The sequence below is a fragment of the Ischnura elegans genome, assembly GCF_921293095.1.
Source record: "Ischnura elegans chromosome 13 unlocalized genomic scaffold, ioIscEleg1.1 SUPER_13_unloc_1, whole genome shotgun sequence".
NCBI lineage: Eukaryota > Metazoa > Arthropoda > Insecta > Odonata > Coenagrionidae > Ischnura > Ischnura elegans.
The window spans coordinates 15,709,972-15,851,068 of record NW_025791657.1 but is presented as its reverse complement, the minus strand read 5'-3'; the positions used below and the strand labels follow the sequence as shown (position 1 = coordinate 15,851,068).

General features: G+C 38.2%; 3 protein-coding genes and 2 long non-coding RNA genes across 5 annotated transcripts; 3 read left to right on the top strand and 2 right to left on the bottom strand.

Moving 5' to 3' along the window:
• Positions 1–43,612: 43,612 nt before the first annotated feature.
• On the bottom strand, positions 43,613–70,482 carry LOC124172112. Its single transcript, XM_046551518.1, has 6 exons — positions 70,068–70,482; positions 69,814–69,951; positions 60,111–60,278; positions 57,223–57,345; positions 53,153–53,272; positions 43,613–43,759 (listed from the first exon to the last, which is right to left on the bottom strand). The coding sequence occupies exons 1-6, from the start codon at positions 70,236–70,238 to the stop codon at positions 43,613–43,615; spliced, it is 867 nt and encodes a 288-aa protein (XP_046407474.1). The 5' UTR covers positions 70,239–70,482.
• A 956-nt stretch (positions 70,483–71,438) lies between these two features.
• On the top strand, positions 71,439–104,472 carry LOC124172111 (zinc finger protein 37-like). Its single transcript, XM_046551517.1, has 9 exons — positions 71,439–71,470; positions 71,558–71,695; positions 76,716–76,883; positions 77,620–77,736; positions 80,549–80,683; positions 83,886–84,011; positions 100,248–100,320; positions 101,797–102,762; positions 104,411–104,472. The coding sequence occupies exons 5-9, from the start codon at positions 80,561–80,563 to the stop codon at positions 104,470–104,472; spliced, it is 1,350 nt and encodes a 449-aa protein (XP_046407473.1). The 5' UTR covers positions 71,439–71,470; positions 71,558–71,695; positions 76,716–76,883; positions 77,620–77,736; positions 80,549–80,560.
• Positions 104,473–120,532: 16,060 nt separating this feature from the next.
• LOC124172310 lies at positions 120,533–120,822 on the top strand. The gene is made up of 2 exons (XR_006868120.1): positions 120,533–120,664; positions 120,772–120,822. It is a non-coding gene; the product is annotated as an uncharacterized LOC124172310 (long non-coding RNA).
• A 331-nt stretch (positions 120,823–121,153) lies between these two features.
• On the top strand, positions 121,154–124,987 carry LOC124172308. The gene is made up of 7 exons (XR_006868119.1): positions 121,154–121,193; positions 121,276–121,416; positions 122,758–122,922; positions 123,004–123,126; positions 124,112–124,280; positions 124,360–124,531; positions 124,611–124,987. It is a non-coding gene; the product is annotated as an uncharacterized LOC124172308 (long non-coding RNA).
• A 10,130-nt stretch (positions 124,988–135,117) lies between these two features.
• Positions 135,118–137,797, bottom strand: LOC124172305. The gene is made up of 2 exons (XM_046551749.1): positions 136,309–137,797; positions 135,118–135,285 (listed from the first exon to the last, which is right to left on the bottom strand). The coding sequence occupies exons 1-2, from the start codon at positions 137,629–137,631 to the stop codon at positions 135,250–135,252; spliced, it is 1,359 nt and encodes a 452-aa protein (XP_046407705.1). The 5' UTR covers positions 137,632–137,797; the 3' UTR covers positions 135,118–135,249.
• Positions 137,798–141,097: the final 3,300 nt, after the last annotated feature.

Sequence of the window (141,097 nt, the reverse complement as noted above, 5' to 3'; positions counted from 1 at the left end):
TTCTGGCCCCTTCAAGAGCTGCACGCCAACAAACTATCCCGCCGCAATAGGGCAAGCTCGGGGGGCAAACGTTACTCGGCTCACTCCCGATTTTGGCGCCTTGCACATTTGTGGCACGTCCTGGTTGTCTCGGCCGCTACCCCGGGCTTTCTGAGCCGCTAGTATCGCTCATAGCACCGCCCGGGGGAAACGGCCGGGTCCACTCGTTTGGGTGATTGGCAAGCCCTCCCTGCCCTCGAAAACATCAAGAAGGCCGCCATGGCGGCCAATACCGATGTCGCGGGCTCCCTCTTGGAGTCTGAGGCGCCGTACGGTCCAGAGACGGCGAAGCTGATTGCCGATCTGGAAGCCATAACCGTAAGACTCTGAGAAAAGTCATCAAGGGCTGCTGGGGTCCTTAAGAGGATCATTCCCCGGATCACGAGGTAGACCATCAAAGACGGGTCTTCCGCCAGCCGGCCTCCTTCAGACACCGAGGAGGCAACTGAATCTGCTTCCTCTTCTGCGCCGGTGGGTCACACTCTTTCGGCCAGCCAGGCAAATTCATCCGCTCCAAGCAACACCCTGGACGATTGTTCCCCGCTCATTCAAAGAGAGAAAATAAAACGTTCCGCGTAAAGTTTATCCATTAACGGCAATAACTCTAAATCCGACATCATCCCGACGCCAATTACAAATCAGTACATTCTTTCCGCCGCTCCCAGAAAATATAGCGATCCTTCAGATCCGGCAACTTCTTCTTCATCAACTCAAAATGGTCAAGCCACCAAAACAGGTTTGACCAAAAATTTCTCCAATTCGAGTTGCTGATACGGCGAAATGGCCGGACATTCACTAGAAATTAAACTCTGCTTGCTCATCGCCGCCGATTTCGCATGCGTCCGGCACAAATTCGGCGATAATTAAATGTAATAATATTGACGACTTTCACAAAACCAAATCGTCTCTCGATGACCTAAAAATTCCTTTCGCTACCTACCAGCTCGCCGAGAATAGGCGCCGAGAGTTTGCCCTGCGTGGAGTTTTTCCCTCGGTGGCGGACGAAAGAATATTAAAATATTTACAGCAGGGGTTCCCAAACTTTTTTGTACCACACCCCTTCCCCCCCCCCTCCGCTACACATATCAGCTTTCCATTTTTCAATACCCTATTTCCACGGTGCCGTACATACCAACTCCTACTTGTACAAGTACTTGTACTCGTACAAGTATGTGCATACTTGATACGGTGAGTAGGTAGATTTTTTTGTTCACTGTTGAATGAGGCAACGCAGAATGGAAAGATTCAATTATTGTACGTATGATGAAATTTAAAACAAGTATCACATGAAAAACGAATATAATTACTGATACAATATTTAACATTGTAACACAGATACATTTTCAATTTAAGGAAGGTGAAAAACTGGGACGGTTTTGGAGTCGGGACAAGGGAAGGGGACGGTTTTGAGAACCTTGAACTCTTGTGTGTTTTGTAGTTTTAAAAACTGCAACCTTCTTTGATAAAGTTTACAACTTTATTGGAACTTCACAAAAACAATTATGAAAACTAAGAAAGACTTTATTTCAAAGATCTGAGGATATTATTTTTGTAATTTTTTTATTTCATTTGTGTCTCTCGCCCCCCCAGGGGGGCGCGCCCCCCAGTTTGGGAACCCCTGATTTACAGCATAAAGGCTTCCCTGTCCTTTCTGTCACAAGAATAACCTCAACACGACCTTCCCCAGCTCAGCGACAAAACGGCCGCACTGCCGTGGCAAGGAATAAAACTAATGTTTGTCACGTCGCTGCCGATCCGGCAATTAACGTTTCCCTTTTCATGGAAATCAAGTACGTCGCCGGACTTAATGTCACCATCAGTGATTACAAAAATACCTGCCCAGCCGCTGCAGTGTCGTTGATGCCAAGGCTTCGGGCATTCCAAAAGCCATTGCACCTCACCACCAAGATGCCACAAATGCGGACAAAACCATTACTGGCGCGAATGCCTCAAGCCTGTATCCGAACCTGCGAAACGTGCTTCGTGTGAAGGCGCACACCCTGCCAATTACCGCGGTTTGCGCGAAACAAGGAAGCGAAGGCTGCCTTTCTTGCGCGCCGCAAACCTGCCGCTGAGTCTAATTCCGCACCTCCCCCACCTCCTCACACACGTTCGTTCGCCGCCACTGTAAGCCCCAGCACCGAGTTTCCTTCTCTCCCTGCCCAACGTCAAACTTTTACTTCCCACATTCCCGCAGTCAATGATTACAGCGCTCTACTTACGTGGTTCTCTGGTATCATTTCCAACCTTTCCGCTCTCGCAACTGAGAATGAGAAGAAAAACTTTCTTCTCAAATAACTGGCGCTTCTCCAGACCACTCAATGAACGCACACTAACGAGCTTAAGGTCATCTCATGGAACTTCAACGGCATATTGAATAAAAAGAACACGAACTCTTACAATATGCCGTGGAAAACAACATCGACATAATTCTTTGGCAAGAAACTCACTAGAAACCGCACCATTCTTTCTATTCACCACATTACCATATTTATAGATTGGACTGCATGACCAGGGGCAGTGGAGTGTCAGTTCTTGTCAGTAAAAAACTCTCCCATTCCCTCCTGAACTCCCCCAATCCTGACGTCTTCGAAGCTCTTGGAGTCACATTTAACAATAAAGACGGTCCCGTAAACATTTACTCTGTTTATCACATGCTCTGCAAACGGATCAGCACCGAGTCTCTTGAACGCCTGTTCTCCAATAGTCCAAATGGACTACTTTTCGGCGACTGGAATTGTGAACATCCCAGTTGGAACAGCAATAAAACGAACGCGAACGGTAAAACTCCTTACTCATTAATTCGAAAAAAGGATTTCGCTATTATCACTCCTTTACAGCCATCTGATTACGCCCCATGCTCGTGCGACGTGATATATTTCGGTATTTCATTCAATCTTCCTTTTGTTTTCCATCCCTCAATTATTTACTCTTTCACTTCTGATCACATGCCATTATTATTTTCACTCACTCTTTCAAAAGTAAATTCTCCGCCTCGTTCTCTTGCTGTCACCGACTGGGATAAATTACTTTCTTTCCTTGAACAATCTCTTGAAAATCAAGTAGTAATTACCGATCCCTCCCCTGAAACAATCGAGACACAAACCGACTTAATTACTTTGCTAAAGAGCGTGCCACCAAGTCCCTCCCAGCCAGAATAACTAAAGCGCTTAAATTCTCCGAGTACCTTGTGTCACTCGTTAAGTGCCGCAACGCGGCACGTCGTGTTTTGCAATTATCCCGATTGAAATCTGACAAAACAACTTACAATAAACTGGACAATTCTGTAAAATCATCCATTGGCAAACTGAGCCAGCAAAATTGGGAAAAACATATCAGCAAATTAACTTTTGATATTAAAAAATTCGACAATTCTGACAATTCCCTTAATGATACCATTACAATTTGGAAAACCGTCAATGGTTTAAAAAAATAAAAAAAAAACTCGCACGCGCCGATCTCGACGGATCGCGGACTAATATTTGATCCGGCATTGAAAGTCGAAATCCAAGCTGACCACTTGCAAAACGGCACTTCCCTTGATCTTTCTCGTTCCCCTAATGAATTTAAAGTCAATTGGTTTTATGATCGGCTCCCTGCAATTGATGATACTATTTTCATTTCCTCCCCTTCATCTGTTCAAACAATTCTTGCGGCCTCCCTGCCAAAAAAGCCCCCGGCCTGGATCAAATTAACAACATTCAGTTGCAATTTGCTAGCCGTTGCAATCAGTTTAATATTCTCCTCTCCGATCTATTCAATAATATCTATTCCCTCTCCCATTTCCCTTCGAAATGGAAACATGAAAAAGTCATATTTTTTCCGAAACCAGGGAAAGATCCTAAAATTCCGGGCAATTCTCGTCCAATATCTCTGCTATCAAATTTATCGAAAGTCGTTGAATCCCTTGTTCTCTCACGTCTAGAATACTTTGCCACGGAAAATAAATAAATTCGCCCCGACCAACTTGTGGTTTTCGACGGGAAATGTCTGCCACTCACCAAATTCTGCGATTGATCGAGAAAATCAGCCATGGTTTCAATCGCGGATACACGACGGACGTGGTTTTTCTCGACGTCGCGCGTGCGTTTGATTGAGTGTGGCACAAGGGACTCCTTTATAAATTACATCAACTCAAATTCCCTCCCTCTGATAATCACTTCCTCGCCAACTACCTTCAAAATAGGAAATTCTTTGTCGCCGAACGCATGGTCAATTCTTCTCTCCGGCCTACGGAGGCCGGCGTTCCACAGGGCTCTTTGCTGAGTCCGCTGTTGTTCACACCTTACGTCAACGACATGCCAAGTACACCTAAAACAACATTCAAAATAGGAAATTCTTTGTCGCCGAACGCATGGTCAATTCTTCTCTCCGGCCTACGGAGGCCGGCGTTCCACAGGGCTCTTTGCTGAGTCCGCTGATGTTCACACCTTACGTCAACGACATGCCAAGTACACCTAAAACAACATTACACATGTACGCTGACGACACTGCAGTCGCAGTCACGTCACGTACAGGAGACGCAATATACGTAAACTCAACAAACATTTAAAATTCTTCACGCATGGACACAAACATGAAAATAGGAATAAGCGCAAACAAAAGAACACATTTACACTTCTCACGACGACAGAAATACTCTCCACAAACAGTCCCACACATTAACAAACAAAAGTTTCCAAGAGCTCCCACGCACAAATTTCTCGGCGTCATTCTTGACAACAAATAAACCTTTACCCAGCATCTCAAATCCGTTACCTCTGAAGCCATCGGAGTCTGGCAGGCAATCTCTTAACTCTGTTCTCCAACCTCTCCCCTTTCCCACCAGTCAAGAGCCCGATTAAATAAATCAATCGTTCGACCAATAGTGCTGTACGCATGCGAAATGTACGCGAAGAATAATAGTATCCGCAAAAAAATTGGAAAATTTCCAAAAAAAAGTCTATCCATTGCCTTCTCCGCATCAGCAAACTCATCCGTATTTCCGGCGTTCTCTCCGTTCACAATATTCCAACCATGAATGACTTTGTTTCCTCCCTTGTAAATAATTTCAAGTCCAGGCACGAAAAACACATTTCTTACAGACATATGGGATTACGACCCAAGTATCCTGTCAAAATACACACTGCCTCATCAAATCACTCTTCTATAAGTTTTCCTATTTTCTTCCACTTCTAGTTTAAGTCCAGTATCCATTTTTCTTTTTTGTGTACGTTAAATATTAAAAACTATTTCAATGAATTCACATAGCTCTGTTTGATACTTTGCCAATATAATCAATTGGCTCTCTGTAAAAAATTCTTTGTGTGCATATGTCTGAAAAATATAATAACAAGAGCAGTGGTAAAAAAAATCATAATACACTGAATAAAAATACCAAAAAATAACAAAATAATATAAAAAATATTACAAAAAATGACAAAAGATAGTACAAACTTTAACTCAAAAAATTGAAAAAAAAATATACAAAAGAAATAAAACCACTGCAAGGGAAAAAAATAATTATTCCCATATATTATGCACTATTTTTGTATGTTTATCATAAATTGATTTTTGAATTGTTATTTAAACATCTCTGTTTCGGGCAATTACAGAGCCACAAATATTTATATGCTTCTATTGTATTCATCGTCTACTTCAAATTTTAATGCCATGTTCACTGTTTAGTTTGTAGCGCGATCTTAATTTTAAGTTTCACTCTCTCACTAACATAACACTAGACTAACACTGGGTTCGGGCCCAAGCCCGACGATACCTCCGGGGGAAGGAAAGTAATGGAAGGGAAGGGACGAGGAATCTCGCACCGTCACAAAGGCGGGCGGGTCCTACTTCCTAGCGAAACCATAATTTAATGTTTCTATAGAAAAGGAAGATTTTCCTGTGAGGAGGGGAAATCCTACGATTTTTCGTAGATAACACTGCACTGACAACGACACACGCACGCCATTTAGTAATTTCTATGTTAACTGCCTGGTTGGGGTGAGTAAACACCCACCAGTACAGCTCTAAATTGATGTATTTTTCAATTCATTGTGTGTGCCGATTAGCAATAGGCGGATAGCCACCTTACATTATCACAAAACTATTTATTGAATCAACAAGATCAGACAGTTGGGCTGGAAAAAAACTTGACTTGAAAACGAAACTAATTCAATGAATAAACCGCCATCTTCCGTCTCGGACAGAGAAAAGTTTAAAAATCACACCCAATAGTACACACGCGCCTAGAGCGCATTCACCGGGATGGGGAATTTCACTTCCGAGGGAGACAGTAGGGGACGGTGGTATTTCACTTCTGGGGTAGACAGTAAAAGACATTACTTAACACGGTTGATCACAGCTCCGTGGTACTGATTCCTCCTCCTCTGGTCTCTTTCCCTCTCCTCTACTGCCACCTTCTTCAATCACACTGTCCCTTTTGTACACTTGTTACTTTCTCTTCATTTCGGTCTCTCCCCTTCACTCACACATCCGTCCCTTTTATACCCTCTCTTGGGTGCGGCAGCGCGCTGAACTCAAAAATCGATGCAAATTCCGAATCATCGGAATTCGACAGTGCCCGCGGATAAAAAAACATAATGTACTTGTGCTCTAAGCGGGTAGTGGCTATCCGTTAAAGTATGCACAGCTGAGAAGTGTTTTATTCATGGATCCATTTGCAAAATTTGCTGCTCTTTTTATGTCGCTGTAATTGATTTTTGCCTGAATCTCTCATCTTTGTCAAGACAAATGGTGAGAATTGGTTTCCGTGGTTTTGCTTGGCCTCTATAATTGCACGCATTTTGCTAGACGTTTTTGATGGAGTTCAACAAAAATTTCGTTGCAAAATCTGTTTGCAATTGATTATCTTGTTCATATGACTGATTTGTACTTTAAATCATTGCCTTTCAATTATTATTTCCATTCTTGACGTGGTTTTCTTTTTGTTGATGAGACTTCTTCAATTTACATCCATTGACACAAGAAGACATGGAAGTTTTGTGTTTAGAACATATTGAAGAAATTCATGAAAGTTTAACTCGCATGTTTATGTAATAATAATACTTTTTTCCATATTACTAGCTCCTCTATCTCATAATGATTATATCATTGCTGTTAGAAAGGAGAATTTCTTTCATCTAGTCTTAGATGTTTTAACATTTTTGTTTTGAAATTTTCAAAAAATATAATACATATGCACATTTTTTAAACCAAGAGTGAGTATCAATTATGTAAAGCTTACAATGACATATATTGATATATTTTATTGCATCAGATGGTTTTAAATTGCATTGTTCCGCGTTGTATTATTTGAAGTTTATTTCTGCATCATGTTTTTGCATTATGTATTCGATAAGTTTTGAACTATTCTTATTTCCTTTAGGTAATAGCAGCCAGGTTGTGAAAATTTTTTTGGAGCAACTGGTCTTGATTTTGTTATTTTGTTATATTTATACATTTAAATGTGCAATTTTATTAAAAATAAATTTTAATAAAATTAAAATAAAATAAATTTTCATCTTACACCAAGCATATAAATATGCACATATGCTGTTTTCCCCCCCTTAATACTTTCAATCCCAATCATGTTTTTCTCTCACGTGACCCAGATAGCCTTAAAACGTCATTTTTTTCAATCAGAAGCAGATGACATTAGTAGATGTCCCTTAATAAGCGATAAGTTTCGATACGGGGTTGTTTTCCCAAATTTAGGGGTTGCTCATAAAAATGGAGGGTAATAGAAAAAAAATTTCGGATTCAGCGACCCAAAATAAGCCAGAAAAACCCTAAGTTGTAGTCATGCATTTTTTAAACTATTTTTAGCAGAACAGTGTTATCAACCATAGCAGAAGGAAAGGGGAGCATTTGGGAGGAAACTTTGCGAGCACTTCTCGCCAGCAATGGAGATGAATCGTCCATGTCTTATTGCTACTCAGCGAAAAGTTATAACGTATGATCAGTGCTGACTAGTATTTCTAATCCATATTTGAAATAAGTATGTCATTTTGGTTTTTTTTTCAAATACACAACCTGAGTGTTGTAAGGATGTCGCTTGTCGTCTCGTGTCAGCTCAGTTTCGCTCTCCGGGTAACGGAAGGATTAGGACGCCGAGTCACGTTCGAGTGATGGGTCTAGTACCTGAAACCCACAACACCTTGCAACCTCTGGCTTGGGATCCGTCCTCGTGCATATCTCTAAAACCCTACCCCGATTAACACCTTGCATAGTCTCGCGTGAGAATTAGTCTCCGCGTGTTTCTCTAGCACTCTATGCTGTTTAACGCGTTGCAGTGTCTTGGCGTGGGAAGGCGTAGGAGATGCATGGCCATGCGGCCTTTTCCGGCCAACAGGAAGACGCCGGAGGGTCACGGGACGGACGCGACACGGGAGGCAGCCTCTTGGAGGGAATGGAGGGAAAGAGTCTGACGCCGTATGTCGGAGGGGGAGATTGTACCTTTACTCTGTGAATTAAATGCGTGGAACCAGACTTCTGACTTGTCATCTCATTCTGCCTACTACAAACCTGGCCCTTCCTATTAAGCTTAGCACTAACAGTGTATATTTTATTTTGTATTTAAAATATGTACAGAGTTTCAGTATTTTCCCATTCTAAAATAAAAAATACATTTGTAAAATACTTTTGGAGTAGCTCTGATAACACTTCTGTAACATAATGATTCAAAGATTACTTCTTTTTAGTAATAATAGTTTTCTTCATGTTTCCAACCATCCATAACTAGCCACGAAGATTATATTTTTTTAAGATTCTTTAGTTTCCATAGAAATGTATTTTATATTTTAAAAGGTATTTAAATAGTAATTCGTAGTTTGATTTTCTGACCCCCAAGTCAAAGGTATTAAGTATTTTCCATTTAAAATACATTTGAAGCGGTATTTTGTAATTTTTGTAGCATTTTTCTCGTCATGCCTGTTAAAGATAAACCGCTTATGTGCTACACATTAAATAAACCCTTGATAAAATATCAAGCATATCCTGAATCTTATGCCCTCAAGCCTGTCCTACAGATGTAGGAGTGTTGCATACTATAAGGATGACAACTCGTGGCTGGAAAATTCAGCCCTGTTTGTTCATTCATTTTTTTTTCAATTAAAATGTTAAACATAGGGCATATTTGACCCCTTAACGCTGTGATGTGCACCCAGTACGCTTACTTATTGTCTTCATGCAAACATTTTTCTCATTGAGATGTTTTTTATTTTGAATTTCAACAAAATCGGTTTTTTTTTTAAGGTGTTTAAATAGTAATTCATACTTTGTTTTGCTGACCCCCAAGTCAAAACTACTGGGTATTTTCCATTTAAAATATATTTGGAGTAGCATTTTGTATTTTTTGTGGCATTTTTCTCGTTATGCCTGTAAAAAATAAACCGCTGATGTGCTACTCATTACAAAAACCCTTAATAAAACATGAAGCATATCCTGAATCTTATGCACTCAAGCCTTTCCTACGAATACAGGAGTCTTGCATATCATAAGGATGACAACTAGTGGCTGTATGTCGGAAGGGGAGATTGTACCTTTGCTCTGTGAATTAAACATGTGGAACCAGACGTCTGACTTGTCATCTCATTCTGCCTTCTACGAACCTGGCCCTTCCTGTTAAGCTTAGCGCTTACAGTGTATATTTCATTTTGTACTTCAAATATGTACAGTTTCGGTATTTTCCCATTCTAAAATATAAAAAATATGTTTGTGTCTGATAACACTTCTGTAACATTATGATTCAAAGATTACTTCTTTTTTGTAATAATAGTTTTCTTCATGTTTCCAACCATCCATAACTTGCAACGGAGGTTAAATTTTTTTTTAGATTCTTTAGTTTCCATAGAAATGTAATTTATATTTTAAAAGGTATCTAAATAGTAATTCGTAGTTTGATTTCTTGACCCCCAAGTCAAAGGTATTAAGTATTTTCCATTTAAAATACATTTGAAGCGGTATTTTGTAATTTTTGTAGCATTTTTCTCGTCATTCCTGTAAAAAATAAACCGCTGATGTGTTACACATTAAACAAACCCTTGATAAAATATCAAGCATATCCTGAATCTTATGCCCTCAAGCCTGTCCTACAGATGTAGGAGTGCTGCATACTATAAGGATGACAACTCGTGGCTGGAAAATGCAGACCTGTTTGTTCATTCATTTTTTTTCAATTAACACATTCAAGCCGGCGGACGCGAATACGCGTCCGGAGTGTTTTGCCAGGAAGCCTATGGACGCGCATTCGCGTCCCGTAACGATTCCGTTTCGTCGCCTTCCCCTACAATAGGGTTTTATTGTGTGCGTTCTCTTCCAACGCCAGTTCCTTAGTACCACTTGTGCCTTCGTGTTGGTGAGAATAGTTTTCAAAAATTACATTTTATTCCGTTTCTTCAAGGCATATTCTGGTGAGCACTATTTGTAGCTTTTTTTCAATTTGCCATTACCAATTCGTGACATTACCGTTTTATTTTATATTACATTACGTCCCTGTTCTCTTTATTCTAGTGAGCACAGTGTCTAACCTCTTTTCAATTTATCGTGACATTACAATTTTATTTTATATTGTTTTTCGTCCATGTTCTCAATTTCTTACTAAAGGCATTTAACCCTCGAGCTGGCATGCCTGATATTTTTACACGACCGGGAGCTTGGCGTACTCTGTCCACGATGTATGCATTTATACGATAATACTTGATTTATGTTGAAATTTATCTTTATTTGTAGAAATTAGTTCAAGCTTGTACATTTATAGGTAATAAAAATTTAAAGGTACACAGTTGATACGAGGCTGGTTGTGCGGCGTAATGTATACGCCCCGGGGGTCGGGTTCCCTTCCCAATCTAAAAACAATTGCTGCAATACTTTTTGCTTTAAAAACTCGCACTTTTGACAGCAAAAATGACATTGTAAGAATAAGCGAGGCCATTCAAGAAAAGCAAAGCATGAGATACACGGCCGGTCACGCAGCATACTTTGTACGTCTTGAGTATTAGTTCTTCTTGCCGATCTAAATTTAAATAAGCTTCATTACCTAGACCTTTGAAAACTCGCACTATCGACAGTCAAAACTACATTGTAAGAATACACGAGGCCATTCCAGACAAGAATGTACGCACAATACTGAAATCCTTGGTTTTCGAAGATTGGCGCGCTTTATACGCCACCGTGCCCTCTCGAGGATATTCTAGAGGAGGAGGAGGTAATCGGAAATATAGATCGATCCGACGAAGACTCGGATGATGAAGAGCAAGTAAATACCCTAAGTGAGGGGGATAAGGGTATTTTTTGGTTCTTGGATCAGCAAAAATCAGGCAGTGATATTACTTTTACTGGCAATGCTGAACTAAAGGTTCCCAACCCTGGCAACAATCCCTTTGCCTATTTTAATCTTTTGACGGATGATTTGATGCTCAATTTTATTCTAAGAGAGACAAACATCTATGGTAAGGAAAAATTGAAGACGAAGTGGGTTGATGTGAGCATGGAAGAATCCCACACATTTTTAGGGGTTGTCTACCAAACAGGAATTGTGAGACTTCCGAAAATTGCTCAGTATTGGAGCAAAAATGATCTTTACGATTTCCCTGTTTTTACTGAAGCTATGTCTAGGGATAGGTTTTTGGCTATACATATTGCGGGCTCTCCATTTTGGTAGGAATACTCTTCCTGGTGAGCCAAAACCAGAAGATCCTCTTTATAAGGTGAGGAATATAGTTGAGACTTTTCACAACACCATGAAAAAAATTTAATATCCAAAAAAGAACAGCCTGGACGAGTCAATGGTTATGTGGAGGGAAAGGACTTATTTTCGCCAATATATTCAAGAAAAATCCACAAATATGGAATCAAAATTCTATATTCTTCAATTCCATATTCCATATTCCTTAGCCTTCAGAACGTTGTCGGAGCCGGAGTCGGAGAGGTTATGTATGTGTTATGTAATTTTTGGGGTGACAATTAGTTTTATTTTTAACGTGCTCAGTTTTGAAGAACACTCGACGTGTCCTCGTGTCCCACAGCTTGCAATGATTTACCTCTTTTTGCCTTTACGGTTTGTTTTAGTGCTCGTAGCCGGTCCCGTCTTTTGATCCTCCAATTTTTCCTAAGCCGTCAACGGAAGAAAACTCACTACGGGCATCGTTGACCCATCTATCAATGGCCTATAAGAAGATGCCTAAGTGGTCGGATATATCCGAAGTACTTATTTTTGTAATTCGGGCACCGAAGAAAGACTCCTAAATGTTGCAATGGTGGGAAGAAGTTACTTCGATAAAATTTATTTCGCCAAAACTTTAGTAAATGGCACCACCCTAATATCTCTTCATACAAATGTACCCTAATGGAATTCTTATATTTTTCTGAGAATCGGATTGTATTGTGGAAGAAATAATTCTGCCTGCACAGAGTAAGGATTTTTGGTTGCTCGAAATTTCTTTTTACCCGACATATGGCCATTCATCGTACGGGACGCTGGAACTGAAGACCTCTTCGTGTCTTCTAAAAATGTTCTAAGGCTATTTCACTCGGCGACGGACCCTCCTAATTACAAGGAACTTACTGTGATCAACCCGCTGCGGAAAATCAGAGAGGGTAAGGGTCTCCCCCACTACGCGGCAAGGGCATTTATTGCGTGGGCCACGGCTTTTCAGTCCACTGTCTGAAGTTGGTCGTGTCACAGTGTTGTCACACTTCAGCATTTAGGGACATTTCAAAAAAGCCTTCGGCTCCTAGGTGGAACATTTCTGGATGGTTGTACTTTTAATCATTTTCACAGTAAACACATTCGTTTATACCTAATCACGTGAAGTAGATTGTGAGGGTAAACAATACTAACCTTGAGAATCATAATCTTTTTACTAAGTATGTGAAATAGATTCGGTCATAAAAACAGAACGACAGAATTAAATATTTCAGTGAAAACATACTAGAAAACGTAAAAAATTGAGCTAACAAAAATGCAAGAATAAGACTAAGATGTACGACTTTACAGCCTTTAAAAATTAGAATCGTTAAATCTTTAGGGTGTAATGCGGTATTGCATAATCTCCGTACCTAGCCATAAAGCCGGAGGACGCGAGTGCGCGTCCTAATTAATTAACGGGTTATTTATTTAGAAAAAGACAATTTAATACAACTCCATTAAATATTAGCTAAATATCGAATAAATTTTGCAAAAAAAACCATCCGTCTTTTTCAAAAATGTAATAAAAATACTCCGGGTTGAATGTGTTAAATTGTTAAACATAGGGCATATTTGACCCCTTAACACTGTGATGTGCACCCAGTACGCTTACTGATCTTCTTCATGCCAAAATTTTTCTCATTGAGATATTTTATTTTGAATTTTAACAAATTATTCTGTTTTTTGAAGGAACATTTTTTTCCAATAAATTTTCATTGTGATTTTATTTATAAAAATTTTCTTTTGTAATTTTCCATGACTTTCAATTTCACACTGGTGAGTTGGCGAATTTGGTCTAAAAAGTAAACGCCCTCCTTCATTTGTAGTATCTTGAAAACTGCTGCCTACTCTGCGAGTGAGACGTCAAAAAGTGTCAACTCCTTAAGCATGAGATAAGATGTCTTTCTAATTAGCTCGATGCCCTCTCTTTTTCTTTCGCTTGTGTGTCATCACCTTGACACCCAATATATACATGCAGCTAATAAACCACATGCACCTTAACAACTCTTTTTCTAAGACGGTGGCTAACACAGAAGAATATAAAACAAGTGAACTCATTCAATTGAAAAGTATAGAATATATCTAATACAATGCGAGTACGGAGAACTACCCTTTTCCAAAAGTTATTTAAGACACAAAAGATATGCTAATATTTACTTAAGTGAACAAAATTAATTAATCCAAATTGAAGATAATACTACAACTACGAATTATACTATATGAAAACTGTTGTGAATGTAAAATATTTAATAATAAGCACATTGTTTTAAGGATACAAAATTCTATTTAAGGTACAATATAAATACAATAATTGAGCTATTACAGATGTAGATAGGGTCAACGAAAGAGGCACGAAACCCATTGATGCCGACAAAGAACTTCACATTGCATTCTGGTACTAAGAGACACTGAAAAGTTACAGGGAGGCTAGGCTAACAATTGGGGACTACGATCGTGACATGCTGATGATGACTACCCAGTTTCACGAAGAGTTGACTATAATTTTGTTTTAATTTTCCAGACCACTTAGTGAAAATTTTTAGCTGCCCCACGACTACAAAGCTCCCTTTTTAAGAGACAGGAGGTCGAATAGACACTCATTCAAAATGAACTATCTAATGGAGAAACAAAAAATTGTATTTGATCTAGTTCATCAATTAATTACACACGGATTCCATGACAATTTTCCATGGGGATTCCATGTGGAAAATTTACATGGATTATACATGGATTCCATGCCAATTTTCCATGCGGATTCCATATGGAATCCATGGAATTTAGAGGACTTTTGCCAGTACTTGCCATGGCGTATCCTTATGGATCCACGGTATTTCCATCATGGAATTTCCATGGATTACAGTTGGAATCCGTATGGTTTCCGCTGTGTGCATTCTGGGATAGCATGAGTGAAGTTTTCACGGGTTTCGCACCGGGTCAGGTCCTCCATTTCTCCTTCCAACGTTTCGATGGACAACTCGCCCATCGTCTTCAGGGATTCAGGAATCCAATACCAATCCTCAAAGTCTCGGGGTATATATACAGTTTTCTGAGGGTGAGGGCGGTTCAGCGTCTCCTGATTGGCTGCCAGTCTCCTCGCATTTTTAAGAGGTGGTCCCTTATGTGGCTTACATTATAGCCGCAGTCTCTGTTAATGTTATTGCTTTTTTCGAATCTGAATGGATTCTGTCTGGGATAGTTTGCAGATGTCTGGTCAGTCCAACCACTTCCTGTTTGGTAAGTAGCTGCCATATTTGATGACGGAGGCCTGGGTTCACTGGACTGGAGTGTTGGTAGAGCTGACTGATCATGACGAGGTCTTCCTAGCTGATGTGGGAGCATGGTCATACCTAGAATCATAACTGGGTGTGGGGGGGCAAAACTAGCTGCGGACGTTCAAGTTGTAACTTTTTTGCATACGAAAGGTTAATGCAACCAAAATTTAAAGGAAATTACGGAAACGATTTATTAATTTTTAATATCATTTGCCTGAAAAATTAAAATGATTTAAAAATTTAAACTAATTTGTCTTTTTTTCCTTAAAAATTCAATGTAACCAAAATTGTTAAGGTAATTATGACAGCATTTATTAGTTTTTTACAATTATTTGCTTGAAAAAAATAATCATTTTTATTTTAGTTCCACCTATTATGCTAACATCGTTTTCCTTCAGAAGAAAAATTAGTTCATAACTTCTGTTTTTGACTTAATGTAAGGGTGTCGCTTGTCTCGTGTCAGCTCAGTTTCGCTCTCCGGGTAACGGAAGGATTAGGACGCAGAGTCACGTTCGAGTGATGGGTCTAGTACCTGAAACTCACAACACCTTGCAAACTCTCGCGTGGGATCCGTCCTCGTGCATATCTCTAAAACCCTACCCCGATTAACACCTTGCATATTCTCGCGTGGGAATTGGTCAACGCGTGTTTCTCTAGCACCCTATGCCGTTTAACGCGTTGCAGTATCTTGGCGGGGGAAGGCGTAGGAGATGCATGGCCATACGGCCTTTTCCGGCCAATAGAAAGACGCCTAGAGGGTCACGGGACGGACACGACACGGGAGACAGCCTATTGGAGGGAATAAAGGGACAGAGAGTCTTACGCTGTTGGTCGGAGGGGGAGATAGTACCGGTGCTCTGTGAATTAACCTTTTTACTGCCAGCCAATTTCAGGTGGGATGTACGAAGACTGCCAAGGCTATTTTCTGAAATTAGCATCATTTCAGATTTAAAAATTTTCCAGCTACTCAATTTTATTTGATACGTCTACGTTTTTTCCCAATTCTTAATATATACTTACATCTTATAACCATAGATAGATTATGGGGGTTTACATAAATTACAGCCATTGAAAAGGCCACATAAGATAAACATTTGACCGGACGTCGGCTCTGGCCGACGCGAGGGAAGGGCAGTGACCGCTGAGGTAGCAATAGACCTCTGGACAAAATTTTAATTTGCCATCAAATATGTTCTAAAAAATCAGCAAGGATAAATATAAGAGATGTGCGAATAGTATCCGCGAACATTCGAACACCTCGAGTAATAGAAAGTATTCGGTATTCGAGGTCTCGAATAGTTATGCGAAAAGTACCGCCTCGAATACCTCGAATGCTTTGAATTTCGCGTTGTACACTGTCGCACGCACGTCGTTGGTAGTCGCCTCGGAAAATGTACAGAACTCTAGTCTTTTAGTGCATGCAGCGCCGTTTAAGACGAACTAAATCAAATTCGCGGGTCAGAGCGGTGAAAAGAGTTCGACGTGGGGAACCTAAATCGATCCGGGTGAAAAAATCCGAAAATTTCCGGTTTCTCCCACCAGGAAACTCCAGTGCCGTGGGATAGTAACATCGGCGCATTTCCCACGATCTGCTATCCCCCTCCATTCAGCACTTGCCTCACACACTCTGACGCTTTCATCTTCTCCGAAATCAAACAAAAGGTCCTCGCTCGGGCAGGGGTCGTATTACGAAGACCTTAGCTTCGAAAAAATATCAAGTTACACGAGAACAATAAAGACGTGTCTCACGCCCCCCTTTTCTAGCCCACTGACCTTTTTCTGCCTACCTGCTTCGAAGTTCCCCATTTCTGGAGCTCAACTGCTGCATGAGTACCGTGGGATAGTAACATTAGCGCATTTCCCAAGATCCGCTGTCCCCCTCTGGGGCTTTCCTCTTCTCCGAAATGAAAAAAGGTCCCAGCTCGCGCAGGGATCATATTACGAAGACCTTAGCTTCGAAAAAATATCAAGTTACGCGAGAAAAATAAAAGCGTGTCTCGCGCCCACCCCCTTTTCTCACCCACTGACTTTTTTTACCTACCTGCTTCGAATTTCCCCCTTTCTGGAGGTCAACTGCTGCATGAGTCATCTACTAGCCCGAAAGGTGTCTAACAATGACTTTCGGCAATTATTATTACACCTTTATTGGATTGAAATATTAGTAACGTGCGCGTAATTTAAAAAAGAACAAGACCAAACGCGGCGCATTTCTGACTTTATTTAAGCATTTTACGCGAGGAAATAAATATCAAAATAGGACGGAGGCTTGGAACTCCGGCGAGACTCGATATGAGCAGCAGAGCTTCTCGGAAGTTGATGCAGTATTTTTTTCCGAAAACATATATCAAGTTATAATTTATTAGTGGTGCTATAAATCTTTATTGTTACAGTCCAAGACGAAGGGATATTTTCTCAGGATATTTGGTTTCTCCCTGATAGCAATTCCAATTCATCTTCTTATCTTGTGAGAACTCCCAAAGATGGACTGAAAATAATTGAAGAAGATCCGGTGGAGAAGAGCTTATATTTTACAAAATGCCTCAGATTGTCAGCTAGCACTTGGCAGCAGGAGTGGGGGTAAAGCGATGTTAGTTGAATTAATTATATGTCCAATTGTTTCCATAAAATTAAAATTAGGGATGGGTCGAATAGTAGATTTCTCGAATTCGAATATCAAATCATTGCTCGAATATTCGAGTACCTCGAATACTAAACTATGAATGTGAGAATGTTTGACTAGGTCGCCTATGCAGCAGGAAACCCAAGATTTTGGCGAGTAACTGTGATTGCCTTTAAAGGATTCAAACAGGAATTTAGCTGATTAATGGAATATTTTAATTTTATGTAAACAATACGGTAGTTTCCTTCATTAAAGAAAACGAAAGGTTGATTGCGATTCGTTACCCATCATTAGTGTATTCATAATACACAAATTATTTGGTTTTTGAAATACCGGTTTAGACGAATGGCAAGGGTCAAATTTTATCGTCATTTGTAAAAGGCCAGATTGGCGCCCATGTGATGCCACTCCACGTGACATCACAGGGACCTAGTTTCTACACAAGAGGATAGGAGTTTTACATCATCTGAGGTTACTAATGCATGCATGAGGCACAGAGCTCAGGGAAACATGTCTTAATAATCACTGATTAAAACTGGCTAAGGTCGGAAAGTTTTCTTCGTTTGATAAGGTAAGGTTTGGTAAGGTATCAGCGCTCAAAGCCTCGCCCAAGGTCACCTCACAAGGCGGGAGGGGGAACCAGAAATGCGTCACACGGACTTTTCCCCATCATTCCCACTAACGCGTCGCGTTTTCACGCGCTTGAAAATTTTCACCTTTAATTTAATCGCCAAAAATAGATATCGTGCAATAAAAATCTAAAAGCATAAAATACGTACTCCAGGAGTATTAATATTTCGATCAAGGGAATAAAAAAATAATATGAAAGCACTCTATTTGAGCATTACGCCAAAATGCTAAGCCCCCGTCGTATTTCTTCGTCATTCCGGCATTTATTTACCTGCGTAAAATGCTTAAATAAAGTCATAAATATGTCGTGTTTGGTCTTATTCTTTCTTAAATTACGCGCATATTACCAATATATCAATCCAATAAAAGTGTAATAATAATTGCCGAAAGTCATCGTTAGACACGTTTCGGGCTAGTAGATGACTCATGCAGCAGTTGACCTCCAGAAAGGGGGAAATTCAAAGCAGGTAGGTAGAAAAAGGTCAGCGGGTGAGAAAAGGGGGTGGGTGCGAGACACGTTTTTATTTTTCTCGCGTAACTTGATATTTTTTCGAAGCTAATATCTTCGTAATACGAACCCTGCACGAGCTGAGGTCGGATCCTTTGTTTGATATCGGAGAAGAGGAAATCGTCAGAGTGGGTGAGGCGAATGGAGTAGGGAGGGGGATAGCAGATCGTGGGAAATGCGCCAATGTCACTATCCCACGGCACTGAGTTCCTCCCTGTGGTAGTTTCATCTCCTGGGGAAGATTAAAAATAAGTGCCTGTCATTACTAGCCGCGAAGGACACATGATAAACACGTCGTCTTATTTTTATCAAAAGATGAATGCTGGAAAATGGTCAGTCGGGGAGAAAGAGTGAAGGGTGAGACTCGATTCTATTATTTTCCAGTAACTTGATATTTTTTCGAAGCTAAGGTCTTCGTAATACGATCCCTGCGCGAGGTCCGATCTTTTGTTTGATATCGGAGAAGAGGAAATCGTCAGATTGGGTGGGGTGAATGCTGAATGGAGGGAATAGTGGATCGTGGGAAATGCGCCTATGTTGCTATCCCACGGCACTGAGTTACTCCTGACGGGGGACACCTGGGACTCTCGGATTTTTTCACCCTATCAATTTCGGTTCCCCATGTCTAACTATTTTCACCGCTCTAACCCGCAAATTTGATATAGTTCGTCAGCTTGCCTAAAACGGCGCTGCATGCACTAAACGACTAGAGTTCTCATTTTTCTGGGTCAACTACCAATGACGTGCGAGCGAAAGCGTATGACGCGAAATTCAAAGTATTCTAGGTATTCGAGACGGCACCTTTGGCATAACTGTTCGAGATCTCGAATATCGAATACTTTCTAGTATTCGAGGTATTCGAGTATTCGCGGATACTATTCGCACATCTCTAATTAAAATATTCCATTAATCAGCTAAATTCCTGTTCGATTCCTTTAAAGGAAATCAAAATTACTCCCCAAAATCTTGTGTTGCCTGCTGCATAGGCAACCGAGTCAAACATTCCAGAACTTATCATTTAGTATTCGAGGTATTCGAATATTCGAGCAATGATTTAATATTCGAATTCGATATTCGAGTTCGAGAAATCTGCTATTCGACCCATCTCTAATAAATATACACGTAAAACGTTTATTATATGTAATAATTTTCCATGGAATGTTTTTTAATCGCAAGAAAAGGAAGCTTTTCTCATCAGCAGACACTCGCACCTCAATACGTATTTTCATTGGCGGACGGAAATATGACGTCAGCTCATACAACCGTGCGGCGGTACCGTGAAATCCATGGGGGTTCGGCGGATTAGCAAGATCTTCAGCACGGATCGGCACTTTGTTAGCGTTTCACTTTGAGAAGTGTACATAATATCGCCGTGACGTGCTTTTCCGAAGAGTGAAAAAGTTACTAGGGATATTATTTTGCTTCTGTGGGCATCGTGGATCCTGGTTTCGATAAGGGAGATGCGAGAAACTTGCGTAAAACTTCAACTGCCTCAATGTTTACATTCATGAGTAGAAATAGTAACTACATAAATTCTGAGACCCGGGTAGTGAAGATGGCTAGGTGAGTATATCGCCACGATTGGAAATTGATTTTCTTAGGGTATAAGTTGATGTTAACGTTTCTAAATCCTTTTTCCACATAGAGTCAGACAAGAAGAATACGGCGATGATGCTATACGTTACGTGCAAGTTAAGCGTGATAAAAATGAATGCATCGTCCGTGCTCGTATTCGTAGGTTAGAACGAAGGCCTATGTTGTTGAAGCCCGTCTTTTGGAGGAGAGCGGCGAAAGCGAAGTTGTGACTCTTTCGTGTAAGGATTGCATAGCCAGTTTGGGTACGTAAGACGTTACTCTAAGTGGTATTGTATCTTTTTTATTTGGCCTTTTAATGTAAACAAATTTTCCCGTTATTTATTCGTGTAGAACAACCTGATGAAATTTTTAAGTGGTGAAATCTCCGATTTAATAGACCTAACAATTATTATTTCCTTAAGTGTGGAAAATATAATATGGAACTTCTTCGAAGTAGCCCACTTGCTCAAAATTTCACTTTTGAGTAACTTAATGGGATAAAAAATTCCCCTTTTTCTGTTGCTGTTCCTTACATTCTTTACCTACGGCAAAAATATAGGAGATAAAACTATCCGCTTATTATTATTACATTTGTTACCTATCAAAGAGCTGTATGGTTCTACGGTACTTATTCATTCGGTTTTGTAAGCATATATTCGAGTTACTCTTACATTGCTAACTCCAGTCTTTCCTTAGTTTCAAGAGAGAATTACTTCAGTTAATGATATTAGAGTTTTCGTAGTAAGTACCAATAAATCAAGAAACTGAAACTCGTCGGCACTTTTTCATCCGAACAATTCGTCGTTCACCGTCTCGGGGGACCGTGTGAAAATACTTATTTGAGGCATTTCCACTAGTATTACTGCACATAGGCACAATGCAGTACTTATACCTGCGCTTCGACAAATCGACGAAATACGTACGACAACAAAAACGACGTAATATCCACAATAACACTAATTCTTTACCTCCTCTACAGTAAAGCGCACGGACGCAAACAACAATATTGCATGAGCTGACGTCATTCAAGATGGCAGTGGTGCGAATTACGTTCTTCTTGCATGGCAAGTGACAGCTATTTTAAATGCTCGAAATAAAAAAATGCAAGCTTATACGGCCAAAGTGTTTCACCACTTAGCTTAATATTTACACGTACTTTTCAGAAAGGTCTTTACCTTGATAGGTGTCCAGAGGTCTATTGTCGGATACATTCAGGCCCGGCCTTAGACCCAGCTTAGCGAGTCCTTAGGGCAACTCCTCTGCGATTAAACCCGATCCTCCCTTTCATTTATGACCATACTCACCACAGGAATCCGTTGGATAGCGGTTAGTTTTCAATAGTTTTCATGTTTTTATACTTTCAAATGAATTATTCGTTTTTTCTCTACGCCCGAAGATTATAAAACAAATTTTTGCGTTAAAACGTAACGAACTCTCGGAATTATAGCCTAACTACCTTGGATTTACCAACTTTGTTGTTATTAACGCTAGAAACTTGTTTAAAATTCCACAATGCTTAAAAAAACGTTATTAATTCTTTTGGAAGAGTAAATTAATGACAATCAACTACAATGTTTGGTCTTTACAATCACTGGGAACGCATTAAGTTAACCGTGAATTCGTGCTATGATAGGGTTGGAGGGTGAAGTCCAGGGACTCCGACTTATGAAAAATATTTGGGGGGCCCAAACCGGGGATCATGCCCCGGGAAATTTTATAAGTAGTGAGTTTTAAGTTTTTTAAGGATATAAGAAGAGTCATAAGATAAACACTAGACCCGTGATAATAGGGTGGTTTCCTATTATTTTTTATTGCCTTAATCGAAAGATTATTACTCCTGGAGTACGTATTTCACGCTTTTAGATTTTTAAATGACAGTATCTATTTTTCGCGATTAAATGAAAAGTGAAAATTTTCAAGCGCGCGAAAACGCGACGCTTAAGTATGAATGCCGGGAAATATCTCCGTACGTCGTATTTCTGGTTCCCCCTCCCGCCCCGTGAGGTGACCTTGAGTCGAGGCTTAGCGCTGATACGTCGCAGGCTGCTAGGGGGTAGCTGAGTACCTTGCTGGATGGTAGCGCTTGGCTTAAAAAAGGTTTATTAATACCTTATCAAACGAAAAAAACTTTCCGACCTTAGCCAGTTTTAATTGGTGATTATTAAGACATGTTTCCCTGAGCTCTGTGCCTCATGCATGCATTGGTAACCTCAGACGATGTATAACTCCTATCCTCTCGTGTAGAAACTAGGTCCCTGTGACGTCATGTGGAGTGGAATCGCATGGGCGCCAATCTGGCCTTTTACAAATGAGGATAAAATTTGACCCTTGCCATTCGTCTAAACCGGTATTTCAAAAACCAAATAATTTGTGTATTATGAATACACTAATGGTGGGTAACGAATCGCAATCAATGCCATTCGTTTTCTTTGATGAAGGAAACTACCCTATTCGAATATCGATATCTGGACGCTCTGGGGAAAATCGGAAAGCCTGACACATTTTTTCCTCTCACCCATAACGAATTTTTGAGGAGGCTCGGGCCCCCTCAGGCCCAATATAGTCGCCACCACTGGTGCAGTCAAGTGGCCCGGGTAAGGGTAGGGTTAGGGTAGGGTTGAGCTAGGCCCCAAATCTGAGGGACGAAAATACCCAGGAAATTCACCCCCAAAAAAGAGCTCCATACAGAAAGGTTTTAAATATTAATATGCTACTCGTTGCACGAAAATATTTTCATATTGTAGGCGCCGGCAGGAAAGGGTTAAAGTTAGAATAAAAATATTTTATCATATGATGCTTTACTTCGTAGTTTGTTGAAATAAATATTCCTGTTTAAAGGTAAGGCAATCAAATCTTGATAAAAGGCGTTAATCATAGTATTTATAATTCAAGAGTGCTTATTTGATGAAGTTTTGACTGGAAATATTTTTTTGTGATAAACCCGTTAATTAAGGACTTCTTCCACCGAATTTTTGGATGATAGAGTGGTTTCCTATTTTTTAATTGCCTGAATGAAAATATTAATACTCCCGTAGAACCTATTTCACACTTTTAGATTTTTAAATGACGATTTCTATTTTTCGCAATGAAATGAAAAGTCTCACGGCTGAGCTGGGTGCGACCACCGAGTGCGTCCACCGGGTTGCGGATGGTGGGTCAACCTCTAGATATAGAGGTTAGCTGCGATATAAGCAAGTTTACTTGTCGAATAAGCAGTGGTGGACAAAAAGCGGCGGTTATCCGAGGTGGTATGGGTCCATCCCTGGGTGAGATAGGCCACCTAAATGATACACTAAACCTGTGAAGATACCGTGACTTGTCGATGCGAGGCCGCCAACAATTATGCCTCACATCACCCGGAGGAGAGGGCAGCAGCTCTTCTTCATATGAGTGAAGGTGGAGATCACGATGGTCAGTACAGCGACACTTATTGCACTTCAGGCGTGGTAACATTTACTTTAACGGCTGTAGTACTGCGATGTGAAAGGCAAGGGGAAACCACCACATTATTATCCCGAGGAGGCGCAACTACTCCAACTTTAAATTGTCTGACATGATGGAATTCTCTCAGGTAAAAAATTCCGGAGGTAAACTAGTCCCCCATTCGGATCTCCGGGCGGGGACTACCCGAGAGGGCACATCGGTCAATTGTGATAAAGTTATGAGGATAGGTACATGGAACGTGAGATCACTCAGGACTTGCGGTAAGCTAGAAAACCTTAAAGTGGAAATAGAAAGATTGAATATCGACGTGCTAGGAATCAGCGAAATGAAATGGCCTGAGGAGGGAGAATTTTGGAGTGGAAGCTATAGGATTATACACACAGGATCCCTGAACGGTAATGCTGGGGTTGGGATAATGCTCAGAAAGAGCGCTGGAATGCGTGTGAAAAGCTTCCTACAGTACAATGAAAGGATAGTTATGGTGAAGATAGAGACTAAGCCAGTAGATACCGTAGTGGTACAAGTCTACATGCCCACGACAGACTACGAGGATGAAAAAGTTGAAGGCGTCTACGATGATATAAAGGAAGTAATCAAAAAGGTAAGGGGTGAAGAAAACCTAATTGTTTTAGGTGATTGGAACGCTGTCGTCGGCGAAGGCCAGGATAGAAGAATAACCGGAAAATATGGATTAGGAAATAGAAATGAAAGATGAGAAGGGCTGTTAGAGTTCTGCACAGAACACAAATTAGTGGTTGCCAACACTCTATTTAAGAATCACATGCGAAGAAGATACACATGGAAAATGCCAGGAGACAAAAGAAGATTTCAACTAGACTATATTTTAGTGAAACAGAGGTTTAGAAACCAGATACAGGACTGTAAAAGCTACCCGGGGGCAGATATCGACAGTGATCATAATCTAGTGATGATGAAATGCCATCTGAAATTCAAGAAATTGAAGAAATCAGCTAAGAACACCTGGCAATTAGAGAAACATAAGGAGCCAAAAAATCAACAGGCCTTTCAAGAAGTAATGGAGCGCAAGATAGGACTGGATCAGTCTGAAAACTCAGTTGAGAATAACTGGACTACCTTAAGAAGTGGATTTCAGGAGGCCGCTAGAGAAGTTCTAGGGATAGGAAAATGTGTTAACAAAAAGCCATGGATCACGGATGAAATCCTAGATTTTCTTCTTATGAATTGGAGTGTCACGCAATTCATTTTGGAATTCAAAAATTCAGTGTTTACTTACAAGTAAAACCATTTCACTTGTACACTGATAATGGTGCCTTGACATGGCTTTTCTCTCATCCTAAGCAGTTGGGCAAATTAGGCAGGATGGTGCTTAAATTATCCTCTTATAAATTCACTGTGCATCATGTTCGAGGATCATCTAATTCTGTCGCAGATTGTCTTTCTCGCATTGAGCCATCCTCATCTACAAATAGTCAATCAGATGTGGAATCAAACACTCATAAGGAGTCAGCTGTTCCTTATTCTTGTGTGTTACATAAATTGCCTTTGTCATTTGTCGACATTCGAAAACACCAAGAAACTGATCTCGTTCTAAAGGATATTTTCAATCAGATTAATAATAATTCCTTGAACGACAAAAACTATTTTCTGAAGGGACAGCTATTATGTTATGGGAATTCTAAAATTAAGCGAGGAAGAGCTGTTTTGCCTACGGTCTTGAGGCCTATGATTTTTCAATATTTTCACTGCTCTAGTCTGTCTGCTCACTTGGGCATGGCTTAAACTTATGATAAGATTAGCAGACACTTTTGGTGGAAGGACATGAAAAGAGAGGTTTATGACATGGTCAGAAAATGCCATCTGTGTCAAACTTGTAAACCCAGAAATGCTCCACCTCCTGGCATGCTATCCTCGCACAATCCTTCTGAAGTTTGGGAAAGACTTTATATTGACTTTGTGGGACCTTTACTTTTGACTAAAGGTGGACACCAATATGTTCTTTCTCTTATTGATGGTTTTTCTAAATTCTGTTTTCTTGAGCCAGTTCGTAAGGCTACGGCTGGTTCGGTTGTTTCAATACTCACTCAAAGAGTATTCCCGAAATTCGGTTTCCCTAAATATTTGGTGTCTGATAATGCACAAGTTTTTAAATCTCATGCCGTTAAGGAGATGTGCTTGCAACTGGGGGTTAAGCAAATTTTTGTTTCTCCATACTATCCCTGTTCTAATCAGGTAGAGAGATTGCATAGAAATCTAAAATCTGCACTTGCTATTTTGTGCAATAATGCTCACCATATGTGGGACACTATGCTGGCTGACTTAAATTTTGCCTTGAACACTGCCTCACATGAGAGCAGTGGATATTCTCCTGCCAAAATAATTTTCGGTAGAGAACTAAAGCATCCTTTAATTAATCAGTGGGACATTCCAAAATCTTTATTCGAGAATGATCTCAGCGATAATGACAGACAAGTCTGCCTGAATCATGTTATTGCTAATTTAAAAAAGGCCAGAAATAGGCATAAAGAATCCTATGATAAATCTCACTCCCAAATCACTTTCTGTGTGGGAGATCTTGTTCTCTGCAAAAACCATCCTGTCAGTTCTAAAGGTGAACAGAAAATGGCAAAAATGGAACCTCTGTGGAACGGACCTTTTGTGCTTAAAAAGTACCTCTCTCCTGTAACAGTTATTCTGGAAGTTTCTCCTGGGAAAGAGAAAATCTGTCATGTTTTTCATTTAAAGGCATATCATGGTGGCATTGCTAACTCCAGTAATTAAAAGGAATGAAATATCATTGATTTTTTTTTATTTTTTTTCCTCAATGAATCCTAATGTTTGCTTTCTCAAATACTATTTGATGCTTGATTTCGGTGTTGAATTTCTCTTGATTCCTAATAATATTGTTTTGAATAATGAATAATAAGTCTATTTCTATGCTTGTAATTGAAATTGTTCTGAAATATTGTATTGTACTTGCTTATTCTCATCTGCTTAATTCACTCATGTAATTTAGTGTTGGTCTACTGTGATTGTGAGATGGGGTAAGGTGGAGGAATTATGGGTGCTTGGAGGGAGAGGACGGGAGAATAACTTGGGGGGAAATCCCCGAGATGGCTCGTTTCCAGATAAGCTGTGGAGGTGGCCCCAGTTATTAAGATTCAATTGTGTTTGTGTCACCTTTCCTCCACCAAGACTTTATGGACATTCTCACAATTCTTGACAGTGATAAGTGTCGTGATTTTGCAGTGTTCGATATTCTATCGATGGCTGAGTGATTGAATTGATCAGCTGATCTTAAGACTGCCTACTGTGTTTTAGTGTGGCTTTGGCGTTGAGTTGCGACCTTCATCGCCCGACAAGTATGCCCATACAGCACGGGGAGAATTTTACTCGTGTATGCTACGTCGAAATTTGGTGTTAGGAATAAGTCGAGAATTCGCCCATTTTTACACGTGTACTTTCTGTGTAAATTTGGGCCGACTCCCTTGACCCTTATCATGTACAAAAAAATATGATGCAAAATTTAGTACTGTATATGCTGTGGCCAGCAGTAATCTAAGCATGATGCAAACTTTAATTGATGATTCAATTGAGTCGTCTACCTTAATGCTAGCAGAATTCTCCCAGCTTAATCTGGTGATAATCATGAAACGAATCATCATGCGGCATATATTATACAGGTGTATATTTTCTTAGGACGACATATTTATGTTCCTAATGTTTTATGAACGAATAAATCATCAATTGCAACTAGAATGCTGGTGTCGATCAATTTAAAATTCTGAGTAATTCCGAATTATCTACGCCATAGCCTCGCACAACAGAAATTGAACGCTGGGAAAACAATCACGTAACGATATAACTCGTGCGACTCGACGTGGAAACCCCAACCAATCGGTCATTCTCTTTTGCCTCGTTGCCTTGTGTACTTGCGCTCAGTGATACCTCTTGCGGTTTTCCGAAGATTTTGTGGTTTTTTAAACTATCCATCAGTTCTTTTAAGAGCTTCATCCATCATATCATATTCGCTATCATCCTGTTCATTACAATATCATTCATTTTTCACATCTTCACCACTTCATTTTTGTCGCATCACCCCTCGTGTTTTGTCCTGTACCGACAAATCCATTCCATCCTTTTATTCATCCTTCATATTTAGTATTTTCATTCATACTATTCATCCATTTAATTCATCCACGGTTATATTCACCGTGAAATCTGTGGGAAACCGCGGTGCGACCACGTGGTTGGTGAGCGGACGCCGCATCTTTGCGTCAAGCAAACAAGAAGTTTTTTCTGTTCATCGAGGTGATCCATCTTTCCTGGGCTTCTCTGAGGTAAGAGTATTTCTTTAATATGTTTCTTATTGTAAATTTACATTTCCGTGGCTCAGAGAATTTATCCTCTTGTCCATTGAGGTATTAAATTATGAGTGGTTTTGTTTCCCTCAGCATCGCGTTAACTACATGTAATGCGTATTTTACGTGTTTTATTTATTTTAAAGTGTTATGGAAGTTACTCCAATTTGTCTAAGTCCATTGTGTGCGTGTAAACATGTCCGCGAGTGTTTGTGCGAAAGAGAGATGTTTTCTGCCTTCTATCACTCTCAATTGCTCACGAATTGCTGCTTTTGTAACAACTTCTCACATCTTTTAATTACCAATTGCGATACTTTGTTAACGAAATGGAATGTTTATATTTTCTCCGGATCTAATCCAATCCGGCAGTAAGTTTTTGGCCGGAAGGTACGAATAGTAGTTGGAGCAATAATGTTCTATAGGATACTTAATGATGAAAATATATTTCGTGATAAATCTGATTTCCCGTAAAGTTTTCAGGGTCGATGTGAAGTTGAAGGTTTGGAGATGATGATGTTGAATTGGTGTAAAAGTAAATGGTCGAATTCCTAAACGGAACTGGCTGAAGTGTGCTTTAAGTGGGATAAAGTCTGTTATCTCAGATTCATGGATGCCACTTCAGAATGAAAAAATGGCAGAAGCGTCGTCTTGCCGTAAAGTGCCGTCACGGAGCCCACTTTAGGGCTACATTACCTGATTTAAGAATAAATAAATATAGCTGCACAGACTTGCTTTTGAAGTTGAACTCTGATTTGAATGTTCTAAATCGTCCCGGATATGGCTATAATTGTTGGAAATTACACTATTTGAGATATTTTGGGTTACGGAAATTAATGGGGATGGATATATTAATGAGGACAGAGGGGTTGCAACTGGAACTGTTATATGTTTATTTTACCTGAAAATATACCGAGCCAGTGTTGATGGAGATGACCCATTCCGTAAATTCTATTTGAATTGAACTATATGTCTGTGTACTATCTAGGAAATTTAATGATTGTGATAACAGCGCAGTAATTGGTTGAAAAGGTTGGCTGCATATATATGTATTCATATTTTGAATACGACTTAATGATATGTTTATATATAGGTTATGCTCATATGCTGATTTTCTAGAATATCCCTATAGATGTTGAAATTGGTAGCAAAATTGTTCATTACGGCGTAAATGGTCTATTAGCTAATACTTGATTTTAATGTCGTTTCGCATGCCTAATGCTATTTTCTATACATACATTGCATTGTGTTATATGAGTATTTCATTCGATTTCTCAATTTTCTCTTTCCATTATGCGTTATGCATTTTTCGGTTATTCTGAAACTAGTTGTTTTTTTGTTAAGTTTTTCGAATATGAAATTGAATGTTTACACGGTCGATTTAGGATCGCATCAAGAAAGGTAGCAATAGAAAAGTATAACATAGTTTCCTTCATAGTAATATAATCTGCACCATAGCAATATTTTCTCTAGGATGTAGCTTTGTCATGAAATTTTCTGTCATGAGCTGCGATCTATATATCAAACGTGGAAATATAGGTTATTACTTTCAAAGTAACTCAAAGAGTATCTTCAGTGAGAAGATAATTCCGTTTCTGTCACAAGTGTATTGTCTGCTACATGTTGTATGTTGTCCTATTGAATGACACAAAGTGTTGCAAGGTGACTTAACTGTGTTAACCAATTCTGTTCAGTTTGTAATGTGTGAGGTATGTCAAGTCATTGTGAAGCTCGTGTGGAAAATAGTTAGAACTGCATCAGTTTCTCAATTTAGCTTGCAATTGCATGTAACCAAGAACGAAATATTAATGTGCTATCTTGCAGGCAGTTTTTCATTGTTGTTGGAAGTTGCACATGTGAGTGTGCATTGTGGTTAGAACAGTATTTTTTCTTAATCTGGCATTGCATGAATGCTTGAACAGAATTAGATGTGGTTATTTCTGCAATCTTGCATTCTAGTCCATTCATTCAGCGTTCGTGTAGCACTCTAGTTCTTTAAATTCTTCTAAAAGACTTCTTTTCTAAAAAAGTTTTATAATGGTACATTTTCACTTTTTATCTTCCACTGAACGCTTATTAGTTTAAAAAAAATTTTTGTATAAATTTCCAGGTGCTACTTCATCCCTTCTTACTGTGGTTCCTTCAATAATTCCAAATCGCAAGAAATTCATGTCCTGCAGTGATCGTCACAAACGTAGAAGGGCAAACGAAATGTCAAATGAATTTCTGGGTTCAGATAATTTGTGCTTAGTGGAGCATGAACATCAGGAGAGGTGTGAGGTGAATGAAGGTTCATTGGATGGCAGTGAATCTCAGCATGAGGTGGCTGATGTTCGGGAACTATCTGATAGTGATGTTTCAGTTTTTCTGGCCTCTGATGAAATGCTATCTGAGTCAGAGAGTGAGCCAGAGTCGGGGAGCGAAACAGAATTGGATCCAGTAGATATTCTCGACAAGCTGAGGCAATGGGCTGCTTCTGGAGTGACCCAAGCCAAAGTAACAGAGGTACTTAAAATCTTAGGGGAACACAGCTGCTTTAATGGATGGCCTTCAGATGCCAGGACTCTTTTGAACACTCCTAGAGATACCCCTACTCAAAGGGTTGCTGGAGGTGAATATTATCACTTTGGAGTAGAATCCAAGCTGTTGACTCACCTTGAGAGGTACCCTCAACTGAAGGAGTTGGAGATATTGAAGCTCCATTGTTGCATTGATGGAGTGCCGCTAACAAAGAGTACCAATAGTCAGTTGTGGCCCATTGCTTTATCCTTCGAAGACTTTCCAAATATACCACCTTTTCTGGTTGGACTATATCATGGAACTAGTAAACCTAATTCAGCCTCAGAATATTTCAGAGAATTCAAAGAAGAGCTCACCAAAATCATACCTTCGGGAGTCAGTTATAATGGTAGAAGGTTCTCAATCGACATAAGTGCCTATATTTTAGATACTCCTGCATTTTCCTTTGCTACCCAAACTGCAAGCCATACGGGGTATTACAGTTGCCGAAGGTGTACCACTAAGGGAGAGTTTGAAACTTCTCATGTAGTTTTCAACGATTTTGATGCAGCACTGAGGACTAATGAGAGCTTCCGTATGAGGACTCAAGCAGGGCATCATAAAGGCGGCTGTCCACTTGAAGAGATTCCAGGGACGGACATGATAAAGCATTTTCCTTATGATTACATGCACCTCACTTGCCTGGGTATCATGAGAAAAATTCTGACCTATTTCATGATGGGGTCTCTCCTGGTAAGATTACCTAGCTCTTCCATAGAGAAAATGTGTCAATTGCTGGAATCATTGGCAAGTAGCATTCCTTCTGAATTTCCGAGGAAGCCAAGAACACTGAGGGAACTCAGTAGATGGAAGGCTACAGAGCTCAGGCAAATAATGCTTTATACTGGGCCCTATGTCTTTCACAAAATTGTCGCTACAGATGTTTTTGTCCATTTTCTCTGCTTCCATTATGCAATGAGATGTTATGTGAGTGACACATATTGCCAGCAAAGGAAGAGAGCTAGACTCTTAATGGCTTATTTTGTTGAAAATTTTTCCAAACTATATGGAAAGAAAAGTGTCTCTCATAATGTGCATGCCCTTATCCATTTGCACAGTGATGTGGATGCATTTGGTTTTCTAGAGAAGGTCAATGCATTCAAATTTGAAAACAGGTTCCAGTCGCTGAAGAAGTTAGTGAGGAAATGTGAGAAGCCTCTGCAGCAACTAGTTAGGCGGGAGTCTGAATTGGCCCTTGTTCCTCCCAAGTCAACTATTTGCCCCAAAAATGTAATATTAGGAAATGCTGAAAGGTTGCCTGCGGGAATGAGTTTGCCAGCATACTCTAAGTGTGTCATCCATGAAGTTAGTATTGGGTCAAAGGCACCAAATAATTGTGCCATCCTTCAGGATGGCTCTATTGTAATTGTCGATTGCATCGCAACCAGGGAAAATGTGATCCATATCTATGGAAAGAAATTCAAAAATGTTAGCAACTTTTATGAATCCCCCTCAAAATCAAGCAATGTTGGCATATACATTGCATCAGATTTAGCTCGTCCGAACATGTGGCCATTGACTGCCATTAGAGGCAAGGGAATCATCCTTCCTCTAAGGACTAAAGATGGAGAACAGGAGTTCTATGTTTCAGAAATAATCCATTCTGTAGGATTGTAGTAAGTTGATTATGTCGTACAGTCATAATTAACTGTTGACATTGGGAATCTTAATGATAACTAATATACTACCTTGTTACAGAATGGCCTGGAAGATAGTGGACTTCGGGAGCATGGTTGGGAGTGGCGTTTGCAAGGTTAAGTCCAATGACCACCCAAGAACAAAGGCGACGACTGTTGTACCCGAGAAGTGGCTGTTCACCAACGAGGGTAAATTTTTTTGCTACTGGCCTCCCAAGTTCTGCCAGCAAGTCAGCACCCTGGTCAAAAAAATGACCCAGCCTCAAAAGGACTGGGAAGTTTGGCGTGTGACTCATGCATCTGCAGCGACTCTTTGTAAGTGACATCCATTTTAATATCTTTTTGTGCCATGCTCCTTTTCTTATGTGAAATTATCGTGTTGTACAAAATTATGATGAAAGCCTTTGATGTTTCTTTTTCACCATTTAGATGACTACGATTTTGCCAGGGAGGTACTGCAGGGCATATCTGAAGTTACAGATGTGGATGAATTCATCAGGAAAAGGAAGGAAATGAAGTATGGTAAGGGGGAGCGGATGAGGAAGAAGAAAGTTCGGGACTTTGAAGATGTGGTCACTCAAGCGAGACCACTGCTTCCCGCAATACCGGATGATTCAAGTGAAGACGGTAATTTTAATTGAACTTTCAAGTTTAAAATGAGTCAAAATTAAAACTTAATTGCTCATATTTTGCTTCCTTTGCAGACATGGCAGTACAATTATCCCAACGTGTAAGTTGGGAGAATGAAGGTGGTTCCAGGTGTGGAAATGGTATGGAGAATTCATTATGACATGCTTTTACTTTTTGCACCAGTCTAAATACCTATTTTCACATATTTTTCATTCATATTGTATTAACTGATTTTCCGATAGGTGGCAGAAGTACATCATGTCACACGTCAGCAAGAGAAACCTCTTACCGTGATGCTCAGTGTGAGTGTGTCTAGGTTTAAATTTTGAATGATTCAATGATGATAATTTTGGAATATCACTTTTTCCAATTGTCTATTGGTTCATAAAACTAATTTAAGTATTCTCTTGCTCTAGGTCAGACCATGGCATTGGAAAAGTGTGATTCTAACGAGCTTAAGGAGCTCAGTGATAAATTTGACAAGATGCTTAACATCATGCAAGCATTAGATAAGAAAATGACGAAAATATGTTCTCAGGAGGTTGACAAGCACCTTGGCAGGCTTTGTTCCAAGGTCATGAGCTTGGAGGTTTCCCAGAAGGAAATAATGGAAAAAATTAAGAGTGGATTCACAGAGGTTTTAGCGGAAAAACCCTCCAAGGAGGCTGTGGACCTCCCATTTAATTTACCATTTGGTAATTAGGCTGAGTTTTGCGAGGGAATGGCAGTGGTGAGGCAGCCTGATATAATGGAGAAACTGGTGAGTTAAAATCAAATATTTATGTATTCTGTCTGTTTTCTTCATTGTAACCCTAGCACTAATTGTTATTTTTGCCCTTTCATAGCATCAAGATATGAGCAGGGTTGGTGGGAAGGACGAGACTGCCATAGTAAATGCAATTCTATGGAAATTAACCCTTTCACTGCTGTGGACGTACCTAGTACGTCCGCACGACAGACTGCGGTGGACGTACTTTTTCTTCCTCCCTGCCATACGGTCAGCACTTCCATGAAGCACTTCGAAGGGACCCACTAATCCGGGACCCTTTCCTCGACGAACTCACCCACGCAAGACCGTCTCATCGGCCCTACCAGCGGGGGCCCTACCTCCGGAAAAGTGACCGCTCTGACTGCAATTTGAAAATCAATCAATCAATCCGATCATCACAATATGATTGTTTTCATCGCACTCCTGCCAATCAAGCAATAAAGTACGTCTTTGAACCGTGTTTCTGCGATGAAAAATAATGATTTTGTTAACTTTGATATAATGGCCATTTTCCGGTGGTCCGCAGCCACGTTTTGTTGCAAAGTTAACAAAATCGTTATTTTTTATCGCAGAGACACGGTTCAAAGACGTACTTGATTGCTTGATTGGCAGGAGTGCGATGAAAACTATCATATTTCGATGATCGGATTGATTGATTGATTTTCAAATTGCAGTCAGAGCGGTCACTTTTCCGGAGGTATGGCCCCCGCTGGTACGCTGAGGCTGGGCCGATGAGACGGTCTTGCGAGGGTGAGTTCGTCGAGGATAGGGTCGGGGATTAGTGACCCTTCGGAGGGTGTACCACACCCATCCTGGAAGTACCTGCTCCATGGGCCTAGGAGACGCATTTTAACATTTTCGCCGCATGTGAGGAGAAGGTTTCCGCAGATTGAACAGCAGCGAAAGGGTTAATGACTAACAGTTTTGCAGCCCAGTGTAATTGGAAAGGGCAAAGGAGCGGGAAGTACATGTTGGAATCTTCTCCGTTGCTGATGGTAGTGCATGGTAAGATCTGCTAGTTGATACTAAACCCTTAAGTAGCAACATTCCTTATTTTTCTGTCCTATGCAAACTTAAGTCTTTGACTCATTATTCATAACCATTGCCTACATGTTGGTATTTGAGGAGAAGTCATTTTTAACTAGAAATTTCTAAATGCACAAAATAAACGTGACCTGCTGAACATTTCATGAGCTATTTGCAGTTTCATAAGAATTTATGCATTTTCTGTGGTAATTATTCCAACTTGTCTGTTGACCCTGCATGATTAAAGGTGAATCTGATTGTGGATGGGTTACTTCCTAGGGTGAACAGTTTTCTTCCATTAAGGTTTCATATTAAAGGAATTAATATTACATATCACCATAAATGAATGTACATGCGTGAAACCAAGATTGGTAGCATAGCTCATTTACTCTGTCTTAATTTTTTACTTATTATTTTCCACTTCATTTTTACTTGCATTGCCTTTTGGGAGGTCATTGAATCACCTTGGATTTAAATTGTTAGTTAAAGCTACGTGTGTAACAGTGAAATGATTTCTTTTATCCCATTTCTCAACCTACTCGGCATTTATCATGTTGTTTAATGATTATTTGATCTCTTTGAGAAAATGTTTGAAATATTTTTTTGTTTGTTTTTAGGGGGAGCTGTTCGCAATGTGGGCTTTGCCAGCATAACTGAGGAGACGGTGAAGGACAGAATCCAGAAGTGGCTCAAGCAAGCCGGTCGTAGACGAATGGATGTATTTCCTGACGAATTATTTTATGCCGAGGAACCTTCTGTGTCAATAAACGAAAATGTTTGAACTAATGTGTTGCCTTTCCTTATTACCTGTTTAGTATAATTAGTCTTATCGTATGTTTAATGGTGTGGAACTGTTGGTTTGTTAATTTTGATCTTTTAGCAAGCTTCGTTATTTACCTGTTTATTTGGTATAGTTAAGTTAGGGATAGTTAATGTTATTATTATGCATTATTATATCATATGGCTGCTAACTGACTAGGATTGAATTGATCATGCAAGAGGGATTCATTTTTGTTATTATTATTCATACCAATTCAGTAAGGTGGTGTTTTTTTAGGGCGTTTTCCTTTTTCATCTACCATTGGCAGCTGTACTAATGACTGCAATATAGGTCATGGGTAAATTGATAGCAATAGTTCGTGAATACCAGGAAAATGTCTGTCACTTAGTAATTTTTGGCTGGAAGACGAGTTGACTGAATTTTACGGTACAACGGCCAATTTGTAGGCGATGTTGTTTTGTGGGTTCCGTACATGGGTTTCTAATCAATTGGAATTGCAAATATCGGGTGCCTCATTATTAAATGACATCAAGTCTCCACAGTAGGCGGCGATCCCAGGCGCGCTCGATTCCGCATTTGAATTTGCCGCCGATTGCGAGGTTACTGCCATCTTCTGGTCATTCACTACACTATTTCAAGAAGGCTTTCCCCTGGTGGCGAATGGAGTAACTACAACGGTCCCCCAATTGCTTTCCTTGTGCATACACGTATATTATCCGGTTTGTGGCGGACATAAGACCATAAATACACGAGATTTATTCCAGTTCTACTCGGGTAATAACGGTTTTTACACAAGATAAAACACGGGTAAATCACGGCCTATATGCCAGTTTGCGACCGTTCGTGCTGTATGGGTCAGTGGTAAATCACAAATCTTACTCTTCAAGTCTATTCTAACCTTTTAACATCATATCAGAGACTGCAAAAGTATGAATGGTTTTGAAATTAACAAAATCAAAATCCATTACTGTTACCCAAGAAATGGGAACTTGCATGAATTTTTTTTCATTTCACAGACGGACAGAAAATTATTTTCTGATTACAACAAAGAAAACTGCATGTATATCCGAGTTTTCCTTCGCGAGATATTCAATGATAAATATAACGAATTTTAAAGTGCGGGAAAAACTCCCTCACCCCCAAGCCACTGCCGACGAAGCCTCGATGACGTCAAAGGTGCCTAAACATCCCACGAAGCTAGACGTGTTGATTATTTTCAATTGAAAGATAAATATCCAACGATAGAGGCTCGGAAGCCCTCATATTTTGTATTATTTATAATATTAATATCTGAGTTAGGACATAAAATATATAACTAGAGCAGTTCAACCAAAAATTTTATAATATCTAAGTAACATCGTTGTAGGAGTCTGAGGCACCATCGTAGGAAGGGGGATACGTTTATTGTAAGTTGATGTTGTCGAAGGCATATCATTCATTAAAGTATGTAATTACAACAATTTTGATGTTTACTAATGTCCGCTTAGCTTTTATATACAATATCTTCATCCGTTCATTCGTAGGCACCGGAGAATTCGTCGTTTCGGACTGTCTGTGCTTGTATTATGAGGTGAATTCCCGTCAATGCAACTTTTGCTCGCTGATTGGAGACATAAAAGAACACTTTTGTGCCAAAATAGTGTTATTTTCAACGTGACATCTCCCGTTAAGCTACTGCTTATAATCACAGTGCCAGTGGTTGTAATGCACAAAGTTTGATTAGGTTGAAAAATATCGGCCAAGGGTTATCAGTGTTCCATCGTGATTGCACTGTAAAAAGTACTATTACGCTATCGATAAATGACTAACAGTAGTGTAAAATTTCAGTGGCTTGTTACCCTCCGTTGTTCACCATAGATATGACATTTCACGATCAAGCTATTAAAAAAAACGGCGTGTGAAGTTTCTCATTCCATCATTTCAACGAATAGTAGTGAGAAAAGTCACCTGTGATGGCTAATTTAACACTTTTAATCATTGAATAAATAGTTCTGTTCTAATAATAACGAGCTCTGTTATTGTAAGTTGCACGTTATGAATATAAGAATGTGACAGTGACTTCCAGTTTTTGATAAGAGTATTTACCTATTTCCCACTATATCTTTATGGTGTATGCTAGCATATTGTTTATGGATTTACCTATATTATTGAAATAGGTTGTAGCTTGTGTGTGTGTTGGCAGCGGAACCGATTCGCGATCTCACATGTGGATTGTGTGCAGACTATTTTGCGGTGAATTCGTACCGTAGGATGGATAGGACTACATTCTCCGCTAATACGGCGTTGCCAAATTCAACAGCACAGCTTACTCTAATGTCAACAGCACAGCTTACAATAGTTATCCTCCAGTATCAAAAGTTTCTTTTACATCTCGATTTGCCGCCGACGTATAGCAATAATTTGTCTTAACAAAGCCCATGAGGGTTGTGGCAACAATTTTTGGTGTCCTAAAAAAAAGGGCTGGTGTCCCCACACCCCATGCCACACGCCTTTTAGGCGACTTGCGGGGTATAATGTAGGTGTAGATGAATTTCAGATGTAGTATTCGAACTAGCGGCAACGTTATCATCCATTTTTTCTGATAAATAAAACATACGAAGTGAAACGCTTGCACTTCATCATCCCGATGTCGCATTACTCAGCTCTACAAAAAAAAGTTTTTGTTGTTGCCGGAGATATTTCAACGAATACTGGGTATATTTGGTATGCTGAATCTGAATCTGAAAACGGATTTCCCCAATTGGCTCTAGTTTCTTAGATACATGCTACCTCTGGCGTGTAGCGTTTAATCGTTAAATTATCAGTAAATCGGTTGTGATTCCTCAAATCTGTATGCCTATTCATTTTATATTTTGTAACTCCGTATGTACAAATGTAATGTCTTATATGTTACAAAATATAGAGGAGAAGGTGAGATCATGGAACGTGGTAGTAATTTGAGACACCCTCATGTGTCTCACAATTTCAAGGAGCGTCAGTGAGTCACACTGTTGCAGTGAAGGTCAGAGTCGTGCGCAGAACGGCTATTGGGACCATTGGGATGGGGTGTGGAGGCAGGCGTGACAAGATGTGGCTTTGTTCGACGGGCTTCGTCGGCTCAGACACGGACGGAGCGCTCAGTCTTCGGCGCGGCGTCAGAGGAGCGAGTGTGACCGATCCAGTGATGTGAACCAATATCGTAATACAGTCCACAAACCATTCTCAAGTTCGTGTTTTCATTTCTATACGTAACCCACCCTTTGGACATTTCGTTGGAAAATACGAATTTCGAAAGCGAACAACGGCAGTCGAGAGAGGGAAGAGCGTGTGAGAGAACGCGGTTTGTGTAATAGCCAATAAAAGTTTTCCTAGGGAAGAGTTTCTCGTTCACAGTATCAAGAAAAAGGTATGTCGCGATTAGTTACTGCATTATATTCTTAGTTAAATGTAACATATAGATAATATTGTTATAAATATTATTTTATTAGTTCCACCTTACCATATTTTTGCAAATATATTCTTATTTTATTCTTTTCATAGATTAACATGAGTTCTTCGCGTAAAGGTTGTTTCAAATCTCCTGATGAGTTCTGCTATATCTGTGGAGAATACACTCCGCAAGAACAACGGAAGAACATTACTGACTTTGTGAAACAGACCTATCTTGCATATTTTGGTGTTAAACTGGGAGACCAAGATAAAAATTGGGCTCCTCATAAAGTTTGCAAACGCTGTGTGGAGTCTTTACGACTGTGGACTAATGGAAAACGAAGGGGTTTAAACTTTGGAGTGCCAATGGCGTGACTAGAGCCAAAAAACCACCATAATGATTGCTATTTTTGCATGGTCAATGTGAAAGGTTTCAATCGCTACAAGAAGCATAAGTGGGAATATCCCGATTTAGAATCAGCAAGGCGACCAGTGCCACACAACGATGAAAATTCCTGTACCAGTCTTCACCACTCTGCCAAAACTACTCCCTTCAGATGACGATGATTTGCAGCACGTGAACACTAGCAGTAGTGAATGTAAATACGAAGGAAGCTTCACAAGACATCAGCTCTTCAGTCAGGAAGAGCTTAACGATTTGATAAGAGATCTCGGTCTTTCTAAACAGTCTTCTAAACTCTTGGCATCTAGACTTAATGAGAAGAATTGCCTGCAACCAGGAACTAAAATCACAGCTTACCGGACAAGAGAAGCAGATCTACTTCAATACTTCAGTCAACAAGATGAACTTGTTTACTGCAGTGGCATTCCTGGTATACTATTGAAACTGGGTTACGGGTCACTATCACGTAATTAGACATATGCACCTGCTGGGGATAACAGACTCAGATAGGTGTAGATGGTGTGAGATGGGAGAGGAAACAACAACTCATCTAATATGCGAGTGTCCCACAATCATGAGGACTCGATATAGACACCTGGGCTCACCTATAGAGCCCAAGGAAGTAAGAGATCTTCCCATTGGGGACCTTTTGTCCTTCGTTAAGGACATTGGCCTCTATGGGTGATCCATTATCGGTGGATAGCACAATGGACCTATAGGTCTAAGTGCCCTGGGAGCTGATCCCCCACCGCATAAACTAATCTATCTATTGAAACTGGGACTAACAAAATATCAACCTCAAGACTGGAGGCTTTTTATCGATTCCTCAAGCAGAAGCCTAAAATGTGTGTTGTTGCATAATGGTAACCGCTATGCATCCATTCCAATTGGCCACTCAACAAAACTTCATGAGGAGTATGAAAATATCCAGATGATTCTCCAGAAACTTCGTTATAACCACCACCAATGGTCTATCTGTGTTGATTTGAAAATGGTTTACTTTTTGCTTGGACAGCAAAGTGGATGCACAAAATTCCCCTGATTTATCTGCATGTGGGACAGCAGAGAAAAGCATGATCACTGGGAGAAAGTTTCATGGCAATCAAGAGACACATTTACTGCAGAAACAGCTAATATCCTAAAAGAACCATTAGTTGATAGGGACAAAATCATTCTTCCACCACTTCATATCAAGCTTGCTCTAATGAAACAATTTGTGAAAGCATTGGATAAAAATGGTGACTGTTTCAAATATATATGCAAATCCTTCCCTGGACTCAGTAATGAAAAATTAAAAGCTGGTATATTTGATGGTCCCCAAATTCGGAAACTTATGCATGATTTGGAATTCATTAAAGTTATGAATTGCATTGAAGCATCAGCGTGGAGCAGTTTTGTATCTGCTGTCTAGAATTTCTTGGGTAACTACAAAGCACATAATAATGAGGAACTGGTGAAAAACATGCTCAGAAACTTCAAAACCTTGGGGGCAAATATGAGCATTAAGATTCATTACCTCCACTGCCATCTTGATAGATTTTCGGACAATCTTGGTGACTACCGCGAGGAACATGGTGAAAGATTCCATCAAGATTTTCAGGTGATGGAAGAACGATATCAAGGTAGATGGGACCAGCACATCATGGCAGACTACTGTTGGAATCTTCAGCGCGACTGTCCTGATGTTCAACACAACAGAAAATCACACAGGCGGAGTTTTTCGAGACTCTAATTGCCATATTTTTAAAAGACTGTTTTTTTTCTTTTTCTATTACATGCTGAATGAACAATGGATCAACATTTTTGTGATTATTTTCATGTTTCCTCATTTTCATTTGCTTGTGTGCACAATGTATCTCAATTAATATTTTGAAGATTTTTTTATCTACATATTGTAGGTTGTAACAATAAATAGAGCCAATTTAGCAAAACAAATGACATATTCGAATTCAGGGCCATAAAGTTATTCTAAATTCTTTGAAAATTAATGGGCAACAAAATCACTGTTGACCAGTGTTATTAATATCCTATGTAAAAATCGTGGCACAATAGCAATAAGAAAACTTGCCCAAGAATAACAGAACAAAATAAAGTGACAATTAGCGGCTAAATACTCCCTCAAAAAATTTTACAGCATGCGCTCAGCGTATTTCCCAACTCCCTACGGTTGTTTACGCACCTATGACGTCACGCCTGGTCTCGGCAACGCTCGGGTGTCTTCGCGCAGTGGTCGGCTCAGAGAAATTTTTCTCGATTTTAAATGCAATTTTTTTATTTCTGTCGATGTTGAATCGAGAAACTTAAGGTATTTTTGAGAGCTAATGTATCCATTTTACTTATTCAAAATAGTTTTTAGAGCAATCTTCGACCCATGCAAGTTCCCCATTGTCGTATGCAATCACTAGTATGCTATATGCCTTACACCATCACCACACTGTCAACGATTCATTTTTTATATCCACAACAATTAAGGATATTTTGCTATATATGACAAACATCATAATGTGCATTTACATACTTGCATGCCCAACATCAAACTCAAGGACACAACAATTTAAGGAGGCATTATCACTTTGATGATTGCTGCTAGGACAAAAATCTACGATTTTTACTCACAAATACCACCATACAAAACAATATGTAAGTTAACACAAAGCCACTTACGGTGTTAATGGTAATGGAGGATGTCAGTGTTAGTAGTCGGTCATTTATGACGATATTGTACTGAGACAAAAATCCTCCCCAAACATTTCATGTAAAAAGGGACACGGAGTGTGAAGGATAAGCTTATCTACAAAATATCTGTTTTCTCCAAGAATAAGGACAAATCCGTGGTAAAAGGGAAAGTCACAAGAATATACGAATGAAAAAATAACCAATAACAGCCATTAGATACACAGAGGAACCTGGATAATTTGAACTTCTTTAATTCGAAATATACTTTAATTTAAATATTTTTCTTGGTCACTGGCAATATGTATTCAAACAGTGCTACAAAATGGTGAATAATTCGAATTTTATTTTGGATATTTTGAATTTTGGTTTGTCAAATTAAGGTATAAATTATAATCTGTGACACAAAATCATTGCGAATCTATCATTAAGTGAGTGTAGCGATCATGGCATCGACCTCGTCGACAAAAACCCGTGCCCATGAAACTTAAGACTCTGGCTGAAAAAGTTGCTTTGGTTAAAGAAGTGGAAAAAGACGTTAAGAAAGAACTCAGAAAACACGAAGGAGCCAAGTGCAGCTGATGCCATGAAGCACGTACAAGAGCTCGTTTTCTTGAAAGACGATTTAACGTAAGTGATTCATACTTCAACTCATTGAATATGTTAGATCTTTTTAAAACAGCTCAGAAACTTAATTCAAGGAAATAGGCAAAAAATCATCCTTTAAAAAAAGATGGCTTTGTTTAATGGTTGCCATCCCAGGAGCTTTATGTTCATGTTTCAATATTGTTAGTCAATAAAGTACACGTATTCAATGTTTATTATATCTTTGGTTATTGTGATTTTATTGCAGTGTATTGAGGCCGCTATACACGGCTAATGATTTCATTGATGATGCTGATCATGCAGAATGATCGCGTGATCATTCAGCATGATCATTAACCATGTATGACGTAACGATTCGCGAATGAACCTTCATGAGCATGACCATTCAGTGAAAATTAGAACATGTTCTATTTTGCTTGCATGATCCTGTGAATGATCAGCATGGTCATTCACCATGTATAGTGGACTTCATACTATGACACCATGTCTATAGACATACATGTTTCTGTCTTGTTTATAAACATACATGATTATAAGTTGACAGTGCGCAGCCATTCAGATGTTGCCTTACGGTATTTTAAGGTTAGATAAAACTGAAACAATGCTTTACTTCGTAGTTTGTTGAAATAAATATTTCTATTTTAAGGTTACTTTTAGATTGTTCATAAGCAATAGTCAAGGCATTTACACTTCAATAGTGTCAATTTAATAAAGAGTTTTCATTGGAAAGAAGAATTTTATTTTTTGTGCTTTTTTATGAAGGATCTCTTGTAATCGGATTTTTGGATAATACAAATTTTTTAACTGGTCCTTTGATGTTCGATTTATCCACTTTTCACTGCAATACCAACCAAATAATTTCAAACATAATTTATATCCAAAATAGGGTTGGTTTTGGAAACAATGACATTTTAAATCCAAAGTTTATATCTGTATGCGAGGTGTGGCAAGGTTAATAAAACTATAAGCTTGAAACATTAGCCGAAAATAAAACTTCGTGTGGATTCGAAACTTCTCATCATAGGCAGATCTACGGGGAGGCATGTGCAGTTACAACAAACCCTCCATCGTAAGAATTATTAGCTAATCCTATAGAGAACTCACCTGCTGCTTCCGCTGTAGACTCAACGGCCATTGCCAAATTTTCAATGAACTCTCCATTCTCATTGAAGATAGGCTGAAAGTAAGCAATGGAATTCCCAAAATTCAGCAATGCAGAGAGAAGATTAAATAAAATAAATAATGAAGGAAACTTAAGTATTACACAATATAATAAAAGCTGGTAGCATATTTCCACAATATTTTCATGCATTTGACGTATTTGGGCTCACTGAGCTATCCTCTGGTGTAACAGAACGAAACGTATCGTATGCATTAAAATACTGTGGAAAAGTGCTATTATCTTTTAATTAAATAGTTTGTACTTCCACCATATAACGCCTAAATCTGTTGAACTTATTCAAAATATTACATCCCCTGTGTAGAGGTTAAATTCCCTCACAACGAAATATGACGGCAAAAATTATGGAAAAGTGTTATCTTCTTTGATAGTAACAACTGAAAGTCAGCGAATTAAAGCTTTCCGTAGATTTTCAATTTTTATTTAATCAGAGTGACCAAATGCCTTATTTTTTGTGGTACATTTGGAGTTTTTAATACTCTCCTTACCATCAGCTAACACAAAAACACAATCATTTTATGACATAAATTTTAGTCCATCACCCTATTCCATTTTTGGGAGAGGTAATAGCAGAGTTCACTAACAATATGCTTCTGGGGAGCCTCTAGTTACCAATGGCTTTTATACAGTTGAGTGACAGCTCACTGAAAATATGGATGATGAAACTCCAGAAGACATTCCCCTTCAACCCAGCTCGTCCTCCCAGGATTTCAATGGTTCTATCCAAAAATATTTTATGAGTCTTTTTGCACTCACACCCGCAACCCTGTCACAGGGGTTTCTTTGCTAATAGGAGTTGTGCATCTATGAGTAGTGGAATGTATTAATGTTTCCTTGAGTGAGTATATTCTGGTTACAGTCAAATAGTTAACATTTAGGGCCGGTTTTATAATGCCTGGTTAAACCTCACGTTACCTAACGTGGAGATACTGGAAACGTGGAGTTTAACGAGAGGTTGAGTTTTATAAAGCAAATTCTACCGCCGGTTGGCTGATGGGAACTTTCACAAGAAAAAAGCGCAGCTACTATGTTCTCATGCTAAAAATTGATCGCGAATAGTGAAACAAACGAAAGTCGAAATTGACAAATGGAGTGTGAAGTAAGGTCAAAGATTTATTAAGATATAGATTATTATATATTTATTATATAGCCGTGTCCCAACTCGTTAGCCATTAGGCATCGTGTATTTAAAAGTCAGCACGGATTTATCCGCTAATAAAGGCGAGCTAATAATTAAAAAATATAGGATGACTAAAGCCGCCACGAAGGAAGCGTTCAGGAATGCTTTCACGTATTTTAAAAGAAAAACACTAGTAGAGCAGTTACAGAATAACCCAAAAGTATTTTGGTCATATGGTAGGGAAGTTCAAGGTAAACGATCAACCGTATGTTCACTGAGAAACGAAAATGGAGATGTGTTGACAAGCAGTTACGATAAAGCCAATTTATTAAATTCCTACTTATAGAGCGTGTTCACGGAGCCTTCCGGAAACTCACCCGAGACCGATGACAATCCCTGTATACATAAGATGCCAGCTATTGACATTAGTACTCTCGGAATAGAAAATATATTGAAATCGCTTAGTCCAAATAAATCACCTGGTCCAGACGGAATCCCTTCTCACGTATATAAAGAACTAGCCTCAGAAATTGCCCATTAGTCGCAGTTAATATTCAGTAAATCCATCAAGCAACACGAAGTACCTAATGACTGGAAAATCGCTAATGTAACGCCAAAATTTAAAAGTGGAGACAAGGAACAGCCATCTAATTACAGTCCGATATCTTTAACGTCCATCTCTTGCAAAGTCCTTGAACACATCGTAGTCAGCTCGGTAATGAAACACCTAGACGCGCAAAACTCATTAATGGGAACTGAACATGGATTCAGGAAAAGCAGATCGTGCGAAACTCAGTTAGCGCTTTTCGCCCACGATATTTTAGTCTCCGGGGAAGACAACATTCCAGTAGACACGATTTTTCTTGATTTCAAAAAGGCATTTGATAAAGTACCCCACGGAAAGTTAATAATAAAACTGAAATCTTATTGTCTAGACGAAGATGTCATTTCCTGGATTAGAGAATTTTTGAGCGACCGCGTCCAAAGAGTAGTATTAGACGGTGCAGTCTCCAATGAGGTTAGAGTCACTTCTGGCGTTCCTCAGGGTAGTGTCATTGGCCCACTCCTATTCCTTCTTTATATAAACGACATTGGCAAAGTAGTGCAGAGTAAGTTACGATTATTTGTAGACGACGCTGTAGTTTACAGAGATCCCGTTCCAGCAAAGATATAGATGAACTAACAAATGACCTTGCTGCTATCCAAGCTTGGTGCGATGCTTGGCAGTTAGAACTAAATTTGAAAAAAATCGTCGTAATGAATTTCTGGAAGAAGAACAACTCCCTACAGCGTAACTATATCATTCGGGGCACCCAGTTAAAGGCAGTTGAATCCGTGAAATATCTAGGGGTTAGACTCAATAATGATCTATCGTGGAATAAACATATTCGAGAAATAACCGGTCAAGCTAATCGTCAAATGGGTTTCGTTAAAAGAATATTAGGAAAGTGCGACGACAAAGTGAGAGAAATTAGCTACTTTTCCCTCGTTAGACCACATTTGGAATACGCTGCCAGTGTTTGGGACCCTCATGAAAAAGGCTTAATAACAGAGTTATAACGCGTTCAAAGAAGAGCTGCCAGGTATGTGAAAGGTCGTTACGATAGTCTTGTTAGTGTAACTGACCTCTTAGATAAACTCGGATGGGAATCTCTGTCGGACCGTAGATTGAAAAATAGACTAAACCTTTTAGATAAATTCAAGAGCAGTGTCTTTTCTGACGAAGTTAACCATATCTTGCGGACGCCAACGTACTACGGAAGATAGGATCATATAAATAAAATAAGAGAGATAGATTGCAGAACAGACAGATTCCGAATGTCATTTTTTCCACGATCGATAAGAGATTATAACGGCAGCAATAGAACTCGTAAATAGATTGCATGACTTGTAGTGTAGCCTACCTACCTATGTAAAACTTAATGCACGTTTCTGAATTTCTATTCTGTATTCTATTTCTAACAGCATGTAGTAGTATAGTTTGTTATCATACGGGACGTTTTTTGGACGGTGTGGTGTGCATGTGGGAGTCCAAATGCATGCTGCATGCTGGTGATTGATCACCCCCTGCCAAACACCCTAGAGGTGGCTCGCAGGGTATTATGTAGATGTAGATGTATTTAGCCGGCCAGATTCTGGGCAGCCAACCACAAGGGAGCATGAATTGGGACATCCTTACGCAGGTGCTGCCATCTACTGGGCACTAGGCCAATGCAAAACAAAAGATTTTTTTTAAGGTCTAACCATGGGATCACCACTTTCGCCCATACTAGCCGAGATTTTTATGGACCACCTAGAAGAAAAACTATTCAAGTGACACCCACAGTATTGCCAAAACATTTTCTACTGGTTCAGATACGTCCATGACATTTTGTGCTGCTGGACCGGCACCAACAGACAGCTAGATAGTTTTCTCCAGCTCATTAACTCACTACATAACTATAAAGTTTACAATGGAATTGGAAGTTGACAAAAAATTAAATTTCTTAGATTTGTCTGTGGAAATTCAAAAACAAAACCATGTCTTTTCAATATACAGAAAACCTACTTTCACAGATCAGGTCATCCCAGCAGATTTATGTCACCCTATTCCACACAAACTAGCTGGTTTTCCTTCCCTAATCCATAGATTAATCAACATCCCTATGAATAATAATCACTACCATCAAGAACTCCTGACCGTCCAGTCAATAGCAATTAACAATGGATACACTGTGGAACTCATCGACTCTTTGCTTGCAAAGAAAAGAGGACAACAAGCAGTGAACCTCAACACCTCTCTCTCCCCACAGCAGACAAGTGACCTCGTAAATGGTGCAAAATTTCCTTCATCAAAGATCTCTCCTACAAGATTGCCAACCAAATCCCTAAGGAAAAATTCAGAGTTTCCTTTTACACCCCCACATCATTATCCCAACTCCTGTTGTACACAAAGACCTATTCGAAAGTGAAAAACTGAGTGGTGTATACGAGATTAAGTGTTGCGAGTGCCATGCGCAATATATAGGTCAGACAGGAAGAGATTTCAACACGAGATTCAATGAACATAGGAAGTGCGAAAAATCCACAGGGAAAAAATCATTCGCCTTGACCGGGATTCGAACCCGGATCCCTCGATTTCCGGCCGTGTGCTTTAACCAGTTAAGCTACCGAGGCGTCACTCTTCCCTGTGGAAATTTGTGGACCATACCGGACATGGTGGTATGGACTGCCGAGCATATTATTCGACGAGCAGTCCAAATCGTGCGCATGGCGCCACAGCCGGAGAGTAAAGCCCGAACTTTGAACACATAGGTGTTCTCTCTTGACGAATTTAAGTATACCGGGACTAGCCACGGTGATAACTTTACGGGAGTCACCCGCAATGCACAATTGTGCGAAAAATCCACAGGGAAAAAATCATTCGCCTTGACCGGGATTCGAACCCGGATCGCTCGATTTCCGGCCGAGTGCTTTAACCAGTTAAGCTACCGAGGCGTCACTCTTCCCTGTGGAAATTTGTGGACCATACCGGACATGGTGGTATGGACTGCCGAGCATATTATGCGACGAGCAGTCCAAATCGTGCGCATGGCGCCACAGCCGGAGAGTAAAGCCCGAACTATACCACCATGTCCGGTATGGTCCACAAATTTCCACAGGGAAGAGTGACGCCTCGGTAGCTTAACTGGTTAAAGCACTCGGCCGGAAATCGAGGGATCCGGGTTCGAATCCCGGTCAAGGCGAATGATTTTTTCCCTGTGGATTTTTCGCACAATTGTGCATTGCGGGTGACTCCCGTAAAGTTATCACCGTGGCTAGTCCCGGTATACTTAAAAAAAAAGAACATAGGAAGTGCATCGCCCATAGTAACCCAACTTCGAAGGTGGCCAAACACATCATTGAGAGCGGCCACAATCCAAACTTCAAAACCAAAGTTCTTGATAAACATACCAAAGGGAGGAAATTAGACGCCTTGGAACAATTAGAGATCCACCAACGTAAAAATTCCCAGGTTTCCCTTTTCAACGACAACCTCTACCTTTCAAAATGGCCCTTGCTTTCCATTGAGTTCCAATAGTGCGTTTCCCAGAAGTGTTACAATCCCTTCTCCCCCTCCTGTCGCCCACTCGACGTGAATGAGATCCCACAAGAACCATTCAGTGAATCCTAACCGCCGACCCCCCGCTCCCCACCTAAACACTAGGGCGGATCGGAAAAATTTATTTTTTTCAAATTCAGGGAAGGTCGAAATTCGAAAAATATAATATTTAATGGTCATTCCCTATAGATTTTGCCGAGTTGATGCCCTTTTAGTGACAGGTGTCGGACAATACCGGAATAGAAGTGCATATCCAAAGTTCGCACACCTTTATAGCCACTCGAGAGGACTCTTCATAGACCGTAGGCTCCTTTCCTGCGTTCTCGGATCTAAAAATATTTCATCACTTCTCTAAATGCAGGTCACATCGATTTTCTTTATCGCCGACGAGGCGCCAAATAAGGGACAAGTCGTCTCACGACGCATCCTTTTTTACTTTCTACCAACTTCCGATTTATATTATCCAAGATGAACGCCCTCCTAGAAGCACACGCGGGATGAATTTTGCAGTATTCAAGGCGTGGGAGGGGGAAAAGCGAGCGGGGAGGGGAAGGGATCGGCCAGCCGATCTTGTATCCGCCACGCTGCGTGGGCGTTGGAATATTTTCTTCGCGGAAGCGGACTCAAATTAGGCATTTTGTGGCTAAACGGTGGCAGATACGTCAAAATGCACGAAAATTTTGCCCTAAAAGAGCATCAACTCGGCAAAATCGATAGGGAATGGCCAAAAAATATTATATTTTTCGAATTTTTACCTTCCCCCCCTAAATTGCATTTGAGCTAGGGTCAGGGGTTCAACTAGAGGTCTCAAATTTTTCAAGCCTTATTTTTGATCGGTCCCACAACTTTTTTCATTGGGCCAGATGGATTTGAAAAAAAAATCGATTTTTCCGATCCGCCCTACCACACACCCTCAGAAGAACGCGTCCTCGAGGACCCTACTAATCCGCACGACAGCCTACGTGTACAGACGACGTCTTCCCCCACCCCCTCCACACCATTCACCGATGGCCCTCGGAAACAACACCCGAGGATAAGAAGACCGCCACGTGTATTCAAATGCTTTCATTTCTATGTTCAAATTTTGTTAACCCTGGAAAAAACCCTTTAATTCCAACCTTTTTACCTCCTCTGGTTTTTCCACTCTCCCCTCCCCCCCCACGCCTTGCACTTCTACCCATTCCAGCCACTTCCTTGAGGAATTTTCACCCCATTTCTCCTCTCTCAGTTGTACCTTGAAAATGATGTAGTAACATCGAAACTCGAGTCGAATTAAATTTTATTTTTGTGGAAAATTGCAACTCAGTGTTTCATTATGAATCAATTCCACTCCATCTCGCTTGATTCTCCGAATTTTATTCCAAAGAAAACTCAAACAGCATCTTGTATATACTACGTACGAAACGTAAATCCTTTCTTTTTCACGCATCAGATGCAGCTGCATTGCAGTAAAAGACTTCCATGCAGAAACATGTAATTTCCCATGGAAATCATGGAAAAAATTATAAAGAGCAGGATTTTTTTTAACACAAAACGTGTAAAGAAATTGTGAAAAAATTGCTGCACACATGAATCAACCCCGGGACGACCGAATCGTACATGGGCACTATGACCATTGGACTACGACACAATTTATCAGAGGCGCAGTTTATGTGGCAAAATGTTTGCCCTGTAAATGTTTAACAGCGTCTTTTGTTTAAAAATTGGTTATATAACCCCACGTGGAAGTATATTTGTGGTCAGCATACCACATACTAGACCAATACAAAGTTTTATTGAAATCCGAGACCCAATTTTTGAACACTCCCCTAGTTAGCTTCGATACTCGGTATCAATACTTAATTTACCACTTGCATAATAGAAAACTACATGCAATTTGCTCCTCTTCCTATTGCCTCTCATTTAACAAGAGATTTTCTTCACTAATCCAAATGTAAAAGACAAAACTCTCAGGGAACTCAACCAATGCCAATGAATACTTATCAACCCTTTTGTGCCAACCATCAGGTTGGCCCAATGGGCAACAGGGTGCCTCGTAGTTGCCACTTTTATTTAGGAGCAAAACGTAATACCTGGCAAAAATTGGGTACCCGGGTAAGTATTACAGATATGATTTTTTTAATTCTGTTAGTATCTTCTGTTCGCAATTCTGTCTTGAAATTTCGAAATTTTCAACAAAAAACGTTAAAAATGTAAATAAGTTAAATTTGGTTTTAGCAAGCACTTATTTTTTCCAATAATGTATAACATTGGTCTTTCCTTGATATTTTAGTTCAAACACGATAGCTATATTCCTTCCAATTAGCGAGAAAATGACCTTTTCTCGTGTCCCCGAAAGCAGTGGGTAGGCAACCCGAAACGCACACTCTCATTTTACGCTATGCCTGCGATAAATGACGCGAAATAGATATGCTTTTTCAGTCAAAACGTATAAACCATGTCTGAAGTTGCCAAGGGTAGTCACTAGGAAGAGTTTATGCTCTTTTATGCCATCGCCGAGTGTATGCATTCAGGCCCAGCCTATCACTCCAATTAGCGAGACATTAGGGCAAGTCCTAGGCAATTACCCTCCCACTCCTTTACCATCATCCTCACCACAGGAATCCATTGGGAAGTGGTTATATTACCATTGGTTTTTGCAATATATTTTGTTGCATACTACAATTTGTTAATCATTTAAATTAATTCTTTGATCTGTTTTGTGCATAAGCAACTTTTTAATGAAATTTTAGCATTAAAATGACAAGTTCTGGAGTAAAAGTCTTAGTACCTTGAGTTCACTAACTTTGTTGTTATTAACACTAGAAATTTGTTAAAAATTCGGCTATGGTAAAAAATGTCAGTAATTCGTAATTTGTAAGAGTAAATTATAGAAAAAAATATGTGCAATGTTTTAATACCAAGGTAACTCCACTCCAAAAGAGAATTCAGCACAGAGAGATTTCAAATATTCTTAATCTACTTGTAGCATGGAAAACATTTTCCTATTGTAGGCACCGGTAGGAAAGGGTATATGTTTTTGGCAAAGCACTGTATCACATGACCGTAGATGCCTTCTTGTTGGTATGATGCCATCCTTGTGTCCAGCCTTCATTTTGCTATAGCATCACATGCTTTTTTGAAAGGCTGGAAAGTTAAAAAACAACATCGAGATACCTAGAAGCTTTCATGGGCAAAATAGCTGAAGAGAGAATTGAGAAAGCATGAACAAATCATGTAAGTCCACTACCCCGCATTGGCTAACTTACTATAAATAGACAGTGATTGCTTCATCAATACTGAGATGACTAGAGTAAAAGCATGTAGGCAAGTAAACAATAACACAGTAATTAAAAACCGCATTACAAAAATTTATAAATATTTACAAATAACCTGTGAGGCTGCGTCATTAACAAAAACTTTTTCCAGCACAGAAATTTGGGTTATCAAAATAGAATGCACTACACAGGAAATTAAGATGAATCCCAAAAACTATAGTGTATCCCAAGAGACTTCAGTGACTATGTAACGTAGAGCACAAGAAACTTATTGGATAACGATTTATATCTGTTAGTCAAAACAATAAACATATTTTTCCGTGCTTTGACCTTGGTGATGAGAGCCATGAAGTCACTCCAATTTTGCAATATGAAAACTCCTCATAAAAACTTACTAAAACTATGGTAACCTTTTTCAACAGGACATCTCAATTTACATCTCCTTTTTGAATTTAGCTTCAAAGGAGATTAGGTTACCATCACCGAGTAGCATAAATAATCATAATATGCACCCAGCATGGGTATCACCAGATAAATACAGAAAGAAAGCTGTTTCCTGGGGCCTAGAGTCATTTAAATACCAATTCATCTCGGTGCCTTCTGCATAATCTGCTCAATAGAAGCTATTCATATAGCATGACTGGGCCAAGGTGTTTCATGAATGTGCAACATAAATGTAGGCTACTGATAACTTTTCACATAAATCAGGTTCAATGAGTGAATGTATTTTGTTATTATTTTAAAATTCTAGGTGAGGAAATAAAACTGTAACGCCATAAAATTGCATGGGCAAGCACCATCATTATATTCATGATTAACGATTCAATGATTGCAATATTCATACGTCATCAGCCACTCGGTAGTGGCTGCCATGATGTAGATGTTGCGTCATGAGCACGGAACGTGTAAACAAGGAAAGAGTGTTCACATACCAAGTTATCAGTTGCCAAAAGGTCTATTGCATCACTTTCAATTCCATCTGGAGTTGTTCCATGCAGCATTTGATTATTCTCTTCTCTTTGAGATTCTTTATTCTCCACTTGTAAATGACACTGGAAAAGAATGCAGTGTTACATTCAATAAAGTCCCAATATTAATAACATAATAATATTCAATGTAGTAGAAGTATGTATGTCCTCATCAGACTCCTATCATAAAAAACTATCCATCATAACCAAACTTAAAATTTGTGAAACCAAAATAAGACCGACCCTTCTGTATAGAGCTGTATCAAGACTCATCGACAAAAGAACAGAAAAAAAAGTTTACTATGTATCTTTTAAAATGAAGTTTTTAGAACAGCTTTTTTCGACCCATAAGAGATAATTAAAACTGGAAAATAAAACACAATAGGGAACTCAGGGACCATTTCAACTTCCAAAACTTAGTTGCTGAAACTTAAGAGCTGCGGATTGCGATTGGCAGGGCAATACCAAGACAGATAGAGGCCCTAGCAAAAAAGACTGGGAAGAATACCCTGATGGAAGACAACCTCCAGGAAGACCCAACAAAAGATTGAAGGATTAGATGTTGGTTGATACAGGGAGAATGGGAGTCTGCAAGGAGGAGGCAGAAGATATAAGAAATTGGAGGCAGAGAGTTGGTGAGGCTAAACACCATTTAGGGTACAAATGGCCATGGGAGAAAGTACCTAGTAGTACACGCAATAATTGTCACCAACCTAGGGGTTAAATGTTCAAATCCCACCTTTTGTCTGTAAAGAAATGCAAGACAGCCAAGTTTGAGGGCCTTAATCGCCCAAATGAGGCAATGAATTTCAATAGAATATGAAAGAGAATCAATTTCTTCATTGGATCATTTGTGTCAAAAAATTTCTGCCCCATAGTATTTCCTTTACATATTTTTTTCTAAATATGTACCCGTTTTTTGCGTGTAAAATCAAGTTGCCCAAATTTGAGCTCTATATTTCCCCGTACTTTTCATTCCAATAATTAGGAATTTTGATGTAAAAAAGCTAGATCTATTCTAAATAGTTTTTAGAAGACAAATTGCTTTTATCACGAAAATTGATGGATGTTTTAAGCAACACAAATATCTGCTAACTTCCAAACCATTTGACCAATTGAAAATTTATTGGTACTGTTGTTTGCCGTGGAATGTAAATAATGCAAGAATTTAGATCATACGCGTTAAATGGCAGCAGTATATATAATACCGTTTGATTATTATTCTTTTGTTGGACTCTGGTTGTCGGTTTTTCTCTGTCTAGTGAGGAAGGCCAAAACAAAACTACAGAAAAGAGGAAGTATCTCAATGCTGTGCACAGTTGCCATATCATGCAGTTTGATGCATTGTACCCTGGTAGTATATGAATCGACCACTCGTTGCCTCGGCCGAGTTGGTGGCAAACCACGCACCCCATGTCTCTTCCCTCTCCCACGATGGAGCTGCCAGTGCACATGTAGAAACATTTAGATAAATATTGAGTGATACTGACATTATAAGCAATATTGTATGTACATGTTATAAACAGGAGTATTAAAATCATACATATTTCATACATCAGTACCAATCAATTTTCATTTGATCCATTGGTTTTGAAGTAAGCAAAGATTTGCATTGTTTACAACAAATCTATCAATTTTTGTTGCGCAAACAATTTTTTTTCTGCAAATGGTCAACCAAATATCTGGCTTTCTTGTATTAAATTCCAAGTTACTGGAATGAAACATGTGGGAATACCAAATGCTCACAGTTGGGCAACTTGATTTTACACACAAAAAACAGGTACTATTTAAAAAAAATTAAGTACAGGAAATACAATGACCAAGGTGAAATTTTTAAATTTAATTATCCAACATAGAAATAAATTCTCTTCTGTATGTTTTTGGGTCATTTAAATTGATTGCCTCGAATAGATGATATAGCCCATCAAACACTGGTATCTTGGTTTTCTTTTCAAACAGTAGGTGGGTTCCTGTGTGTGGATGCATATTTGAGTGCACCAACTGCATCATCGTCATTTCATGCTGCTAAAACTAGTTTTCAAATAAGGATGAATTTTTTTTGCCACAATTATCTCAAAATAAATTTTTTCTGGCTGACATAATCCATCATAATGGGAGCTAGCCAGTTCATTTTGCATTTTGTTACTGTGGTAGACTACAAAATTATCAAACATTACTGCATGTCTTGAAAACTATGCAGACATGTCAGATACCATTTTTTTATTTGGTAGTACATATGTATGATGAAGCAGTTAACTCCTCGATTCCATTTCATGCGTGCATGCTTTCAGCCACCTTTTGTGGTCTACAGTAAGAGAGGATTCTCAGAGGGACTTTCAACTGCTGGATCCATCATTGGCATTGGGTTGCTACTAGAAACGCTGTATTGCATTACAATCAGGTGTATTTGCAACCTCCTCAAAAGATGCTTTTGTCGCCCAATGAGGGAAAGAAACTCCTATAAAAGGAGTTCTCTTTTGGTCTACGGTCGGCAATTTTATTTTCCATGCGCCCTCCAATCTTAAACCTTTACTTATCTCTCGTTGTAATATCTTGAGTTCTCCATCCATACCTATAAAAATTCCCCTTCCATCATCATTTTAAAATTTACAGTAAGCCCTAGTATCCATTTTTTTAATTATTTATCACATCTTTAGCAATATACTAGAAAAAATGTGTCTTAATTTTTTCCATTACCCAATTTTTAATGTACTACAGTCACACTCTTATTTTAATTGTTTTTTATCAGAAATGGATGGATGTATTTGTTTTTGAGAACCCCAGAGCATAAATAAACTTCATGCTTCAATGGTCTGCCACTAGGGGACCAAACCAATCCCCAGTTTTGATACACCATTTGCCATGTAATTCACATTTTTTACATTTTATATGCTTCTTCAAGCCATAAAATAATGATATTAGGCAATAAACGCAAACATTCGTATAAATATGATTACATAACTATACATTACCACTAAATAGTCTTGTTTTAGAGCTTAATTTATAAAGGCAGGTGCTCAATATCTCTCCTAGTCCTCGTTGGGGAATAAATTTTCTTAACTCACTTGATGCATATGATTGGCACATGTTTTAATGGAGTGGTTTCCAGCTTCCCGTCATCAACTCCTATCTTTTTACGGCCTATTATGGAATAAGTCAAGTAATGAGTTTCTAATTCAAATGTTAGAGAACGTAAGGATGGGGAAGTGTAACTATTGTGCATGAAATGTACATAGTAAAAATAAATTGCAATGTGGAACAAGGACTTCACTTAAGTTATTGCAAAAAATATGCAAATATGGTTATTATTTCAAGCGTACAAGCAAATAATCAGTGATAAAAAATTTTTGCCATGATGAAATCATAGCAAATGAAATTCACTCGGAAACTTTTAAGGTACAAGAAAGAAATAACACGTACTTAGAGTATGCCCAACATTAGGCAACCAGCCAAGCAATTTACCACAATAGCATTAATTGACACTAAAAATAAAAATTACAACAAGGGAAAAATATTTCCATTCCTTCTCGTAAAACCAATTAAATAATCACATGCTAATCATTGCGTGAAAGTTCGTAAAGAAATATTAAACACCTTGTAATAAAGTATCTTAACCATCTTAATCAACTGCAAAAGGATCTTTCTTTATTTCACTTTGAATATTTGTTAAAGTTTTTTTAAAGGTATAAGAACAATTGTGAGAATATCTTGCTGTTTTCTGCATTATAAAATGAACGTATTAATGAAATAGATTATAAAAACCCACCCCCAAAGACGTCCTTGCAGAGCAAAACTGGGTAAAATAGAAAAAATCGAAAAAAAAGTCCAAGCTTTCAGCACGGCAAATACGTAAATAGTGGAGAATGACCATCTCCGATACCCTAACACCGGTGGCTGACGCTCAGGGTGGAAAATAACACACAAGGGAATCATGACATTACCTTACGTCATCAGCCACTTGGTAGTGGCTGCTATGATGTAGATGTTGCATCATGAGCACGGAACGTGTAAACAAGGAAAGAGTGTTCACTTACCAAGTTATCAAAAGTTGCCAAAAGGTCTATTGCATCACTTTCAATTCCATCTGGAGTTGTTCCATGCAGCATTTGATTATTCTCTTCTCTTTGAGATTCTTTATTCTCCACTTGTACTTGACACTGGAAAAGAATGCAGAGTTACCTTCAATAAAGTCCCAATATTAATAACATATTTTAATAATATTCAATGTAGTAGAAGCATGTATGTCCTCTTCAGACTCCTATCATTAAAAACTCTATCCATCATAACCAAACTTTAAATTTGTAAAACCAAAATAAGACCGACCCTTCTGTATAGAGCTGTATCAAGACTCATCGACAAAAGAACAGAAAAAAAAGTTTATTATGTATCTTTTAAAATGAAGTTTTTAGAACAGCTATTTTCGACCCATAAGAGATAATTAAAACTGGAAAATAAAACACAATAGGGAACTCAGGGACCATTTCAACTTCCAAAACGTAGTTGCTGAAACTTAAGAGCTGCAGATTGCCATTGGCAGGGCAATACCAAGACAGATAGAGGCCCTAGCAAAAAAGACTGGGAAGAATACCCTGATGGAAGACAACCTCCAGGAAGACCCAACAAAAGATTGAAGGATTACATGTTGGTTGATACAGGGAGAATGGGAGTCCGCAAGGAGGCGGCAGAAGATATAAGAAATTGGAGGCAGACAGTTGGTGAGGCTAAACACCATTTAGGGTATAAATGGCCATGGGAGAAAGTACCTAGTAGTACACCCAATAATTGTCACCAACCCAGGGGTTAAATGTTCAAATCCCACCTTTTGTCTGTAAAGAAATTTATTTATTTCTTTCACCTTAGGCAAATTATACATCTGCAAGGCTAAAGTCAATATGAGATTACAGATAATTACATACCAACATATATACATGATTGAAAATTTTCCCGATTCTTGGGAATTCTCAAGATTATCATTTACATCATAAAAATAAATCACTCATAAAAATACTAACAGAAAGTATGGAAAAATATAGGCATTCAGGTTGCCATCTAGAAAATTTTCTTTATAATGCATCCTCCAGGTATTCATTAATACAATAATAGCATTTTTCAGCTAGGAGGTCTTTCAGTCTTATTTTGAATTTGGAAGGTGATTTGCTATTCTTTATTTCATTGGGGACTTTATTGTATAGGATCGAGGCAGAGTGGTAGGGACCTTTTAGGCAGAGAGAGCTGGAATATTGGTTTGAATGGATGTAATTTCTAGAACGGGTGAGGTGATCATGGTAGGTAGAGTTTTGAAGAAAATGGGAAGGGTTTGCTTTGACAAAAAAGGCACATGTCAGGATATACAAGGAAGGGAGGGTGAGGATTTTAGATTTGGCAAAGAAGATTTTACCAGGAGTGCAAATAGGGACATGGTACCTAGCTTTAATGGCTTGTTTTTGGGCTGAAAAGGCTCTTTTTGCTGCAGGTGAGTTTCCCCAAAACAGAATGCCATAAGAAATATGGGAATGAATTTTCGCGAAGTATACCATGTTTAAAGTATCCATTGATACAATCGGGTACAACCTTCTAATGATAAATATACCCACGGAGATTTTTTTTAGTACGACCTGTACGTGAGGTGCCCAATCAAGGTTGGTGGAGATTTGAAGTCCAAGGAACTTTGTAGTGTCAACATCAGAGGATTGTGAGATTTTGTCTATGTGAGGGATAAGATCTTTTTTGAAGGAGTTTTTATGTTGGAATTGGAGGAAGACAGTTTTCTGGTTGTTAACTATCAGATTGTTCCTTTTACACCATTGATTTAAATGCAAGACAGCCAAGTTTGAGGGCCTTTATCGTCTAAATGAGGCCATTAATTTCAATAGAATATGAAAGAGAATCAAATTCTTCATTGGATCATTTGTGTCAAAAAATTTCCGCCCCTTATCATTTCCTGTAATTATTTTTTTCTTAATATGTACCCATTTTTTGCGTGTAAAATCAAGTTGTCCAACTTTTTCGTTGCTATTTTTTCCTTCCTATCAGCAAATCAGTACATGTTCACAAAAAAATTTGTGTCATCGAGTTTTAATTCCTATTACAAATGAAATACACATGAATTGGAATGAGAAAAAATTCCCTTGGACTGCTGCAAATTTGACCATTGCGGGCTGACATTGCAGATCACAAGGCAGATTCCTAGGGCAATTTTACCAAAACTCATGGTACTAGGTGTTAGGCCCCCACGGTTTATCAAGGATGGCAACACGTGGGAGAAAAGACTTTAATGAACCCACAACCGGTTGAGAGGCTCATGAAATACTTTTCTTCTTAAAACGAAATCACGGTCTTCCACAAAAAAATTCTTTTCATCTAACTTTGTAACTACAACAGTCACCCCCACTGAACACTGCAGACATTGTCCCAAAAAGTGCCATGGTAAGTTACAGATGCATTTCAGACAGTACAATTTAAATTCTGTCCACCATAGGATGAATTTACTGTGGCTGTGTCACAGCCATGCACATAAAATAACCTTTATCATACTTGCAGTCCCAAAGAGGACCACCTAATGCTAATATTTTATGGCCTTCCAGTCCCTTTCGGGACCAATGAGACACACTTCATTTAAAATGAGCTCATAATAAGTTTCATCACTCGAGAGTTAACTGGTGAGCCACTTATATTTTAAACCAAGACCATTTAACATTGGCCATATTGTGCAACTAAGATTGAATTGTGAGTAAATGGATAAGCATTTCACCTTCTATCATGCAACTTATGATCAAAATATTAAAGAAGAATAACCATAGAAATGCATACACTTATGTTAGGAAAACCTATTTTCATCATACAAATGATATATTAATATAACAAAAGCTAAAATAATGAATCTTCCGACACAGGTTTTACCGTATATGAGAATAAAACCTACCAACATATTGGCTGTGGGCAGTTGGATGTCTGGCACCAGAATGAATATTTCATTTGGCTGGACTGAGCATACTACCTCTGAAGTGCTTACAATCGCATCATGAACACAGTCCTTGGTTTCAGTAGAAGACCTCAAATTGTCATGAACTGCCCCCTCTCCTAAAAAACTCTGCAAAGAGAGTAACACTGATAAACAACTCACCTACTTCAAAATCAACAAATAAGTAATGCTGATAATCTTGATTAACCCTCCGCTACTCGCGTGGCGTCTGCTGGACGCCAACCAATATGTTTTTGTTTTTCTTCGGCCAAAGTGTGCGTATAATAGTTTCTCCTTCTAGGTACCTTACTCTTTTCGAATTGTCTGCCATTCAGTTAAATCATATCAGATAAATTTATAGCAGGGTGCCAGGCAAGGGTTTTTGAAATGTATTTGAGTCTGTCAGACGCCACGCGACTAGATTCGTTACAATTTAATAAATATTTTATTTTCAATCAATGCTCATTTCTTATATTTTATAATTGTTATTTAATGCTATTATTAATTATGATTATCTTTAATTTGTTGTAAATAAAAATGCAATTTTTTTCTCTTATTTATTTATGTGGTTTAAGCTCGCGTTTTTGTTTACTGCGGGAATATATCAAGGAATTACTGCTCTCGATTTCACCGGAGACAATCATTCGAAGGTCGTATTTCAGCCACCCATCCATTGTGGGTTTTTTGTGTGCAACTTAATTGCACAGCAATTGATTGCAATCTGGGGAGCGGCACGCCACGGCCTGCTGTTTCGGCATATGCCCAGCTGCTTTTTTTTCTATCCGCGTAGGTCCAACGCTTGTCTTTTCGTCGAGTCTCAATTATAACGTATCTTACCCTAGTCTATTCAGCACTGTGGATAGGCGCCGCGTCGCGAAACCATATCGGTGACGACTTTGCTTTCTTTTGAATTCGGCATATGCCCTGCTAATTTGTTTTCTATCTGCGTAGGTCCAACGCTTGCCTTTTCGTCGAGTCTCAATTTTAACGTATCTTATCAATGTCTATTCAGCACAGTGTGATAGACGCCGCCTCTAAAACCATTTCGGTGACGACTTTGTTTTCTTTTCAATCTGCAACCTTAGAGAAACTCTCCAACATATCTATGACAAGTTATCTTTTTCTTATCTATTTCTCGCAGCCGCAGAGATGCCACGTCGGGTCCCCACATATTGCGCTAATTTACTAACTTGTTTTCTTTTGGATATACAAATGTGCAACTCTTGTAGTTCCTCCGTATAAATACCCAAGTATCCCGCTATCGACCACTCATTCTTTGTCCGTTGGTGTATTGGTGCGTCAGAAAGGAACTTGTGACTGCAAGGAGCCCCTGAATTTTATCAGTAAAACGTGCGAGTAATTCCAGAGTGGTGCAGTGGAACAAGCTACACTTCATAGTGTTTCATTGTTCGAAAGTGTAAGTTTTATATTCCTTTATATTTATGCATATACATTTATGAAATTAATCACGCTGTAGATGGTTGTTCCCTATTATGATGTATCTCTTCTGGATTTACTTACGTCCCTTAGATGGAGAGAAAAAAACAGCTAAACCTAATGCGTGAGGAAGATCGTAGCTATCTGCAGCGTCTTCTGATGGAATCATCAGATTCAGAATTGTCTGCAGTAGATGATGAGAGCGAAGGTGAAGAAGATTCCTTAGAGGAACAATTGCAAAACACGGATACGGAGGAAGAAATTACTAGTGAGGAAGAAAGTGACCGAGAGGATGAAGAATCAGGTAAAGAATTTGTTTTTGGGAAAGACAAAACTACGAAGTGGGCTTTGCAAATACCAGTGGTGACTGTAAGGACTCGTCGTCATAATATTGTAAACCTGAATTCACGTGTGAAAGAAAGTGCTACAACCGCTAAGACTGTACTCGAGTGTTGGAGATGTTTTTTTACCGACAGTCTGCTTGCTATTATTTTGGAAAACACTAATAAATTCATTGAATCCCAAAAAGATCGTTACGATAGGGAAAGAGATTGTAAATTTACCGATTTGAGTGAACTGAAAGCTTTCTTTGGATTACTGTATATGGCAGGTTTCCTTAGAAATAGTAAGCTAAATACAAGTGATTTGTGGTCTACAGATGGAACTGGTGTTGAATTTTTTCGATTGGTGATGTCTCGTAAGCGCTTCCACTTTATTTTACAAAGCCTTCGGTTTGATGACAAAGCAACTAGAAGCGATAGGAAGCTATTAGATAAGCTTGCACCTGTTAGAGAGGTTTTTGATATATTTGTTCAAAATTGCCGTGAAAGTTATTCTTTGGGAGAATACGTAACTATTGATGAAATGCTATCAAAATTCAGAGGAAGATGTGCATTTAGGCAATACATCCCGAGTAAACCAGGAAAATATGGAATTAAGATATTTTCTCTAGCAGATTCTAAAACATTTTACACAGGGAACTTAGAAGTATACGTTGGGAAGCAGCCGGAAGGCCCATTTTACGTTAGTAACAGTGCCAATGATGTTGTAAAAAGGTTGGTTAGACCGATTGCTCACAGTGGTCGCAATATAACCGCCGATAATTGGTTTACCAGTTATGAGCTAGTTTTAGACCTACTCAAAGCTAACCTTACGTATGTAGGAACAGTAAGGAAGAATAAACGGCAGCTTCCACCCAGTTTTACATCCCCTGTCGGTCGAGAACCATTTACAACTCGTTTTGGATTTGATAGGCATTGCACATTGGTATCATACATACCAAAGCCACGAAAAAATGTAATTTTAATATCTTCAATGCATCATGATTCCACAATCGATGAAACAACAGGGAATTCGAATAAGCCAGAGATCGTGACATTTTACAATGCAACTAAATCTGGCGTTGATGTAGTTGATAAATTATGCGCGACTTACTCAGTAGCAAGAAACACCAAATGGTGGCCGATGACTATATTTTATACCATGCTCAATGTGGCAGCAATAAATGCTCAGGTTATTTACCTTGTAAACAACAAAGAGAGTTCTCATGCAATTTTGAAAAGAAGGCATTTTATCAAAGTCCTTGCGCAAGAACTAACTAAAGAGCACCTGCAAAAACGTAGTCACGTGGTAAATTTACCGAGGGAATTGAGAAAAAGAACTTTAGCCATTAGTGAGAAAGACAAAGAAACTGAACATAATGAGTCAAGTACTTGCAGTTCCAAAAGTATTCGTAGGAAATCGGAGGAAAAAACGAAGGAGAAAAAAGAGAATTCTAGAAAGAGATGTTACATTTGCGACAGAAAAAAAAATCGAATGACAAAATATAGGTGCATTTCCTGTGATCATTATATATGTTTAGAGCATTCTGAATACGTTTGTATTGTTTGCAAGGATAAAAATATGTAATTGTTGCTGTGATGTGGTTTAATTGAGAGCAATGTATCAAAAATGTGCTTAGTTACTAAAAGATGGTTAAAATGTCTTAAATAAGTTAAAAACTATTGTATTTACAATGTTATAACTTGTAAAGGAGCAAATAAATAACATAAAAGTAGTGTGTTGCATTTAATTTTAATATTAACTATTATATTATAATGTACACTATTGGCGTCTAGCAGACGCCACGCGAGCATATTTGTCCCAAAATTTGACGCGAGTGCGGAAGGGTTAAAAAGGATTTTTGTAATCTTATCAATGACGTTAAATAAAAATTGAAACCATAAACCACATGACTATAAGAATCAACATTGGGCAAGAATATTCTTGGTAAAACTTAGGTCATGCTATTATGGCTTTATTATAGCATCATTGGGGCCATGAGTAGGCCTTCAAATCGTGGCATTCACAGCATACTCATGTTACCCCTGGAATATCAAGGTCATGCAAAGTATCTTCACTCCCTTCTTTAGAAGTTAAAATCTTCTAATTAAAATAGAGATTTAGGGTAACAATTTTCACAGGTAAATTACATGTATGTGTACATTCATTCAAGTGTACATTCATGGGTACATTTATTTGGACAATAACTTGTAAGGTGAGGTGGTGTAAGTGCGACCTCCCTCAAGGAAGGTCGTATTTCCGTTCTCGAAGCATGTGGATGCAATACAACATATTTCACCCATTGCAATGGAACCAGAGCCAACTACTTTGAAATATTTATCCCTCAAATTCTCGCTCCACATGCTTAGGAAATATACCCTTCAGTTCAAGTCGTACCTGTTGTTGGTTGTGAGGAGAGGTTACACCACAGTACCTTCAGAATCAATGCATCAAAGGGGCTACGTAAGAACTTGTTTTCTCCTCTTCATGGGTTAGTTTTCTTGCTTACTTTAAATTTTATAAATCGGATCATTACATTGAATTAAGACGGGGAGTCGCACTTTTCCTGCCACATCCAATCATTCTTTCCTTAACACTGGAATGCCAGGAAATTGGCATACCCCAAGAATGCCGGGAGGGTGTCATTTTGACACCCGTGTTCTTATAGCCGGGTTATGTTGCAGATTATTTATTTCTTAGCCGCTTGTTTTAAAGCATCATCTTCATTGTAATATTTGCTTTTGGTTCCATAATATTTTCAAAAAAATTAATGTTTTATGAGAGATTTTGACTGAAGTAAAAAAATTGTAAGCAAAAAAATCTGTTCTCTTGGACTGTGGCATCTTTTTTTGCATCAGGTTTTTGTCTTCGAATGTGGAAATTTGCTTTTACAGATGAAAATTTGGAAACAAAATCAATTACGACTATTTAACTACAACATTATATAAAAGAAAACATAAAAACTTAGTAAAAACACAAACAGAAATCGAATACTTTTTTTGTACAGGCTTCCAAAAAGATTTATCTAAGTTGCAGTTTCTTTACATTTCTGGCACTTTTGCAATGTTTTTGCCATACATACCGACTTTTTACACAGCTTACAAAAGCCAACAGTTTTTTTATTGCACTTTATCTTTACTTGACAGTTTCTTGTCCATTCTGGCTCAGTTTCGGGTGATTTCTTTGAGTTGTCACTGACCACATGAGGGCGAAGAGAGCTTAGACCATGAACACATTTTTTTGGTTTTCCCTGATAAAGGGTAAGTGTTACATAACCATTTTTGTGCAATTTATTTTAATACAACTCTTCCCAAGAAGCTTTAATTCCAGCAGAGATGTCCTTTTTTCTCTCATTTATGGTAGGTACCCAAAAGGCTTGTACCCTTTTTTCCGAGCAAAACCAATCAAAGTCATGTGAAATTGGCCATTAGTGATATTTCTGCCCTTGGCCAAGTAGGGCCGCATAAGTTTCAATACAGCATGCTCTGTAAAACGACCGACAGCTTGATGAGAGTTGTCCTTGCCAAGGTAATGAAATCCACTTATCAAATAATTACTGTCCTAATCTACTACAAGCCAGTATTTTTGCCCATATTTATCATGCTTTGATGCCATGAACTACGTGAATGGGCATTTAGATTTGTGGCTATGTGTGGCCCATGCTATGGTTCCACAGCATGTCCATCTCCTTCTTGGGTAGGATGTTGAACGAGAAGGCATCATCGCTTTGAAGCCTGGCCAGCACATCTGCATACAACCTCACGACTACGCATAAATTTCTTCAGCCCGATAGCTAGTGCTGACCCAGGTTCGTATACAAACACAATGAGGAACACATAGCTAATACTGTACATAGTAGCAGATAAAACAACTCAATTGTGTGTATATACTAAGATGTTTATCTTTCGCAACTGAAGTACTACAATGCTCTAACCATAACCAAGCCTGGGCCACACATAACCATTGACAAAAAGCTGTTTCAGAGCAAAGCTAGATGCCCATTCACATAGTTCATGGCATGAAATAGAGGAATATCATTTAGTATTGCAATAATTTGCTCTGGCATCTATGCAGTAACATTATTAAGACCAAACTGCCGACGTAAGTCGAGAAACGTCTCGACTTCTCATGACACGCCAGCAAGCCAATGTTCCTAACTCTGCACCAGGCAGCCGAACACAGAGGTTTGGAAGAAACCAACTGCACTGCGGCGTGCGTCACTACATTTGTGTTTTACAGCAAATAAGTGGCATCGCGGTAAAATCTGGCTGGTTTTAAGGCAAATCATTCACAAATAGTATGAAATATACTTGCCTCACAAGCTAATAAATTTTCGAAAAAATTATAAACAGCTGATTTTTATTGAAATTATGTAAAACATGAACAATCATGGAGGTAATGTACTATTCTTAAATACTACTTTGGCTAGTAATACTCCAACCACATACCATGAAAGACCTAAACCGTATGAACAAATGATAAAATATACTGGATGTCAAAATAACACCCTCCAGCATTCCAGGTAAAAATTCATTTTTAAGACGGAAAAAAGAGAGGGGGCTATCCCTAACACTGTCGTCTTACTCAGCCCTAAAAATGATTAAAAGTCACGAAATATTTTATTCTACAACACTCTTTAAAGGCCAGCTTTGAAAACAATGTTCGCGTAGGGTGTCAAAATGACACCCTTCGGCATTCTAGTGCTAAGTAGCTATGTGATTGTAGTGTAGCTTCAATTTTTAGTTTCTGTCTGGCAGTTCTTGCATTAAACTGCTTTGTATAAATATTACAAATCATTGTAGACTATAAAACTAGGTTTTTTAATTAGAGTCCTCATATCAACTTTTATTTTTTCAGTTTCTTGATAAAGAAAACTTTCTGAAGTTAGTTTTCACAAAATAATAACCTTGCATTTTGCTCTTGCCGTAACGTTTCAATCTTTCTAAATGTCATAACCTAAGTTCTATGCAGCTGGAATTGTCTATGCAAAGTTTAACTTGAGACCTTCCCTGTAGCCATATCAAAATCAAGCTTATATTTTATGTAGATATATCACGAGTATTTCCTTCGCTGTATTTAAGATCTGGCTGCATATATTTAAAAATTTCGTGCATATTATGGGGGTTGCTGTCATAATATAAGCAATAATTATGATTGCAAGGAGAAATGGTGCACAATTATGTGAGAATAACACAAAAAGGACTGCCATATAATGGGGAGAAAATGTGCAAGTAAACATTAACGGATTCCTAAATATGGGATAATGTGTATGGATAAAATTGGATTAGAATTGTCTACATAAGTGGATTTGGAAATGATAGCCGATTATGCTCGTAAAAATAGCATAAAATACCTTTCAAAGACGACCAACCTTGGGAAGATTGGTTGAGGATTGAGTATGCAAGGAAGAAGATTGATGACCTTTTGTGATAAATGCTCATTTTTATTTGTTGCATAAGACACTACATGAATTGCATCGTAATAATAAGCCAGAATGTATGCATAGAATCTGGATGAAACTTCATTTTCTACGTACCCAGGGAAGACAAGATTTGTTGGCAACAGAGTATTTCCCTCGACTTGCACAGTTAGTTCATTAGGTTGTTTGAGCATCACTGCATTAGTGCTTAAGTAAGAGAGTATAAGTGTTTATAGCAAAATTAAACCCTCTCCTTTGGTAGTATTCAGAGAGTTTGGGATAGTTGGTGTGCTCCAGAAAATACAAGGTAGTAGTTGAGATTGGATTCTGACCATATTCAGTGGTAAAAAGTCTGTTGCACATATGGAAAACTCTGGAGATCAATGAATCAGTTGATCCCATGGTTTGCTTTCTGAGGACACTTTGTAGGACTGAAATAAGTTTCACCTATCCACAGAATGAGGATTAAAGCAAAATACATAGGGAAGACATTGCAAAAATATTACCTAAGCCATTAGTTGGCTGTTGAGGATAAGTTAACAATTTGCCTATCTTTCTTAGGTTAAAACCCAACTTTAAATAAACAAATCAATATTCATTGCTCAACTGTTTGAACACCATGAGTTTTTCTCCATTCTTTCTTCCTTTTGCTTTTTATACTGATAACGCAAGCTACATTATAGTCAATTTTTTGTTCCTTTCAATCTAGTTTATATTAAGATATCTAGTCATATACAAACTTTATGCTATCTTTATTGTGCACAAAGGTTAAGAAAAGACTTTGCTGTTTCACAAAATAAAATATATTTGCGACCAGTTTCGATACAGCGTACCTTCATCTGGATATATCATCACATTACCATCGCATTTTTGCTATCTTTATTATTATTTATTCAGCTTCTATAAACATTAGCTATTTGTAATATGCTTGTAAATTAATGTATGAAATTCGAATACTGTCACCATCATTAGTAAAACAAATTGGACTAAAATTCCTTAGTATAATGCCTAATTAACCAGAAGATACAAAAAGCTACTTCCAACAGTATAGATAAAAGTGAATTTCTAGAACAGTTAAACCTAAGGTGATACCATAAAAAGCAATGTAAAGCTGAATTTCCGGGCATATTGCACTTACCCCAGGTGTCATGTAATGTGGAAATATAATGTACATCTGCTATGGGATGCAATTGCCCCCTGCACAGGGAAAGTGCGATCCCTTGACAAGACTTTAAGAAATAATTTATAAAAATTACCACTTTACAGAGAGAGGAACGCAAATCTAATTTTATTTTCTGGTTATTAATAATTATATTTTTTAATGAATCTCAGGATTTTAGCAAGCCTTGAAAAATTTCCTAGGGTCGTTACATTTGATATATGCTGTCTAGGGGTAGCACCTACCCCACCTTAATTCTGTAAACAAAATATTATTTACCATAAAATAATTTGAATAAACAGTTTTTGTAAGCAAAGATATAAAAAATTATAAACCACTGACATAGATAATTTTAGCAAATAATATTGATATCAAATCAATCAAATATGATACAAATATAAAAAATGCAAATATTTAATATTATTACATAACAAAAGACAAGTACACTAAATAGCCATGGTATGTCGAATCAATTTTTTTAACCTTCTTTAGAAATTTTAGTCTTTTTGTTGAAATATTTTATTGGATACTTTTTGTATAGCTAATTTACTATTTAGTGCTTGTATATTTTTGCATTTCTTTCATCACTTAATGTTTAATACAACTAGAAAATTGCAAATATCACTTAATGTTTAATACATCTAGAAAATGGCAAATAAACTTAAAAAAACGTACGCAAATGCGATTCTGTAAATGACCTTAACTTAAACAGTTCAAATTTAAATCCATACAGGAGGTTAAAAGTAAAAGAAATATATCGAAAACACATTTAAAAAAAATTCTTCGTATTCATTGATATCCTTTTCTAGGATGTCATAGTTGAATTCCATTTACCACTTTTTTTGCAAGGATTGAATTTTAAACACATAGTAGTACGAAAAGACAAAACGTCTGCAGTCCTCACCACTAAATAACCAACTGCGATTTAACAAATGCCTTGTCAGGATTCGGAAACACCTTGTGGGAAACTGGACTGGTTTCACTGCTACGTCGATCATTGGCGAGGTCCTTTCACATCATTAAATATTGTTAATTAACAAATTTATGCTCCATTAACTTTTGTATCCAAATCAAAGTGATTTTTAGTAAATTTTGCATTTATTAATTTGATGCAGGCATGAATCTTAGCACTTAGCCAGTCGTGGCTACATCAAATATACGATTAAGTCACTTTTTCACGTTATTGTCTTAACCTGTTCAATTTTCAAAATACAAACATCTTACTTAAGTATTCCATCTCGTCGATATCAACGTGAAACTATTCATTCATTTCACATTATTTGTAAGTTACACGAAGCTTCCAATGAAAAATAATAAGATGCACTCACCCTGAAGTAAATTCCACACGAAATTTTTCTCAGTTCTGCGTCCGATTTATGACAAATATTTCTGAAATCATTGAATTCGATGAGCTTTTCCAAGCACAGAGCACATAAAGTGCCAGGCAGGCCATCTCCCACAGCAACCTGAGAAAGCAATGAAAACATATGCTCGAGATTTCAGACGGATCGTGGAAAATATACTCATAGAACGGAATATAACAAGAACTATGGAAATCGATAATATGTAACTCGTCACTTACCTTTAAGCCGACTAAATCATATAAGGCATCCTTTACAGTAATCTGGCTTGCCACAGTTGAAGTGAATAAGTTGTAATAATAATAATCATATTTCTTCATGCAAAGTCTGCACGGGGTACCCTCGGAATTGCTTTCTGAAGACTCCGAGAAATCCCCAATGGTAATACTCATGTTTTCACTGCAATAACTTATTCAAACTCTAAACCAGTTCACTCCTTAAACAAATCATCCACGTAGCACTCAGTGGTTTCCGAATTCCTAATACATTAAGATCATTTTCATCACGTACACCAATGCAAAAACATTAGACTTATCAAGAAAAGGGCGTAATGAGCTCAAATTTAAGTCGAATCTCACAAAGAAATCACAAAGCAGCAGAGTAAACAGCAAGCATTTCACGAGAATTTCAAGCTTATTGACGCCGCACTTTATAACTGACCAGGGAAGCGAGGCTTAGTTCAGATACCGTACTTTAGTTGCATATTGCACTGCTAGAGGATAACGTATGCAACAGGCCTACATTCGAAAAGTGAGGTATTTTCAACGATAAGTGGTATATTATTGAGATTTATTGAGATATATATTCCATGAATATTTTTTAACGATTAATACCATATCAAAGAAAGTTTACAGTCATTACAAGATTCAAAGAGCGTAAAAGGAATATGACCGTGCGCAAGCCGAAGTTGGGATTAAATTCCGTTTCTGGGTTAAATTATTGAATAAATATTAGCCAAAAACAGTTATGTTACAATAAATTGAAAACAAGAATGATCAATATCATTGTAGTATCTATTTATTATATCAAATGGAAAGAAAATTGTCTTCAAACGCGGATGTTTGGCCTGTTTTATAGATACGCTATTCGCGGATAAAATAGCAACTAGAAAACATCGACTCTATATGAGGTTTGATTGTATTGTCTTATATTAACAAGTAACGTTGTGGATCAATATATGCGTATCTTGTGCCCACGGATTTTGTAATCGTGTCAAAAATTGTTGAAAATATTGTCAGTCCTTGCTATTGCGTCCTGATATATCTTTCAGGCGAATCATTAATTGTTGGCTTCTATGTCCCTTTCGTTGAGCATTGTAAAGTATTTTCATTTTCACATATACTCGTAGTGAATGCAGTTTCCTTGCGGAATTTTGTGATGTTGGTTAATGCTGAGTGGATGATTTCTTTGACGAGAGATCTGTTTTAAATAGTGATTGATATTTTGAAGCGAAAACATGAGTCATGCCAGTGGGATTTCCACGGATTCTTCTGGAAGGAGTTCAGAAATTGACCATTGCAGACTTTGCATGAAGAATCATGATTATTATTACAACATATTCTCTTCGAGTGTAGCATGCAAAATAACTGTGAAGGATGCCCTACATGACTTAGTCGGTTTACATGTAAGTTACAAATTATATGTTATCCATTTTCTGTATATTGCTGTTTCCCAATTCTGTTAATGTATAACTTGTTTATTAACATCTCAGATTGCTGTGGGAGATGGCCTGCCCACTACCGTGTGTCCGCTGTGTTTGAATAAACTGACGGAATTCAGTGTTTTCAAAAAGATTTGTTTAGAATCAAACGCAGTTCTGCGAAAAAGTTTGCCGAAAGGTTGCTGCAGGGTGAGTACGTTTCGATTTTTTCTTAGTCGAAGACTGGTGTAGTATAAGTGTTGCAGAGTTAAAAGTCACACTTTTTGGTTTTGTCTACAACATTAGGGATATATGGAGAAAACGTCTGCGGACTGAAATAGTTATAGCTTAAATTCATAAGGATTAACTCAATATGGTAATAGATTAGTCGCTTGGTGACACAATTGGAGAACATAATGTTTTATAACTGCCGGTGGCCATGGATTCTAATATTAACTAAAAAGGCACTTCGATTAACGGTCAAAAGATAATTTAGCATACCTTTTGTTAATCTACAATAATGGGGGACATGAAATGCCTTTAAACATGGTTTACGGAAAAGTGATACTAGTCCTATTTCCCATAAACGGTTTTTCCTCACCTGTGAATCCTATGTAAGGTCAAATTAATTTTGCAATTGGTTTTTCAGTGGCTACTAATGAAGACATTTTGTCTTCCGGCAAAACTAAGTGTGTTCTATACAGTGATATCCAGGAACGTATGGCATTGAAATTCACCGTTTATCAACTCAAAAAGGCAATCTACCCACTAGGCTATACCACACTACCTTTTTAAGTATCTGATTACGTAATCGGAGCATGTTTAAGTGAACAAACAAATCCCTGACGATTTGCAAGAATGAAGTGTCAGTGATCCGGAAATTGTTTATGCGTTGTCAAATGAAGTCTCATATGCATGTGAAAATATTATCGTCCTTTTGTTCGGGGCCTCTTTCTAACCTTTGACTATGATCTCATGAGGCTAAGGTTATTTATAATTAAAAGCATCTTTGCGAAGTTTCGGAAATTGATCGTTTATGTTCAAGGCATTTCATGGTGGGTACAATGAAAGCATGATGGGAAAAGTATTAGAAATTAGTTTAAGTGTGCAAAAGTTATCCTAGAAAATATATTCATCCATAGGTTTAAAATTAGAAAGCAATTAGGATTTTTGATGTTATATATATTATCTCTAACTGTGAACTCCATTTTTATATAAAACTTTCCTATATTTTAATATTATTTTTATTTTTGCATCAACTCTGATTAGTTAGATCGCAACATATATGGGTAAACCATTTCTGTTTGTTTTTTTATTAGAATTATTTGTGGTTATAAAAACTGTTTCTTTTAATAATCTTTCAGTTAAAATCTATATTCTGATTATAAAAATGCATTATAAAATTTAAAAGTTTCCTCGGAATTTTGTGGCTAACAACTTTAAATATGACGTTAGTATAAATAAGTTTAAAGGTTACATGTGTTTTGAAGTACATTTTTATGTACTGAGATTTTCATCCTACGTAACAGTCTTCAAAATCGTGGCAAAGATATGAAATTCAGGTTACCCAGTAATTACACCTGGTCAGATTCTCCAACTCCATCTCGCCAGATGTCTCTGTGTTTGAGTTTTCCAGTGGCAGTATTATGTATCTCTTGACCCATCAGTGTGGTACTGATCGTCGGGTGGGGTGTCACAGCAACTCCAGGTAAGCAGTCATACGATTCTGTATGCACCCAAAAGGTACAGCACAATCAAGAAAATGAGAGATCATCAGTAGCCGTACGGACACAAAAAATGTATCAGTATGTCCACCGAGTAGGGGGTTTCATGAATTCCCCCGTGCACATTGTATGTTTTATTTAGTTTTTCCCTCATCAAAAAATAAATATGAGATTTGCCACAATGTTAAATCCTTCCCAACCTTTGAATGGGCCAGTATAGTTCACTGTATCATCAACTAATGATTACCTTAATATAAATATAAGATATTGGTTAGTAAAAATGAGGTCTGCCACCATTTTATGACTCTCTCTCATTAATGATACCACTTTCACTCACTTGGGATAGGCTTTATTTCACTCTGTCATAATTTATTTACTCCCTTCACATAATAAAAGAAAAAGGTAATTAGAAATAGAATGGAGAAAGAGATAAATTGTGACAAACCTCTTTAATGACTCAGTGTTGAGAGGAAAACGAAATAAAACACACGATTTGCATGGGTAATTCATGAAACCGACTAGTCAGTGGCCGTGTAGACATCTTTTTTTTTGCTGGTATGGCTAGCGATGATCTTCTATTTTCACCTCAGTGCTGCTCCCATCGGCTTCATTCAGAATCGCAGGACTACTTACCATGAGTTTGTATGATGTCCAACCGGGCGAATCGGGGCAGCACAGATCAGTTTGGAGATACGGAATACGGCCCCTTACCCGGTGGAATTCCTGAGTAACCTTCCACAAATCTCTACGCTTGGAAAACCTGTGATAACCCTTTATATGATATGCATGCCTGGCAAGGTTATTGCATAATTTTTTGGGGCCATCGACTTTATTAAGGTATAATTATGTACGATCAAAGTGTTTAAATTTCTATAATCTATTTCGAGGTTAATTTCTTGAAACCTTTTTTTTTATCTGTTTTGATGACATTTGTGTAGTGATTGTGTGATAATTTGAGTGGGACACTGTTTTAATTTGTGGATGAATTTTATTCTTTGAGTTTGAAGTGTGGTGACAGAAATATTTTCTAAGTACTTGTTGGAATGATTAATGTTTTTTGCTCATATTTTTCTAGTGTGCCTTTGAGTTTATGCAGATAACTGTGTTGAGAAACTTTTTCGTGTAACTGTAGAGTTAAAGATTTTGTTTGCTAGGTGCATGTATTTATTTTGTATATTAATGGTTTATTTAATTAATTATTTAAAAATCTAGGTGATTAATAAGGTTCTGTCCACCCTATGATAAAAACGGAGCTATGTATCCTAATTTCTAATGGGTAACATGTAAAAGGAAGGAAGTTGTCCATCATCAGATGCAATTTTTCTGCATCATTGTGGCAGAGCTTGAATACCGTAATGGTTAAAGTGTTCATCTTTTGATCTTATGCATATATGAAGCCATTTTTCAATGTATTCATATGTGTGTGAATGTGGATCTGTCAGACCGTCCACCATCAAATGGAGCAAGTAATAATCGGACAGTGCTATGCCTGGAGAATTTGCGGGGATCTTTTGGCCTTTGCATTTAAGTATTTCCAGCTAGGTTTTAATGGATTTTGTTAAGTGAAGTGGAGCATCTATATGCTTTAGATTCACTGTTGAATCATTGGGAACCCGAGTTCCTTGCATACTACTAAATTACCAATGCATGCAATGGCTTGGTGGGTAACTCCAAACACAAAGCAAACTCTTCTAGAGTTTTCCGTTTGTCTTCTTCAAGCAATATGTCCAATTAAGTTTCATTGAAGGCTTTTGGTCTTCCTTCAAATGGACAGTCATCATTATTAGAATTACTGTGTTTGAAGCAATGATACCAATCATTTAACGTTGCTGCTTTTGTAGCAGCATCTCGGTTAACTTAATGGGACTCTTGATGAACTTTATCCCCTGTTTTCTTTGAGTGAAAGAAGGAAATCATTTCCTATCACAAATGATGGTTAATTGGCTCAAACTTAGACATTTTCTCACAACACTAAGTATCTATTACCGAGATGTATTCATCATGGTCATCAAGCTGTTTGTCTACCAAATGTCTTAGCTTGAGTCATGATGTTTCTGGTATTTCAAAAACGACGAGCAATCAGTTCTATAGCCATCTATTGACAGACAGCAAGAACTTTGCATAGTGCATAATACATAATTGTTGTGTGATTGGTTTAGCTTGTTTTAAGGCTAATAGTATCAGTGTTATTTAACCCTGGAACCGTACACCGGGGCACTCAGCGCCCCTGGGAATTTTAACTATGCCCTAAATTTTATTTGGCAACACTGGCTGCAGCCGGCTCCCGTGACTTTTACTTGTCCATTACGACCTGTCAGTTACTTTGATTTCTGTGACCGTGGCACATCGCATTCCTTTTCTGGAATGTTTTTGGGGCACTGAGTACCCCAGTGTACGGTTACGGTAGTTTTTATTCAAGTGCGTATATTTCGTTTTCGTAGATTTTTTGGAATTTTACCGAAGTATTTTTCACTGTATTAGTCATGGATAGGCAGAAACAAAATGCAGTTGAAAAAACGGTCCCCGAAAATGTTATTCAGTTAAAAAAAAGTGTCCTTAGGGGTAAAAATAAGTACCGTTGGGCATCAAAGCCTGCTGAAAGAGTTGAACGAACTAAAAAACTGCATCTTTAGGAGACTTTGATAGAAAATGTAAGGTTTCTTAATTCTCTTATTATTATTAGTAAAATATTAAAACAAGTCATTAAATTTATGTTTTTGCAATAATGTAAGGCCCAAATAATGCATTTTCAATGTTCTTTAGATTAAAAATAAGTTTTTGCATTTTATAAGTTTTTTAACTCTTAGAAGCACTCAGTACCCCAGGGTACGGTTAGTGTAACAGAAATGGAGGTGTACGGTTGCAGGGTTAAAAAACAGTTTCATAAAAAATATATGGAAAACAAGGTGACTTTGAGGTTTCTTTTCTTTCTGCATAAATATTACACCCAGTCATAACTTGAATATAAGCAGGAGGTCTAGAACATAATAAATGCATTGAAAACCTGTTCCACATGTTTTTTCCTCAGCTGTATTGTTGAGAAAAGAATATGTAGTGATTTTAGCCTAACAAAAGCCACTACTCCAAAAATTATAATTGCGAAAGCAAATTGTGTGTAAAAGTAAGAAACTCGATTATTCGTTTTTTAATGACAAAAATTTGAATCATTAATCTTTAGTTTGATTTCTCATAATTTGAAAAATGAAGTATCTGAGTGATCTACATAGTCTATCATACAGTTAGCAGTGAAGGGCCAGCTATCATGGCACAAATAAATTTAAAAAAGACGCTGCATGAACTCGGAATATCAGGAATCGTCCTGATAAATTTCATTTCAGTCGGTGCTGTAGCTTTTCAGTGATTGATTAATAGGTGTGGAGACACCTCTCCATTTTATATGAAACCAGATACATTATGTTCAGCATCCTTTTTTGTAATGCTTTAGTGCATCCCATGTACGTGTTTTTCAGGAGATAAGTGTTTTGTCACTGTTACTTTGTCTGCAGAGTTTTGAAAGAGAAGGGGCAGTTGATGACAATTTGGGGCCTTCTGTGGAGGCTAAGGACTGCATTCAAGATGCAATTGAAAACAATTCGCAGTTCACATGCTCAGCCCAAACCACTGAAATATACATTCCTGTGCCAGACTGCCTACTGCCCAGGGGTGACAATTTGGTAAGTTTAATTCTTATACACAGGGAAACCTATATTGATCCATCTTCAGTTGTACAAATTTCTCAGTCGTATGACGAAAGATAGTATGTCCGTCATAAAGGTAAGTATTTCAACTAGAAGTCACTAACGTATATGCAACCCTCAGTAGTTGTACTTTTCTAGTAGTAACACATAAGGTAGAAATCCGAACCACACAAATCTTTTATCATACAAGTCAATATCAGTTGTACAACCCTGCTAATCTGTTGACAGAATTGTCTCTTATCCTGTGGAGTAGACTTTTGGCATAGCCTTGTCAAATCTCTGTTCAAGCCATTAGTGGTGGCAGTAACTGGGCTGTCTCTCATGATTGCCCTCTATTTGTTCTAGCCATCTTCCTCCTTTATTTTAACTAAGGAATCACGTAACTGTTGCGGTACCTCGTTATATCCCTGGGTAAAGAAAAGATGAAGATAATTTTAGGTACTCTGGAACCTCGATCTATCGTTCCCGCTGTTAGTTCCTACTGTAAGTGATAAAAATTCTCATACAAAACTCTAAATCAATGTGATCTTGGTAGAGTAGCTCCCCCTCCTTATTTGGACATTAATATTCTAGAGTTTGATCTGTGAGTTGCAAGATTCTCATGAGTATTTTGACCAGCTGGAGTGGTCTCAATTAAAATAGGAGTTTTTTTTATCAAATGACGTTATTAATATTATGCTTCTGTTGAGTGATGCCCATCATCCTCTTCTAGATTCATGTAAAAGATGAGAATGAAGGTCAACTTAATGAGAATTATCCCGTGCTCTACACATCAGATCCAGCTGCAATATCAAATGATGCCTCAGACCCATTGGCCACTGATGACCTGGTGAGTGTACTTTTGCCTTGTGTAATTTAATTTTTCTATGGCTCAATGTCATTCCTTTATGCGTTATTCCTACGACCTCTCAGCAGAAACATGCATCATTTTGCCTGCCTGTTCAATCATGAACAACTGCAGAAGAGTTTTCATGTTTGAATCATTAAAATAAAATGTAATGAACAGATTTGTTGTATTTTGCCAAACTGACCACTGAACTTTGCTCACTGAGCAATTAAGCTCTCTGTTATCATGGCACTGAGCAGTCATTTGTTATGTTATCTTACAAACACAATTTCACTTCTGTTCACCACAGAACAGAAGGGGGTATGTTAGGATTTTGAGAGCTAAACTTAGTACCATTGACTTAGGTTCACTGAATAAGATTGACCGTGACATCATGATGTAGCTGCTAGCAAGATTCAAGTATATAACTCTCATTCCTTATGAGAGATTGATGTTCACAGGAATCAGGTTGTTGCCAATTTGGGTTTTGTGATGAAAGCGGACAGGAATTTATTGTGGGGATGAGAGATACGTCCTTCTTTACCATTTTTAAATAGGGTGTTGCATGTTGGCATTATAAGTCGATTGCTAAAAGACATCAATTGTTACTGAGGTGAACTCATTTTTATTAACTTCAAATCAATTTTCTTCAATTTGAGTGTTGGACATCAGCAATGAAAGTCATTAGCCAAAAATATCAATTGTTAGTTCATGTACTGTTTTGCTATGTCAATATCATTTTGAAGTGAAATATCACAGCACCTCAGCAGAACCAACAGCATTTTTTTCTTGCCAGATCGTGAGAAACAATGAAAGGGCTTTCATGAAAGAATTATTGAGAGTGATTGATGCATTTTAATGAACAGATTTGGTGTATTTTGCCAAACTGACAGCTCAACATAGTTTACTGAGCCTGTGAGCTCTCTGTCATCACATCACTCAGCAGTCTTTAATTTTGTTATCATACAAACGCAGTTTTCACTTCCAATTTTCTGGGAGCAGAAGGGGGGAAAGGAATTGAGAGTTATGCTTAGAACTGTAGAATTTGGAGTTCTCTAATAGATTGACAATGACATTATGGTGCAGCTGCTAGACAGATCTGACAACAAAAATCGTTCCTTACGAGATATTGAAACTCACAGGAATCAGAATGTTGCAGATTTGGATTATGTGTTGAAAGTGAACAGGAATTCATTAACAGGGCTAGGGATCTGTCCTTTGCAATTTTTGAATTGGGTGCTGGATGTTGGCAATGCACTGCCAAAGGATATCAATTTTTGGTGATGTGGACTGTTTCTGATTAACTTTTACTCAATTTCCTGCTGCTGTTATTCAAGGTTTTGAAACATTTTCAACTATTTTTTATTGTAAGATAATGTTATTCTCAGATTTTTAAGAAATATTTTTCTAGAAGATTTCAAGTTTTTTTTAAATCAGTGCTCTTATAGAGTTTAATGTCAAATCATTTTGGATTAATGATAATGATTTTGGGCAGATTGGGTGGCTGCAAGTGAAAGAGAAGATTATTATCAAAGGAGGTTATTTTGTTTTGCTTTTTTGTGTTGAAATGAGGTTATTATTGTTTTGTTTTTACTGACACCCATTGTTCCATTCTAGTGTCATGTGAAGGAGGAGAACCAAGATCACCTCCGTGAGGAGAATTATCCCATGCTGTACGCATCAAATCCAGCTGGAATTTCAAATGATGTATCAGACCCATTGACAACTGATGAATTGGTGAGTTAACTTTTGCCTTGTGTAGTTCCTTTTTCAAGGGCACAATGTCTTTTCGTAGTGGAGTATTGGCAACACCTCTCAGCAGAAACCCACAGCATTTTCCCTCACCTGATCAGTCATTTAGAAATACAGAAGACCCTTCACGGATGAATTGTTTAAAATGAATAATTAATTGCTTTGGACACATTTGGTGTACTGTGCCAAACTGACAGTTCAACTTCACTCACTGGGCAATTGAGCTTGCCATCATCACGGCACTCAGCAGTTATATTTTTTATGATCACACAAACACAGTTTGCACTTCCATTTGCCACGAAACAGAAGGGGGTAAAGAATTGAGAGTATTACTGAGTTCTGTTGAATTTAGTACTCTGACGGAATGACCATGACATCATGATGCAGCTGCTAATCAGATTCAACTGCATAACTCTCATTCCTTATTAGAGATTGATGTTCATAGGAATCAAATTGTTGCAGATTTGGATTTTGTGATGAAATCGAACAGGAATTTATAGTGTAGGCTAGGTATTCAACCTTCTGTGCCATTTTTGAATGGGGTATTTTACGTTTGCAATGCAAGTGGATTGCCAAAAGATATCAATTTTTTGTGACTTGAACTGATTTTTCTTTACTCTGACTGAATTTTCTGCTACTGTTGTTCTAGTCTTGAAACCCTTCCAGTTTTAATGAAATATTAAGATTTTGCTTATTCTTAAATTTTTATCATTTTTTTAGAAGTCAGTGCTCATGGCCTTGTTCCCCTTTGGAAATTAATTTAAATGATCAGGGAAGTTCACAACTTAAAAAGCTATTTTTTTCCAAGGTTTTCCCAATAAAGTTGTTTCTTCTCATACTATGGCTATTATTAGATTATTTGAGAATGAATAAGAATTTTACTGGCTGAATCATTTTGGTTTATCAAGTTTTGGTCTGTTTTCTACAAAGAAACCAGAATCGTTCATCAGGAATGATTTATTTTCTACGTACACTTTGTAATTCAAGCTTTGTTCATGAAAACTATTTCTTCTTGTACCACTTGATTAAAATGGGTATCCATCGTTGTCCCTTTTTCCAATAGAGTGATCCGGTAATGTACAAGTGCTCTTCTGTTAAAGAAGATCAGATTAGCGATGATGAAGAAGGACTTCATGTACTCAATGATTGCTCTAATGGTGTCTCAAATAAACTGATGCATCAAGACTCTTCTGATCAGGTAATACTATTAATGAAATTTATTTTGTACTGTATCACCATCATAATTTAACAGAACTAAAATTGGTTTCATGCAACCCCCAATTAATATCTAACGTCTGCTAATCTTTTCATGTATATGGCCTTTTTTATATCCTTAACAACCTGGCCCATGAGAAACATACAGAACTATTATTTTCCCTTCTTCCTGTCCACCTCTCCTTTTTTTCTGACTATTGTATTTATAAGGCCATCACATCTAATGAGGTGGCCAATTAAGATAAGGTTTTTAGAAGACTTCTCTTTCCTCCCACTCTTCTTTTTACTTCCTTCTTTTGTTTTCATTTTTTTATCTTTGGTAATCTTCTGAAGCAACACATTTTGAAAGCTTCCAATCTTGACTTCTGCAGCTGTCCATTTTGAAACATGGCTACCATTTTTTACTATGCTCGAAACGTAGTATCAGATATTGGCAACAGGAATCAAAGTAGCTGACATCTGGTGGCCAATTTCAGAAATGAGACATGGAGGATCGGCCGGTTTGTTTACTAATGCTACAGCCTAGCGGTGTGCGAAACGGATGTGTTTTCAGCAATTTTGTGAAGCGAATACTGATGTATATGGTAAATCTCAGTTGTGAATAATGGATGAAGTAATTTTCTCCACATCTGACGTTTTGGAGTTCAATAGACACATCAAGAGGTCCCTCGTTGAGGGCTATGAGGTGGAATGCTGTAACCTGTCATGGTTGAAGCACTGTTGGAGTATTTGGTTCTTGCAATGGGCTTTAGCATACAAACAAGCGTTATTAATGGCATGTCACACGAGATACAAGCTTTTCAGAAGAAAATTGGTGCTTCTTTTTCCGTTTTCGTGTGTATTGTTTGACGATTTTATCCACCATCATTACAAGAGATATATCATTATTAAAATCATCAAACAATATGATAGGCATCTACTCACATAAGCCATCCGTCCTCAATAATCTATTCTTCTTAAGGGAATTCGACGTCGGTGTGGTCGCGAGTGGAATTCCCCTTGCATTGGCGTTTTGACTGCTCTGTGGAGTCACTCGACTCTCACCGGCTAGCAAAGATCGATGGGGAAGTGGCGAGACGGGTCGCGCGAGGGTCTCCGTGCCTCGGCCCCGGAATTTTGGCCATTTGGGCAAAGCGACTCGAGAAATCCTTTAACCCAACGAAGCACGCAGGCCTTAGAAACGTCGGGGTTTCGCACCGCATCGTATTCGGAAGAGCAGGGCCTAGTTATTGAATGAGAAAGAGACAGATGTTTTAAGGGCCGACCCGGTTTTGACGGGCCCCCGGGCGGAAGATGTCCCGGCGATCGTGGGGGGGGATCGCATGGGAAAAGTTTGTGTGACTTTGGGAGAAATTACTTGTCTCAAGCAGACTTAGTCCCGGCAATTGGTGGGTAGTCGGCCGGGAATATTCATATAATTCTCAGTTGTCGCGATTCGAATCATTTCCCCAACCTTAACTTTCCTGGCTTATTGGATATCTGAAAATTCATTGATAGTTATTGCAAGTTTGTTCAACCTTCTTTCCGTCTGCATCTCATCCTCTGACACCTCCATACTTACGCGAACAATTTTTAAGTAGGCATTAAATGATACAATGAAGGTGTCATGCCTTCATATGTTTCTCTATGACCCATTCTTGTTTTTTTCTTAAATAAAACTAGCATGCTAGCTCACTCTTGCCCATTCTCATGACGTGCTCCCACTTCTTTCCCAAATTAGGGGTGTTGCGGAATCTATGTAGAGAGATAGCTTTTGTCTCACACTGGTCGGTGCAATCATAAACACCGCACATTTTGTTGCTCATGAACTTTTCCTTCTAAGTTTTTCATCATAATGCCATTGATATTCGGCTAAACGGTATGGTGCTGGCCGGCTAACGTTTCATACGAACAAGCGTACTAATGCATCCGATCCTCCATATTCGGCCATGACGCCTAATTTAGTGCTGTCACCTGGATTCCCTTCCAGATGCAATTGTCAATAAGAACAATGACGCTTTCAATAAGAACATAAAACTCGGGTATTCGCAGGTTATCGTTCCACACAAACAAACGTACTAAAGTGGGCGATCCTCCCTATTCGGCCATGACACCTAACTTAGTGCTGCCACCTGGATTTCCTTCCATTTGCCAATACTGTTTCCTTATTTTGGTGTTAGTACTCTCAATTGTAGGAGAGTCTTCTTTTTTCTAGTGTTCTCTGTGACTATGCTATTATGCTGACTATTTATTTCTTGCTTCATCATCACTGGTAACTAAGCATCCTAAAGAATAATAAATCAGTCTGTTTGTAAGAATAGAGATGTCCTTAAAATGACAAAGGGTATTGTAACCTTCATCAGTGGTGGACTTTTATATTAAATTGTATAAATTATCATTTGTAGTCTATAATTTTTCATTAATTAAGTGCATTTACTCCTGAAACAATTTGATATGCTTGAAAGCGCAGTCTAAATGTTTTGTGCAAATAAGTTGTGAAGGATTCAGTTTTTTCTGGGCAAACTAATGTTGCTGTGTGGAAGTATACATCATAAAAACTTAATTAAGTCACTGGATGTAAAAATACCTCAAGAAAACACCAATTATCAATTTTACATGTAGAGAAAAAAATCTTCATATCTACCCATTGAAGTTATGCAACTTTTGTCCTATTAGAAATTAATCTAAAGATTTCTCTTTTTTGTTGACTCAAAATGGCCTTCATTTGTATCTCATCTGAGTAAGTTTTTTTTGTCAAAATATTTGATGTCTCTAAACCAAATTATAAACCAAAATAAACTGAAATTATTTTCTGCTGTTGCCCCTTTTTATTTTCCATGAATGAATGCTTTTACCTATGGGCTCTGGATTCTCATGCAAAGTGTTCCCATAATATTAGTTTCTGTTAAAATATAAGATGATATCTGGAGAATTACATTTCCAGGAACTGTTGCCCAGAGAATAATGACGTCGATTATTCAGGGATTTTGCAAAGAAAATAAGAAGCATTAGGATTATAGTTAAGTGGTAAATTTAATAACAAGTATAAACATAGTCAATTTCTGACATTAATTACCTTGCCGGATAGTGTGAAGAATATATCCATTTGAAACTAACTTCTATTTTATTCCTGTGACTAATTCTGAAAAGCATTTCTGTTTCTGTATCTCAATCGCTAATGATGATGATTGGGGATTATGTTGCAGCCCAATACCTTAACTGCTTCCCTAGGTGAAAAGGTGGAAGCTCAGAGTAGGGGAGATATTGTGGCTGACCTGGACGCGACGCTGATTGGAGCAAAGAGGGAACTATCTCCGGAGGAGAATGCCCAGGTATGTACAGAATCCTTGTTATGGAATGTAATTATTTGTTGAAGGAGATAGAAAGTAAAAATCTAAAAATTTGTCATTGTAAATCATAGGACATTCTGCCTTCTACGCAGATTAAAAGGTAACCCATTCGATTCAAAGTAATTAATAACTCAAACAAGTTATCTAGTTATAGGCAGTTTTTTTCCTTCTTATGTTTTGCTTTTGTGTAGTAGTTTTCTTGCCTTATACATGATTATATAAAATCCTGGGACCAATAAACTTGACCTTAATAGCCCTCCAGTGGGGACGTGGGGCACCTTGGTGGTCCAAAGTGTTTCATGCGTGTGCTGTTATTCATATGATGGCACAAAATACCTGTGATTTTCAGAAGCTATCCAATATTTAGGTGTGAAAAGTATCACAAAGCTGCTTGCTAGCAACCGGCACATGCTTAGCGTTCAAGCTCTAGCATTACAAGTAAACAAGCTTAACTTTTTTTCCTCCGGTGAATTAGAAAGAGCTGTACTCCTGCAATGTAGGTATGTGGATTCCCAGCGGTGCTGTTTATTGAAAGTACACCAACTCTTCTTCAGTATTCCTGTTCTCTTTGCTACTCGGATGCATGAGTATTTACAGGCAGTGTAACCCATTCAATTGAAAGTTACAAAGAACTGAAACAAGTATTCTCATCTCAAAAGCAGCTGTTTATTCCTTTTTATGTTGTACGTTAGTGTTGTAGTTTACTTGCCTTATATGTTAGTATGTTACATCCTGGTATCATATCTCATGAAGGTGTTTATTTTACGATATGACATCCTAGGACTGATAAATGATAGCTCATTTAGAAAACCACGTCTCAGACTTCAATCAAACTTTTTAGTGTTGTAGTCATTCTGAAGCTGTCCACAAAACACCCCCATATGGGCTTATATAACCAATGGTTTTAAAATGAAGTGCAGTTAAACATTCACAGGTCTATTTTATTTCCATAGAGGTAGGAGTGGTATCCTTGTGTTAATGGTGTTTGGCTACTACATGCAGGTCCTAGGTTCGACATTCGCATGCAGCGCTCATTTCTCTTAATTTGTTTCCACTTATCATTGTGCAAAATTTTAAAAATGCCTGCTGTTCATCTTTTTCTCCATTAATTTCACTGAAAAAATTAGTTTCATGTGTGGAAATATTTTTCTGAAATGAAGCAACATCAGATTTTATCCCATTTTTCACACGGATGCCTAGTTTCAATAACGTTATTTTTGTTGTTTCCTCGCCAAAGAAACCTTCTTTTGTTTATGGCATCGCATGAATAAAATGACATCAATTGTAGAGTTAACAAATCAAGATAATATTACAAGAAAGGCATAACGTATATCAAAGACCGCTCCCATGGTAAATGAAGTAGGAAAACATTTATTTTTTTAACCCTTAAATAGTGACTTGGAATTCTTGTTACACTACCAGTGGCGTGCAGTCTGGGAGACCGCAATAGATAAAATTTTCATTGAATAATTGTTCCTCAATACGAGTCTCTTGAAAGTTTTCTTTACTCCCTTGTACGAAGCGTTTTCGCGTCAACTGAAGGAAGTGGTTCCCTCCCTAACCATTTTTGGACCCAACTCATAGGGTGCCGATCCCTTTCCTCGGCCTCTGTCCCAGACCCAAGAAGGATTAAAAGCCCCTAACTAGCACGAGTTCGTGGTCAACTGGCTAAAATGTAAATGCAAAATATATGAAAATATTTGTTGTTCGCACCGATTTTTTTACATTCAAAATGAATTTTGTGTTTTTTTCTGAGCGTGCAGAAATTTCAAACGAAGTTCTAACATTGATTTAGATGGATTTAATTTATTTACTAGTTGTTCTATTACTCCATTGAGATTAATGTTAGAATTTTGTTTGAAATTTCCATGTGGTCAGCAAAAAAAGATGAATTCATTTCTAGCATTGAATTTCAAAAGTAAGCAACAAATATTTTTTTGGAAAACACACTGCAAATAACAGTAGTTGACCGCGTGGGGAGGATAAGAAAGGGTCGACCTGAGCGGCCGAAGATGGGACTGGGCTCGTGCTAATGCGGATCGTGAGGGGCGACCGCGTCTGTGAGTCTATTGTGTCCGCGACGGTCACTTTTTTCGACCTGTGCCACAAAGGCGCGGCATTCGTTGGTTAGGGTAAGAATGAGCCGTCTACTGAGGCTCCAAGGACAAGCCATCGTAAGCAGTAGTGGAAGTACGACCTCACTGCGGGGCGTAGGCCGAGTCTTCGGACTAGCCCTAGCCGATCGACTCCCAGTCCGTCGTGTGAAGGAAGGAATCTAATTGCGGGCTCCCTATATATTTGGGAGAGCAAGGAGATCCAGGCTTTTTGCTTGGGATTCGCACGTTGTGGCATGTTGTGCCCTCTCAACTCAACGCCGGTCCGGGGCCGCCTCGTCGCCAGACACCGCCAAACCACGTAAGCTTGGGAGCCCTTTCTTTCCCACTTCCCAGATTTTTCCCTTCACCCCTTCTCCTTTCTTCCGTGTGCCGTGGTCGACTCTTTGGCAGGGTTTGTGGTTTGCCTGAAGGTTTTTTGTAACAATAAATTGTATTTTTTTTTAATTGTTTTACTGCCTGCTTACTGCCACCCACCTTCACTAATATCAATGGTAGCAGAGCGCGGTTTTGAGGTGGCAGTGTAGGATATCGTGGTAATCATGGCATTCAAGGTACCAGAGGGAACGAGCTGGATTAATGATCTGTCTAAAACGGAAGCGATTAGTGCTTGTGAACGGTTTGGGATTAGTAATGACGGCGTACTAGATGATCTGAGGAAACGTTTGCGCGAGTATGTGCGGAGTTTGTCCACAACTACTGAAACGGTGCCCGAAAATACAAATGTGAGTAGAGCTGACATGGGTCCTTCCAAATCAAGTGAAGCTATCGGGTTTGACTTCGTAAGGCTAGAGCAAATTCTAACTGCGACGAAACGCTGGGAACTGCGGTTCAAGGGGGAAGGCGAGGAAAATGTGAGAAGTTTCTTGGAAGTACTAGATAAGTTTGTGGAGCTTTTTGAAGTCAGCGAGCTGATGTTAATGAAATTATTGCCCGAAGTACTGGGAGGCAAGGCCCGGACTTGGTTCTGGGATAACAAATTTTTTAACTATAGGGAATTCACGCGAGAAGTTAAAGCGCGGTTTGGTCCTCCCAATTACGATGCACGATTAAGAAGGGACTTATATAACAGGTCGCAAGGACCGGAGGAAACGTTAGGCGACTACCTTGCTTTAATTATCAAAATGAATAATAGACTAGAAAGTCCCGTGCGTCCAGAGGAGCTATTGGAAATAGTTTGTGGGAATTTAAATCCATATTATTCTTGGCACTTATCCCCTAGGCCGGACTCCTTAGAGGAGTTAGAAAAATGGGGTCGAGAACTGGACGCCAAAAAGATAGTCGCGGAGTCATACCGTGAACCGCCCCAAGGTGATGAAATGGTTGATAGGGAATTTGGTAACCCGAGTTTGGGGAGGAGGAGGTCTGATAGCTTAGCTGCATATTCGGCTAATCCTCGGGTGACGCCCCCTTGTCAGAACCGCGGTGGTTCATTCTGGGGCAATAAGAGACAACGAGAGCAAGAGCGTTTCGACCGTTCAGGGCCTTCATTGAGAAATAAAGAGTCAGGGAAATGCGTAAGCCATGGGAGGAATAAGCTCCGTCCTCGCAGTGGTAGACGTGTCACCTTTTTTGGTCGAATAACCGGAGTTGATACTGGAATGTCGCCTAAGGTAAACGCAAGGGTTAATGTGACAAAAACTATTGCGCTTCTTGATTCGGGTGCTATTTATTCTTGTGTTGACGAATCCTTTTTAGAGAAGGTACTTTTTCTGCCTAGTAAAATACGGGAAAGGGAAATTTTATGCCGTGGAGTGGGATCGTCGCCGATCAATATTTCCAAAACGGTTTTGCTGCGAATAAAAATTGATGGGTTAACCTGGGACCAGGAGTTACTGATTCTTCCGGGTTGTCCGGTTTCAATTATTTTAGGGGAGGACTTCATGGAGCACGCAGGTATGACCTTGAAATTTGTTAGCAAGACTTATTCTTTAAAGGCACGTCCCGGAGTGATAGGTTATGTACTCCCTACCGAAAATGAAGAAGCAGATGTGGATTCCGCGATATCTTCTAAGTTAAGTAATGATAAAAAAAAGAGATTACAGAAATTATTGGAGAATATGGTGACGTAATCACAAAAAAATTGGGGTGTACTGACCGTTTGGAATATGACCTTCCGTTGTCTGATTGGACGCCAGTGCGTTCGCCCCCCTTCCAATGCAATCCGATCAAAATGTCAGAGATGAAAATGGTAGTTTAGGATTTATTGAAAAAGGGGGTGATAAAGGAATCTAATTCGGCGTACGCCAGTCCGGCATTTTTAGTATCTAAAAAGGATAACTCTTCACGGATGGTAGTAGACTATCGTGCGCTCAACGAGAAGGTGGTTTTTGATGCTTTTCCGCTGCCCACCACCGAAAATGCGTTTCTTCATTTTGGTAAAGCAAAGTATTTCTCGGTGCTAGACTTGAACGCGGCTTACCACCAGATTCCCCTTACTTCAAGGAGTAGGCGAGCCACCGCTTTTATTACGCCATTTGGGCTGTATGAATACAATCGTCTGCCCTTCGGTATTTGCACCGGGGGACAAATACTGTCGCGACTGATTGATAAGATCTTTAGTGACATAAAATACGAATACGTATTTAACTACTTGGATGATATTGTGATTTATAGCAGTAATTTTAGTGACCATTGTAAACACTTAAGGGAGGTATTACAGCGGTTGAGGCACGCCAAGATAACGGTTAATCCTGAAAAAATATTTAAGTATACCGGGACTAGCCACGGTGATAACTTTACGGGAGTCACCCGCAATGCACAATTGTGCGAAAAATCCACAGAGAAAAAATCATTCGCCTTGACCGGGATTCGAACCCGGATCCCTCGATTTCCGGCCGAGTGCTTTAGCCAGTTAAGCTACCGAGGCGTCATTCTTCCCTGTGGAAATTTGTGGACTATACCGGACATGGTGGTATGGACTGCCGAGCATATTATGCGACGAGCAGTCCAAATCGTGCGCATGGCGCCACAGCCGGAGAGTAAAGCCCGAACTTTGAACACAAGGGGTGTTCTCTCTTGACGAATTTAAGTATACCGGGACTAGCCACGGTGATAACTTTACGGGAGTCACCCGCAATGCACAATTGTGCGAAAAATCCACAGAGAAAAAATTGTGGAAAAATGTGGACTATTTTTTCTCTGTGGATTTTCCGCACAATTGTGCATTGCGGGTGACTCCCGTAAAACAGAATGCCTTTGATGAATTGCGGAAGAGAATAGCCTCACCCCCAGTGCTCCGTATCCCCGATTTTAGCGAGACGTTTGTCGTGCACACCGATGCCTCCGCCAACGCAGTAGCGGCCGTGTTATCTCAACGAATTGAGGGGCATTTGGCGCTGGTTGCGTATGCCAGCAGGACACTCAGTGAAGCCGAAAGAAAATATGCCGCGTAAGAGGCTGAATGCCTAGCGGTGGTATTTGGAGTCGAAAAATTCGACCAATATCTGCGTAATCGGGAGTTTGAACTATATACCGACAACGAGGCTCTGTCTTGGATGCGTCGGCATCCAAAGCAATTAGGAAAGGTCGGACGCTGGATGCTACGCTTGGCGGGTTAGAAGTTTAAGACTATGCATGTTAAGGGTAATGAAAATGTCGTTGCGGATTGTTTATCGCGTATGTTTGAAGAAGAAACTCAGGAAAAAAGTCCTGCCCTTTGTGTCCTTCAGACAGCCCCCTTGAGTTTTATCTCGATATTGGAGCACCAGCAACAAGATCCCGAATGCCAGAAAATTAAAGATAGGATTAACAGGGGGGAAAAGGTTAGAGATATGAAGGTTCGTGGAGGGATATTAGTTTTCAGAAACAAACGGGCGCGACGAAATAGAGTATGGATTCCTTCGGTTATAAGAGCCATGACGATGGCGTACTTTCATGACTCTGTTATTGGAGGACATATGGGGTATCATAAAACAAGGAATAAAATAACTCGTGAATTTTATTGGCATAATATGAACAGAGATATACTGAATTACGTTCGGTCTTGTCCCGATTGTCAGAAGGCGAAGCCGGCGCAAAATACTCGGGTAGGATACCATTCGGCAGAAGCGCCAGCTAAAATCTACGACCAAATTTTTATTGATTACATGGGACCACTAACGCGCACTCGAAGCGGGCACACGGCAATTTTGGGAGTCATAGACGGTTTTTCTAAGTTCACCATGTTAATACCCACAAGACAAATGACGGCTGCGAACACCATTAAGGTTTTGTTTAATAGGGTGTTTTCTATTCTGGGGTTCCCCAAAACAATAGTGTCAGATAACGCCGCCATATTTACAGGAGGCGCGATGAAAGACGCGTGTTTCAGGTGGGGTATCAAGCATGTAACGACATCGCCTCATTACCCGCAACCCTCTCATATCGAAAGGTTCTTTCGAAATTTGAAGGCCGCCCTCACTATTTTTCATAGAGATTCACACGATCGTTGGGATGAGAATCTTGGTGCACTTGCAAAAGCGTTTAACTCCGCTGTTCATGAAAGCACGAAAATGACGCCAGCGAGCTTGTTTTTGGGTCGGGAACTGAACCATCCGCTCGCATTGCAGTGGGGTATGGATGACGATGTTATTCAAGAGAGTGGCGAGCCAGAAAACCGTTGGGAGGCTGCCGTAAAAAATTTAAGAGAGGCTAATAGAGCTGTTGCCGCCCGGTATAACCAGGGACGTCAGCCTCAACCATTCGTAGTTGGGCAATTGGTGTCCGGTAAAATGTACCGCCAAAGCTCTGCAGTAAATAAGAGGAGCGCTAAACTGTTGGCAAAATGGGAGGGTCCTTTAAAGATCCTTAGGTTTACCAGCCCAGTTACAGTGGAATTGTGTGATATAAATACGGGAGCAATGAAACGGCGGTGTCATGTATCGCAGATTAAACCATTCTTTGCACGTCAGTGAGACCCTCCCTTCCCGTCCCCGGCACTCCGACCCATTTTCCTCCTTACCTTTTCCTCTTCTCTTAGGTTTGGCGGTTAGTGCGGTGAGGCGTACCCGGAGAGTGATCGAGGTGAGAGCAGGATTCTGGGTTTGGTCAGTCTGGGTATTTGCCCTATTGTTTCGGGTTTTTTGCCTTTATTTGTTTTTCGTTCCTCTAGTCTTCTGACTGTGGTTTTTATTATGTTGTTTTTTGTGTACCTTGGTAAGCGCAAGATTTGATTATCGTGACTATGGCCCGGCTTCAACGTTTATTTGGTTGCCTGTCACGACTTGGCTTCATTTTTTGTTTCATGCTGAAACTCAGTGTTTCCTATTGCTGTTTATTAGTTGGCACCGTTATAATAAAAATCTTGTGAGTGACCTGTGAGGAAGAAATCACCAGGACTCTTTAAAAATTATAGCGATTGTAGCCTATAATAAGGCTTTTACACTAAACATAGTGATTGCTTCTTTCGAGTTTACATCTGTGTGTGTGTTTTTTTTTTCTTTATCTGTTTGTGAAAATGGACTCTAACTAATTAAGATACTTTTCATGTATTGGTCTACCTTATCTCCTATCGGCTATTGAGATAGATAGCTTGCCTTGTACAAATGCAACGGTCTTGGTTTTGTTTCATGTTTGGCATTTTCATACAGATTACTGTTGTGTAAAGGTGATTTTTTTAAATTATGAATTTGCTTGTCTAATTTCTGTGTTGATTGAACATCTGCCTGTTTTGGTAAAACTACGGTCACACAACCTCTATACCCCCTCCTGTCCCCTCCCTATCCCCAAGCACAAAACAGACCTGGCAGAGGATTTTTTGTCGGGGGCGCAGCGGGGGAGGATGAGCCGTCTACTGAGGCTCCAAGGACTAGCCATCGTAAGCAGTAGTGGAAGTACAACCTCACTGCGGGGCGTAGGCCGAGTCTTCGGACTAGCCCTAGCCGGTCGACTCCCAGTCCGTCGTGTGAAGGAAGGAATCTATTTGCGGGCTCCCTATATATTTGGGAGAGCAAGGAGATCTAGGCTTTTTGCTTTGGATTCGCCCGTTGTGGCATGTTGTGCCCTCTCAACTCAACGCCGCTCCGGGACCGCCTCGTCGCCAGACACCGCCAAACCACGTAAGCTTGGGAGCCCTTTCTTTCCCACTTCCCAGATTTTTCCCTTCACCCCTTCTCCTTTCTTCCGTGTGCCGTGGTCGACTCTTTGGCAGGGTTTGTGGTTTGCCTGAAGTTTTTTGTAACAATAAATTGCATTTTTTTTAAATTGTTTTACTGCCTGCTTACTGCCACCCACCTTCACTAATAGTTCAAGAACATTCAGGAGGCACTGGTGTGGCATTCGTTGTTTAGAGAAGAAAATCCTCGCTGCACAGGTGAGGCATTCCGCGCGAAAGGGTTAAATGCTTAACTGTTGTAAAACTTACATTCAAATTTTTACATTCCCAATACAAACCAATTTGTTAGTTAAAATTGTTATTTGAAACAGGCTCAAAAACTGATGCCAAAAACACTTGAGTTATAATTGTTATTATTATTTCGTGTCAATATTTCGCCAGATTTAAAAAAAAAGCCTTACATGTTAATGTTGGAAGGCTAAGTAGTAAGTAGCCATGAAGTAGTAGTAGTAGTAGCTATGCCATCTCAGACACCGAGTCGCTATCTGCGGAGAAGAAGCATCTCATTGAGGTGCTGGTAAGGAATGGCTACAGCAGTAGCATGTTGAATAGGAGATTTGTGGAGCAGGAGAACAAAGACGCAGCCCCAAAAAGGACCTCTGAGGAAGAGAGCCGGCCTGAGCCGGAAGCATACGCCACAATTCCATTTGTGGCGGGCACATCAGAAAAGATTGCCAGAATGCTCAGGAAACAAAACGTAATTACAGGTTTCAATTGCGTGGAAAAGATATCTGACATGCTACCCGGAGCGAAGGACAAACTCCCAGTGGACCTTTATGAGGGTATATATCGGGTGCCTTCTTCATGTGGCAAATATTATATTGGCGAGACCTGCAGATCATTGAAAGTCCGATTGCAGGAACATCGGAGGGCTACGAAAAACAAGCAGCACCAACTCTCAGCCATATCTGAGCATGCTTGGAGTGCACCTGGGCATAACATCCTCTTTGAAGACGCCAGGATAATAGCTAAAGAGAATAAATACTTCCCTCGCTTGATCAGAGAGGCTATTGAGATAGCGAAAACGCCCGCAAATTTCAACCGAGATCAAGGCTACAGCTTGCATACTGCATGGAAGAGGATTCTCCGACCACCAACAATGAGAGATGGACAACCGGCCAATGAGAGAGCAGCAGCGGATCAGCAGCCGCCGCCGCCTATATAAGGCGAAAAATTTTATGCCTATAAAAGGCGAAAAATATTTCCAAAATTTTACCTTCGACCTGAAGACGCCGAGTGTAATTTCGGCGAAACTGTTGTCTTCAAAATACAACAAACGCGGTGAAGAAACCCGAATAGAATGGAAAGTTCAGTAGCCATGAAGTTTATCCCACTTACTCCTTTTCTCAATGCCTTCTGCAGGCGATCAAAATTACAATTTTTCACAAAAGCACACACAGGCTTTTTGCATTGGATAAATTAGAAAGAGGTTTTCCGTGTTTTTGTACGGCAGAGAAAGTCTACATATTGTCCGCTACTCTAACCTTTCAACTTCTTCTTATGGTAGATGGAGAATTTGCTCAATAATTTATCATACCTGACTCGGGAGTCTTACATTTGACATTCTCCTTCCCATATGGAGTCTAATGTAGCTAAACCATTGATTTAATATGTACTTTTAAATTGTTTAATATCCCTCTTATCTTTCTCAGACTGCTGAAGCACAAAAGAGTTGACAAAGGAAATATTTAATATTCTGAAAAATACTGCCATTGGCAACCTCCCGTATGTGTATCTACAGTACATTTTGTCTAAAGTATCTGCACCACCTTAAGCTGCGTTGTAAAATTCAATTACTACTGATTTTCCCTGACTCTATGTCATGACTCACCCTGCAGTGCATAAATGAAACTAAGCAAACAGCCTTATATATTTTGGGACATTGGATATTACAGTCTTGTTCGCCGAGAATCCGCAAAATGAAGAGCCCATTGTGCATCCTTTGGATGATGCAAAATCACAAGATCTTTTTATTTTTTTGATCGTACCAATGTATTCAATTGTAAAATCTGCTCTTCAAAAATCTGAGACTAATAATTAAGAGGCCTTACCTAGTTATTTAATGTGATCCTTCGAACCAGGTTTCAGAGCAATGGTGTTATGGAAGGGTATACGGGTTTTGGCTCATTTGATGACCACATATAGCGATTTCTCTCGTAAAAATTGTTCATGCCTATGGAGATCTTTTCTACATCACTTCTGTCATGAAGAGTTGAGGATTTTCCAAGGATGTGGCAGTATCACTTCCACCAAAGGATCTGGAGATGAATGACCGCCTAGAAACATAAATGTTTAAAAATTAGGCAAAGTTAAAAGATAATATAAAAAAAGCAGTTGCAATCCCAGGTCGTATCAGATATAAATATGGAATGACAGTACTTCTACCATGAAAGATCCCCACAATTTGCTAATAGTGGCTTTACATGAGGTTATGTCACACCAAAAATGTGAGGCTTTCAGGTGCAAGAAAATTATCATCATGAGAGAGTGGGGACAAATTTTCGATCACAAATAACAAGAGCTTAATTCATCCTTTCAATTCTCAATATTTTCACCATTTACTCTATTCTCATGACTTCCTTTTTGATTACAACTAATTTTATTTAATGAATCACTGCCCCCTTTCAGCAAAAAATATCCTGAACACATTACTGTTGTTACACTTTGGTTACAACTAAAACAATTTCTGAACTGCAATGGCAGCAAATCCACAAAAGTAAAAAAAGAACATTGAAGAATGCCATGTCCCCTGTAAAAATGTGAACATTAGCATAGGAGGATCACCGTTAGTCCACATAGATTATTGTACGCTATACAACGTCAATTATTGCATGAAATGAGCATGGATGCAAGCATAACTAATGCCAGGGTGCCATAAACCTTATCCCACCAGATAACAAAAGCTACCATTATAATTTCACTGTCATTAAGTCCTAAAACTATAGTAGGGTACACATTAACACTTTCACCATGATCATAAAAACGCTAATTCACTGCACAACTGTATCTTAATAGAAATGAAATAATACAAGTTTTCCCTATCATTATAAGTAACTATTCGTGGTGGTGCGATATATTTCCTCTACTTTTCTGTACTCACACAAAATTCTTCACTAAATATCTAAAGCCATCCATTAATTGGAAAGCGAGCTACGAAATCAGTGAGGTTTTAAAATAGTAATTAAGTACAATAGCACAATTAGAAAAAACTGATGGAACCATGCCTCCACGGCAATGTGGCATGATATTATTTCGGTATTATGTGAAAAACATGAACCATTGAATTCCCACGAAGATAAAAATAAAAAGTTCTCTAAATAAATGAGGAAGGCTAATATACTCTGGCTAAAATTCACTTCAGCCAGTTAAACAACCATAATCAATAAAAACACCGCGTGGGAGAGTGTGAGATGGAATTTAACTTATTCAAACGCATGAAGCAAAGGCAATGTAACTAAGCTTGAAAAAATAACCACGAGAAATTTAGTGAATAAATATCGCATGCTTTGCCATATCCTCCTCTTGAAAACAAGAGAAAGGGCATGCATGGAAGAGTCAACAAGGCTGCCATTGCAGATACTGTAGTATTTCCGCCATCTATTTGCACCGCTTATTTATTCTTAGCGAATAACCCATATTTTCAATTAAAAAACGAGGTCACTGAGATCTAAAACCATGGAACAATTACCAAATTAACGATATCAGTAGCCATAAAACTAACATAGGTAACCCACCGCATTTTAAGTACTTACCACTGCTGTAAAAAAGCTTTTATATTCAGCTCAGCCTTCCTTCCTGGTTTTCCTGTATCTTGTAGAATTATTAGACACACAAAAAACCGCTATGCATGGACCATCTTCAAATTTAATAGCTTTTAGCAACATAAGACATCTTCCAAGTGACGACTTTCACTGGTTCACTGTTGAAATGAATGAAACAGCAATGTTAATCTGTGTATATAGTAAGCACTCGTTCTTTCGTGCACACCCGCAAGCCATCAGCAAAGAGCCCTCCCACAACGGGACCCTCCCCTTTCCCCCCTTTCTTCCCCTCCTCTTCCCCAACCCACGGTACAGTACCACGTCCCTCCAAAGGAATCCTCCCACTCCCCTTTCGTCCCCCCATGTCTCATCGTCACGTGATTCGTGGTGTTACGGTATTGCTTATTTGAAATACTAATTTTATATATTTAAATTATGGTTCAAAATTAATCTATGCTTAAACATATAAATTTTTTTGCAAAGTAAATACTTAAAAGTTTTATTTTATTTGCGCTTGAGTTAACTTTAACATGGATTACTCGACCCCAAACTGTAATACCCATAATAACTACCATTTGAGCGCAGTTTAGGTTCAAGTAGGGCGACTGTTATTGCAGTGAATAATTTTCAATCATCCTGCAGGCTTCAAAACATAAATTTCACAGAAAAAGTATTATAAAAAACATAATTTTAAAAATTTCAATTTTGAAGAAGCACTTGAAACATTACTTCCAGCAACACTGTAAAGATATTTTACAAACAAAACGAGATTTGTGTATGGCAATGTTTAGAGTCCAGCGAAAGAAAATATACTTTTATTGGTTCCGGGGCTCTATTACTATTTCCTCAAAGAGTCTAGTCAGTTAAGATGGTGAAAAGTGCCCCCTGATGTTTCAAAATATAAAAAAATATACACTTACAGTGCATCAAAAATTGTGTTTTCCCAAAGTGTCAGGCCTTTACAATGGATGATAACCCCAAAAAAATTGAGATAGTATTTTTAGTTTTCTATCACCAGTTTTTATTTTTGTAAAATCATTTCCTTGATTTTAAAATGTAAATACAATTACATTCTACCATCCTGTTTTTTCATAAGTTTTTGACGAAAAACTTAACTTTTGCATAAGTTTGATATTTTCAAAATTAAATTAAAAAATTTAGGAAACAATAGGCATGCCGAAAAAGTATACGTTGTTACCAATATATTCCAAATTTTATTTCAGATTTTAAAATTTGGTAGAACATGGTCAAAAACATGAATAACTGCTATGCACTATTTGCATCTATGTATTCGAGGATGATATTTGATTTGATTGTTGAGAGCAACTATTGTTGATCAGTTTCTTATATTAATGATTAAGAATAAAAATTAACATTAGCAATGCCTATCACATTTAGAATAATCTTAACTATTGTTCATAACCGTACTGTTAAGCTTTAATATCCTAAGTACTGCGTGAATATGACAGAAGCGGTGATAATTGGTGTATCATCATTTCGAATATGCATAAAGGGAAATCATTGAGCAGGTTTGTGTTAAAAAATTTGTTTAAAGTGCGAGAATCTGAGCCTGCAATTTTTCAAAATATCTGGGAGCACTTTTTACAATCCTAACCTGCTAGACCCTTTGTATGGCAAGATATCATTGATTTTGGTCCACCTCCAAACATAGATCATGGGCTCCATGCAGTCAACTTTAACACGTTATCTCTTATACTCTATCTAGGTGACATAGGAGTATTTCTTCCATGTAATGCGTAGTGTCACAAACCCTCCTGTCTTTTCTTGCCGTCCTTGAAGAAATGCATTCCTAATCATAGACAAGTCTCCATTGGATTTGGATTTTTCTTGATTTGGCAAATGGCTTGTAATTTGATTGTCTTCTATAAGCACTAGTCCAAATTTCTTTCAGCCCGCCTCTAGGTTGGTTTCCAATTTCTTCTAAAACAGCTCGTAACAGTATTGAGGATTGATTCTATGGAAGAACCGACCATTTTAACAGAAGTTAATATTTCCAATGGTGAATAATGCCCTTCCGCTTCATTTGAGTGCCAAAAGTACACCACATCCAGTGCTTGAGTGAGGCGGGATGAATTAGGGGGAAGAAAACGAAGTGTGCATTACAGAATTGAATTACATTGATTATGAGGTGTGAAGAAAGATTGCCTCCAATTACCACCTTCTTCCCATCTTTTTGCTTAGAGTTAGATGCAGGTGATATGTGGCCCAGTCCTTAAACATTTAAAATGGTACAAAATTTGTGTGGAGAACTTGAGTGCAAACACTTCATACACTGAAGAACAATAAAAGAGGTAGTAAATTTCTTCAGCCCATGGCACAGTAAATATATCCCTACTCTGTGCCCATGGGCTCAAGTGGCCTAAGTTTTTGGTTAATGTGTACAAGTTGTACTAAACAACATACTGCACAGTTAATGGGTTAGTTAGGGCACAAAAAGGCCTCAATTTCCTTCGGCAACAGACGTCATATGATATATATGCAATCATATCCAGTTTTATGCTATTCCTGATGTCTTTACAGATGAAAGTTTGCTGAGTGATATGAAAAACAAACTTATGTGTGAGTTAATTAACCAGTTCTTCTGTCGATGGTGACTTTCCAAACCTCCTAGACTCAATCTATTGTCAACCTGCTGCCTATACCTACCAGCAAAGCACTGAACTACATCGATTTGCTGAAGTTGAGAGCTCGCAGAAAACCAAACATCATTTTTCAGTTTTTGGGGTCAAGTTAGCCCACGTGGCTCAAGTAGCTTGTGTGTAAATGACTGAACTTGTTATATTCTTTCAACACAGGTTTTTAAGTAGCCCAATCGATTCAAACTTGCCAACATTGTCCTATACCTTCTCCTTAAGTTCTTATGCTTTGAATCTTTTTTCATATATCTTCTTATTCTGCTTATTCTCAACGAATACTTCTTGGAACAGCTCATCACCATTGCCCAAGTGCATGGGCCAGCATGGTGAGAATTTACTCATGTTCTGCAATTACACAGCAGTGTACCACAAGAGACCCTTTCAAATGGCCACAAAAGTAAAGAACCTTTTGCCTCTGAGCTTCATGTATACTCCTCCGAGACATGAGTTCAAGTATAAAATGAAACTTCTTTGTGCGGTTTAAGTTACTTCAGTCTAAATGAGTTTTTCAAGGTGCATTCATATCACAAGACAAGTTGATTGTTTCTTTTTATTGTTGTATACATGTATTGTATTTGGCTAATGTTTTACGAAGTAAAATAGTGGAACCTGTAAATGATATCTGAGAATGGAATTGAATTAAATAATGAGTAATATTAATATAATTGATAATGGCGCTGAAACTTGGTGGAAATCTTTCATTGTGGGAGTTGAAGAAATAAAAACTTGGCTATTTCTTTATAGTGATTTATTGTGATGACACATGGTTTCATTACAGAGAAACATCAAAGTGAAGAGTAAACCTAAATATGATGTGAAAAATTCACATGAACTTGCAAGCCTGCTCTTACATTAAGTGTCACAACATAGTTGTGTATTAGTTTCATTAGATGTAGTGAATCTACAGAGTATCCCAAGAAAAGAAGTAGCGCATTTAGTGGAAATCACCCTCATCCAGTCAGATACACCCTATCCAGTGATAAGTGTACTTTGTGAACTCCTGAAATGGTGCAGAAATCATAAGTTTTTTTCTTCATTGGCAAGCATTGCAAACAATTAGATTAGCTATGGGGTCACCTTTGTCCCCCATCTTAGCCGAAATTTATATTGATATTTTGAAAACCTTCAGTTCTCTATTATACGTCATTACTAAGAAAAGCATAAAATGGTATCGATATGTAGACAGTGTGTTTTGTGAGTGATAAGGAATGTCATGACAGCTAATGCCATCTCTGAGAGTGTTCAATTCACAGGATAAACACATTCAATTTAGCATGGAGGTTGAGAAAGAAGGCATGCTATGGAATGTTATGGGTGTTGACCACAGACTCAATTGGATTACGTTTCCGCTGCTGGTTATGATTTTTATCGTTTTTAAGGATGGCTAATCAGATTTCCCTACATTTGCTGTCTTTGTCAGATGATCATTGAGAATACGTTTTTTATGATAATAATTACCAATTCACTTCTTGTTCACATGGAAAATATAAGATAATATCTGAGTTTATATGGTTTATGAATAAATTATATTTAATCACCAGCTAAGATAGTTCCAATTCCCTGTCCATTAATATTTTGGTGATTACTTTCAGTGTAATTCCGTGGAGAATGGAGAGCTGATTCAGCATCAGGCAATGGCCATGGACTCTATGACGGAGTCATTGGGTAAGTGCTCCTAAGTGCTTGAAAATGACTCTTCACAGAAGAGACTTCTAACTAATTTTGACCAGGCAAATGTCCCAAAACTGAATCTCAGAATTCAATCAGCTTTTGCTATCCTTGCATGAAATTTTTTCATACTTTTATTCTACTTTCTGTTGTAAAAAAGCCTGTTATTCGTCAATATTTCTATAAATTTCACTGAAATTTTTATTTTTATATTTAGCTCGATCCCCTGTCCTCGAGGTGATGACTGGGCATCTTAACCGCTTGACTAACGCTCACCCTTTGCAGGGTGGCTCTTATACATTATTACATTTGACCTGTAAATGTTTAACTGGATTTGTAGTCTAAAATATTGGTTATACATGTAACTCTATATGGGGGTGATTCGAGGACAACTCGCAATGGACTATAACAACATAATTTGATTGAATTCTTTGACCAGGTATTTGGACACTCCACTTGGGAAGGATGTAGCATGTGAATTTGTCATCCTTCTATACTGTCTTTGGTTTATTTTAAAAGTTCTGCAGGATAATTTAATCAGTTTGGCTATTTGCTAGTAAAATTTTCTTTATTTTTCAGTGAAATAAATCAATAATTGGAGTCAATTGCATTTCTAGGGAAACTCCTCCGTGCTTAACCAAACAATATACCCTTTAAGATTGGCTAATAGATAATAATTAAAAATTGTGAAGAATGCAAAGCATGAGATTCCAACTCCCACGTCATTTGTGTGGTATCAATAAACAAAGTTAACATGGAGCTTGTTGAAATGAGGACAAAAGGTTTGGTTCAATTTTGAAATAATGGGAAAATTTGGCATTGATACATACCCCATCCAATTCACATTGTTGTGCTCATGGAAACTGTGCTTTATTAGGTCAAACATATATTCATGGAGGAAGTGGAATATGGGAAAAAAATAATTTGGCTAAAAATAGATTTCAATGCCTTGTGTGCAAAAGTTCTAGTTCTGGAGAGTAATGACAGTAAGCAACCAGCCCATGCTTACTTAATCTTGTTAGCTAAGATTTCAAGGATATTGTTTCATCCAAAATTTTAATTGTGGTACAATAAAGTACAGGGCATTACTCTTATTGAGGGTGAAAATGAGAAGTTGAATAATTTGTATGTAATTTTACATATAACTATTAGGTAATTTTTTTCATTAGAATGCTCTGGTACCATATTCCGTAAAACTGCGCACTGGCGTGTTTTCTGGTGTAGATATTTTAAGGTTAGTGCGTAATACCTTACTGAATTTCTTTTAGCAGCAGCAGTGTGCATTTGTGAAAAAATGTATGGAAACTACCATAAAAAATTAATTGCCACATTTGTTATGTGTATGGCAATTAACCAAATGATCGGTTGAAGTTGCAACTTTCATATCTGTGTAATGAGCATTATAAATTAGGTCAACGAATCATAGATTACATTTCTGGCTTTACTTACTTTAAATATGAAATTCTTTTCTAGATCTCCCAGCTCCTGAAAGAGCCTCAGCTTTGTTTGGATTTCTTGAACCAAAAATTAGATCATCACTTTCAAGGAAAGGATTGGAGGTGATGGATGAAGACATTGAAAATTGTGTTGCCCTGCTTACTGATAAGAGAACTTTGTGCTCAATTCCTGATGATGGACAGTTTCATTCGAAATGCAGGGGTGTGTCTAAAATCAAAGTAGATAGAGCAGAAATGGCTGTTGCTGAGGAAACAAGTGTTTGTGATAATCCAGACACCACAAAGGTTTTCAAGGTCACTGGCAGGAGAAAGAGTGGCCCCAAGGCAGTCATGCGAGAAAAAAAAGACATAAATACTAGCATGATCAAAAATCCAGGTAAGCGTGCAAGATCAAAGAACAATTCCTATCATTGCTTCAACTGTGGGGATGCATTCAATGCCAAACATGATCTCATCGAGCACCTGAAGATTCATTTTGGTTCTGGCAATTTGGATATTGATGCTAAGTTGACAATCGGAAAAGATTTCTCAAGACAAGGGGTGAGACAAAAAGGAAATGGGCTTCTTAAGGCAAACTTTGGAGTAACAAAGGAGAAGAAAAAATTGAGGGGAGTGAGGAAAAGCTTCATTGTAGATGGGAAATCATTGACAGATAGTCCACAAACAGCAAAGAGACCTTATTGCTGCAATGAATGTAAAAAGTCATTCTCTTGGAAGAGTCACCTTATCAGTCACATTCGGACGCATACGAAGGAGAAAACTTATTCCTGCGGTGAATGTGAAAAGTCTTTCACTAACAAGAGTGACGTTGTCCGTCACATTCGGACTCATACGAAGGAGAAACCTTTTTCGTGCAATGAATGTGATAAATCTTTCTCTCAAAAGGGTAACCTTGTCCTTCACATTCGGACTCATACAAAGGAGAAACCTTATTCCTGCGGTGAATGTGAAAAGTCTTTCTCTTATAGGAGCAGCCTTGTCCGTCACATTCGGACTCATACGAAGGAGAAACCGTATTCATGTAACGAATGTGAAAAGTCTTTCTCTGATAGGAGCAACCTTGTTTGTCACATGCGGATTCATACAAAGGAGAAACTTTATTCCTGCGGTGAATGTGAAAAGTCTTTCTCTCTGAAGAGTAACCTTGTCCGTCACATTCGGACTCATACGAAGGAGAAACCTTATTCCCTTGGTGAATGTGAAAAGTCTTTCTCTGCTAGGAGCAGCCTTGTCCGTCACTTGCAGACTCATACGGAGGAGGTATCGTAATCATGCAATGAATGTGAAAAGTCTTATGCTACCAAACGAAACCTTGTCTTACACATGCGTGTACATAGGAAGCCTTTTTGTTGCATTGATTGTGAAGAGACTTTCTCTCAATTGATTCCCCGATGAGAGAAAAATTCCCCGATTTCTCTCAATGTTTTCTCTCATTTAAAACAGTGTTAGGTCTTAGTATTAGGTTAATTAATTAGCGTTCATTAGTCATCAAGATAAATAATTCTCATTACTACGATAACTGCATGTTTGAAATCGAAGAATTGCCATCTAATCATCAATCAAATAAAATATTACTATAATATTCAATTAGGTCCGTGACCCTATTTCTTAATGTTCAAGTATATTTACTCTACTATATTGTCAAGGATCAATAAATTATTCATTTATCTTTAACTGCTATTTATAATGGTAGTAAAGTTTTTAAATTTTTGGCATTTTTCAGTGGACCTCTCCCCTTAAATTTCTGGTATCCCCCCAGAAATTTCTCTGAACTTCCTCCGAACTTATCCGCAGAACTTCTCCCGCTAATGACTTTTCGCGCTAAGGTTTTTCGCGCAAAGGCCCTTCGACTCAAAGTCTCGGAAACTCTTGTCTCTGGAAAATCCATTTTTCGGAAAATTCTGCCTCCGGAAATCCTGCATCTGGAAACCCAGCACCCGGAAAACCAGCCCCGAGCTCAGCCATACCTGGAGATTAAGACTTATATAGGACTACTGCGGAGGAATACCTATTCCTTGGTAATTAAGGGGAAATGGGTGCTGAGGCACCAATATGGAGTTTGGAGTGAGAAGTATTACCATAGTCCTATCACTCCTCTCTTTCCCTACAACACCTCACCCCACTATCTCTCTCCCCTCCATGTTTTTCAATGAAGCTCCCTCTGATTAGAGTGATGTCTCCAACCCAGAAGATCGAGAAAATTCCGGCCTGCACGCTGTTCCCCGCGCCTACCCCGGGTAGGATGACTTATGCTTGGCGGAGCTGCTAGTCAACAGGGGCAGATACGCAGCTGACTGAACATCGCCCTTTTTACCCCTCCACTTCTTTGCAAAATCCCTCTCCTCCACCCTGACAGGTCGTGGAGTATGCAAGCCCTCTCTTCTGCACGGGCGCTCGTGGTGGATGGATGGCGTGACTGACATGGGTGATTTTAGAAAAATTATACAGCTGGTACTTAGTTTGGTAATGTTTCCTATGGGATCATTAGTTATCCTCGTTTTTTTCTGTAATAATTCTGATTTTGAATACTTCTACTTGAAATGGATATTGATTGAAAATAACTGGTAAATATTTAGACAATTGTTTCTTGAGTGCTGATTTCTTGTTTGTGGAGTCTTTCCCTGAACCAGCTTGTGACCGACGACTGGAGTTCTCTATGTCTGGGCTTACGTGGACAATCTCCAAGATTTAACGACGCAACGCTACATTTATATGAAAGCCATTCATTTCAACACTTTTGATAAAAGTTTGAGGCACTTAGTCTCAAGAATAATTTTCTATGTGGCATTAATTCTAAATGTATGATTAAATAATGTTTGTCTGTCTGATCGATGTTAGTTCATGTAATGCTTCTATGTAATTTTTAGGAAAATGTCACGTTAATGATAATGTACGATTGATTAAGAGAGATATTAAGTATATAGTAAGTATACTATAGGGCTAACGTCATAGGAGGGAATCGTATTGACTATTTTAATTCTGAAAGAGCCGATAAATGGCCGAGTTGCCGCGGAGTTGCGAGCAAGAGGCGAGAGATCCATCGTTCAAGGTCGTTATAAATCTCTCTCTTCTCCCCCTTCCTTCCCACCCTCCCCTCTTCCAAACTCTCCTTCCGTCTTCATCGCCTCCGGCTGAGGGAAGACGATCTTCGCCTCGGACCGAGAGAATAGTCTAATAGTCTCTCTCCTACCAGCATGCGGTATCGGGACCTTGCGGCAGGGTCCCATAAGAGGGGTTCATTCACGCTTGGCGAGCTGCGTCTTCCACGAATCCTTCGATCTTCTCTTCTGCTTTACTTTCCCCATTGTCACTTAAACAGTTTTACAACGTGCAGCTGTGAATAAAGGTTGAAACGGTCACATGTACGTCAAAGATCGAAGTCTGAATGCCTGGCAGAAGAGGGAGGGAATTTTCAGGGGGGCCAATGAAATATTACCCGTTAAAAGGTCTCTGGACAAAATATTAATATTCCTGAATAAGGGAGGGCGGAGAGTCCATAAAAGAGGGCGAGGTTAAGAAAGGGCAGGCAAAACCTAATAATTTTTGGAAAAGAAAAAATGGGGGAGGGCATGAATGGATTAGAGAGTTTTGGTGTCCCATTGAGGGAATAGCGAGTGTCGGTGGTGAAGGAAGGGTCGGGAATTTACACAGGGTAATGACGCGGTAGGTGGGGCTCAAAAGGGAGTAGAAGGGAGAGGAATGCAAATCACATCGGGAAATTGAAGCGGTGCGAGTTAGCGCCGCGCAGTTGTGCGGATCCAGAAAAATGTGGACACAAATGATGTTTTGGACTTAGTTGAAACCCTCTTTTGCTATGAGAGTTATGTTGCTATATGCCTGGGGCACCACACTTCATGCTTACTTTTTTATGAAAAAATTTAAAGTTAGATACATTGCGTCATTTTTGCACTATTTTACCGGAAACGTGCTTTTTCTGTTTTTCGAAAATTACGTATTTTAGATATTTTTTTTACTTTATTCCGCCTATTATTTCGGAAAAGAAACTATGTACTATATTCATTTAGACAGTATACTATCATAAATTCTAGATGTCAACCGTTTAGCGATGTTGATGACTGCATCAGGAGTGAGTGAAGAGGAGTAAATGTTTTCGGAAAAAATCGCATAAATGTTGAGTTATACAAAAGTGACGTCGATTTGCGCGGAAACCTAATTTGGTGACAAGAAGGTACAGTATTATAAATACATAAGTTAAAAAAGCAGCTATAAGTTTTTGCAAGTAACCGAATAACAGCGATTTTTGTGCATATCCGCCGTACGTACGAGCGTCAACACGCGAGCATCAGCGCAGAGTAGTCACGTGGTCAAATGTGTCTTCCTATATTTCATTGAAAAGTATTAAAAAATTAAGAAGTTAAATTGAAAGAGAACAAATTCCCCAAGGCCGTACTCTTTGGTGGGCAAAGTGGGGAAGGGGTTGGGAAGGTAGAGGTCTGACAGGGGGGGTAAAACACGGAAATCAAGCTAAAACACTGTGAAACCAAACAATCGCGCAGCACAAACGCTCACCTTGCAGATTTGCTCTAAGGAACAAATTTCCGCGAATACACACACACATACTTCCCAACACCCACTTTGCCCACCAAAGAGTACGGCCGTGGGGAATTAATTCTCTTTCAACTGTTCAACAGACGTAGATCGTTCATTCACTTATAAAAAGAAGTTAAACATTTTGTATTATTTTCTATTTTATCTCTATCCAAAAATACTAAATTTAACGATAAAATAATTTTGTTGTTCGATGTTAAGCGCATTTTTGACGCAGAGAGAGGAGGATAATATTTTATTTTATCGCATGCATGCACGACTTCAGTCGCGTTTTGGTAATCTTTTGATGTAAAGACGACAGGCTGCTTGCACTACCATTGGGAAAACCCACCGTTGACTTTCATTTCTTCCGATCCAAAGTGGCAGGAGCCCCGTTACTTGAACACCTGCTGCACCCAAGGGAAGTGGGAAGCGGTCCTCAGTCGGAACATTCTGCTATTTCGCAATGGAGCACCACCCAACTTGACTTGATTGCTACACTAGAGGCAGTTTGACTGCAAGTAAAACACACGTGTTAACACTAGAATGACCGGGGCAAGCCGCATACCTATAATGACCGCCAGCGGTCAATTGACCGTTCGCCCTTTTCTTGCGCTTTCTCATTCGTTTTCCCTTCATAGTTAAACGTAACGAGAATGGAAGTGTTCTGATCACCTTTTAACGTTCTGATTAGTTTCACGGTCAGATTTAGTGTTTACTTTACAAAAAATATCAATTACACCAAAAACTATTTCTTTCAAATAAAAATGTGTATCAATTGCACAGTTACAAAATAATACGTGATGTGTTTAAAAACTCAAGTAGCATTTCAGAACACGTTATTTGCTGAATTTTTCTGGGTAAAAATTTGTTTGTTAAAGAAAAATTTGCATATCCCGTTGTATTGTAACTATTTCAGTATTTAATGTGACCATTCAGAGCATTCATGAAAAATAGGAAGAATGCATTTTTTGTGCAGCTAACGCTTGAGGTAGGATTCCACAATAGATCGTAACTTAAAAGTTCATTACCGGCATTTCCTTCCGTTTAGCTAAACGCGCAAGTGATTCGTTTGTTTGAATTCAGAAGATTTCATAAAATAAAATATTTTCCTTTGATATTTTTCCAGATTTATTGAAAAGTCCTTCAAAACCGATTGTGGCCTTTAAAACGCTTTTGTGCTTCTTTGGTTATTACCTGTTGTGCAAATGTAGTTTCTATGCTTTAGGAATTTACTACTATTTCCATGTCTTTGACGCTTAATTTTTATTTTCTACCACGACAGTATTACATAATGTACGTAGAAGAGTTTTTTATTCTCAGTACCTTTATTGAAGTTTCATTTGTGACCACATGTAAAGATAAATTTCATCAATATTTTTCCTATATATATCTGCATTATTTCACAATACATTTTTCATTAATGAACGAAAAATAGTATTTATCGCTGTTGTGACGTTAAAAATTACTGTTTTCCACTAAATTAGAGGGAAGTTTCAATTTTGTTTAAACATAACTCCGAAAAATGTCACTTAATTGAAATCATGGACAGTGATAATAGCTGAAACCACATTTTTGGTATAATTGTTTTAAATTACTGCAATGCCTTCTGTAGTTAGGTATTTTTTCCTAGTTTTCTTTCTAATGAAACTACAAAAAAGGCATTATCTTTCATTTGGATCTTAGAATTAACTAATTTTTTGGACTATCCTAATTTGGGATGGCGTCTAGTGATTAACAGTTTGGGAGTGACAATAGTTCAGCTCAATATTCAGCGGTATCTTTCTGAATCCTTGAGGTATAGACGTAAATAAAAAGCATTAAGTAGTCGTAAAGAAAACTTAGCGCGGGATTAACCATAACCATTTCATAGGAAATATTGGCATGGAATCTGGTTTAAGTAAAGGAAAAATTACCATTTGATTTGGTCAATTTCGAAATACCCCGAAAAATATCGAGCACTTAGGGTCGCAATTGTTTACTCTTTGTGATGATCATCCGATTCTTTCAAACCGAGAATGATTGAAGAATTCATGTACTCAGCCTTAATAAAAAGGTGATGGAAAAATTCTTGAACTGAGTCGTAATAAAAAGATTATAAAATAGAGACTTATCCGCAAGCAGATGTTGATTACATTTGAGACGCTGATAGGACGTATCCCTTGAGCAAACAGTCGAAGTTTCGATTCAGTTTTCGTGTGGTATGAAGTCATTGAGGATGTTATTCAAGCCCATCTTCCAAATTCTCATCGCTCTGCAAGTATTCCAACTCTCATGGCTTAACTCATTTTCAGCGTCCAAAGATGAATGGAGAGGCATTGAGGTCGGGAATACGAATATATCTCCGTTTGGGATACCCTACCTCCCCACCGCATTGACTCTGCCTTCATCTGTCTTTTGTAAATTAAGAGGAAAAGCCTCCAAACATACACATGATGCAGAAACCGCTTTATAGAAATGATGGGCAATGGGGTGGTTTCCTATTATTTTTTTATTGCCTAAATCGAAAGATTTTTAGTCCTGGAATACGTATTTCACGCTTTTAGATTTTTTAAATGACGATATCTATTTTTCGCGATCAAATGAAAAGTGAAAATTTTTAAGCGCGCGAAAACGCGACGGGTAAGTATAAATACCGGGAAATCTCCGTACGACGTCGTTCTGGTTCCCGCTGCCGCAAGTGAGGTGACCTTAGGGTAAGGCTATTGAGCGCTGATACAACGCAGGATGCTAGCAGTTAGCAGAGTACCCTGCTAGCTGGTAGCGCTTGGCTTAAATGAGGATTATTAATACTTTATCAAGCGAGGAAAACTTTCCGTCCTTAGGCAGTTTATTAGATGATTATTAAAACGTTTCCCTGACCTTAGTGCCTAATGCATACAATGGTAACCTCAGACGATGTAAAACTCCTATCTATTGGTATAGAAACTAGGTGGTTCCTGTGACGTCACGTGGAGTGGCATCGCATGGGCACCAGTCTGGCCTTTTTCAAATGAGGATAAAATTGATCCTTGCCAATTGTCCAAACCGGTATTTCTAAAACCAAATAATTTGTGTATTATGAATACATTAATGGTGGATAACGAATCGCAATCATTGTCTTTCGTTTTCTTTGATGAAGGAAACTACCCTATTATCCTTTGTAAGTGGAAGCACTAAAGTAGATGGGTTCACCTAAATACAAACGGGAAATAGATTTACACGCCGCACATATGGGATGACATAATTTTCTCCACATTTTTCCTATATAATTTCAAAAAATTCTGGAACTGGAAACTGAAGAAACCAACCCCATACTTATTAACTAACCCGACTCATACTTCACATTTTTTATTCTCCTTCTTAGTCTATTGTATGTATCGTATTTTGAATGCCTTTTTCCTAATCTCATTATGTCGTAGCACATATTTATGCGAATTTATGATTTATTTACGTCTTATGCATTCCTATCTCACTTTGACAATTTTTTAAAGACGACATAATTTAGCATTTGTATGCAATAAATTTCAAACATACTTTTCATTCAACTTATAATTGGATGGAGCCATACATGATTGATTGGAGATCAATCTAACTGCGCAATTATTTAATAGTTGTTACGAAATCATATTATTCATATTTTACAGCCTTGAACTGAGAATTAAAATCAACAGGAAGAATTGTCCCGAAAAAATTATTTAGGCATTTGCAAGTGCGAATTTGTGTTTTGATTTAGTTACATTAGAAGGTTATAAACTCAATTAACTACTGCCTGATAACATAATATTTGACCCCGCCTCGTCGCAATGGAATATTTGGGATATATACCAAAGATTACGTTCTCCCAATGTAATATAACTGTGCGGTGAATGTGTCGAACGGGGGGAACAAATGGTTCTAATATAAACGAAGAGTACCTATAGTTTTGAACTGAAACGCATGTCAACTGCGTGTCAGTCTGAGTTCTGAGTCCTTGAGGTACGAGCATAAAAATGCCATTATTTATTCGTAAAGAAAACTTAGCGCGGGATCGAGCAAATATATCAAGGAAACGTTCACAGGAAATATTATTACGGCAGCTTTTTTAAGTATAAGGAAAATTAGCATGACAGCTCGGTCGGAAAAGTTGAAGTACGACTTTGTTGACTTTGAAATACACTGAGAAATAACATTTTATGGGGCAATACTTACTTGCTATGAGCATACCACAACAGTGCTAATATTTAATAGTTATTTTATCAATTTCTCCATATTCTATGTTATTGTAATAAGAATAAAAGTACCCAGGAAGATTAATCCCAAAAATATTATTTTAGTTAGTTGCAAGTGCGAATTTGTGGTTTGAATTAGTTACATTCTAAAATTATAAACTGCATACACTTCGGCTAAATCATGTAATATTATCACGTTTGCAAAGTTGGAATGAATATTTACAAAAATTAGTAATCTGCCAATGTACTAAAAATATACGGTAAATTAGTTGAACGAAACGGAACAAATGTCAACGAAGAATATCTATAGTTCTGAACCCAAATTGATGCCAAGTGCACATGTCTATTGTCATGAATTAGCAGTAAAATACTCTTATTTGCTGATGACGCTGTAATCCATCGATAAATCAATGATCGCTCTGACTTTGAAATACTATCATCAGATGTAAACAACGATCATTTGTGCAACTGTGATTGGGGACTCGGACTTAATCGGAGTGAACGCACGGCGGTATATTTATTGCGGAAGTCGTCCAACTATCCACATGCTTATGCTGTGGATGGTATACGCATAAAGGCAATAGTGAAAGTGAAGTGCCTGGGAGTATTGATACCTTGGAACCTATCGTGGAGAACGTATGTATGGAATATTTGTGGCAGATCCCTAAAGAAGTTATTCAAGCGTATTATGGGAAAATTTTCGGACGAGAAAGAAAAAAATACAGATACTATTTCGCACTTGTTCGACGACACTATGAATATGGGACGATAGTATGTGGGATCCGGTTCAGAAGGAGTCAATCCGTGAACCAAACAAAATACACAGGAAAACTGCGTTAACTGAATCCGTGAATTGAATAAAATACATACGAATACTGTGCGATTCGTCAAAAAATGTACAGATAGTGTTACTAAGATGTTAAGTCAATTAGTCTGGGAGCGGCTAGAGACTCGGAGGCTGCGCGCAAGGCTGAAATATGATGTTCTCCGTGTCGCTCTTAAAGATTTCTATTCTCCATTGTTCAAGCAATCTAAATGAATAGAAGCAATACATTACGAGAGATATTTTTCCGAATGGATAAATATGGGATATCGTTTTTCTCCCGAACCATAAATGGTTTTAATAACTGCTCGTCGTAATCTTGTTTTAACATTTGCTTTCTTTAGGTAGACGGCTGGTGTCCTAACAACCCGTGCCACACGCCTTTTTTTTGGGGGGATTGCGAAGTAGTACGTAGATGTAGATTATGGATTGAGAAGGAGGAGATAATGCATTTTGTAGACACATTGCGAAAGTGAAGCAATCTATTTTTACGTATAACTTCAAACACATTGCAGAGAGGTTCCAGGGATGAGAGATTATGTTTGAATGAGATTGACAGGATGGAAGCGCAGTGAATTAGAATTGCGAGAAGGAAAGAAATCCAAAATGCACGGAGCTGTGTTACTTCGATGAGACCAATGATGAAAGCCACGAGGGACATTGTCTTAAGGCCACTTTCACCGATGAATTCCATTGCCAACGAAATTCACGCGCATGATGGATTGAGCCGACTGCATATCATTTTGGAGAATTTTTAGCGCAGATAATATACGAGGTTGTGTGAATAAGTTGTCACTCCAAGGCAAACTACGGCTATATTAGCAAAGATGAGTTCCAACGAATAAAAATTTTCCATCTCCAGCCATTTTCTTGCAAGCGAAAATCAAGAAAACCCGATTGCCGCCCACCTTCCATGAGTTGATGACGTCACGAGGGTTCTCGTTCGTGGTCAACCCAACTCATGGTTTGAAAGCCTAGATAATTTAGGGCTACATTTCCTTAGCGTTGGCTCTGCACGATTTTTCGAACAAAAAATATGAAATGCTAAACTCCGAGAAATTCTAAACAAGTGAAATAGGAGAAGAAAAATCAGATCAATGTTTGCGAAAAGTGTAGTAACAGCTCTCGATACGTTAAACGACGATTACAAGTGATCACAGAACTTATAGCAATCTTTTCGGACCACTCTAATTTAAAATACGTTTTCTCTTTTTCTGCCTTTTTTGAAAATTTTCTTATTCTGTACTAAATTATTTCCTTATCATTCATTGCCAGTCGTGGCCAATATACCGTCGACAATGAAATATTACGTTTTTCTAGATAACAGGATATTTTTAAGTAATATAAAAAAAGACCTCAGTAGACCTTGGAGGAGTACATCTACATAATACCCTGCGAGCCGCCTCTAGGGTGTTTGGCAGGGGGTGATCAATCACCAGCATGCAGCTTGCTAGTGGAGTCCTGAATGCACACCACACAGTTCAAACAACGTCACGCATTTCAACAAATTATACAACCATATGCTGATATAAATAAAAATAAAATTAAGAAAAATGCATTAAGTTTTACATAGGATAGTAGGCTAAACTACAATCCATGCAATCTATTTATGAGCTACATCGCTGCCATTATAATCTCTTATTGAACGTGGAAAAAAGACATTCTGAATCTATCTGATCTACTAACTATCTCTCTTATTTTGTTTTTTATGATCAGATCTTCCGAAGTATGTTGTCTGCCGTAAGATATGGCTAACTTCGTTGGAAAGACACTGCCCTTGAATTTATCTAAAAGATTTAGACTATTTTTCAATCTAAGGTCTGACAGATTCCCATGCGAGTTAATTTAAGAGGTCAGTTACACTAACAAGACTATAGTAACGACATTTCAAGTACCTGGCAACTATTCTTTGCACGCGTTCTAACTCTGTTACAAAGCCTTTTTCATGAGGGTCCCAAACACTGGCAGCGGTGTTCTAAATGGGGTCTAACGAGGGAGAAGTAGCTAATTTCTCTCACTTTGTCGTCGCAGTTTCCTAAAACTCTTTTAACAAAACCCATTTTACGATTGTATACGAGTATATGATTGCGATGATGTTAGGAAACAAAGCTACAATTTATGCTGTTATGACCAGGTAACTCAAAAAGCCAACGTTGCTGTGTTGCAGAGTCCCAGCCAAGAATAAAGGCTAAGGGGGGGTGCTTTAGGCGCAACTAATACATAGGGGCAGTGGCGGCGCGTGCGTATACGCATGTTAGCAAGTGCACACCCAAAGATGAATAAATTATAAAAGAAAACTATTCCTTTGCAACGCGAAGGATAAAAGTACTGTCTGCATATGCAAGAAACATGAGCCTCCGAACGCTACAGCTATCTCCTTTTCGAATTCACCGCTCTATAAGTGTGCGATCCCGTGGCATCATGCCGGGCGCATTTTCGGTCTGTGCGATCGCTTGAGGGAGCTCTGGCGGGACGAGGTAAGCGGGGGGGTATGTGCTTTTCAAAGGGGCGATGGGAGCAGACTCATAACCATGCGAATGCGCACGCGCATGTTTTTGGTGACTGACTAGCAGGTAGTGTAGTGGTGTAGCCGCCACCTACACCACCTGCGCCCAGGATCCTACAAGGTCGGTAAAAGGCAGGTCGTGTCACGCTCCCATAGTGCATTTCGGTTTGATCATCTTGGTTCCCACCTGTCTGTTGTTTACATGGTGTTTGCATAGGGCATATGAATTAATTTAAAAAAATTGTGTGCTGCAGTGCTCCGATTTGCTCCGATTCCACGAAAAACGGAGTAAGAATATTTCGTTTTCCTTCTGATCGTAAAAGAAAGGCTCCTTGGTCGATAGATTGCAGAAGAAACAAATGGAAATCTACAATAACATCGCACATTGTGAGGTAAGGAAGTGACAATATTATAAGTATTTTTTGCCTGTATTTGTACTTTGTAAATATTTATATATTCAACGTAAGTCTTAATAATTCTAGCAATAGTCTATGTCAATGAGGGAACGTCACATAGTAGAAATATAGGCTTCTCAAAAGTTGTTGACAACGCTGTTGTCACCAGCATATTTTGATACGGATTCATCACGTCTTGCCTTGAAATTATGTTAAGTAATGCAAAAGTGCCAAACTTTTCAATGTTATTTATTACTTCGGGTCATGTTTCATACGGAATAATACGGAAATGGTGCATTTTCATTGTAAATTAGTAGAATAATCGGATCGTATGTAGGCTCGCTTGCGCCAGTGTACATTTCTTCAATTCAGTTTTATACGTGCAATGGATAATGCCTTCTCTGTTCAGAAATTCCTCAATTTTTACGAATATTATTATTAAGGTTTGTTTCACTGCGGAGAAGTTAAGAGTGTCGTCAACAGGATGGTCGCAAACTACATAAACAAACTGCCGTTCCAACAGCGATTTCTGGAAAAAGGTATGTATTCTGAAGAGAAGTTATACAAAGTTTGAATAAGTTTACATAGTTTTAATATTACAAATTGGCGACAGTCGAATCTAGTCTTTTCTAATAATTTCAGTTTTTTATGCACTTTTGGAAGTCGTAATAAGATGTCCTGTTAAACTCGTGCATTCGTCATACGTTATGCATAGAAATTCTTGCATCCAAACAACTCGGATATCAACCCGTGTGCTGGAGGAGAGTTGGTGGAAGGACCAGACGTTCCCGACTGTCAACAGGACGAGATGTTGGTGATTAATTAGGAAATCCGGATGCTGAAAGCAAAAGTAAGTGTATGATGATATTATGGAAAAGTATTTATTTAAAGTGTATATATGATTGTGAAGTTCAATGCAACCATGTACGAGAAAGTTATATGCTTTACTCGAGTTTTAATTCTGCTAGTGTGTAGTAAATTTATGAGTTATGTAGTAGAATATTGAATTATCACTTGTTACGTTATTTGTTTGGCTTTCAGTTAACTTTTTTGTATCAGTGCTGTTGAAGTGATATTTTCATGATACTGGATATTATGCACACCGAATTGCAGTAACCTATAACTTCATACATGGACTCCTTCGCATATAAATTTATATAAAGCCTATGTACCGTTTATAAAGTTGTCTGGTAGTTTTTGAGAATGTCGCAAAGTATATCTTCATTTAAAGGAAGGGTCTATTGACAGGAATTTAATTAAAGTGTGGGCTATAGGGATATCAATATATTGCAGTTCAATTATTTGACAGTTATTTGAGTGCAGTCATTGTGTGTTGAATTCATGGGAATAAGGACATGTGGTATTATGTGAGGTTAAGTTATTGAGAGTGTAACAGTAGTGTGGGAAAAATAGACCTTAAATCTATCCCACACAGCACATCGTTGCCAGAGGACGTCCGCTGCGCGTCCGTCGCGTCCTCTCAGTGTCCGCGGATTTTCAGGACAGCCAGAGGACATCCGCCGGCTGTCCTGGCCATCCGTCCGCACACTGTCCTATCTCGGATGTCCAGCGGACGTCCAGCTAGTGTCCCATTACGCAGGGTTTGGGAGTTTTGGTTTCCTCTTAAAACACTCACCTCCTCAAGGAGGAACTCCGAGAGAAAGTCTCGTGATCCTCCTCCGAGTAGGGAGTATAGGAGAAGGGAGAAAGAAAAAAAACTCTCTCTCGTTTCTGAAGCCAGAATACTTCCTCCCGATCGAGGAAGAGGAAATTTTTCGTGGAGGAAGAGATATTTTGAGGATTATTTTAGGTAACCAAATGTAATCCTCTTGTTGGAGTGTGGACTCGGAGGAAATTATAAACTATTTAACGAAAAAAAAATTGACATTTTTACCGCTTCTATAGTTTAAGAACAACAAATGTACGCTATTTTTAAGTTTTATATTGTTTATAACAATTAATCAAGTTTAAACAAAGTTAGCAACAATTTAAGTAACATTTACGAGCGTTAAAAATTTCTACATGCCTCACGGGTTAAACAACAACAATTGAACGAACTTATGACTCTCTACATTATTTATAACAATTTTTAAAGTTTAAATAAATTTAGCAACAATTTTAGAAACTTTCAAAAAATTAAAAATTTCCGCATGTTGTACGGTTGAGAAGCGTTGGATGAACAATAAACCCGTACTTTTCATGATTATAAAAATTACTTAAATTTAAACAAATTTAGCAACTTTTACAAAAATTAACAACAGGAATAATGGAATTTATCGATTTTTACTGAAATTTTATATTATGTACCAATGTCCTGCGGACGTTCGCGTCTCGGGGACATTCCATTCCTACAGGTTAAATGAACTCTTTCAACTTATTGATTAATTAATATTTACTCTCTAGGGATTAAAAAATCTCAGAGGCGATTGATTGGAAAGTATTTTAATGAAACATAACGCTTTAAATTCATTTTAATTTTAATGGTAAGAATTCTCCTAAAATTATCACGGCATCGATGGCCTCATTCCCAGATTAGAAATTGTAATTGTCCAATTTAAGGATAGGCAAGTAGAAGAAGTAGTAGAAGATAGAAGGTAAGTACTGCCGTACCTTTACTTTATATCGAAATTCTAGTTTTTTTGGTGGCGAACGAATTTTGAATCTACCGCTACTCCGCGATTCAGGTGTTCTACCATGGTTCTCCACATTCCTCCGTTCCTCCTTTCCAACAGAGGAACCGGAACGGAACACCGGAGACAGCATGGTGGTTTGGCGGTTACAAAGATGCTGCTGCAAGTAAGTTTGATGTGACTTCTAAATAATTTTTTCTTGGCGTTCACTGGCGGCAGTATAGTGTTTCCGCATGCTCCTTATATTTCTTATAACTCAGCCTGTAACATCTCGAGGAAAAATATGGCTCTGCTTGGAACAACATTACCGTCTTGGTAAAACCGTTACTTGGCAACTAAAGGTAGCGTCTTTTTCCGTTGTTCATGGTGAAATTTTCGCTTTTGTTCCTTGTTTACATGATATAATTTAAAGTGGAAGTTCTTGTACTATAGTCTCTGTACGCGAGAACGTATAGGAAATAATGTAAGTGCTAGCGCATAAAATAGAACCTGTTGTTTTGATAGCGTAGGTTACGGCTGAATTTGTTGGAAGTCCCAACGGTCCGTTTGGTTCCGTTCCTAAATCAAATCAAGTAGGGTTCTTGGCAATAAATATAACTAGGAATTGTACTTACGTGTAACCGGGGGATTTTGCAACACGCATGTATGATTAATAGGTTTCACGTAAATTATTAATTCTTTGAAATCGGACTACACCGTGTGATTTCTTTCGATATGTATAGTTACGCACGCATCGAAAAAGAACAATAATGTTATGATAGGATAACCACCAATGTTTAGCCTTTTTACAAAAAGTTTTTATACTCTTTATCTGTTTGATGGAACTAGGTTAATAATTAAAAATTTTAGGTCCTAAATAAATAAATGATCTATTATGTCAGTAAAGATAAGGCTTAGGGATTGAAAAATTACAATGCCGACGTAACTTTTATAGCGTTTATTATATTTTTTCTGCCAAACTTTGCTAACCTAATAAAATATAAACTAATTTAACTACAAACTAAGTAACTGTGCTATTAGTCATCCATGCATTTAATTTAGTGGAAACTATAGGACGACTGTAAGAAACTCGGGATGAATCTAAACAAGGTCTAATTGTAAGTGATATATTGTGTAAACAAACCTTAAGGCTATGTTTCATGGTTCATTTATTTGCTCAAACTGCTGCATGAAATCTTATACCCAGAAAATAGAACTTGTGCATCTTTTCGTACAGCCATCGGTACACATTTTGGTGTAGAGTATCGTGAACCTGATATATTTACCTGGAGGCATTTACTGACTATAGCTTTCATGTAGTGGAGTTGAATAAAAATAGTTCATCTGTATTTTTATTTATTTCCTATCTCTATTTATAAGTTTGTATGTCTCTCTTCTTATAATTGTCTGTATACTTATTTGTCTTCATTCTTTACAGATGTTGCATTTAACCAGGACGATACAGCCACCAATTCTAGTGTGGAAGTTACAGTGAAGAGTTGGCTGGAACATGCTAAAGCGAGGCATGTGAGAGAGGTGTAAGTATTCGTTTGATTATTATATAGGTTTGAGCAAGGAGGAATAATTTCTGGATACTTTTTTGACAAGTTGCTCCTCTAAAGGGAGCTCATATAAAGTAAATTTAAATAATTATTAAACATCTTGTAATACAAGGTTCACCCTTCCATGCTAAAGGTAGAGAAAATAGTATTGTTATGTATTATTTTCAGATGCAGATTCCACTACCAAGTAATTCAAACATTTGAAAACAATTTTTGTTCTGCATATGGGAGGTATAATTACCAAAAACGTGGTTGAAAAGGATCTCATGCTCTTTAAAAGTTCGATGTATAGCACCTGTAGAACTTAAGAATGGGATAACTTATTCAACAGGGATGGTAGTTGCACAGTACTACAGAAGCTACTATTTTCTAGTAGCTCTAGCTAACTAAGATGTTTTGAAGTAGGTGTTTTTGTAGGAGCTATAGAAATTTCAGTAGCTCACAGCAGGCCTTAGCTGCTATTCCCCTGTTATGTCTCTGTCGAAATGTGAATATTGCCAGTGAGCTAGGTTGTCACTTTTGCCTTGATACCAGACTACATTAGAAGATCTATTTTAATTATTAAGATTGGAAGAATTTGGAGATCTAAATCATGGAATGGCCTTAACTACAGCAAGTTTTTGCTAGTTTTTCAAAGTTTCTATTTTTTTAAGTTGCATCTCGGCCAATGCAGCTAAGTGGTTTGTGTGCCAAATCAGTGTGGCTGTTTTCACACTAATCCCAAGAGATCTAGTTCACTTAAACTTCCTCCTTTAAATTTTCTAGTTTCCTTTACTCCTATATCATATTCAGCTCTTCTGCATTAGTCTTCCTTAGCTCCAGCTTATGTAACACTTTTCTTCACCTCCACAATTCACTCTAGTGTAGTCATAATCTTCAAGGGGAGACCAATTGTTCAGAAATATTATCCTCCATTTGAATGCTTTTTCCAATATCTTTTTCGAGACCTCTACTAAGCTGTCTGGCAAGGATGGATCAAAGAATTTTTTTCTAGATGGTGCACCAGGGTCTAACAGGCAACAGTCTTCTCATATTTGGGATTAAAATCTAGTTCAACAATTGTTCTATGAAAAATGTTCTTAATCATAATATATACATTACTAACACATTAATAATTGTACTCAAAATCTTTTCTTATTTAAGAACAAGAAAAAGTCAAAGAAAAGTTTGTAAAATGTATTCAGCCTGTAATGGACAGGTTTCCTAATTTTGAAACCTTAAGAATGTTAAACATGTGACTAATAAGACTGTAGCGTCCTGTCTTATGTAATCTGCTTGTTACGTACAAGATACAATTTCTTGCTACAATGAAATGTTTATATACTTCATTATTACAGGAGCAGTGCAGGAGAGCAAGACAGCCCCTGAAAAGGATGTGGAGGTTGCCATCCAAAGCTGGCTAAGGCACGCCAAGGAGAGGTTACAGGGGAAGAAGAAAGTTAAATAAATCGTATGTAGTTTCTGGCATTGTACTGTTTTAAGAAGCCAAATAAATATTGTGCATGAAATTGATGCCTTATTTATTTAAATTCTTGTCTGGACCTATTATTTATTAGTATCGAACAAAATGCAATCCTAACCTAAACGTGTCCTGAAGGTGTCCAGAGCGGACAATTTCAGGTCGTCCATAGGCCACCTTTTTTACTGACATGCGGACTTGCAGCGGACATCATTTTGTATGAATTCGGCTGTCCGTAGGATGTCCATAGGCCACTTGGCGGACAATCACCGGATGTCCGAAAGGTGTCCGTGTGCTGTGTGGGATGCTATCATTCATTTACTGTGTAAATGGTGCAACAACATCAGCCCATTTTATTGTGGATTAGTGCAAAAGTTGAACATTATATGGCCAAATTCATGCAAAAAGTAATAAATATTCAACATTGTAATAGATACTAATCATTATATGTGTTAATAGATTACCCACAGTAGGATGTGAATCAATACGGTGAAGCCTAATGAAAATGACCACATACAATTTATAATCTGATATTATTGTGATGAGCATTGCTTTTCGCAGGCATTACCTGTCCTTCCTATGCAAACTATTTCCAAGGTTGTTCCTATTATTTCTGCCATTTTTTCAGGTTGAACTATGATGAGCTAGTCAGGTGAAGCAGCAACAAAATAAAAATGTACTCATGAAAGCATTTGAACTGTGGAATGACTGCTGGATAAATTAAGGAAGCAAGTGACAGTCTTATGAAGAATACTGCCTAAGTCTTGGAAGCTGTTTCATAAGTACACAGGTGTAAGTAGATGTTTCTTTCCATTGTCCTCCCTTGCAATCGCAAAATATTGTTATAAATTTATAACATATTACCAAGGTTGTTTTTATCATTATTGTCATCCTTCTAGGTTGAACTAACTATGGTCTATGGTCAGTTGAAGCGTGTACATATTACTCATGAGAGCTGGTAAAATCATTGGAATTGTAGAATTTTGCTGGATAATTTAAGGACAATGTGACAGTTTCCTGGGGGAACATTATTGAAAGAAGTCATAGATGCTGTTCCACAACCATAAAGGTGTAAGTAGATGTATTTTTTCATCCAGTCCTTCCCTTGCTACATATTTCCATGGTTGTTCTTTTAATTCTAATAATACTTCTAGGTTGATATATGATCCATGGTCAGGTGAAGTGTGAACATGTTACTTATGAGAGCTGGTAAAATCATTTGAATTGTAGAATGTAGATAGAGAAATTAAGGAAGCAAGTGAGAGTCTTATGGGGAACATTGTCGGAAAAGTTTATGAAGCTGTCTCATAACCACACATATGTAAGTAGGTGCATTTTTTCATCTTGTGTTCCGTTGCAACATATTCCCAATGGTGTTCGTATCATTATTATCATTCTTCTAGGTTGAATTATGATCTATGGTCAGTTGAGGCATTAACACGGTATTCATGAGTGATGGCGAAATCAGTTGAATTATGGAATGATGGCTGGAGAATTTAAGGAAGAAGTTGGTTGCCTCATGAGGATTATTTATTAAAAAAATGGTAAGTCATGTAAGAGAATTAGAACTTGTTTCAATAATGTTAAAGTGCACATTTTTCCCACCCTTTTATAGGCTACAAAATATTTTTGTAGGATTAGTTTGGGAACTGGGTAGTATTTAGTAATGGCATGAACTAGCTTGTGTTATTTGAGAATATGATACCTTATATATTGCTATGAACAGCCTTTCATATAGCTGGCAAATGCTGAATGACATGTTAACTTTATTCTCATGTTTGGTTAATATGTGAGATTTTACAACCTGTGAAAGTTATGTAGCATGTATTGTTTCAAATAGTCTTCGTAATTCTATTTCAGGTGTACAAGGATTTTATTTGGATCTTACATCAGGGAGAATATCAGTTTATTTTAAGAAGTTGATGACTTTAAGTATGGAATTGCTGGCATTTGGTATACTTTTTATAATGGTTTTTATATGTTGTGTTTTCTAGCAGCCTGGTGCAATGGTTATTGATGAACTAGGTACTTGAAGAACAGTTATTCTTATTCCAGGATGATAATATACATATTATAACTATCCCTCTTAATGATCAGTGCACACTCATATGACTTTAGTGAATATAGATACAGTTTTGTGATTAACTTAACCGTGGAGATTGTAGTGAATTATAATATAAGAATGTGATTATGATGAGCCTGGATGATTTATTTCTCTCTCCATCAATGCAACATTATTAGTATAGTTTGACTGCATATTGAGATGCACCATATCTTTCCTTTCGGGGTAATCTCCTGCATTTAGCTCGGTATTAATCATTTCGTTTCATTTAATACCCATTATGTCTGTACCCCACCCTGTATCTATAGTGCATTTCAACCCATAATATATCCATTAAAATTAACACATGAGTGCGGTATTCTACTGGATTTGTAAAACTACTTCCTACAATTTAACAGGCTTTATGCTTCAGTTATTTACATCCATGATTGTCTTGTCATTGTTAATTGTCTGAGTCTAATTGCTCAATTTGGAATGCATTTTCTCCGTGCAGCATTTGCTGACTTAAAATCAGTGATTGAGTTTGGAATCCATCCTATTCTAATTAATGTTCTGATGTATATTCATTTATTGCAGTTATTTGTAAAATCTTTAATGTACCTAAAGGCTCACCTGAGTGCACACTGACATCACTGTGTCAGATTATTTGCCGTGATTCTTGGAATATTTGCATGCGGATTATTCTAGTACATATTACATTAATTATTGGGATTGGCAATATTTACAATTTATAACTAATTAACATAGGCCTCAACTTTAGACAATTAATAAGCATTCAATGAGAGTTTATTATTATCATATGGACATGTTATCACTTTCCTAGGTTCCTTTGTCATCTATGGTTTGGTGAATGGTGAACATGTTAGCCATGAGAGTTGTTAAATGATTTGAAGAATGGAATAACATCTGTGTTAACTATGGGAGCAAGTGAGTCTCATTCGGAACATTGTGGAAACAGTGTATGAAGATGAATGATTGGCAAGCATGAGTAAGTAGGTGCATTTTTCATTTGTCTTGCCTTTTCGAAATGTATCCAAGGATGTCCTTATAATTATTTTCTTTCTTCTAGGTTGATCTGTCTTCAATGGTGGAGCAAATGAGATACCCATCAGGGACATTGCTTTAGGAAAATCTTAGTATTTTTGACCTGTGGGGATGGTGAAGTCCGATTATCTTTGGTAACGTTGGTGAAGTAAGTTTGATAAGCTGTCTCTAATCTGTCTCTTAAGTTAGATAAAATCAGGGCAAAGCTGTTATAATGCAAGAATTTGGAAGGTAGTGAGACAAGGCTGGGCTTGTCACTGATAACTTTAAGCATTTACCTGGATGAAGCCATCCATGACAATAAGGAAGAGGATTAGTGAGTGAATGTAAATGGAGAAAAAATTATCATGCTAAAATTTATTTCTGACATTGCCATCATTTCGGAAACAAAGAAGGTTTGGCAACCATCCTTGTTTACATGAGTCAGGGAATGCACTGAATCGTTGAGGCCTTTACTTTGTAGAATTCCATTTTTTATGGTTGGAAGGAATTTACTTAGCTTTTCTACAAAAACACACTTTATTGCCGACTAGTTTCGGTTACACTGTACCATTTTCAAGACTTTTTTTTCGACTACAGTACTATATCAAAGTGAGCCTTAGACAATTAAGGCAGGTAAAGTGCAGTGATAGAGGCTACTGTATGTAGGAGAAATGTAGTGCTACAGATATATGAAGTGGATTTCATGGATCGAGTTAGTAATGGGAAAGTCCTAAGAAGAGTAGGAGAGAGGTGTAGCCTCATGGAAACCTTTATACGAGACAGAACAATCTAATAGGCCACATCTTATACATAATGGCCTGATGAAGACAATCGTCGAGAGACAAGTGGGTGGCAAGAATGGAAGAGGATGCCTAAAAAAAAAAATGTGGAATAGGTGAAGAAGGATGTGAAACAGAAGAAATATTTAGGGGTGATAAGATTAGTTAATATGATAATTGAGCAGGTAGCTGCATCAAGAAATCTTAGGATTTTTTACCAGTGGGGATGATGAAGTCCGATAATCTTTGGAAACCATGATGAAATAAGCTGGATAAGCTGTCTCATGACAACACATGTGTGAGTACATGATTCTTTCATAGCCCTTTCATTGATATGTATTTCCAAGGTTATTCGATTTTTTTTTCTTCCAGGCGGACGTAGCTGTGTTATATGGTCAATAAGAGGGGGAAATGTTACTGATAGGACCTTTCAAAATGATGTGAATTGCTGATTGATATCTGGAGAATTTAAGGAAGCAAGTGAGAGTGTCACGGGAAACACTTTTGAAAAAAGTTTGAGATGTCTCAGGAGAACACATGTGTGAGTAAATGAATCTTTCATAGCCCTTTCTATAGTATGTATTTCCAAGGTTATTCTAATCCTTATTTTTTTCTTCCAGGCGGAAGTAGCTGTGTTATATGGTCAATAAGAGGGGGAAATGTTACTGATAGGACCTTTCAAAATGATGTGAATTGCGGATTGATATCTGTAGAATTTAAGGAAGCAAGTGAGAGTGTCACGGGAAACACTTTTGAAAAAAGTTTGAGGAGATGTCTCAGGAGAACACATGTGTGAGTAAATGATTCTTTCATAGCCCTTTCTATAGTATGTATTTCCAAGGTTATTCTAATCCTTATTTTTTTCTTCCAGGCGGAAGTAGCTGTGTTATATGGTCAATAAGAGGGGGAAATGTTACTGATTTATTAATTATTTGCCCAGTTTTCCCCTTTTGGGTAATTTCTTTTTAAATTTTGGGTTGCAGAGAACAACAGGGAACTTCTTCATTATTGGCATTAATGGGCTTGAGTTACTTGAGAACATGATAGAATACTTGTTGCTATGATCAGGATTTCATGTATCAGGCTAATGTAATGTTAAATGACATTTTGACTTTATTCTTAAATTTGATTAATATCTGAGACATAACTTCTTTCTGAAAATAGGAAATGTCTTTTTCATGTGGGAGTGTTAGAACTTATTTCAATAATGATTATGTGCTTAGTTTTCCCACCCTTTATTGAGCTAAATATTTTTATTCTTTCTAGGTTGAGTTTGGGAACTGGAAAATACATTCTAATGGCATGAACTGGTATATGCTATTGGAGTATATGAGGCCTTATGCATTGCTGTGAACTTGTCATTTTGCAGGCATATGGTAATGGTGAATGGCATTTCAACTTTATTTTACATATTTGGATAATGTGTGAGACTACTGCAATCTGCAATCCTTGGAAATTATGTAATATGTACTGTTTCCGATAGTCTTTTTAATTGTATTTCCGGTTTGCAAGGATTTTATTAGGATCTTACATCAGGAGGAATATCAGTATATTTAGAAGTTGATGATTTTAAGTATGGAATTGATGTTTAGTACAATCCATTTATTTGAAGATATTATTCTATTAACTACAAACACAATTACATAGTTCTGATTTTTTCGGGATCATGGTATAAGTGTTGTTGGGTATTCTATACACTGACCTATAATGATAACTTGGATGAACAGAACTTTTTCGTTTTGAATGTTGATTTCCCATGAACATACTTGTGCATCTCAAAATGAATGGTTTGTTCAATTAATTACATTGTTAACTCTTCGGTTTACTTTGTCTCATGGTATTTATATGTTATGTTTTCTAGCAGCCTGGTGCAGTGGATAATCATGAACTATTTGAAAAACTGTTCTTCTTAATCCGGGACAGGATACTATGCATTAAGTGGCAGGCTGGATTTGTAATCCTGAGGGTGATACCTGTTGTGTGGACCTTACTACTACATTTGCCAGCATTAGCAAAATCATCATTCCTTAAAGTCTAGACATTATGGCAGTGCACCTTTAAATGGATGTTTTAAAAACCTTAAATTATGTGCATCTGTTTTGAAATTAGTTTGATCAAATTGTACTACTATTTCAACAAAATTATATTTTATTTATTCTGGAAAAATATTCTATTGCCCATGACTTTCCGTTTTAATGATCAAACATTACTTTATATGACTGTAATTGTATATAGTTATGTGATTTACTGAACTGTGGAGATTGTAGTGAATTTTATTATAATATAAGGATGTGATTACGATGTGCCAGCTTTTTTTATTTCTATCCAGCAATTCATCTCAATAAGTATTTTAATTGTTAATGGTCTGGGTGTAATTTGGAATGCATTTGCTCTGTGCTGAATTAAATGCAGTTGCAGTCGGATTATTTGTCATGATTCTTAGAAAATTGGCAAGCAGATGGTTCTAGTATTACATACATGATTTGGAGTAGCAATGTCAACAAATTCACAACCCTCTTAGATCAGTCATGCTATCGCTTGGTTTGGGCATTTTTCGAGAGTCGAACCAAGATCCTCAGACTAAAATACCGCCCGTATTATCAGGTATGCTATAATTTCCTATAACCTTGGGAGATTTCATGAATCTAACTTCATAAATGAAGGAATGAAACATGGTTCCTTGTACCTATTCACCCGGATCGCTGAAGACAATTTTTGTTGTGTGGGTTGGCGATTTTTTCAGAGTTGAACCGAGATCTTCAGGGTCAAAAACCGCCCTTATTATCTAGTATAATGTAATTAACTATGACCGTGGAAAATTCCATGCACCGGACTTCCTAATTAAGGAAGTGAGACATGGTTCCTTGTACCTATCCACACGGAGCGCTGTAGAACGAATGTTTTTTTCGCTTGGCTCGTAAATTTTTCCAGAGTCGAACCGAGGTCGTCAGACTAAAAACCGCCCGTATTATCAAGTATACTATAATTTCCTATGACCTTGGGAGATTTCATGAATCTAATTTCATAAATAAAGGAATAAAACATGGTTCCTTGTACCTATGCACCCGGAGTGCTGAAGTAAGAAAATTTTTGTCGCGTGGGTTGACAATTTTTCTAGAGTCAAACCGAGGTCTTCAGTGTCAAAAACTACCCGTGTTCGCAAGTATATTATAATTATCTATGACCATGGAAAATTTCATGTACCAGACTTCCTAAATAAGGAAGTAAGACATGGTGCCTTAAAACCCATGCATCCAGAGCACTGCAGTGCGAAATTTATTTTTCCCGTGAGTTGACAATTTTTCTAGAGTCGAACCGAGGTCTTCAGTGTCAAAAACTGCCCGTGTTCGCAAGTATATTATAATTATCTATGACCATGGAAAATTTTATGTACCAGACTTCCAAAATAAGGAAGTAAGACATGGTGCCTTACAACCCATGCATCCAGAGCACTGCAGTGCGAAATTTATTTTTCCCATGGGTTGACAATTTTTCTAGAGTCAAACCGAGGTCTTCAGTGTCAAAAGCTGCCCGTTTTCGCAAGTATATTATAATTATCTATGACCATGGAAATTTTCATGTACCAGACTTCCTAAATAAGGAAGTAAGACATGGTGCCTTACAACCCATGCATCCAGAGCGCTGCAGTGCGAAATTTATTTTTCCCGTGAGTTGACAATTTTTCTAGAGTCGAACCGAGGTCTTCAGTGTCAAAAACTGCCCGTGTTCGCAAGTATATTATAATTATCTATGACCATGGAAAATTTCATGTACCAGACTTCCTAAATAAGGAAGTTAGACATGGTGCCTTACAACCCATGCATTCAGAGCGCTGCAGTGCGAAATTTATTTTTCCCGTGAGTTGACAATTTTTCTAGAGTCGAACCGAGGTCTTCAGTGTCAAAAGCTGCCCGTTTTCGCAAGTATATTATAATTATCTATGACCATGGAAATTTTCATGTACCAGACTTCCTAAATAAGGAAGTAAGACATGGTGCCTTACAACCCATGCATCCAGAGCGCTGCAGTGCGAAATTTATTTTTCCCGTGAGTTGACAATTTTTCTAGAGTCGAACCGTGGACCATAGACTCAAAATACAGACGTATCATAAATTTCCATTTTATTAACTATTTATAAAAAAAATTTCATTTCCCTGCATCGATTACGTTGTGAGAAAACCGTGTTTCCTTTTACCTATGTCTCCCATTTAAATGCACGTAAAATTTGAATTCCCGCCGCGCTTGAGAATCAAGATGGCGGATTACATTGGTCAAGTGCGTGACACGACCTGGCTTTTACCGACCTTGGGATCCTAGTCCGTCTACAGAGCCATCTGTCTAGCCGTTTTCTACACTACTTCCTCATAGGGTGTAAGGAAAAGAGAATGAATTTCAACTACCGTCACTTGTAAAGGTGTGTTGAGAATAATTATTTTCATACATGCTAATATTATTTCTGTTCATGCAATTTTAAGGGTAGAGTGTACCAGTGATATGTTTTGCTTGCTATGTATTCTATTACGACGAAATATGATGCTCATGGATTAGGATTAACATAATATAATTAAATCATCCTATATCTGCTCTAATGCACACCCTAGATGAATTACCACCAGCCGCCACTGCTTAGGGGTGTGGGGGTATCGCATACCCACCACGGTAAGCAGGAGTTGCGGGGGCCCTCCTCCAGAAAAAATTAAGAATAATGGTTAAAAATTGGGAGTTTTACGACTTTCTGAGGGATATTTGATAAATCCTAACACTATTCTTTAAGTAATACCGATCCAAATATGTAAAATGGATTAAACTGAAAACATCCTCTGAGATCTGGGGGGGGGGGGGGAGTTATTCCCCAAAAACCCCTTTCGCTGCGTCACTGATGCGTTGGATCCATTTCTGTATCACTGCATGTGTGTGGTTTGACACAGGCGTAGGTGGTCACACACGCACGATTCTATCCAAGGAAGGGGACAGAGAATATCCGAGAAAGATTATAAGGGGATGAGTGGGAGGAAAAGAGGAGGATACGAAGGAGATGAGAGATCAGTGGCATAACTAGACATATGCTTTGAGGGATGAGGGATCTTTGAGGGGGGAGGTTTGTGGGGGCTTCGGGGGATGGGGGATGAGAGATGTAAGTGGGAGCTGGGGGCGCAGCTAGGAATTAAGTCTGGGGGGGGTTAGGTGCAACTAATACCGTGGTTTGTGGGGGTATGGAATGCCCACCAGGATATGCGGTAGGTGCGAGACTAATAAATTGCGGAATTTTAAGATAAATTGTTCAAAATGGTGATTTTTACGGCTTTCTGAGGGATATTTTTATTTATCCTTGCACTATTCTATTAGTAATGTCAATCCAATTAAGTAAAATGGATTAAACTTTTAAAAAACTTAGCTCTTGGTGGGAGTTTTTATCCCCCAAAACCCATCCCTCGCTGCGCCATTGGTGGGAGCTACCCACCCAGAAAACAAGGATTTCAGGAAAACTTTTGAAAAATACATGTCTCGAAATGCGTTTTACATGTATCTTTTTGTCCCTTAAAATGAAACTTTTAGCAGTTGCAGTTATTATACATCAAATCCAGACAGGATTTTCAAATAATTTTTTGATATCTCTGAGGCTTTGTTTGGGGATAAACCCACCAATCCCCCCATAATTACGCCACTGTAAGAGATAAACACGATGGAGATAAGCAGAGCGACGGCGCATTCTTGAGAGATTGGATCTTGTGAAAGGGGGTGTCCACCATTCCAAGGCAACGCCTTCGTCTATAGAGATTTTCAACATTTGGGGAAGAGTGAGCTTAAGTGGTTTGTGTTCCAGTGAGGGAAGAAGAGGGGAGAAGACAGTGCGGAGGGAAACCCGACGGTAGTTCTCTCAAACAAACGCAAAACATATTCCACGTCCAGCGCTGAGCATTTCCAATACAAGTATTTTAAAATTCCTGTTTGAAATACATTTGTAACTCTTATTTAAAATACACGACCAAGATGTTTCTAGCATTTAGTATTTCAAACACACACTTCTGGTATTTTCCCATCCTTAAATAAAAAATTAAATTTTAAAATACTTTTGAAATAGCTCAAAAAACACTGTTGTAACGTTATGTTTCGTAGATTGCTTCGTTATCGTAAGAATATAAACATGTTACTCGACGTATATATATGCGACGCATCCACGAAGTATGGAATATTCTAAAAAAGGAGTCCCCACCATCGTCGTACATACTCGGAGGTACCGATTTCGAGTCGTCAGTCTGACTGTATGGCGATTGAATGAGTCGACCGAAAGAGTTGATAATTTGTATTTTCTTTGAAGAAAGGATAGGAGGCAGTGTGTAGGGAAAGACGGTGTCTTCAATGAATGAATTCATGCGAAAGGCACGATAGGTACCAAGTCTAAAAGTTCCATCCGAGGGACAGATTGTTGTGCTCCAACTCTCCCTAGAAAGTAACAAAGTAGAGGCCGGGAATTTAAGAGATAATAATTTTTTAATTATAGCTTTTAACGGCCGCGTTAGAACTCACGAATAGATTAGATGACTAGTACTGTAGCCTTATACCTTATGTATAACTTAATGCATGTTTCTGAATTTACTTATTATTTCTAACGGTATGTTTTGTGTGATTATAGCTTTATTGGCAGGTAACCTTAATGAATAGTTCGCAAGTTTTGCTTTTCCATGAGTGCGTTAGTGTATTTTTTTAGTTTGCGTGTCGTTTTTTGGACCGTGCGGTATGTGGGAATCTAATTGCATCCTGCATGCCACAGATTGATCACCCCCTGCCAAACACCCTGGAGGTGTCTCGCAGATTATTATGAAGACGTAGATGATTTCCTGATTGACTTTCACTAGCGCAAGCATTTGGTAATGATTTAGTACCCACTGAGACGACTTATTTTTTGTAATTGTTTTTATCACAGTAATCACTTTTCTGACTTTATTTTTGTATTTTCAATGCCTATTTCCACATCATATTATTTCTGAACATGGATTTTCTTGTGCATCCGTTAGTTACATGTTTGCCTGACACGAAAAGCTTTGCTAACCGACGGTTGATTTTAATTTCCTTGTGTAAACGTATTTCTTTTTCAGTCTTTCAATTGATGGAGCGGTACGCGCTCGGCGGGAGCTCATTGAAGTGAATACTTCTGTCATATTTTATTTATAAACATAAATTTTACAGCCATTTTGGGTGGATGTGGGGTTACGATGGTCCGAAAATTTTTTTCGAAGTTGAAACCGCAAGTGAACTTTATTATTTGTAGACATTAAAAAACTGAGCATTTATAAAACCTAAGCTTTATCGCATAAAAATAGATCATGTCAAATCTTGCTATAAAAATTGGATCTTTAAGACCACCGTCATTTTTACTGGGGCGACATTGGTTACAATTTTGTGTTACAATAGAAGACATTGTAGACGTCAGTTACGTATACTAATCTTAGAGACCACTCCCAGTTATATAAACTACTACGATATAAATTATATAGGTCCATTGACTGTGTTAAATTTGAATTCGATTCAAATGGCTTGAGGTGACTTTAAAGAAGCCTACCCCGCAATATTCGCGCCGTTAAAATAAATTTTCAATTTTGATGCGGCACGGAAGCCATCAAGGTGATTTTTCAGGTTATTTGCTTACGATTGAGGTTAAATAACTACTGTTTCGCGAAAAGAAAACGTTAAGCTGCATTTGGATATTTAATTTAAACTATAATTTGGACTACCCTCATTCCCTGTCGCAGACTAGCGATTAATCACCCCCTGCCCCACATCCTATCTGGAACCTGCGTAGGCTTAGAAAAAATAAGTAAAATAAATCATGGGCTTACTTGGTTGATTTTAATTTTCAGTGTATACGTATTTCTTTTTCGGTCTTTCAATGGATGGAGCGGTATGTGCTTTGCGGGAGCTCATTGAAGTGAATATTTATGTTTTATTTTATTTTTAAACATATATTTAACAGCCATTTTGTGTAGTTATGGGGTTGCGAAGGTCCGAAAAAAATTTCGAAGTTGAAAGCGCAGGTGAACTTTATTATTTGTAGATATTCGAAGTCTTAGCACACCCAAATCCTAAGCATTATCTCACAAAAATTGATCATGTCAATATTTGCTTTAAAATTTGGACAGTATCTTTCATACCACCGTCATCTTTACTGGGGCGACCTTGGTTAGATTTCGTGTTACAACGGAAGAGATTGTGGATATCGTTTACATAAACTACTCTTAGAAGCCACTCCCAGTTATATTTACAACTTATAGTTAAATTATATAGGTCTAGTGACTGCGTTAAATTTGACTTAGATTATAATGGCTATAGGTAACGTAGAAAAAATAGATCATAAATACATCGTGGGCACACTTAGCATGTGGAAAATTATTGCGGAAACTTGTTTAACTAACGGAAAATTATCCATGATTTAGTAGACTATGGAATACAGCAAAAATTCTCGAATGCGTTAGGATCGTGATAATTCGTTCCATCTGCTGTACATCCTTGCTGCTTTTTCATTCAAACCGTGCATCACCGAAGAGTTCTCCCAATCCTCGAATACTGCTCCATTATCTTCTTCAATGCCTGTCCCTCAAACCTGAAAATTCTAGTTAATTTCTCGATTTCATTTCTCCGACACCGCTTCCCTCACCTCCGTAATTCTTCTCGCTCGGAATTATTGTGTGGAAAACATAAAAAAAGAATTGAGTTGATACTCTTCAATTTAAATGTTTCAAAAGTTTTTTAATAATTTTGTGTGAGAAAAACAGCGTACTTCTTTTATGGGTATTCTATTGACGACAAGTCACATTTTGCGTCTGTCAATGATAGATATCAGAAAATTTCCGTTTTTCTAAATTTTTTAGCTTATCAGCGACTTCCACAACAAGATATTGATCGACCGAGGACGATAAGGCGTGGATTTGGTTACGAAATCATTGAGCCAAAGCATATTTAGATTATTGAAAAAATGAACTTTTCCAATAATTCCTGTCTGGACGAAAATGACAATTTGTAAATTATGGCCGATATTTGATGACTTGAATTATAAATTCTTACTATTCGGAATACTTGGGCATCGTCTGTCAATTGATGAGCAAATGATACCTCACTTCGCCACGGTGCAAAAATATTCTCTAAAAACAAGCCTTTCAGATTTCGCTTTAAACTTCGGTGATTATGTTCTTCAGACGGCTTTGGGGTTCAACCAGGCGATGGGAATTGACTTTGATCGAAGGTTAGGCTAGGAAGCAAATGTTACACATGAATTTGTCAAGGTTATCCCTAAACCCTCTAATAATCGTATGTTTTTCAATGACTCCTTTACATCGTGCAAACTTTTTATTGTTCTGAAGGAAAAAGGACTTTTTGACACTAGAACCATCCGTGAAAATAGAACGGGGGAGTGCCTGATAGAATAAAGTAAAACCATCGGCATAAAACCGAGAGGAACATGAAAACCACCATTTGATGAAGCTGTAGACAGCAGTACATGTTCAGTGCTTTCATTGGGCAGAGGGAAACGTTTCAGCAGACAAAAAATACTGTTCAACAGCCTCGAGTTATTGGGGAGTGTGGTAAATAGATGAAAGGTCTGGACCTATGTGATAATGCAAATTAAAATTACCGCACTATAATTCTGGGGGAAAGGGCCCTAGTTCATAAACCCATGATTGGAAGGCAATACCATTTAACTCCAATGACTGTGGGATGAGCTGGATAATTATCATTCATACTCTTAAAATGGATTGATACCATATTATGAAAAATTGAAAAATATAATACTAGCTTTGATTAGCGATTGGATTACAAATTTTAAGGCTGGAATGGGCTATGGAGCACAGCACTAAAATGTCTCATGGCAAATAGGAAATGAACATCAGGAGGTCCTCAAGCATCTTGTTAGAAAAAATTGTCATAATTGAATCTGATGGACCATATGGGATACATATCTCAAACCAAAATAAATCACTGACTCTTTTAGCCATACAAAATTTATTTTATCCGTATGGAGCATGATATGCAATATTGGAAAAGGCTCCACAACAATTTGGCGCACAAATTAAAAAAGTCCTAGTTTAGTCATATCACATTTAATGAAATGCTATTTCTCCAAATGTGCCTTGAATGGAATTGTAACAGAATACAATATGATACCACGAAAGAAAATAATTCACTTACACAAAAAATGTGCCTACCGTTACAACCGCATGATAATGGAATTAATTACTTAAAAAATAAATATATTACTCCCATATATTATCATGACATTTTTAAAAAAGAATAATAAATGTGAAGTAACATAATGCCAAATAAATGAGAACAGGTAATAATTTAAGTGAGGATATCATGCCATTCATCTCCAGAGATAAGCCAACAGATACGGAAGGGAATAATTCAGAGATGCTCAGTTTAGCTCATTGATATGCACTCATTATCCTAGGTTATCAATTACAAGTAATAATCATAGAACAATTAACATGTAAAATATGTACCATCAGACATTATTATAAAATCTTTTTTTTTTAATCCACATATAATGACACCAATGCAGATTAGTTAATGAAATAATTTTATTCTATTTATATCTAATGGAACATATTAACAAAATCTGGATGGTCAATCTGGCCTTACTAACTGGAGTGGTGTAGCACAGGTAAAATCATCAATTCAGAAATATCTTACAAAAATATTTACTGTAAATGTATTTCCTATTGAATAAAACAACACTTCATTAGAACCACATCTTTGTTACTCCGAGGTAGCAGAGAGATGATAGATATTGTTTGACAAATAATAAAATTACAGAAACCAATGAGTAACAAATAACATTGCAGAAAATATAGGAAAAAGTAAAATTGTGAAACAAAATATAAAAAAATACTCAAACCCATTTACCAAATGGAAGATTTGACAAATAGAGAGCCATTATAAAAAATATGCCCTATATACACTATGAAACCCAAAGAATGGCGGCCTCACAAAGTCATGAAATAGAAATAGCTACATTTCATATAAATATATGGGTAAAATGTTCACCCATTATATTCACTTTAATTCTTGAAATAGCAGCAATTGTGAGGATTAGGAGAAATTGACTGTTGCTAAGAAGTTAGCAAATGCCTACTATTTCGAGTACACCTAATATTATACAAAGGATAAGTGAATGTTGAAAATATATACGTGCATGAATGATTGCAATGATTTTCTCTAACATCAGTAAAAATTTGAAAAGGACCAACTAGAATAAAAATGGACTAAGGTCATAATCATGCAGGAAAATGAATTAAAGTTACTTATTTACATTTCTTAAATGTCGTAATTAAGTAATTGAAAAACATGTAAAAATGGAAAAATATCCCATTTTAACCTTTGTCAAAGTATGACTTAAGATTGCAAAATAAATTCTACATCACATTTAAATTATACACCAATTAAGCCAATAAAAACAGAGGCTTAAAGAAAATAAATGAATGTAAACATAATGTTCATCTTCAGGGCTGGCTCCATCACAATCTCCATAGTATGTCAGGCCAAATTCGTCTCTAAAACAAAAAATATAAATTAATGGAATGAAAAGTATTGCAATTGTAAACAAAATGCAAAGTCAACATTAGGTCACTTCTCATAAGGAGATAAAATATTACTTCCATCAACAAAAATGCAATGGCAGTAATTATAAGCAGCAATTATTAAATATCTTCGAAGAAACCCATAATCTACAGGAATAATTTATTTTATAAGTGAAAAATATTGGAAGACTTTCACTATTTTTTGGAAGTTACATATAAATCACTGGATCGATATGTCATGGATTTGTATATAGACACTTCAATTTCCTTATATTATTTCATCCTTAACTTTGATATGTATCCATTAGATTAGATTTGATGGTTTTGAGTAGTCACCTTCTCAAACTTATAACATATAAGAACATACAAGAGCTATAAAACATTATCTTTTGAAAAGGAATCTGCATCTCGGAATATGGAGAAGTAGAATGTTTGACTGAAATAAATTGCATTTAAATATGTAAAAATTAAAAAACCGTACTCCCATTAAATCAAACTACTCATAGAACACATGAGAGGAACATCTAAGGATTGATGAGCCAATGTACCTTAAGTTTCGTTTCACCTCTACACACCAAGCATCTCCAGTAAGTGGCCCACTTTTGGGAAACCATGGAAAATTAAATCACGAACTAATCTTTCAATTATTCTTAACCCTATTGATAGTTAAACATATGGATTTACAATTCATTTGCTTATGAAGGTTCAAATAATGATTTGAATGTTTTAATTAAGACAATGATACAATGAAGAATGCCATTTAAGCAAAAACTTTGTATATTCAGGTAGATTATTTTTCTTCTCTTTTACCCTACAGCAATGAAAATAAAGACTGCGGACTAAAATGCTAAGACAGCCAAGAAAAATGCATTCAATTCAATTATTGGCAGTTTTCAGATTGAAATGGGGGGCGAAAGGGATGCCAATGGATAAAAAGCAAATTATTTCAAAAGAAATATTATTGGGAATGATGAAGTTTAAGAAAATGGAACTCACCTTTGTTATCGCTAGCAGTTTTCGCATCACGTTGCTGAGGTACAAGGGCAAGAGAAGAGGGGCTTGCTTCTTAAGCCTAGCTCTTCCTTCTGCGGATCCATAATAAGCAATAATATGAGGTACAACTACGGCCAGACAACATACCCTTGCCTGCAGTGTCTTCCCATCCAATGCGTAATTGATACCCCCACTTAATCCCTCTCCCCTCTTCCTCCTCTCCTCCGCTTCCTCTAGAGCCCTCATCCACTCACGCTCTCGTGCCACATCTCCCTTGCTATAAGGCCTCCCCTCATTATCATAAACTAATTTCAGAGATAATTGTGAGAGGTCCCAAGCTAACATAAAACGAACAACTGTCTCCCTATCACCAGAACATTCCTTTGCACCCACATATACAGTCTCACTCTCCAAATCACAAAATGAAATCCAATCACTCCCATTCGACCGAGTCCCATCCAATTCCACAATCGTATCCTTCATCCTTCCAATGCGATCAGATTCAAAGTCCACCATCACTTTCACCCGATCATCCCCACTTAAAAACTTAATAATACATGCAGTGCATTCATCTTCATCATACAGTCTCTCATATATCTTACGCATTCCATCAACTCCATTCCCATACACTATCCTTGTCCTATGCATCATGCCTTCCACGCACTCCTGCCTTACTCTGGCTGGATCGGATGTAGGTTGACTTAAAGATGCCTCCCCAATAAGACCACACTTGATAGACGTCACATCCTCCACTGTTGACGTCACGGCCTCTTCCAGACAACGCAACAGTGTGTCACGTCCACACACCTGTGCCTTGAGTTCCTCCAACGATGAGCTCAGCTGTCGCACTAGAGATTTCATCTCTTGCCTCAATGAGTCCACAGAGGACTTAAGAGATGCAATATCACATTCTGGGCTAGCCACGGGTGTTAGATGATCAGTGCTCCTACTCGAAGATGCTTCCAGACGACGCAAAATAACTTGGTCCCTCCTTTGAACCAACGTCACCAACTTCAGAATTTTAGAGCGTTCTACATCATCAGGGAACTGCCGCACCATCTCCTCAGCCGAAGATAACGCATTCTGTTGACTGTCATCCATTATGACCGTGTCAGCCCCTCTTGCAAGCAACTCCTCGACCCAATCAGCTTTACCAAGTCCCACTCCAAGATGCAAAAGTGTTCTTTGCCATGGATAACGAACATCTACATCTTCCAACACGCCCAGTAGGTCTTTATGCTGGAGCAAAGAACCAGTGAACAAGCCGACAATGAGCCTCTCCTCGACATATTTCTGCGCACCGCTAACAGAAATGTTGCTCACCATAATTGCGAAACTATGAAATAACTACTAAATAAATGTTAGATTCAGAATACAGGAAGTTGCCAAAGTATGTTGGCTTTAGCATGAAGGATGGCAGTGGGAACCAGGTGAGGTGGCAATGTTCAGTGAGGAGTAACACACGATCTCAGCGTTGGTATGAAAGGATGAAATTTTGACTGCAAAGAAACAGAATGAATATCAAATTATTACCTGAATAGTTATCAATAGCAGTAAGGGAACATAACAACTAGCATAAGCTTGACTAGAGAAAAAATATCTTGCTTAGTATGCAACCCAGAATAAAAAGGACAATGCTCTAGAGAGGCATTTTTTAAATGCAATCACCCACAACAACAGTATCTTGGAGGAAATAACAAATCCACTGGAGACCAAAATAGATATACCTACGCTAAAAGATTTTGTGGACAGTTTTCTATGTTCAAACAAGAGGGAGTACCAATCGTTTATTACGGAACCTAGAATAATGAGCAAAGTGACGTTAGAATGAAAACAGAGGATACACACAAAATGTATGATCTTACATGATACAATTGGAAAATAGGACGATTTAACTAGAAAAAAAAAGAAATCAGAACAGTAGAATAAATTCAACAGATGCAGGCGATATATGGTCAAAGTTCAACATATTTTAATAAAAGATGGTAGCACTTTTGCACTTTATTAAATATACAAGTCTCATACCGGATGACGGCTCCACGAGCCGAAAACCGTCGGGTGCTTTAAAATATGGTGGAAAAGTGCAAGTGGATGCAGGTGCTACATGGTGGAAGTCCGAAATATTTAAATTTCAGCACGTTTCCACAATATTTAATTCACAACACTTGTACCAAACTATGGCTCTGAGAGCCGAAACATGTCGTAGTCGCAATGTTGTGGAAAGGTGCCACCATATTTTTTTCAATAGAGTAAATGTTATTGAGTAACAACTTGATGGCAGCACCGGCAGTGGTGGAAATATACCTCTAACATTATCAATCTTTGCTAGGTTTCTTTCCGGAGGGCAATTCAAGAGTAATATTTCTTTCATCAAATGAAACGCAGTCTTATTCTCCTGGGTGCTATTCATGGAATGTATGTTTATACCAGGTTTTCCTCCTCACCTCCTCCTCTCCTCTTAGAAATACAAATTACCTTAGCCCTCAATTGTCTTCCCTGTACACACCATTACAGTGGCGTCGACTCCATGGGGCCTGAGGGGGCCCAATCCCCCTCAATAATTCGTTATGGGTGTGAGAAAAAAAGTGTCAGGCTTGTTGATTTTCCCCGGAGTGTGACTCTTCTACAATGCTTAAAAACATAAAACTCACTATGTACTTATAAAATATCATGGAGCAAGATACTCGGTTTGGGCCCCCCAAAATTTTTTGCAAGTCGGCACCCCAGCACCAATACTTATATTATGTTACTTTACTTAACCAGGGGACTACCAAATCGACAGCGTAACCTTGAAATATGTTGAAATGGACAATAGCAGCTTTCATCTGTCATGCTCAATGTTGGTGATCCTTTTACCTCCATCTATTCACCACTTCATCTATACACTGAGGTGAAGACGTGTTGTATAGAGAAGCATTTTTAAAATGGCGATGAGCTCCATGGCAAGGGAAAAATCAATTGAAAATCATCGGCGGCAACATCCTATGAAGATTGCATAGTAAATCGTGTCTGCAGGCACTACCAGATCCTCAATCACCGAGGCAAATCAGTCCCGAGGACACAACAAGTGGGCCCAATGTTTAGCAATGGAATAATTTCTAATCAATCACTTTGCCTTGTGTACAAAGGTTGAGAAAAGAAGCAGCCCATGAACATTACTAAATTTTATAAGCTGAGAAATTCTTAACTCTTTCTTACAAATTTGTTATTTGTCATATAATTTTATCTAGGTTTAAAGAGGCAGAATGGCTTCAAAATTCTTTCCACGCTTAGGATTCACTAAATATTCAAAGGCCCCAGCCGAGGGCCCCAATCACCCCACACCACCCCTGCTTATCTACCTTATCTATATAACCACACCACCCTCGCTTATCTACAATCCTCCCATCCACTTTTTATCTCCACCTTATATCCCATTTATCTATCTTGGAAATTTCACTTTTCATTCAAATTCAAAGCTTCAAAAATTCATGCTCTTGGCGCTACTCACGAACACTATTTCATCCTGCTTCTTCAATAAAAAAGATATCTATGTGTATATTAGATGAGACCCTTTTGTTATATTTGAGCACACCTTTACTATCTTTCAGTCAGCACACATTGAATATTTTACTAGAGATTGGAGAAAAACAATACTGTCGCCAATGGAAGAGAAAAATTTATTAGTTGCACAATACTCATATGACAAAGACTACAGATGCATCGCGCCCCTATGATTCTTTAAAAATAGGCAAAATTTTTAATATGGTAATCATTGCATTTATTTTGGTTTTTGTATCAATCATGAAATATCATATTAATAACCTTCATAGTGAAATAAGAGAATACTTCGTACATTAATTGTTTTAAGATACTCATAATTCCAAAAATACGAAGAAACTGGCATTTACTGGTAGGATATCAATTTAACTCTGATTTAGTTTCCATTCATAATATATTTATATATTGAATAAGACAAAATAATCTATATTTCCTGGAAAGGCAGAAGAAGCCACACTATATTTGTTGAAAAACTCCTGAAAATGGCTGTAAATAATTAACCACAGTACATTTCATCCTCCACAAGGAAAGGGTCACTGATACTCTGTAACGAACCAGATTCCACCTGCCACCGAATATGGAACGACGATATAGGTAGGAAGCAGCAAAAGGAATGTAGAGAATCCTATGAAGACAGCATCCTGGTCAATAAACAATCTGATTGTCAGGCTGAAAAAAGGGAAAAAAACAAGTGAGGTTCAGCAGAAGGTTTCCAGAATTTCCGACAAAATTGGGCGAATCAGAACTCCACTCCCCACCTCAACTACACCTGCTCACAAGTGTGGTTGTTTTTTATTTTAAAGCAAATGAGAGCTATAGTACTGTGGCACTGTATCTAGGTATTTTAATTCTTTTTCAAGACATTTTATAATCTTCCACATCCAACAAACAATCATTTTCATTTCCATGAAAATAAAAATAGGTATAAAAAGGGTTAGTAGCTTTCTTTGTAGCAAACTCCTGGTTCAATGATAATGACCCTCGATGCTGTGAAATTGAAACTCAAAAGTGTATCTTCATTATCAGACACAAACTTTTACCCCTATGAATATGTCCACCCTACGAGTGTGTGAACACGAAGGAAAAATCAATTTTATAGCCAACAATTCCATGGCTGTGCTAAATACAGGCTAAGGAGTATTTGACATAAAAATATCTTTGACTTCGGAATTTGAAAAACAAATAACAAAATACTATTTAAGTACTTCTAAGAATGCAAAATACATTTCATGCAAACCAAGACATCTTGAGA

Bases quoted from the DNA above. Each gene is read 5' to 3' on its own strand.
- LOC124172112 (XM_046551518.1), bottom strand. From the start codon at position 70,238: ATGAGTATTACCATTGGGGATTTCTCGGAGTCTTCAGAAAGCAATTCC. The intron at 60,279-69,813 runs GTGAGTGCATCT...CTCTCTTTGCAG, and splicing joins CGTGTGGAATTTACTTCAGG to AGTTTTTTAGGAGAGGGGGC. The intron at 43,760-53,152 runs GTATGTGAACAC...GCTTACTTTCAG, and splicing joins TTTTGGCAACTGATAACTTG to CCTATCTTCAATGAGAATGG.
- LOC124172111 (XM_046551517.1), top strand. From the start codon at position 80,561: ATGTACAAGTGCTCTTCTGTTAAAGAAGATCAGATTAGCGATGATGAA. The intron at 84,012-100,247 runs GTATGTACAGAA...GATTACTTTCAG, and splicing joins CTCCGGAGGAGAATGCCCAG to TGTAATTCCGTGGAGAATGG. The intron at 102,763-104,410 runs GTCACATTCGGA...TCCCTGAACCAG, and splicing joins TTATAGGAGCAGCCTTGTCC to CTTGTGACCGACGACTGGAG.
- LOC124172305 (XM_046551749.1), bottom strand. From the start codon at position 137,631: ATGGTGAGCAACATTTCTGTTAGCGGTGCGCAGAAATATGTCGAGGAG. The intron at 135,286-136,308 runs GTGAGTTCCATT...TTTTTGTTTTAG, and splicing joins AACTGCTAGCGATAACAAAG to AGACGAATTTGGCCTGACAT.